The following is a 121896-nucleotide window of genomic DNA, read 5'->3' on the forward strand; positions in this document are numbered from 1 at the left end:
TTGTTTCAATCCAGATGCCTCGTCAATCAAATATCAAATGATTCTAGCAGTCCTTTAAATGTTTAGACTGAATGAAACATCTTTTTTATAAACTTTCCTTTTTGCTGAACCAAGGTTTTTTTACAGGTAGAAAAATGGTGAACATACCTGTCTGTTGTTGGATACAACATGTAGTCGCTTAGATCACTTAATGTTAACAAAATACAAGCATTTTTTCCTTCTATCATGACTTCACACTTCATGAAGCAGTTTTTGGTATTGCATTCGAAACCGAATTCAAAATTTACGAGTTCAAGGTTTTTTTATATAGTCTTCAAGCTTTAAAAAAAATCTACCTATTTCATAAAATATTAATCTAGAAATCCATCTTTTATTTCACCCTGATTTAAAATTTTGGGTCATTTCAAATGTAATTTTTTAATTTAAGGTGGTATGGGTGTCTTCCTCCATCTTGGATTGTAAAAAACAGAGAACCAAAGGTCCAGATTTGTTATCAAGTTAGCAAAATTTGATGCAGGAATGCAGATATTTAATGTGAATTTTTATTTAAAAGAACTAATTGATAAGAATATAACTTATAAATATTGATATTTTTGCAAATGGTGATTATTTTTGGTTGTTTTTAAAAATAAATTAAATTGGCATTTTAAGGGGAGGTAACTCTAAAACAGTGCATTTTCTGAAGGATTCTACATGGAATTTTCCTATTTTGTATTTTAGCCGGAAAAACGTACGGTGACCCTATCTTTTCTTTTGATATTCTCAAAGCATTGTCTGAAAGCTATCTTTTCCTTAAGTATTTAACAATTCTATCATTTTGTTTAGTTTCTAATCACAAAATTGTGTTTTTTCCTGTATAATCCATACACAATTTGTCATTTTGTCACGCCCTATAGCTTGAGAAAATGCGCGGTGACCTATCATTTTTATAACATTTTTCAACATATATCAATAGATACTATATTTTGGCAAAGTATGAACAAATTCTATCATTTTTATTTTAGACTCCCATACCACCTTAAATCTGTTATCTATATCTAAACCAGATATTCAGATCATGAGGAACCGTCTGTTTCTCATTCCAAGATATAACTTTAACTTCACTTTGTATATGCTTCAATTATCAAATATCAATTATTAATTATCAACCTAACGAAGCTGAACGCATACCTTGTTTTTGGATTTTCCCTACATGTACTATATGTTTCTCTCTCAAGTAGCGGATACCTTATGCACATCAACATAGTAATTTGTATTTCTGACAAATTTCTGGGTTTTGTAGTAGTGGATGGGTTATTTAAAGTCCACAAAGTGTGAACATGCACAAGAGTAACGTATATATTAAGATTCGTTAACCCCATAAAATGATGCAAAGGATATGTCACAACTTAGAAATAAGAAGTTGACAGTGGGGACAATGAAATTATCATGAGTGTCAAAGAGTCTAGCTTGGTGAAGTCCATTTCAAGAAAAATAACAAGACACGAAGCAGACCTTCTAATGTCAGTGATATCTTTGATAGCAAGTTCACTGGGATATTTGAGATGCTAGTTATCATATGAACATAAATACTCATCGAGTTATAGCAGTAAATATGAAACTACCATTAAGGTTTTTTCTTATTGTTTGTTGCGGTTTTTTCTTTGTTATTCTTTTGTTTTTGTAAATCGTTTTCGTGCCGGAAGAGTATTTGCAATCAATCTTTGGAAAATCAATCACTGGATATGTACCTTCGATCTGTTGTAAGGGCGAATCTGTCATATTCACAACTTACAATACAAAAGACAACGCAGGACTGCACATAATGAATAGTCCTTAGTCTACGTGGTATATAGTAGAAGATCGTGTGTTGAAATTATTTTTGTGTTGCAGGATACATTTCCCATAGACTTATATATGGCGTTTCATTTCATTCCTATTTAATTTGTAATTACAAATGTGTCAAATAAGTTTAAAATGAAGAGTTAAAAATGTATGTTTTTGTATGTAATATTCATCTTTGTTGTTTAACATATGTTAAACTTATTAACTTAATTTCAGCACCGTTTCCTGGCAAGTTTGGAACATGCGGTACGTTCGATACACGAGCAATGATGACTATTTTGGAAGAGTACAAATTAATCAATGAACGACGTTGTGGACATATATGCTCGAATAGAGAAAACTGTATGGGGTTCAATTATAATATCGTCAGCAAATCGTGTGCCCTTGTATCATCAGGAGAGGTAATACACACAGCTATTGTACCTCATTCGGTTTTCTACACACGTGACCTACCTGTACAAAGTGCTGACCTCTATTTTGCTTGCTGCTAATGTATATTCTAGTTTTATTGTATTGGTGGGTTTCTGTAACTATTTTTCATATTCTTATTCCCAATGTTCCAGATATATAAAACACGTTTGTTTCTGGAAGTCTGATGACTACTGTTACATGACAGAAAGCTGATAACAACCTGAGCGAGAGTTAAGTTACTGAAGAAGTTCGAATGTTTAAAGACATGCATTTTCATTGAATAATATTTTATTTTTATTACATATTTCTTTATTTATATTGCATAAGTGTTCATTTGTATTCTATTAAATGTTTCCAATTTCCTTAAAATGACTTTTGGATTTATTTCAGTTTATTATTTCTGACTAAATGTGACTAAATGTGAAAAAGTGACATAATTTGGCAAACAAACAGAATGAAATCATTAAAATATTTACATCTCACTACATACAAAGAACAATTTCCAGGAACAAAAACCTGCATTGCTTACACCCTATTCATTTGAACTTTGGTTGTGTCATTGGCAATCATACCACATCTTCTTATTTTTATAATTCATTTTGGAATTAAGACAACCAAAATTAGCAGGTTAAAAAGATCCCTCGATATTTGTTGTCAACAAAAGTTCTGATTAGTAGTGCACTAAATATTACATAGTTTTCTATTGAGTTGAAATAGCTGTTTCAATAAGACCTATTTGATGTCTCCGACAAACGAACCGTTGGAAAAACAACAAAGGACTTGATGATACACCAACACTTTCACTTTAATAAGGTACCAATTATTTCTAATTTGTTGGATTTCCCCATTGGCATCTGATAGACTAAACACAGTAGTCGAATTCAGATTTTTTACTTTAACCCATTTAATGATAAAATTGGAAGTTTTATTTTGTACCAGTACAACACTGAAACTGAGTTGTGTTCTTTATAAAGGAGATACAATATATCTGCGTTGGTTTGTTAAAAGAATACAACGAGCTCATGGTCGATAATTTCAAATAACCATCTAATTATCTTGAAAGATGCACAAGAAACAACAATCAATCTAAAAGTTTACATGCAAAGCGTTTAAATCATAAATACATAGAAAAACAGAATTGCATGCTATTTCAGTATACTGTACTGTAATTTCCTTTATAAATACATAGAAAAACAAGACTGCATGCTATTTCAGTATACTCTACTGTAATTTCCATTTTTGATGATTGTGAATCTAGACCATGGATAAATTAAACTTGTGTAATAATTATATGAGCTACATCGGTTAGAAATCAAACTTATGCTCATAAATATCAATACATCTGTTAACTTATTTCGGGCTGAAAAATCTCAATGCAAAGTTTGTAACTGTTTGATAATTGATTTGATATAAGAACCCTACAAAACAGACCAACATTCATCTTTTACTTTGTATTTGAATGTTCCAAAAATCAATCAAAGTATTATACATATACACGTAAACGTGCAATTGCATAAGATCGATTTATATCCGACGCAGCTAATAATACGGTAACAAATAAGATCAAGTTAAACATTTAATGAACCGAAATACCTCACGGCTAATTTGGTCTTATTTCGAAGATAAATATAACACCCTATGATTGAGGCATGTCGCAGAGTGCCAACGTGGTGTAGATTATTGAAAACTGTGGCCAAGGGTCAAAAGGGGGGCTTTGCAATATTTGGGCATTTTAGACAATTTCTCGGTTGTCCATCATGATAAATGAGACTTTTTTTGTTGGAACCCTGCTCTAGGAATACTCTACGAATTCTGCTTGTCATGTTAATGTCTGATTTCCAGAGATTAGTGATGTATACGCTCGCTTCCAACATGTAAGAAAAAAATTCTTTATCTATGGAAGTTATCAAGAAAGAAAAATAGGCATACTTAATATTTAGCTATGCAATAATATATGAATACATATAAAGATATTTTTGAAAAAGTTTTGTTAAAATGCCCTAAAGAACTGAGTAGAAATAAGTACTGTTAAGTTAACACCCGGTCCATGATTTAATGATAACATTATGTAATTCATTACTGATAATTGAAACCCAAACAAATGTTGGAACTATAAAAAAATTGTCTTCGTGCATAAATGTCAGTATGAACATTTTATAGTATATGAAGTTTTTGTTATGTTAATTTGTCAATCAGTACAAGAGCAATAGCATTTTGAGAACTTTTGTCCCCCTTTTTTCACAAAACAAGACAAACAATGGCATATATAGCAGACTTAACTAAAACCGATTTGAAAGCCCGATATATACATGATCTGATATAAGTGAACTACAAACAAGCACGACTCACAGGGATATAACGCTACAAAAGAAGCTGTCTAGGTATATAAAAAAAAGTTAAATCACAAAAATACTGAACTCCGAGGAAAACTCAATCAGAAAGTCACATGGCAAAATAATACTCTTACACTAGACATCGATAAGAACGTTCATTTGAAAAGGTAACGGAATACTAAGTAAAACATATGGGTGGATGCATGGCATGTCATACTTCCGATACAAATATCATGAATATTCGATACAAAATCGATTTTTTTTTTATCTCCAGTTGATTTGAAAGCACACCAACCGCTTCCAGGTCCGAGACCACTGGCAGGTTTGTTTGTTTTGGTGTTGTTGTTTATTTTGTTTTTGGAGAGAGCGAGACCCAACCATATCAAATCGGAGGCCACTAACAGCAGAAAACTTGAAATATTCGGCATTGAGATTAATAGTTCAATCATCATCTTTATCGTAGCAATCTTTTAAAACAATCTAATGAGTTAGCCGGTTTCTACAATAACCACTGCTATGACAACAACAAATGATAGTGTACGACATATTTTGTATGTAGCATACGGCGGATTTGCTACAAACAGTTTTGCCTTCACATATCAAACAAGGTCCTGTGAAAAGTCAAAGGACATTGGGTTCAACATATTAGCATTTTGAAAAATTTGGAGCTATTCTCACAATCCATATTCCAAAGGAGATCTAGGTGGTGGTTTGGTACACTCGAATAATGTGCTGTCTGAATGATGCTTCTGAAGGAGGTAGTCTCATAAAGTAAGCACCCTAAGAAAACGCCGACTTTAATTATGAGTTAATGTACTGATTGAGCATTGCTTCTGAGATCATATTGATCCTGGATGAATTGACTTTTCACTGCAACAGATATTTCAATAATAAAACCAGTTAGATTGACACATTTTGATACATGCTTGGGTTTGGTTTCGGTGCCTTGTAATTGTCTTTTTTGCCATTTCCTATTAACGAAGACGTGTCGCATCCTGTAAGAGCGTGCGTAGCTGGTGATGTGCAACACATCAGTGTTCTAATAACTAAAAAAAAGATGCATATGTTGGTACAGGTAAAACCCGTCTTGCGTCTTTGGTTGAAGAAACGCTTCCAGTCTGAAACCACAATTCATCATGTTTGAAATCTGACGAAAAGACCTTATTAGAAATAAAACAAAAGTGTCTTCATTTTAATATAATGCAACCCCTGGAATAACTTTTTACCATCTGTGCATTATCAAACAGAGGCGGCAGAATTATTCTTATATCTGCCTCTTCAGTCACTTACAGATCCTGCACAAAACTGCTTTACAGTCTATAGATTTTGAAAACATCTCCCTAAGAATATTTCGTCACGTTCTTGCAAATCAAAATAGTCATCTACAAAACTTATCAACCCCTGTTTATTTTCAGGTGCACAAAGAAATTTCTTAAAATCTCCAATTGATCTGCATTTAACTTTGACGCATTCACGGTTTCCGTTCTCAATTTTACTCCTTATTCTTTCTGCTGATTTTGTAGAACGTTCCACATCATATTGATCAAACACGTCTATAACACAGCCGAAGTTTTCAAAACAAGTTATTATAGTTTTAAAGGCGTCTACGACCAAATCTCAATATGTTGTACCTTTTTACATAAAGACTTTGTACAATACCCATACCATCTCTAACCAGGAATGAATTGGATTTTATTACAGGGATATCACATACTCACCTAAAGGTAAATATTTCCGTACAATATCACATAAGAGTGCATTCTTGTCATTTTCCATATGAAAATAATTGTCATCTTCTAACTAAGCAAAACATTATCAAAGAGGTAGGAATAAATTGTAAAGCAGTGAACTACTATATTTCGACGGAAATTGATACGGAAATATATAGAAATAATTTGAAATTTCGAACGATCGTAAACTGCTTTTCACAAATAATTCAAATGTATCGAAATGTATTCTTCTTGTATATGTAAAGGCTTTATATTACGACCTAAGCTACTTAACTTCTTCTTATTTAATGGAATCAGCACTGCCCATAATTTTCAGGATTTATTCGAATTGTTCCAATGTGGTATAAAATTAGTCTATTCGAAAAACTTAAGAAGACGAAACACCTCAAAAGTAATTAAACCGTAACATCTGTACTTATTCAAACACCTAGACACAAACATTGATACAAATCTATATTCTTATATACAAAAATTAAGAAAATGCACATTTAATTCATTGTGAAAAACACAGCAATTCATAATTCGGGGGAAATAGGAAAAGGGAGCGTGTCATGACTTACTGAGTTGAATATTGAATAGTACAACTGCTATATGATGAGTATTATAAAAAGGCTTGTAAAAGTTGTTTTGTATGTTCTATCAAACTTTGAGATATTAAGACTTTTAAAGTATTTGTTATTCCACTATTTGTTGTCAAAACTAACTACGGTTGATGTATGTAAGAAATTTAATATACTTTGACAGACGGTAAAATTGAAAGAAAATGTCGCATACAATTGAAATTCTTCAAATTCACTCCATGTGTATTTGCAAATAATATTCAATTGTAATATTAAATGAAATCTGATACATTATTCTATCATTTCATAGCAAATATTTGGTGATATCTTCATTCAGGAATTAACTTTAAGCGTTGCCGTGTTTGATAATGAAAAAGAACAAAATCGGAAAATCACGCATTACTGCGATTTTACAAAAAAACTGCACCGTGTGAAAACTCTGCGACAGGGCTAACATGATAGTATAATGTATTCTTTATCATCTAGTAGAGCTGAAAGTTCTGGATCATCTTATTTCAAAGGCCGTACGTTGACCAATGGTTACGTACATCCATAGCATTTGATCTTTAATTGATAATTGTCTAATTTGAAATCAAACCATATTTTTTTAGATTTTTATGTCAAAAGTCATCTTTTACATCTTCATGCGTATATATATATATATAGATATGAATCAATCTCAGCCAACAAAATTTACTAGGAGTTATGATTTGTTTTTCGGAGATGGTGCACAATAAAACTAAAATGTTTATTGCTTTTTACTTTTCACTAAAAAATAAAGATTCCACAATATTTAGTTGGCATATTATTGTTACTGTTTAATAGTTTATAACCACACATAAAACTAATAAATTCGTTTTAATAACTAACTTTGTTGTGTTATATGTTTTCGTTCTGGCTGTCTGTCGTCATCTTTTCTCGAAGTCTATATTATACGCGAAATGCTGTTTCATAATCAGTTATTTTCGCAATGGTTTTGCTGTCAAACGTTTTTTAGAAAAACTTTCAAGATCTTTTTCATCCATAATATATGTGAAGTTAACCATTGTACAAATAGTAGTTTTAGAACAGATATCAATATCGAAATGATTTGCGAAAGAAATATGTCAATCATTTTTGTCGTCTTTAACTTTAAGTCAGGCTAAGATGCATTTCTTGAGATTTAATTGGACGAACAATGATTTATTATAAACTCCCTTATAACGAAGTCATTATACAAATATATGTGTGTCTTCTACACACACCAATGTCAACTGGTTATGAATTAATACAATGTGTGAAAGCTGAAATGTCGCTTAAGACATATATATTTCGATCAAGTAAAGAAACATACACATTATTATAGGGAGAAAAAAACCATTTTATTTTAGTGCTTAATATTGAAAAGTATCAGCACAACATAAGTACAAAATATAAACATCAATTTAACACAAGACAAACATCTAACAAAATGAATCAAGACAGAAGGTACAGATGTAATAGAACTTGCAGTTACTGAAAGCTAGTTCAGTGCCAATTAAAACTAATAAAAAAGCAAATAGCTAAGGCTAGAATTTCAATCAGTACATACACAATGCATTAAGTGTAAAGACATGACCTTGTGCAAAGCCAAAATAAAGGTATCGACAGAATGTAGGACCGTAAATGTTCATAGTTTTTTTTATGATTTTAGTTTAATCAAAAATGTGATATCACACAGAAAGGGTATGATGAATTTGGAAAAATCCATTCTGTAGGTCTCGTTAAAAAAGTCAAAGAGTGTCATCATGCCTTACCAAATTCCGATAACAAGATAAACCGCATTTTCACGATTTTCTACATTTTCTTTTTGTCATTTCTTTTTAGGATACCAATACCAAATCGAGTTACATACATCAGATTCTGGCTATATCTCAATGACAGAAGGTTTCGGTTATACAGAGCGTATCAAATACTTGAATCAGTGGGGTTCATTGCATCCTCGCAATTGACAACCGAAATATGTATAAGGGTTTCCAGAAATAATTTTGGATAAATGTTCAATAAAGAGTCAGCGTATATTACTTTTCAAATCTGTTTGCATGGATTTACTTGTTTAAACATTCTCGCTCTCTCTCTCTCTCTCTCTCTCTCTCTCTCTCTCTCTCTCTCTCAACAAAAAACAAACAACACAAAAACAAACCAACACAAAACAAACAACCATGCCAGTGGTCTCGGACCTGGAAGCTGTTGGTGCGCTTTCAAACCAACTGGAGATATTCTTTTATCGATTTTGTATCGAATACTGGTATCGGAAGTATGACATGCCATGCGTCCACCCATATGTTTTACTTAGTATTCCGTTACCTTTTCAAATGAACGTGCATATTGATGTCTAGTGTTCGAGTATTTTATAACATACAGCTTCTTTTTAGCGTAATATCTCTGTGAATCGTGTTTGTTTGTATTTCACTTAATTATCGGGCTTTCAAATCGGTTTTAGTCAAGTCTGCTTTATATGCCATTGTTTGTCTTGTTTTATGAAAAAGGGGGACACAAGTTATCAAAATGCTATTGCTCTTGTACTGATTAACCAATTAACATAAAAAAAACTTCATATACTATAATGTTCATGCTGACATTTATGCATGAAGACTATTGTTTTTATAGTTCCAATATTTTTCTGGGTTTAAATAATCAGTAATGAATTACATAATGTTTTCATTTAATCATGGACTGGGTGTTAACTTTACAGAACTTATTTCTCCTCTGTTCTTTATGGCATTTTAACAAAACTTTCCCAAAAATTTATTTATATGTTGTCATATATTATATAACTTTCGTAGGTAAAGATATTTTCTTCATGTTCTTACATCTTGGAAGCGAGGGTATACATCACTAATCTCTGGCAATCAGGCATAAACATGACAAGCTGAATTCGTATAGTATTCATAGAACAGGCTTCCATAGAAAAAATTCTCATTTATCATGATGGACTACCGAGAAATTGTCCAAAATGTCCAAAAATTGCAGTTTTTTAAAATCCCCCCTTTTGACCCTTGACCACAATTTTCAAAAAATCTACACCACTTAGGCACTCTACGACATGCCTTAATCATAGGGTGTTATATTTGTCTTCGAAATAAGACCAAAATTAGCCGTGAGGTATTTCTGTTCATTAAATGTTTAACTTGATCTTATTTGTTACCGTATTATTAGCTGTGTCGGATAGAAATCGACCTCGTGCAATTGCACGTATCTATGTATATGTATAAGACTTTGATTGATTTTGGAACCTTCAAATTCAAATAATTTAATTTTGGATGTAACGCGTCTTCTGATTGGCTGACGTAATTTTGTTATGAGCCCATAGACATAATTTAGTCATGTGACCGTGACGTCATCAACGTTTTTTCATGGTTTTCTACGGTTTTAAATGGAATTTAGAATTAAATTATAAGAAATGACTGTAATATTTTTTCTGTCTATGAAGAAATAACATAAAAAATTTGGTGCACACTGTTAAATAACCCGCTACGCGCGTTATTCAGTGTGCACCAAATTTTTTATGTTATTTCTTCATAGACAGAAAAAATATTACAGTCATTCCTTAAGTAAAATATGAATGTTGGTCTGTTTTGTAGGGTTCTTATATGAACTCAATTATCAAACAGTTACAGACTTTGCATAGAGATTGTTTACGCCCGAAATAAGTTAACAGATGTATTGATATTCATGAGCATAAGTTTGATTTCTAACCTATGTAGCTCATATAATTATTACACATGTTTAATTTATCCATGGTCTAGATTCACAATCATCAAAAATGGAAATTGCAGTAGAGTATACTGAAATAGCATGCAGTCTTGTTTTTCTATGTATTTATAATGAAAATTACAGTACAGTATACTGAAATAGCATCCCATTCTGTGTTTCTATGTATTGATGATTTAAACGCTCTGCATGTAAACTTTTAGATTGATTGTTGTTTCTGTGCATCTTTCAAGATAATTAGGTGGTTATTTGAAATTATCGACCATGAGCTCGTTGTATTCTTTAAACAAACCAATCCAGATATATTGTATCTCTTTTATAAAGAACACAACTCAGTTTCAGTGTTGTACTGGTACAAAATAAAACTACCAATTTTATCATTAAATGGGTTAAAGTCAAACATCTGAATTCGACTACTGTGTTTAGTCTATCAGATGCCAAAGGCGAAATCCAACAAATTAGAAATGATTGGTTCTTTCTTAAAGTGATAGTGTTGGTGTATCATCAAGTCCTTTGTTGTTTTTCCAACGGTTCGTTTGTCGGAGACATCAAATAGGTCTTATTGAAACAGCTATTTCAACTCAATAGATAACTATGTAATATTTAGTGCACTACTAATAAGAATTTTTGTTGACAACTGATATCGAGGGATCTTTTTAACCTGCTAATTTTGGTAGTCTAATTCCAAAATGAAATATAAAAATAGGAAGATGTGGTATGATTGCCAATGAGACAACCAAAGTTCAAATGAATTGGGTGTTAGCAATGCAGGTTTTTGTTCATGGAAATTGTTCTTTGTATGTAGTGAGATGTAAATATTTTAATGATTTCATTCTGTTCGTTTGCCAAATTATGTCACTTTTTCACATTTAGTCACATTTACTCAGACATAATAATTTGAAATAAATCCAAACGTCATTTTAAGGAAATTGGAAACATTTAATAGAATACAAATGAACACTCATGCAATATCAATAAAGAAATATGTAATAAAAATAAAATATTATTCAATGAAAATGCATGTCTTTAAACATTCGAACTTCTTGAGTTACTTAACTCTCGCTCAGGTTGTTATCAGCTTTCTGTCATGTAACAGTAGTCATCAGACTTCCAGAAACAAACGTGTTTTATATATCTGGAACATTGGGGATAAGAATATGAAAAATAGTTACAGAAACCCACCAATACAATAAAACTAGAATATACATTAGCAGCAAGCCAAATAGAGGTCAGCACTTTGTACAGGTAGGCCACGTGTGTAGAAAACCCAATGAGGTACACTAGCTGTGTGTATTACTTCTCCTGATGATACAAGGGCACACGATTTGCTGACGATATTACAATTGAACCCCATACAATTTTCTCTATTCGAGAATATATGTCCACAACGTCGTTCATTGATTAATGTGTACTCTTCCAAAATAGTTATCATTGCTCGTGTATCGAACGTACCGCATGTTCCAAACTTGCCAGGAAACCGTGCTGAAATTAAGTTAATAAGTTTAACATATGTTAAACAACAAAGATGAATATTGCATACAAAAACATACATTTTTAACTCTTCATTTTAAACTTATTTGACACATTTGTAATTACAAATTAAATATGAATGAAAGGAAACGCCATATATAAGTTGATGGGACATTTATCCTACAACACAAAAATAATTTCAACACTTGATCTTCTACTTTATACCATGTAGACTAAGGACTACTCATTATGTGCAGTCCTGTGTTGTCTTTTGTATTGTAAGTTGTGAATATGACAAATTCGCCATTACAAAAGATCGAAGGCACATATCCAGTGATTGATTTTCCAAAGATTGATTGCAAATACTCTCCCGGCACGAAAACGATTTACAAAAACAAAAAAAAATAACAAAGAAAACACCGCAACAAACAATAAGAAAAAACCTTTATGATAGTTGTAGTTTCATATTTTCTGCTATTACTCGAGGAGTATTTATGTTCATATGATAACTAGCATCTCAAATATCCCAGTGAACTTGCTATCAAAGATATCACTGACATTAGAAGGTCTGCTTCGTGTCTTGTTATTTTTCTTGAAACGGACTTCACCAAGCTAGACTCTTTGACACACATGATGATTTTAGTGTCCCCACTGTCAACTTTTTATTTCTTAGTTGTGTCATATCCTTTGCATCATTTTATGGGATTAACGAATCTTAACATATACGTTACTCTTGTGCATGTTCACTACTACAAAACCCACAAATTTGTCAGAAATACCAATTACTATGTTGATGTGCATAAGGTATCCGCTACTTGAGAGAGAAACATATAGTACATGTAGGCAAAATCCCAAAACAAGGTATGTGTTCAGCTTCGTTAGGTTGATAATTAATAATTGATATTTGATAATAGAAGCACATTTCAAGATATACAAAGTGAGGTTAAAGTTATATCTTAGAATGAGAAATAGGCGGTTCCTCATGATCTGAATATTTGATTTAGATATAGATAACAGATTTAAATTTAAAAAAATCATTTGAAATGACCCAAAATTTTAAATCAGGGTGAAATAAAAGATGGATTTCTAGATTAATATTCTATGAAATAATGTCAAAAAATTTCAAGGTAGATTTTTTTTTTTTGAAGACTATATAAAAAAACCTTGAACTCGTAAATTTTGAATTCGGTTTCGAAATCAATACCAAAAACTGCTTCATGAAGTGTGAAGTCATGATAGAAGAAAAAATGCTTGTATTTTGTTAACATGAAGTGATCTAAGCAACTACATGTTGTATCCAACAACAGACAGGTATGTTCACCATTTGCCAACCTGTAAAAAAAACCTAGGTTCAGCGAAAAGGAAAGTTTATAAAAAAGATGTTTCATTAAGTCTAAACATTTAAAGGACTGCTAGAATCATTTGATATTTAATTGATGAGGCAAATGGATTGAAACAATGATCTCAAAACGAGAAAACGTGAAACAGGTGTTATAGTATCTTTTTCGGGATTTTATTTTATTTGAATCAAACAAGATGTTTAAAAAAATACATATATTAATCTTGCAAAATTAGCAAAATTAGCAAATCTACCTGCAATGTAAATTATCCAGTTCCCAGAAGCACCATATGAAGTCATAATCCCAGTTGACGTTATGACAAAGGGCTCCGGATCTGCCCAATTGTAGATTTCATCCTCATAAAGAGAAAGCCCCTTACCAAGACTAAAAAAAACCATTTTCCCATGCCATCCAGATTGGATGAAAGTTAGGACAATCAACACGTTCAAGAAGTCCTCCTGGAATGAAGCTGTTTGCAATGTCTTTAAAAACACCATCTTTGTTACGGCGAACAATAATCTTTTCTTGAAATGATTTAGGATACAAAAGAATTTCATATATTCCTTGATCTGTCGACTTGCTGGTGGTTTCTAGTAAGTATATTCGAGCACCGTCACAACTATATTTGAATATGAGGGAATTTCCAGATTGCCCATACTTTTGGTCACAAGAAATGATCCTTAATACGGGAATTACATGATATATAACATGAAGAAGGTAAGCCATGAGTTATTAAAGACATTCCCTGCCGTAACACTTGTACAACAAAAAATGTAAACAAATGAAAAATTCATTTCACTTCCAGTGTTTTACACATTAAAAATTTGATTAACTTGATAATTACCACCCTAGTACCAACATATGTACACACCTAACTTGTAAAACTATGTTTTAGCTAATGAAATGCCTCCCCCTGTAATTTATTGGCAAACAAAAAAATGTAACTTTGACCTGTGAAATCCATAAAAATATAGTAAATTAATGCCATATCTTTGATTAAAAAAAATGTTTTACTTGCTCGTGCGAGCCAAGTTACTATGCGTAAGAACACAACCGTTATGTTTAAAAGAATAATATTTCTGTTTCTGAATTTATAATATCATAACAAGTATTTCCAATGCCTTACAGTATAGTTTGGGTTATTTACATTGCAAATGGTATGTATTCACTAAATAATAATCTTCATCTATTATTTTTTAAATAAATTTTAAAGTATGATAAATTAAACTTTTTGATTTATATGTATTATAGACAGCAAAAACGGACACAATGGAATTTAGGATCATGATTTTGATACAGACATACAACAAACTTGGCGGCGTTAACTATATAACGAGCGCCCTACCCACCCCTTACCTGGGACAGTGGTATTTAAGCGCAACATATATCAATAAAAGAGCTGTTCCTTCGCTTTTTTTGTTTTTGCTGTGCATGTACTGATTTTGTGTCCTAGATGGATAACCAAATATCATTTCTTTTCTATTATGAAACTAACTGTAAAAAACAGTTGAAAAGCGGTTGTCTCATCGGATTGATACAAAGCTAAAATAAAAATAACAAGAAGACCAATATAAAGACAGAAAGTAACAGTCAGAGAATTAGAGAGTCACACATGTATTTACTTTACTTCATAACATGTCAATTTGTCAACTTTTTCAGAACCGACTTTAAACCAATTTACTCCTTAAATTTTTTCCCGCAGGAACTATGTACCCTACTGCATAAATAGGATATAGGGACAATAAGTTTCTGCTTAATAAAGATTTATTGGAATCTTAAACGTTTGTGAGTTGGATTATCGGAACAATTTATGAAAAATATTGATCACACTTTTCTTACACTTTTCTCAAACACAACCAAAGAACCAAAGAGTAAAGACCTGTCTACTGAAAATTTGATTCATAAAAAAGTGTACCGAAATAAAAAGAAGCAAAAACGCAAGTGATATAAAAAAATAAGCTCTTTCCAGGCATTACAAATCACCACGTACATTGTCAAAATGAAAATAGTAACCCTTAAAATACTATAGTGGCCTTCACTCTATTCCACTTTTTCTCCCAATTAAAATTTATATGCAAAGCAATATTTTGAATGGATGAAACTACAAAACAAAACAAAAGGCCAAAAAACAATTCAACATAATAAGCTATAAAACGGCAAGCTTTTTAGAAAAGCTATTACTTGTTTCTAAACCATCAATTATCGAAAATTTTCCTACCCTTGTACATGACAGAATACAGATATCTAAGTTTGAAATTAAAGCACTATGATTTCTAGACAACAGATACACAACACAGTTACGGAAAATAACAACATGACCATTGTCAAATAAAATAGCTGAAATACAAAAATGAGAAATGCGGAATCATTTTCAACCAAATTTATATTATTTTTATATGAAATCAAAAAGTTTAATTTATCATACTTTAAAATTTATTTAAAAAATAATAGATGAAGATTATTATTTAGTGAATACATACCATTTGCAATGTAAATAACCCAAACTATACTGTAAGGCATTGGAAATACTTGTTATGATATTATAAATTCAGAAACAGAAATATTATTCTTTTAAACATAACGGTTGTGTTCTTACGCATAGTAACTTGGCTCGCACGAGCAAGTAAAACATTTTTTTTAATCAAAGATATGGCATTAATTTACTATATTTTTATGGATTTCACAGGCCAAAGTTACATTTTTTTGTTTGCCAATAAATTACAGGGGGAGGCATTTCATTAGCTAAAACATAGTTTTACAAGTTAGGTGTGTACATATGTTGGTACTAGGGTGGTAATTATCAAGTTAATCAAATTTTTAATGTGTAAAACACTGGAAGTGAAATGAATTTTTCATTTGTTTACACTTTTTGTTGTACAAGTGTTACGGCAGGGAATGTCTTTAATAACTCATGGCTTACCTTCTTCATGTTATATATCATGTAATTCCCGTATTAAGGATCATTTCTTGTGACCAAATATTCATATTTAAACGTCTAATATGCCTGATATACATAGGAAAATACTTCAACTGCAATTGTATATTTACGGAGACTTTGTCTTCTGCCATTTTGTGGGGACAGAAACATGTGTTTTTATATCTTTAAATACCAATTCGTCCCCTGGACAATTGATCTAATATTGTATTTTTAATACCCCAGATAAGATATTTAATAAGTATACCCTGCCGGACACAAATATATTGTAAATATTTAGATGGTTGAAATGAACTATGTTGTATGTTATTTACTTATTATGTACTAACGCAGATCGTCTGCTAAATCAATGCGCGCGCAGTGGTGTCCGATTGTTTATTTCAAGCTTCTGTATCGATATTTTAGATGCTATAGCTTTGTTTTGATATTTTATGTATAAGGACAATGTTCGGACAACTTAAGATGATATGTATATATTGTTTTTCATTATCTGAAATTTTTATAGTTCCGGCTTCCCGGATTGGATTAGTATGTCACGTGACAATTACAATTTAATATATAAACGCGCGAGCACTCAGCAATGGCAGATAGCCCAAAGTTTTGCTGGCGGCAAGTTCAAACCTTGAAATTAAATAAAGCAATAATAACCTTTAGGTGAGAATTAGGATAACATAATGAAGTTTAATGATATTTAATTAGCCGTCTTTTGTACAGTAAGCTATCTCCCACCACGTCGGACACCACAAATATGTATTTAAGGATTTATGATTCAGTACACTTGAATGCAACTGTTTATTTATATAGTTTTAGGATGTTATAATGTTACATACTTTTAACAGTGAACAAATAAAAACTGTTAACATTGGAAAGATATCTTTACTTTATTGAACCAAAAAGCACATGAATTTACACTGATGAAAACAATAGATGTTGGAGGACGCTCGTTCAAACATAAAAACTATGGAAAGCCGTTAGGAACAAAATTAGCTCAGTAACACTCGAATACAAGGGATCGCTCAATACATACATATTAAACATTCCGTAGACCATACCTGACAAGTAATTTAGGAAGTTTAATACAAATGTAGAGTTGCTACATAAGTCACATACTGTATTTAAGTGTTATTAAAGTAAACTACCGAGTATAGGACAGGATGCTCTCGGGTGGCTTACAATACCAAAAAGTATCAAACACCCTAATCTGACGTTAAATAGTTGTGTCATGTCTTCAGTGTAACGCTACAACCTGCAGTTAAACGCTTGACATTAAAGTTCCAAATGACTGATGGATTGATAAATTGCATAACTACATTGTTTTAAATAAATTGGATAGGACTAGATTTCAAATAGATAGTTGATTGTAAAATGAATGAGTCATACGACCTTTAAGTTTTCATTAATCTTTAATGCAAGTTTTTTTTCCTTTTTATTCGAATTGCTTTGATAAAATCATTGATGACAACAACATGAACAATATAATATAGTATTTTTGTAAATAAGAATATAGATTTGTATCAATGTTTGTGTCTAGGTGTTTGAATAAGTACAGATGTTAAGGTTTAATAACTTTTGAGGTGTTTTTATTCTTGTTGAGTTTTTCGAATAGACTAGTTTTATACCACATTTGAAAATTTCGAATAAATCCTGAAAATTATTGGCATTGCTTATTCCATTTAATAACAACAAGTTAAGTAGCTTAGGTTGTAATATAAAGCCTTTACATGTAGAAGAAGAATACATTTCGATACATTTGAATTAAGGAAAAACCAATGCGTGTGAACATGAAACAGCTTTCGTTAAAACACGATGCATGACATTATCATTATACTGGTCCAAATGTTTATTCTGTAGACAAAAGTCATACAACGAGTTAAGATATTAAGGCATGTCGAGTCATTTGAGCGCGTCGATTATGTTTTAAATGAAGCAAATTTCAAGGAAGGCTGTCCAGTGGTGAGTTTAATCTCCATAAAACACTCAAGGACAAGGTGATGCATCATTCAGGATGCATTATTAACTACTGGGTGAAATAAATAAAAATAATAACTTTCTTCTGATGCTTCAAATCAGTCGGAACATAATGGTGCTTTCCAAAAACTAATACAAAGTCTACATGATGATGCGTTTGTTAAAAAAAACATTATTTTTTTTGTATAGTGTGCTAGTTACATTTTGTTCCTTTCTTCCAGATCCTTCACGATGCGGACAAAATTGTGAGAAGCAGTTTACGACCGTTCGAAATTTCAAATTATTTCTATCTATTTCCGTATCAATTTCCGTCGAAACATAGTAGTTAACTGCTTTACAATTTATTCCTACCTCTTTGATAATGTTTTGCTTAGTTAGAAGATGACAATTATTTTCATATGGATAATGATGAGAATGCACTCTTATGTGATACTGTACGGAAATGTTTACCTTTAGCTGAGTGTGTGATATCCCTGTAATAAAATCCAATTCATTCCTGGTTAGAGATGGTATGGGTATTGTACAAAGTCTTTATGTAAAAAGGTACAACATATTGAGATTTGGTCGTAGACGCCTTTAAAACTATAATAACTTGTTTTGAAAACTTCGGCTGTTTTATAGACATGTTTGATCGATATGATGTGGAACGTTCTACAAAATCAGCAGAAAGAATAAGGAGTAAAATTGAGAATGGAAACCGTGAATGCTTCAAAGAGACAACAAGGTTTATTTCAAATGGTGGTAGGTTTAAGGTTATTCAAGTCATTGAAAGCAGATCAATTGGAGATTTTAAGAAATTTCTTTGTGCACCTGAAAATAAACAGGGGTTGATAAGATTTGTAGGTGACTATGCACTCTCGAACTACAATGATTTTGATTTGCAAGAACATGACGAAATATTCTTAGCGAGATCTTTTCAAAATCTATATACTTTGAAGCAGTTTTGTGAAGGATCTGCAAGTGACTGAAGAGGCAGATATAAGAATAATTCTACCGCCTCTGTTTGCTAATGCACAGGTGGTAAAAAGTTATTCCAGGGATTGCATTATATAAAAATCAAGACACTTATGTTTTATTTCTAAAAAGGTATTTTTGTCAGATGTCAAACATGATGAATTGTGGTTTCAGACTGCAAGCGTTTCTTCAACCAAAGACGCAAGAAAGTTTTTACCTGTTCACGACATATTTTTTTTAGTTATTAGACCACTGATGTCTGGCACACCACATGCTGATCACGCTCTTACAGGATGTGACACGTCTTCTTTAATAAGAATTGGCAAAAAAAGACAATTACAAGGCGCCGAAACAAAACCCATGCATGTATCAAAATGTGTCAATCTAGCTGGTTCTAATATTGACACATCTGTTGCAGTGAAAAGTCAATATGACCCCAGAAACAATGCTAAATTAGTACATGGTGATCTGAATGAAATGAAAAAAGAAGTCAGCGTTTTCGTAGAGTGCTTACATAGTGAGACTACCTCCTTCAGATGCATCATTAAGACAGCACATTATTCGAGTGTACCTCCAGATGAATGCTTATATCGCCAAACCACTACCTAGGTCACCTTGAAATATGGATATTGGGGATAGCTCTAAAGTTTCAATATGCTAGTATGTTGAACCCAATGTCCTTTGACTTTTTGTAGGACATTGTTTGACATGTGAAGATAAAACTATTAGTAGCAAATCTGCCGTATGCTACATACAGAATTTGTCGTGCACCATCATTTGTTGTTTTCAGGACAGTGGTGATTGTAGAAACCAGCTTACTCATTAGATTGTTTTAGAAGATTGCTACGATAAAGATGATGATTACAATATTAATCTTAAAGCCGAATATTTCAAGTTTTCTGCTGTTAGTGGCCTCCGACTTGATATGGTTGGGTCTCTCTCTCTCTCTCTCTCTCTCTCTCTCTCTCTCTCTCTCTCTCTCTCTCTCTCTCTCTCTCTCTCTCTCTGGACAAACATCACAAGACAATAGACATTTTCCGACCTCGCATATGAGGAATTTATGTGATTCAAACGGGATTTAATGGTAGTTATGATTTTATTTTCCTACGTGATGCATAATAAAACTAGAAGGTTTAATGAAGCATATTTTACTATTCGGTAAGCAATAAAGATAATCATATATTTAGTTGGAAATTATGATACCTTTGAAATAAAGCCATTTAAAAACTAATTAAACCGTTTTATTACTAACTGAGTTGTGTTCTATATAAAGGAGATACAATATATCTGCGTTGGTTCGTTAAAAACATACAACGGTCGGTGATTTCAAATAACCACTAAATTATCTTGAAAGATGTAACAACCACCAACAAAAAAGAATATATATGTAGTGGGTCTAAATCATAAATACATAGATAAACAAAATTGCATGCTATTACCAGTATACTGTACTGAAATTTCCATTTGAAGATTGTGAATCTAAAAATCATCCGTAATTTACCAAATAAGCATATTCGAACTATATTTTAAGTATAAGCAGATGTATTTTACTGATTCTCGGAAGAAAAATAATTCGAGCCACATCAAGGTTTATACATTTAAAAAGACATGTATCAAAACAGATGAAATCACCCCATAATTAAAAAAAATACAAATTAATGTAATCAATTTCTGTTGAAATATCTAAAAAGTTAGTTATTTGATAAATTACGGATACATTTCAGAACCACAATCATTCAATAGAAATGTCAATATAAGGACGGCTTTTAAGGAGAAAATAGAACGCCGAAATTTGAAAAGTGTCGAGTCATGCTTTCTGAAGCGCATTCCTGAAGTTAAACATACAATAAGCACATCTGAGAATGTGGGCGCTTTGTGATGTTCGCGACAAAAAGGTTGCTGCATGCTCTATAAGATAGATCCTACACAATATTGTTTTTATATGCAGTAATAATTTTGGATTGTCTAGCGCAAAATCTTGAAATTTAAAACAAATCTGAGAATGCAACTATTAAATGTCTAATTAACTACTCTTATAACAAAATAGATATTCACTTGATCATGGCGGGTGGAAGTATTTTATTTGAAAACTTTCAATTTGTTAAAGGGTTGACACGAAACACCTAAACATACAAATAAATAAGGCCTGTATCGCTGAACTGATGTTTTTGTTTCAAAATTCTTAACTTGAAACGGTTGTTTTGTGTGGGACAGCTGAGAAATTTTCCAGAACGTTCAATTTATATAATCCGGAAATTCAGCTCCGTAAAATTTAATAGAGTTGTCTATCTTATATTTTCCCAAAATTAGGTCATCGTATCATCAGCTGGACATTCTATTGTTTTTTTTTTGGATATTTTGCATCAAAGAAAAGGTAAGAATTAGTAAGTAAATATGCAAACGCTTCAAGCCGTTAGTGAAATTGGGTCTCAGTGGATCAGTGGAATAACCTGACTGGCTGTAAGATTTAACAGTGTCAGTGACTTGAATGCTTTTTCATATGTTTTCAGTCGGATTTAAACAGGCATACCATTTAAATAATGAGAACTGGAACCTTGTGGCTACGCGAGGAGAAATTCTCACTATAGTAAGACATTTCACAGATGAGGGGTCAGTAGAACTAAACTTGAGGAACGGTAATTATTTATCAGTTGATGGCGTCGGTTCAAGTTTTGTTGCCCCCGCAAACTTTCTGTTTTCTGTCATTTATTGGATTTCTTTCTTTATTATGATCTTTATGCCCCTCGGGGCCCAAATCTGGCTCTGTCATTTATTGGATTTTCTTTCTTGGTTATAATCTTTATTCCCTTTCGGGGCCAACAACTGGTTGATAACATTCATCTGAACCACGGAATGATCCCCCTTACGGGGCTTTACCCCATAGCTTCAAAAGTTTGACCCCGAAACAAAAGTCCCATGAAAAATGGGACATTTCCCAGATCCCAGATGTGGTGTATGTAGAAGCTAAACTTAATATATGTGCTTGAGTTGAGAGAAACAAAAACAGGATGTAAGAGGATTTGCTCCGAAGACAAAGGTACAGTGGTAGGGTTACACTAAAGACCTGAAAGTGGACATGAAAAGACCTGAATAGACCTGAAGATATACGACTCAGATTATTCAAATTGCAATAACTGTTTTGTTATTCAATGGAATATCATCAAGTTAGAATTTTATTAAATGTAAATATCCATATTTCATTAAAAATTAAATGTGCCAAATAAAAATTAAATAACCTTAATTGACTTGAAAATTTGCGGTCAGATTATTCAAGTTCTTTAACTGTTTTCAATCATTCTCCTTGAAATGTGAATTTTGTTAAAAGGAAAGGTTTAATATATCATTGAAATGATAAAGAATTTTAACGAAAAAATATTTTTTGAGTTATAAAAATCGGACCTTGTCAGGGAAATAAAAGACCTGAATGGACAAGACCTGAATGGATCATACGGGTAGATATATTTAAACTGACACAACATTATTTTTCTATTTTTTTTTAATTTAAATAAAATTATATTAAAGAGAATGAATGACTTTATATTTATACAGGAACATATTTGAATACCAAATACCATGTTGATGATGAAACATGGAACTAAATAGAAAAACAAAAGATTGCCCTTTGAAATTATTCAAACTAATTCAACTTGCTGTAACTGTATTACTATGAACAGGTCTTACACTGTTTTATTTTAAATTGAAGATAAAAGTATCATTTGCCAATTAACCATATGTAATTTAAAGACGAGTGTTTGTCGATTGGAATGTTTTAATTACATGAACGTGTGCCAATGTAATTCACAACTTGTATGAAAAAATATCCTTTGGTGTTAATATTGAATAGGATGATGGAACGCTCCCGCCTTAATACTGACTACCAAAAGCCTCCTCAACGATCCTTATAAAGAACGATATATATTGAAAGCTAGCCTAGACGTGTGTTTTGTTGTTGTTTTGTTTTTGGTTAACAAACCATGGATGAATTAAACTTGTGTAATATATATTGTTCATGAAGTCATCAAATAATTCATATATTAGACAATCAGATCAGACTTCAAACATTTGATAAATCCTACAATTGGTGTAATATGTTGTGTGAATAAATTACTGCCGTTTATTATTTTCTATTTTGTACAGGGCTTGTGGGTCACAGTTCGTTACTTATTGTTTAATATGACAGAACAGCAGTACAAATGTATGTCGGAAACAGATGACAAATGGGAAATTGTGAATCATAACAATTGATTAAGCTGATAATAGTGGATGTTTCAGTCACCGCGTAGGAGAAAGTTGGCGGGGGCTAGATTTATTTTAGACAAAAAAAACAGTTCGCATGACTTTTAAAACACACAATTTTCATATAATAACATTAAGCCGTATGCCGATAATACTTGATTAGGAAAATAATATGCTTTAGGTTCCAATATGTTCAAGCGTAATATATTGTATTAATAATGTTATTAGGCTTCATAGATTGGTTTGTACCAGTTTGGTACATTTGTAGGACACAATGTCTGTGAATTGTGTCCTATTTAGTATATATAATTTCGTTCGTATCAATGAGATACATTCGTAGGACACAATGTCTGTAAATTGTGTCCTTTTTGTAAATTCTTCGTTTGTATCAATAAGATACATTTGTACGACACAATGTGCATGATGTGTGTAAATTGTGTCCTTTTAGTATATACAACTTTGTTTATTATCAATAAGATACATTCGTAGGACACAATGTCTGTATATTGTGCCTTTTTTGTATATACATGTATTTCGTTTGTATCAACTATATACATTCGTAGGACACAATGTCTGTAAATTGTGTCCTTTTTGTAAATTTTTCGTTTGTATCAATAAGATACATTTGTAGGACACAATGTGTGTAAATTGTGTCCTTTTAGTATATACAACTTTGTTTATTATCAATAAGATACATTCGTAGGACACAATGTCTGTATATTGTGTCTTTTTTGTATATACATGTATTTCGTTTGTATCAACTATATACATTCGTAGGACACAATGTCTGTAAATTGTGTCCTTTTTGTATATATTTCGTTTGTATCAATTAGATACATTCGTGGGAAACAATGTCTATAAATTGTGTCCTTTTAGTATATACAACTTTGTTTATTATCAATAAGATACATTCGTAGGACACAATGTCTGTATATTGTGCCTTTTTTGTATATACATGTATTTCGTTTGTATCAACTATATACATTCGTAGGACACAATGTCTGTAAATTGTGTCCTTTTTGTAAATTTTTCGTTTGTATCAATAAGATACATTTGTAGGACACAATGTGTGTAAATTGTGTCCTTTTAGTATATACAACTTTGTTTATTATCAATAAGATACATTCGTAGGACACAATGTCTGTATATTGTGTCTTTTTTGTATATACATGTATTTCGTTTGTATCAACTATATACATTCGTAGGACACAATGTCTGTAAATTGTGTCCTTTTTGTATATATTTCGTTTGTATCAATTAGATACATTTGTGGGACACAATGTCTGTAAATTGTGTCCTTTTTGTACACATTTCGTTTGTATCAATTAGATACATTTGTGGGACACACTGTCTGTAAATTGTGTCTTTATATTATTCAATTTCATTGTATCATTTGAAAACATTTGTTGAATACAACGGACTTAAATCGTATCATTTCAATATGTTTTATATTTCAAGCCATAGTATGTTACTCAGATCAATGTTGATAAATTGTATCAGATGAATTTTGGTGAGGCATACAACAGCCCTTACTAGTATCAGGGACAGTCTATTGTTAGTATAGAAAGTCCCTGCTAGTATCGTTTTGCTTTGATCTTCGTTGAAATGATATTATGATAGATATATAGTTGTTTTCTGGAGCTTAAAATCGTTTCATGAGTCACACATTGTCACAAAAGTTCCTTGTTAGTACTTTTGTATCAGCTCAATTGTACAAAATTTCATTACAATAACTTAATGTATATTATATATTGTGTATAATACCTTGGAACTCTGTTGCATCGGCATCATAATCTCTAATTTTAAATATTTGGGATCTTAGTTAGATATCACATTGTAGACAGGCAGTGACTCGTTATATATGTTCCTTAAATATAAAAAAGAAGATATGGTATGATTGCCAATGAGACAACTATCCACAAAAGACCAAAATGACACAGACATTAACAACTATAGGTCACCTATGGGGGTAGGAAAATTTTCGTTGACTGATGGTTTAAAAACAAGAAATAGCTTCTTTCTTTTTTTTAAAGTTTGCCGTTTTATAGCTTATTATTTTGAATTGGGTTTTTTTTTGCGTTTTGTTTTGTTTTGTTTTCTAGTTTTATTCATTCAAAAGGAGGTCATTATACATATATATAAATATATTTGTGTGTCCTCAACACTTACCCCTGTGAACTGATTATAAATTAATGAATGCGTGAAACATGTAAAAGCTGAAATGTAACTTAAGACAAATATACCAATCAAGTAAAGAAACATTAACACTGTTATAGAGAAAAAAGCATCGTATTGTAGTGCTTGATACTAAAAAGTAGTTCATTTAAGGATTCAGAAAGGTATTCCAAACTATTGAAAAATATACTATGATCACAAGGGTTTCTTATCATTTGATGAAATCTCTGAATGTGGGTGCTTTGTCAACTCTTCACGGCTAATATGTTGCTGCTCCAGCAGCTAAAGCATGAGAAAAAACATTGTTTTGCTGTGCAGAATTGTTAACCAAAGGTATTGGAATTTCCAGAGAGTCTGGTAATACCACTGTAACACAATCATCTTTTACGATTGGAGAGACTTTAGAAAATAACGATTTCGGTCTCTTTTACTTTTTTTAACATAGAAAAAGAACATTGAAAAGCTTCCAACTTGATATTGGATACAAATACTGCACAGAAATCCTTATAAACAGCGAAGTATATAGAAAGCTCGTATAGATGTCATATTAAACTTTTCTAAGATCCTGACTATAAAAATTCAAAATGGTATAATCAAAGTTTGTGTTGTAAACAAACCATGGATGAGTTAAAGTTGTCGGGAAGATATTATGCATGTTGTTATTGATGAAGCAAAGTATTCATGAAAGGAATTATTATAAAAATATAGATAACTGTCTTAAAGATTTATGAAATCGTCTTGATCGTATGACAAATTCGTTTTCGAATTAAACATCTATTTAGGAGCTTGTCAATTTCTCAATTACAATGTATTTAGGAATATTCTTAATGTATCAATCAGTCGGAATTGTAAATTCGAGAATTTTACTAAAGATTAATATGATACATGATTTGAAGACATAACGAAACTTTAAAATCAGATAATGTTGTTTAATACGTTTTTGTATAGTTTGGTTATTTACATTGCAGATGGTATATATTCACTAATGAATGTATTTTCTGTGTTATAAATCTTCCATGTTTCAAGGCGCTTACATAACTCAACTGAACATTACGCGTGACCATATTCACAATATACACGGACTTCATAACGCAAGAACTGCGTTAGTAGGATTCAGGGGTTGACCTTTAAAGTCGATGATACGAAACAATTTAAGACCCCCATATATACTTATAGGAAGACCGATTCAAAATATGTGTTCTGTTCTATTAACAAAAGACATATTTTCACAGTTTGTGATAGCACCTTAATTAGTCGTCCGATTTATTTCTGTGGTTTGTGTTTCATATGTTATCAGTGTAGTTCTTTCTAAAAAGCCCCGAAATGACAAACGTAAAATAATTCAAACGAGAAAACAGTTATGCTACACAGCAACACACCACGACAACCACTGAATTACAGTCATCTGACTTTGAACTGTCGCGGGGTTAAACATGTTTGCGGGTGCCCAACACATACAGAAGTGTAACAGCAGAACATTAGTGCAAAATATAAACATCAGTCGCAAAAGACTCGACTCATCACGTAGACACAAAACAAACATAAATCCTCTAACAAAAGGACTTAAGACAAAAAGTACAGATCTAATAGTACTGCCAGTTACTGAAAGCTAGGTCAAAGCCAGTAACAACTAATACAAAATCAAGTATCTAAGACAAGAATATCAATCAGTACATATCCAATGCATTAAGTGTAAAGACCTCATAAACAGTCCGAGAAAAAACATGACATTGTGCAATTTCAAAATATAGGTATCGATAGAATGTAGGACCGTAAATGTTCATAGCGTATTTTTTATGATTTTTATTAATCAAAAATATGATTTCCCACAGAAAGGGTATGATCATAGAATCTACTGTATTGCAAACCGTTTCAGGTAAAGTTGATACGCACTTGATAATTTATCAAAATGTTTCTAAAATAAGCTTACAGGTTTGGGCTAGAATTTGGAAAAAATTCCCAATCTATGGGGTCTCGTTAAAGAGTCAAAGTCGAAGAGTGTCATCAGGCCGCTACCAAATTCCGATAACATGTTAGGAGAGCTTTTTTTGAAGATGAGATAAACCACGTTTTCATGATATTCTACATTTTCATTTTATTAATTTATTTTTTACAGGATACCAATACCAAATCGAGTTAAACACACCAGATTCTGGTATTGTCTCAATGAAATTCAATGGATCCAATGTTATAGATCATATCAAATGCTTGAAAAAGTATGGGCAATCTGGAAATTCCCTCATATTCAAATATAGTTGTGACGGTGCTCGAATATACTTACTAGAAACCACCAGCAAGTCGACAGATCAAGGAATATATGAAATTCTTTTGTATCCTAAATCATTTCAAGAAAAGATTATTGTTCGCCGTAACAAAGATGGTGTTTTTAAAGACATTGCAAACAGCTTCATTCCAGGAGGACTTCTTGAACGTGTTGATTGTCCTAACTTTCATCCAATCTGGATGGCATGGGAAAATGGTTTTTTTAGTCTTGGTAAGGGGCTTTCTCTTTATGAGGATGAAATCTACAATTGGGCAGATCCGGAGCCCTTTGTCATAACGTCAACTGGGATTATGACTTCATATGGTGCTTCTGGGAACTGGATAATTTACATTGCAGGTAGATTTGCTAATTTTGCTAATTTTGCAAGATTAATATATGTATTTTTTTAAACATCTTGTTTGATTCAAATAAAATAAAATCCCGAAAAAGATACTATAACACCTGTTTCACGTTTTCTCGTTTTGAGATCATTGTTTCAATCCATTTGCCAAATCAATTAAATATCAAATGATTCTAGCAGTCCTTTAAATGTTTAGACTTAATGAAACATCTTTTTTATAAACTTTCCTTTTCGCTGAACCTAGGTTTTTTTACAGGTTGGCAAATGGTGAACATACCTGTCTGTTGTTGGATACAACATGTAGTTGCTTAGATCACTTCATGTTAACAAAATACAAGCATTTTTTTCTTCTATCATGACTTCACACTTCATGAAGCAGTTTTTGGCATTGATTTCGAAACCGAATTCAAAATTTACGAGTTCAAGGTTTTTTTATATAGTCTTCAAAAAAAAAAATCTACCTTGAAATTTTTTGACATTATTTCATAGAATATTAATCTAGAAATCCATCTTTTATTTCACCCTGATTTAAAATTTTGGGTCATTTCAAATGATTTTTTTAAATTTAAATCTGTTATCTATATCTAAATCAAATATTCAGATCATGAGGAACCGCCTATTTCTCATTCTAAGATATAACTTTAACCTCACTTTGTATATCTTGAAATGTGCTTCTATTATCAAATATCAATTATTAATTATCCACCTAACGAAGCTGAACGCATACCTGAGGGAGGGTAGGAGGGGTGCTGATCCCGAAATCCCGGGCTTAAAAACACGACATCCCGAAATCCCGGACTTAAAAAACACGAAATCCCATGGTCCCGAAATTCGAAGAAAGAATTCCCGTATCCCGAAAGGGTCAATCCCGAAATCCCGAGCTTAAAAACACCCGATCCCGGAGTCCCGATAAAGGTCCTATCCCCCCTCATACCTTGTTTTGGGATTTTGCCTACATGTACTATGTGTTTCTCTCTCAAGTAGTGGATACCTTATGCACATCAACATAGTAATTGGTATTTCTGACAAATTTGTGGGTTTTGTAGTAGTGAACATGCACAAGAGTAACGTATATATTAAGGTTCGTTAACCCTATAAAATGATGCAAAGGATATGACACAACTAAGAAATAAAAAAATGACAGTGGGGACACTAAAATCATCATGTTTGTCAAAGAGTCTATCTTGGTGAAGTCTATTTCAAGAAAAATAGCAAGATACAAAGTAGACCTTCTAATGTCAGTGATATCTTTGATAGCAAGTTCACTGGGATATTTGAGATGCTAGTTATCATATGAACATAAATACTCCTCGAGTTATAGCAGAAAATATGAAACTACAACTATCATTAAGGTTTTTTCTTATTGTTTGTTGCGGTTTTTTCTTTGTTATTTTTTTGTTTTTGTAAATCGTTTTCGTGCCGGAAGAGTATTTGCAATCAATCTTTGGAAAATCAATCACTGGATATGTGCCTTCGATCTTTTGTAATGGCGAATCTGTCATATTCACAACTCACAATACAAAAGACAACGCAGGACTGCACATAATGAATAGTCCTTAGTCTACATGGTATAAAGTAGAAGATCGTGTGTTGAAATTATTTTTGTGTTGCAGGATAAATGTCCCATAGACTTATATATGGCGTTTCCTTTCATTCATATTTAATTTGTAATTACAAATGTGTCAAATAAGTTTAAAATGAAGAGTTAAAAATTTATGTTTTTGTATGCAATATTCATCTTTGTTGTTTAACATATGTTAAACTTATTAACTTAATTTCAGCACCGTTTCCTGGCAAGTTTGGAACATGCGGTACGTTCGATACACGAGCAATGATGACTATTTTGGAAGAGTACACATTAATCAATGAACGACGTTGTGGACATATATGCTCGAATAGAGAAAATTGTATGGGGTTCAATTATAATATCGTCAGCAAATCGTGTACCCTTGTATCATCAGGAGAGGTAATACACACAGCTAGTGTACCTCATTGGGTTTTCTACACACGTGGCCTACCTGTACAAAGTTGGCTTGCTGCTAATGTATATTCTAGTTTTATTGTATTGGTGGGTTTCTGTAACTATTTTTCATATTCTTATAGATATATAAAACACGTTTGTTTCTGGAAGTCTGATGACTACTGTTACATGACAGAAAGCTGATAACAACCTGAGCGAGAGTTAAGTAACTCAAGAAGTTCGAATGTTTAAAGACATGCATTTTCATTGAATAATATTTTATTTTTATTACATATTTCTTTATTTATCATGTTTATATTGGATGAGTGTTCATTTGTATTCTATTAAATGTTTCCAATTTCTTTAAAATGACTTTTGGATTTATTTCAGTTTATTATTTCTGACTAAATGTGACTAAATGTGAAAAAGTGACATAATTTGGCAAACGAACAGAATGAAATCATTAAAATATTTACATCTCATTACATACAAAGAACAATTTCCATGAACAAAAACCTGCATTGCTAACACCCAATTCATTTGAACTTTGGTTGTCTCATTGGCAATCATACCACATCTTCCTATTTTTATATTTCATTTTGGAATTATACTACCAAAATTAGCAGGTTAAAAAGAGCCCTCGATATCAGTTGTCAACAAATATTCTTATTAGTAGTGCACTAAATATTACATAGTTTTCTATTGAGTTGAAATAGCTGTTTCAATAAGACCTATTTGATGTCTCCGACATACGAACCGTTGGAAAAACAACAAAGGACTTGATGATACACCAACACTATCACTTTAAGAAGGAACCAATCATTTCTAATTTGTTGGATTTCACCTTTGGCATCTGATAGACTAAACACAGTAGTCGAATTCAGATGTTTGACTTTAATCCATTTAATGATAAAATTGGGAGTTTTATTTTGTACCAGTACAACACTGAAACTGAGTTTTGTTCTTTATAAAGAAGATACAATATATCTGGATTGGTTTGTTTAAAGAATACAACGAGCTCATGGTCGATAATTTCAAATAACCACCTAATTATCTTGAAAAATGCACAGAAACAACAATCAATCTAAAAGTTTACATGCAGAGCGTTTAAATCATCAATACATAGAAAAACAGAATTGGATGCTATTTCAGTATACTGTACTGTAATTTTCATTATAAATACATAGAAAAACAAGACTGCATGCTATTTCAGTATACTCTACTGTAATTTCCATTTTTGATGATTGTGAATCTAGACCATGGATAAATTAAACATGTGTAATAATTATATGAGCTACATCGGTTAGAAATCAAACTTATGCTCATGAATATCAATCCATCTGTTAACTTATTTCGGGCGTAAACAATCTCTATGCAAAGTCTGTAACTGTTTGATAATTGAGTTCATATAAGAACCCTACAAAACAAACCAACATTCATATTTTACTTAAGGAATTTTCTGTCTATGAAGAAATAACATAAATAATTTGGTGCACACTGATTAACGCGCGTAGCGGGTTATTGAATATTACGCGCGACCATATACACAATATACGCGGACTTCATTATGTAAGAGCTTCGTCCGTAGGATTGAGTGGTAGACCGACTTAAGTCGATGATATACAAATATTAAAGACCTCCATACTTTAAGGAAGATCGATTCGAAATATGTGTTCTGTCCTATTAACAATAGACATATTTTAGCAGGCCCTTCATTGGAGCATTGGAGAGTGGTGTATCAGCACAACATAAGTACAAAATATAAACATCAAGTTAACAGTTACACAAAATAAACATAAATCATCTAACAAAATGACTTAAGACAGAAGGTACAGATGTAATAATACTTGCAGTTACTGAAAGCTAGTTCAAAGCTAATAACAACTTATAAAAAAGCAAGTATTTAAGTCTAGACTTTCAATCAGTACATAAACAATGAATTAAGTGAAAAACAAAACCTTGTGCGATTCCAAAATATAGGTATCGACAGAATATAGGACCGTAAATGTTCATAGTGTTTTTTATGATTTTAGTTTGATAAAACATGTGATATCACACAGAAAGTGCATGATAATACAATCTACTGTATGGCAAAACGTTTTTGGTAAAGTTGATGCGCTTGATAATTTATCAAACTGTTTCTGAAATAAGCTTACATGTGTGGGCTAGAATTTTGAAAAAATCATTATGTGGGTCTCGTTAAAGAAGTCAAAGAGTGTCATCATGCCTTACCAAATTCCGATAACAAGATAAACCGCATTTTCACGATTTTCTACATGTTCTTTTTGTCATTTCCTTTTAGGATACCAATACCAAATCGAGTTACATACACCAGATTCTGGTTATATCTCAATGACAGAAGGTTTCGGTTATACAGATCGTATCAAATACTTGAATAAGTATGGGCACTCTGGAAATTCGCTCGTATTCAAATATAGTTGTGACTATGCTCGAATATATTTACTAGAAACCATCAGGAAGTCGTCAGATCAAGGAATATATAGTATATGAAATAGTCTTGTATCCTCAAACACTTCCAGAAAAAATTATAGTGCGTCGTAGCAAAGATAGTGTTATCAATGACTTTTCAAGCACCTTCATTCCAGGACTACTTGAACGTGTTGATTGTCCTAACTTTCATCCAATCTGGATAGCATGGGAAAATGGTTTTTTTAAGCCTTGGAAAGGGTCTTTCTCTGTATGAGGATGAAGTCTACAATTGGACAGATCCGGAGCCCTTTGTCATAACGTCAACTGGGATTATGACGTCATATGGTGCTTCTGGGAATTGGATAATTTACATTGAAGGTAAATTGGCTAATTTTGCTAGATTTAGTGTATGTATTTTTTTAAACAGCTTGTTTTATTCGAATAAAATAAAATCCTGAAAAGGTTACTATAACACCTGTTTCACGTTTTCTCGTTTTGATTTCATTGTTCAAATTCAGAAGCCTCGTCAAGTGAACATTCTGTAATTGATTATCAGAGAATTCTATAAGCCCTTTAAATGTTTGGAGTTTATGAAACATCTTTTTTATTAATTTTTCTTTTTCGCAGAATTTTGGGTTTTAATTTTAGAGGTTTAAAAATGGTGAATGTACCAGTCGTTGGAGACAATATATAGTCGCTTAGATCTCTTCGTATTAACAAAAACAGGAATATTTTTCTTCTATTATGACTTCATACTTCATGGAGCAGTTGTTTGTATTGCTATCGGAACCGAATTAAAAATTTACGAATTTAAGTTTTTTTTAATATATAAAGTCTTCAATTTTTACACAAATCTACCTCGAATTTTATGACATTATTTATAGAATATTAATCTAGAGTGGCTTGGGTTGTTTAAAGTCGTTAAAATGTGAACATTCATATGAGTAGATTTTTTAATGTCATAAAATGCTGCAAAGTATATGTAACAACTAAGAAATAAGACGTTGACAGTGGGGAAACTAAAATCATCATGTTTGTCAAAGAGTCTATCTTGGTGAAGCCTATTTCAAGAAAAATAGCAAGATACAAAGTAGACCTTCTAATGTCAGTGATATCTTTGAGAGCAAGTTCACTGGGATATTTGAGATGCTAGTTATCGTATGAAATATTCCACGTGCTATAGCAGTAAAAATGAAACTACAACTATCATAAAGTTTTATTCTTATTGTTTGTTGCGGTTTTTTCTTTGTTATTCTTTTGGTTTTGTTTTTCGTTTTTGTGCCGGTAGAGTATTTGCAATCCATCTTTTTAAAAATCATCTGTTGTAGTGGCGAATCTATCCTATTCACAAATTACAAGACAAAAAACAATGAAGGACTGTGAATAATGAATAGTCCTTAGTCTATACAGTCAAACCTGTATTAAGCAGTCACTCTTGGAAAGTATCAAAAGTGACCGTTCAAAAGAGGTGACCTTTGAAATGACCTCCGAAAATGTTTTGAATCCGCGATTGCCTATGGTCGAGATCGGGGCAAATTGTTTTAGTCTTTTAATTCGGTAGAGTTATGGTTTATGTGTCAATGAAAAACAAATGGCGGATTCCAGCGCTGTAAACGTAGAGAAAACAATCAATTTTTTAATATTCGTGGAGAAATACGTCGGTGATACGGTTTTCAATGGAAACGGAAAAGAGAGGAACACGAGGAATTCACCTCCTATTGCAGAATCTCGGTTTAAAATGTGTTCCGATTTTCATTTTGAATTCGATAATGAACACAAATATTTTTCGGCATGATTATTCCGGTAGTTTAAAACATTAAAATGACCGTTGTTAACAGTCGAAATGAAGACAAACATATGTTTCCGCTGACCGAATTAGACAAGTGACCGCTGGTTTGGGTTAAATTATAAAGAGAAAACGTTTCGGAGGGTCTGAAAGTGACCGTGAGAGGCTGTTGACCGCTGATACGAGTTGACCGGTAAGGCAGGTTTGACCCCAGTCATGTTGTAAATTCATATTATTATCTCATAATGGTTATAAATAATCGGGCAAATGTTGGCATTATGTTAGTAGCAACATAGGGCCGATATGAAATTTTGTTAATAAAAATTGGTTATGAAATATTTTACGCTTTATTTCTCTTGGGAGGCGGATAATTTCGATTGCTGCAGGCTTTATAAAAAGTTAATGTTAATATACCGAAACTGTTTATCAACTGAAATTACATTTACAACTCTATGTTGGGCCAATGTTGGGCCAACGTTGATCATATATTATGCTCTATATATATAAGCCAGGTAAAATTTATACTGGAATATCATTACTGTAATAAAAAAAATGTATATCGTAAACATAGATTGCCTGGTTAAAAATTTTAATTTATTGCAATCATTATTTATAATAACTTTATTCATTAAACTTTGTGAAACATAATAATTAAGCAATTATATGCAGAGTGATATTTGATACAGCCAGTCTGTTAATCATGCACATTCTGATATGGTTGACCATATGTTCGACAAATTTTAAAGATAGTTGCTATGGTAATTAAGTTTATAAGAAATCTGAATGTAATGGGATGGTCACTTTTGTGATTATTTCCTGTTGTGTATTTGGAAGAAAGCTGTAAAACGAAGAAAACAAAAAGACAAAATCATGTCATCTGAGATTCAAAGAGAAAGAAAGTAACATGTAAGTTGTAAAAATCTGATATATATACGATTAAGAATGACAATTACAATATGATTTTTTAATCTGAGGGATGTTGTTAAAAAATTAAAACATATTTTAATTTCTATCATTTTATAATGTTGATCTTGAAGTTTATACGTTTCGGGCGAAATATTTTTTAGATTTTAAATCATTTCTATCCTATTAATCATCATGAAATATTTGCCACTGAACATTAGTATCTTCAAACAAATTGTAAATTACCAATATTTTAATAGTTTTTTTTTCTAAAATCTATAACGATAAGGGAACATATATTTATTCTAGTGAGCTTCCTCCAGGCATGCTTGGAGGATGCTCCGAGCATTTTAGAGAAGCTAATATTGTTAATACACCATTACACTTCCATTAATGTCAATCATATAGAAAAATTTATAGTTAAGAGCTTGTATAAGCTTTTAGTGAGCCTTTTGTACGCCTGTTATAATAAAGTTTTACTATGTTGCCCTAGAAAATTAGTTAATTGACACAAAAATAGATACATCAAAACTGGAGGTTAAACAGTTTAGGGACATTTCATCAACATGAGATCGAAAAGCTGTAATATAACTAAAACATATTTATATAAAGCCGATAAAAATAACACAACAGTGGTTGTAAATAAAATCGATTACATCAAAACAGAAACAAGTCACCTTAACAGTTATCATTACATGAAAATAAATATTAACGTTGTTTTCAAATATATAAAAGATATTGTTGAAAACTATATAGGAAAAAAGAAATAGATTCATAAACTTATAATTTTTTGAAGAATGATAACAAATCAAAACATGGACACATATACCTTCTTCCGAAAATTTATAAAATCAATCTAGAAATAATTAATGAGGCATTTCGACTGGTCAAATAGTTAGCAACATAAACATTTCTTATCGACCAATCATCCATAAGTGTAACTCTACCACGAGACGCATTGAAAGATTACTGGATCTAATTCTAAAACCATTATTGAAGAGTCATCACTTTTACACTCAAGATAAGAAAGACTTCATTTACAAAATAGAGTCGCACAAGGTCAAGAAAGAATGCATTCTTATTGCCTATGATATAACGTCAATGTACATGAATATGAAGATTGATAACTAAGAAGAAACATTTATCAATGCATTTTCATCAGTTGACAAACAAGAATATGCTTTAAAAATTTCAAACAAACAGAATAAACGGCATTTGTAAAGTTAAGAAACAATGAACTTGAATTTAAAGGACAGTTATACAAACAAATTATAGGAGCGCCTATTGGTGGTATTTTTTCTCCGACATGCATATTTACATCTGTCTGTCCTATTAGAAATATATTAAATTATGTATATAACTTTACAAACGCCGTTTATTCTGTTTATTTGACATTTTTAAAGTATATTCTTGTTTGTCAACTGATGAAAATGCATTGATAACTGTTACATCAGAGGCAATAAGAATGCACTCTTTCTTGACCTTGTGCGACTCTATTTTATAAATGAAGTCTTTCGTATCTTGAATGTAAAAGTGATGACCCTTCAATAATGGTTTTAGAATTAGATCCAGTAAAGGTGACTTGTTTCTGTTTTGATGTAATCGATTTTATTTACAACCACTGTTGTGTTATTTTGATCGGCTTTATATAAATATGTTTTAATCATTTATTTAGAGCTTTTCATTCCCATGTTGATGAAATGTCCCTAAACTGTTTAACCTCAAGTTTTGATATATATATTTTTGTGTCAATTAACTAATTTTCTAGGGCAACATAGTAAAACTTTATTATTACAGGCGTACAAAAGGCTTACAGGAAGCTCATACAAGCTCTTAACTATAACTTTTATAATTGATTGACATTAATGGGAATGTAATGGTGTATTAACGATATTAGCTTCTCTAAAATGCACGGAGCATCCTCCAAGCATGCCTGGAGGAAGCTCACTAGAATAAATATATGTTCCCTAACATGTATCATCATTACTGAAGTTAATGGAAAAAATCTGTCTTAAGATGTACCTCATTCCGTAATGTTTCAGAAATGTGGTATAATAATTTCTACTTCATTGAAATATAAATGAATTTGTTAGTTTTATTGTATTTCTAAATCGCTTCTACTTCATTGAAATATAAATGAATTTGTTAGTTTTATTGTATTTCTAAATCGCATGCAAACATATACGATATATTTGTGAAACCTGATCATATACACATTTGCATGTGTAACAGTGTTTTAGATATAAAATAGAGTATTTATTTCTTAATCTTATTTAAAAATCTGATCTAAATTCATTGCAAGAATATGTTGTAATTTCTATATAATTATAAGGACTCGGCTGAATTTAGTTTTTTGTCCTCGGTAAAACTTTTGCAAAACAAAACTGATATTTGATTTGAATAGTTTGTAGGAGTAAATATCAGTCACAAAAAGCTGACGCTTGAAATATAAAAAAATAGGGGGGAGCGGGGGGCCGGGGGCGTTAAAAAAAGAGACTATACCACACAGACGGATATTTATGAAAGAAAAAGACTATAAATTATTGTCTGAATTACTTGAAGTAGCTTTTCTTTTTAATATACATATTACATTCTAATATAAATTTATAGGTCAGGTATTTGAGTACTACAGAAGACAAAATAAATCAGTGTACAAAAGGAAAAAAAGAAAACCAAGAATGATAAGAATTATCGACAACATCCTGGCTAGAAAATGCATGGGAATGGAGATGGGAAAAAATGCATTCTACCATTTGATAGCCCAGACTGAATAACTTCAAGAAAGTAAGTTAACCAGGGCCGTAACTAGGGTTCGAATTCAGGGGAGGCAGGGGTTTGGGGCCGCCGATCGAGGCCCCTTAGAGAAAGGGGATTGGGGCGCAGCCCCCCGCCGATTTTTTTCTCGCAGTAAAATGGCTACAAATTACTCGTTTTCCTTCGATATGATTACTTTAAGCGGAACCATCAGTATTGCTTGAACCTGGAAACAATTTTTAAGCAAAAACAAACTGAGATTGCTGTTCGGGGTAAGCCAAGGCTCCGTCTTGAAGCCCGTACTTTGACCTATAATTATTAACATTAAATACATTGTGACCGCGGATTTTGTTCTCAATATGGCTGAAAATAGCCCGTTTTCCTTCGATTTCCTTACTTAAAGAAACATTAGTATTGCTGGATCATTGAAGCAATTTTTTATACAAACACTTATTATCTGTATTCAAAGATATTTTTGTTAGGAATCAAACTGGTAAGTTAAAAAAAACATATAAAGCAAGATCATAGAAAGCAAGATATTTTTTTTTGTCGAGGACCTTGAATTTCAATAGTGTTGAAAGCTGAACAGACATGTATAGAACTACAATCAGGGACTTTCTAAACTAGTATATACTTTGTTTAGAAAGTCTCTGCTTCAACAAATGGGAGTGTTTAACTACTAAGGCATTGACCATAATGTTCTCGTACGATCGGCCAGCAGACGTTAAAAAATGACACAACAGCTGATTCAGCCGGTAATGAATTTCCAATATCATAAAAGATTGACAATACAAAGGGAACCTCCTCTGCTTAATGGAGCCCCTAAATAAGTGTGAATAGTTAAGTTTATTCAAAATTGTCGAAAGCAAAGTTTCATATGTGTTCTCGTGCGAAAACTGAATAACAGACGGACGGCCACACAAAAATAAAATACTGAAACGGTTCACTTTCGGTAAAAAATCCGGGAAATGACAGATATATCACGTATCATGATAACGCTGTTAAAACTGTAAACTTATGTTGTTTATAATATAAATTCAAGTTCTTCGTGTACATATTGTCAATATTTCATTCTATTACTTCAAAAAAAAAATTTTGGTGTAGAAAATTCAGGGGAGGCAACTAGTTGCCTCCCCTGCCTCATAGGCAGTTACGGCCCTGTTAACATTATAGCCATCCTTTATGCTACATCGGATTCGAATTTCACAGATATATATGCATAACATGTTTGCATATATATCTGTTGGTGACCCTCTTGGTGACCCTCTGCTGTTGTTTTTTATTTGGTCGGGTTGTTGTCTCTTTGACACATTCCCCATTTCCATTCTCAATTTTATTAGTACTACCGTTAATGCTAGTGTATTTAGATTTGACTTTGTATTTTTTTTTCAACTAGTTTTATTTATTTATTTAGAACATTTTTGACAAAGTTTCCTGTTACTATTTCTGCACTCAATTGTCCTGCTTAACCTACCTAGCTTGGTGAAGTCTAACCATTATGGTAAAGCATGCAATATGCAATATGCTTTTTGCCTTGGCTTGTATCATGTGTATAGGCTAGGGAAAATATTAAAAAAAGAGTATTTTTCTAACTATTGTACAAAAATGTAAGGTTCAAGGACACCAGAAACAATGTATTTTTTTTTAAATTTTAGAAGGATTTAATATATTTTAAAAATACATACATTGAGTACTCATTTATTCATTACTTTATTACAGAGTCAGTGAAATAACTTTTATGAAGATATGCTAAACTGGATAAAGGATTTAACATAAGACGGAGCCAGAAATAGTGACAAAACAAAGTGTAGCAAAAATCAAAAGGAACACTCTTGTGAATAAAAACCATGTTGGAATACAGAACTAGAAAATGAAATGAATTATCAATGCCTTCATACAGAGATTGGATATTTCTACATAAACTGTAATGATATTTTGCAAATGGGATAAATGAATTATCATGAATAGACTTTATAATTTTAATTCTAGATCTGATTTAGCAACGTATAGATACAAAACAGATTTTTTTAAACTTTGCTGGTTGTCTAGCTAATAATAAATTATATCTAATCATACCTTTGTATTTACATTATTTAAGAAAATTGGGTAACATGGATATGTTGATTGCATTCATTGAAATTTGGGTAAAATTCAGAAGTACAATTCCTGGAGAGACTGATTGGTTGTTGGTTACTGAAACGTCCATTGGCAAATATTTAATGCATGTTCAGGAAGATGGAGAGAAAGTGGCAAAATACAAAATTTTCGGGTAGTATGTAAGACACAACATGGTATAGTGGATATGAAAAACGCAATAATTGCAACATTTAAAAAAGTAATAGTTTCGCCATTTCGAACTGATGTAAGAAACAGAGTTATTGCAGTTGTTGCCTGGAAGCGATTTTAGTATCCTTCATATGGATAAAAAGGTTTACAGATTGAACTAACGGAGTTCCAACGTTTGCTAACAGTTTGTATTACTACATTGGCCTAACGTTTGTTCAACATCAGCAAGTATTATTCCATCATTGGACCAACGTTGGGCCATTGAATTGTAGAAAACCTTACAACGTTGTGCCAACGTTTAGCCATCATGTTGGGCCAACATAGGGCCACTTTGCACTTATACATTGGGCCAACGTTTAAAAATTACGTTGGGCCAATGAATGTACAAATGTAGATACGTTGGGCCAATGTTGTGCCAACGTACCAATGTTGTCTGGGACTGTAGTTGAAGATCGTATGTTGAAATTATTGTTGTGTTGGAGGACAAATATCCCATCAACTTATGGCTTTTCATTTTATTCATATTTGTAATTACAAAGTGGTCATATAAGTTAAAAATGAAAAGCTAAAAATGTATGTATTTGTATGTAATATTCATATTTGTTGTTTAACAGATGTTAAACTTACTTACTTAATTTCAGCACCGTTTCCTGGAAAGTTTGGAACATGCAGTAAGTTCAATACACGAGCAATGATGACAATTTTGGAAAAGTACACATTGATCAATGAACAACGTTGTGGATTTATATGCTCGAATAGAGAAAACTGTATGGGGTTCAATTATGATATCGTCACCAAATCTTGTTCCCTTGTTTCATCAGGAGAGGTTATGAACACAGCTACTGATCATAATTGGGTTTTCTGCACACGTGGCCTACCTGTGCAAAGTGCTGACCTATATGTGGCTTGTTACTAATGTATATTCTAGTTTTATTGTAAAAGTGGGTTTCCATAACTATTTTTCATATTCTTATCCCCAATGTTCCAGATATATAAAACACGTTTGTTTCTGGAAGTCTGATAACTACTGTTACATGACAGAAGGCTGATAACAACCTTAAGTAACTGAAAAGCTCTAATGTTTATAGACATGCATTTTCATTGAATTATATTTCATTCTTATTACATATTTCTTGATTTCAATTGCATGAGTGTTCATTTGTATTCTATTAAATGATTCCAATTTCCTAAAAATTATTCATGGATTTATTTTAGTTTATTATTTTTGACTTAATGTGAAAAAAATTGACATAATTTGGAAAACGGACGGAAAGTAATCATTAAAATATTTACATTTCACTACATACAAAGAACAATTTCCATGAACAAAATCCTGCATTGCTTACATTCAATTGATCTTAACTTTGGTGGATAGTTGTATCATTTGCAATAATAACACATCTCATTATTTTTATATCATATCATGGAAAGAAGACCACAAAAATCAGCAGGTTAAGAAGATCCCTCTGCGTCAGTTGTCCTGACTAGTATTGCTTTAAATATTACGTTGTTTACTATTGAGTTGAAATAGCTGTTTCAATATGACTTATTTGATGCCTCTGCCATACGAATCGTTCTAAAAACAACACAGGACTTAATGATGCAAAAACACTTAAAAGGGGTACCAATCATTTCTCAAATGCAGGATTTTAAGATATGCATCCGATAGACTAAACACAGTCGTTGAATTCAGAGGTAGGACTTTAACCCATTTTATGATGAAATTGGAGGTTTTATTTTGAACAAGAACAACACTGAAATCTATAGGACAAATTAGCAGCTCAAGTGATATCCTATCAGTGTGAACTGTAGCGGGCGGGAACCATAGAAAAGTAACTTTTCTTATCATAAAGGTAACAAAATCATTAGTTTGTTTACTTTGATAACCATATTGATCGAAACCACAATTGTGCGTTTTGAAATAATACCTGTTAGACTATGTTGTATTTGAAATATACCTGTGAATACATTTTATTTTGCTTTCTTGCTAAATCTATATAATTTCATTACATGTTTGTGCAAACAGCCTTAAAAAAAGAATGTTAATCTTAACTTTAAATTACTTATATCACGTATATACAAGAACTAATCCTCTTGCCATACACCAATCATCAGAATTTTCTCCACAGTCGTTAGAATGGTACAGTTTTCTAAAATCAATCTATTTTTCATTACAAAGTTCTGATCAGTCCACTTTCACTGGAACTTTCAATAAAACATATTGTCTTTCTGTGAATATAGGGATATACAAGTTATGTTTGTTCAGTTTAAAACATTAATGGGAAAAATGTCAACAAAATTAGGTATACTTTGAAAGATTTTGTAATATTTTAAAAACTTTTTAGGTTTTTGCATCAGAATAAGGCGTGTTTCTGTGACGAATGAGTGTGCGTTTTTCTGTGACATATACAGCTAGTAGAGAAATTAAGTTTGTACGTGATGAATGTATCCCAATATCAGTATTTCAAACCAATTTTACACATAACTCATAAAACTTGCTGTACTCATCGATTTCTATATTAAGAAGGAAATAATAACATGATATGGAAATTCTGTTTGTATCTGTTTTCCCTTACAACTATTTACCAGATAGTTTCCTGTGAACTGATTGTAAGAAAAGTCCAAACGATGAACATGCGTGCAAAAAGTAAAATAGCAAAATTACCAAACTCCGAGGAAAATTCAAAATGGAAAGTACCTTATGAAATGGCAAAATCAAAAGCTCAAACACATCAAACGGATGGATAACAACTGTCATATTCCTGACTTGGTATAGGCATTTTATTATGAAGAAAATGGTTGATTAAACCTGGTTTTATAGCTAGCTAAACCTCTCACTTGTATGACATTCTCAGAAAAGGCCATTATATTGATAACGATGTGTGAACAAAACAAACAGACATATTAGGTAAAAATGCCAAAAATACAAGTACAGCAGTCGACATTGTGTTATAATCTTAATCACTTTAAGACAAACAAATATGCAACAAAGAAACACCAAAAAGTTTATAGACAAAGCACATTATATAGTAAAAAATAAAGACACGAATACAAAAATTTACCATAGCCCAATAACACAATGACGGGATGTACAGAGCAACGTCAAATGGATTTCACCAAAAATAGACTAAACAGTAAAAGTTATATTCACAAAGACAAATAAAAGAAAACTAAAACACATTATTAAGATGATAAACAACGATTTCAAAAGTCTAAGTAGCAGCTGCAAACTCTAGAATACCGAATAAGTTAAGAAATATATATCACATATGCAGGTGAAGTTGGTTTATTGATACCAAGGTGGGGGGAATTATAATTTCAAAATTAAAATCATCTCTTTTGTCATAGATTCTGGTACTGAGATTACTGCGTTTGTCAAATTCTAGGTATAAGTCTAAAAATGAGGCGAAGGAAGTCGTGTTTGTTGTTTCTTTAAATTCTAGTTCTGAGGGATATATTAATGGAACCAAATCAGAAAAATTTAGATTGTTAATGGAAAGAACATCATCAATATATCTGAATGTGAAATAAATATTATCTGGATTCTTTTATCTTCTTGTTTTATGACAAGTTTCTGAAGGAACTCCGACTCATCTGAAAATAAGAAGAGGTCGGCAAGGAGAGGCGCACACTTCGTTCACATAGGAATGCCGACAATTTGTTGAAAAATTCTACCTCCAAATTCAACAAATATGTTGTCGATAAGAAACTCCAGCATACTGATCACTTGTTCCGCTGTGTAGCATGTTTTACCTTTTTGTTCACCATTAACAAAATATGCCGTATGGTATCCCAGAGTAATAAAATGTATAGCGTATGGTACCATTTTTTAAGTTGAAAAGCATTGTGAATTATTTCTTTTAGACGTTTTTTTCAATTTCTCATTGTAAATGGTGACAACACACTGAAGAGTAAAATTTTCAGTCTTGCAAGGGAGGTTAATTTTTGCCATTTTCATTTTCCACTGATTTAACATCATTGACTGTACCCATATGGAACGCCACATTTGTATTTGCAGTCGTTTTGCATTATTTGTTATTTTGAACTTACAAACTCAGGAAAATAGCAGTTGTTTTCCATTTGTTTGATGTGTTTGAGCTTCGATTTTGCCATTTGATAAAGAACTTTTCGTTTAAATTTTCCTTGGAGTTCGGTATTTTTGTTATTTTACTTTTTACATAACTAGGAAATGAATGCATCCCTTTACACGTTATGGTGTATTGCCGAAAGCACGTGCTATTTTCATAAATTTCAGTTTATGCTGCATCGGCAGTTGTCTAGCATGTCTTTATTGGACGTCTTTAAGACATGCGTCTGATGATTTTTTTGCTTGTGAATTTGGCTTGATGTCTTTTTTGATTTGATTCAACAATTATATTAGATTTTAGATATTCGAATATATTTTGGCCTTGAGCATCACGGAAGAGACATTATTTGTCGAAATACGCAACTGGTGCATCAAAATTGGTGCCGTTTACGTTATTGTAACTGAATATATCACATTTACATCACGCGGTATCAGGCTTGCTACAGTCCAATGATTTTTTAAAACTCTTTTTCATAAATGATATCTATCCATGAAAATCATTCCACAACTTGTGTGCATGACGTTTTAAGAAAAAAATGTTAGAAGGATCAGTCTAAATACTTCCTGGCAGTTCATTTTGATGAACTTTCTAATCAAGAAACATTCTTTTTAAATAAGAAGATGTGGTATGGATGCCTATGAGACAACTCTCCATCCAAGTCATTTAGCCCTTAAATGTTACCTGACAAAGAATACAGATATCAGCAATTGAGCATTTTGTTGAAGTTTGGTTTTTGTTTTGTTTGAGTCTATTCAATTTTATTTTAAAAAATGCCTTGTTTTGTTATGCTCTTTTTCAAGCAAAAATGTTTACTTGTCACCAAACTGACAAGACATACCTAAGGAGATATAAAGGCGTGAACGATACTATACCATGTCATGTTTGTGTCGTTTACTGAACCTCGGCAGGGACTCTCTAGCTTATATCTGAGTGTTATCTAATTATTAAAACAATTGAAGGGATCGGGCAAATCTTTTAGGGTTTGTATTTCAAACTTTCCCAGCATCGAAGTGATTATTACCTTGCTAAATACAAACACCTAATATTGAAGACTGCATATAGATCTCTGAATTTCTATCATTTTTGTAATCTTTAATGTATCAATAAACTACTATTGTGTTGCTGCACGGCTGGTGACAATAAGTTTGGAAAGCAAAAACACAAAAGGTTTAACTCCTAAAGGGTCTCAATATAATAGCCAGTAATAGTCTGTGTCCGTATTGCCTGAAGGAATAGGAACGTTTGTTTTCATTTTTTACAGCACTGGGACGATACCGCTGCTGTAGGACTATCTTTCAGTTCAATAGTCATTACTTCGGTACTGACCTGATTTATAACCAAAAAAAATTGAAATTATTTATTATAGTTCAGTGAAAATGACCTTATACTAAATTCCAAAGCATATAAATGAACTAAAATTAAAAACCATACAAGACTTACAATGGCCAGAGGATTCGGACTTGGGACAGGCGCAAAAATGCGGCTATGAGTTTCAGTAAATATTCCCAAAATAATAAACCTAGAGACGTTCTCGCTCGAACACGCATTCCATTATAGTCTTTTTTCTGTAATTTAAAATAGTTTGATTTGATTGGAAACAACAGCTAATACAATGTTATCATATCGTTTATACTAATATACTAATATACTAATAAAGATTGGGGGGGGGGAAATCTGATTCAATCGGATTTACTCCAAAATAAACCGAGACCTGGTCCGTAGACAGCTGCTGGAGTATCTTTCACTTAACCCATTTCTTTTATTGTTATCAAATTAGCTTTGAACAAACCATTAAATTATCAAAAGAAAACAACTGTGTTGCTTTTGCAATATTTAAAGTAACAGAGTAATCAATTCAAAAAGCAATTGAAATAAAATACACATACTAAATTAATCAACTGATATGAAATATTTTCAATATACGAAAGTACTACATTCCTTTCCAATCGGTACATCTTACTTATGATATCATTTGCATTACTTTTTTTTTTATTATACATTGGCATGACAGCCATGAAATTTTTTGACATTTTAAACCGCGTAATCAAATATTTTTCTCTCCAGGGAAACACTAACTGAGTAAAAATGCATTTTGAAATTTTGAAATGGCAGATGAGGAATTTATAAACGGGATTTTTTTGTTTTTCTATGTGATGCATAATAAAACTGAAATGTTAAATTGAGTATGTTATAAAGATTCACTAAGGAATAAAGATGATTAATTATTTAGTTGTCATATTATGTTTACCTTTTATAGTAATCCATTTGAAAATCATGAAAATCCTCTTTCTGTTGTGTTATATGTCTTCATGCGTTTTGCGTACAAAATTATAAGCATTATATAATCTGAAACCATACCTTATTTGGATATGTTTAAGGATTCCCGCTTCTGACCTTCAAATGGCCAAGGAACCCAAAATGATTATTCGTCCCAATCTATACTATCACATTAATTGTATTATGTTTTAATTCCGGAATGTGTTTATATTTGCAGTTAGAGTCAATGATATTATCAGATCTTACCTCAATGTCCAATAGTATTTAATTTGGCCCAAGGACCTGTCATTGTATGCATGCAAGAAAAGTACCTATTTCGGGATTTTAAGCTATCAAGAATCGGGGAAAATCCAAAGGCAAAACGGCGAAAAGTTAATAACAGACCATAAAACCCGACACAGAAACGAATAGTTGGGAAATTACAGCACAACTTATAGCTGGATTGAACTCCACTGCACCAGCTGCAGTAAGGGAAGCAATTCCGGTTCCCTGAGATAGTCAAGTTGATATTAGGTGATATTTCAAAAGTTAAAAAAAATTAACCGAAAGACTTCTTAAGATAGGAGGCATCAGTGGTTAATTGATTTTAAATATTAATTGGAAATTTTATTTCGTATACTAAAGATTATAACACAATGTTGACTGCTGTACCCCTATTTTTGACATTTTTACCTAGTGTGTCTGTTTGTTTTGTTCACACATCGTTGTCAATATATAATGGAATTTTATGCGACTATCATGCAAGTGAGAGGTTTAGCTAGCTATACAACCAGGTTTAATCCACCATTTTCTACATAAGAAAATGTCTGTATCAAGTCAGGAATATGACAGTTGTTATCCATTCGTTTCATGTGTTTGAGCTTTTGATTTCGCCATTTGATTAGGAACTTTCCGTTTCGAATTTTCCTCGGAGTTCGGTATAATCTTATAATCTTAATCACTACAAAAACAAGCAAATATGTCAACAAAGACCAAGAAGAAGACATATAAACAAAAAGGCACCAAATTGTATCGGGGAATTCGGACACTTTACTTACATTCCGCAAAAAAATATTGCTTAGGAATAAAGATACTTATTGATACACATGACTTCTTTAATTGTTAAGTTCTTAACGTTCATGGACAAATATAACAAGCCCTTAACGTTCAGTTGCAAATACTAAAGGTGATTTACCTTCTGTGGCAAATAAAGTTTGCATACTCAAAACTATAACAACACGTCTAAGGGATTGAATAATAATAACAGTGATAAAATTAAATCTTATTTGTACTACTTCGCACGCTTCGGAGTATAGACGTACTAACTCACAAGTACACAGATAAACAATTCGTACTACCTAAATACATCAATCCATCTACGGGTCTATTAGTCTTTTCTTCAATACTAAATGCTGGAAGATCGATACGGGATTTCTATGTTGAAGTTTGTTATTTGATCCAACGATGTGTTTTCTGTTTTATTGTATTGCACAGTTACGCTACTTTATTGTCTCAAATAAAATGGAACGCTTCCCTTTCTGTAAAATATAACTACAGCAACTACTGTTATATAGCAAAGAGCCACCGGCTTATCGGACACTGTCTATACATTAATAAAGAGGCTCTAATTATATCAATAAGAAAATAATATAATGACATCCAAGCAGGATATTTAGCCCAGGGTAAACAGACAAACATGATAATTTGTATTGGATGTGCATCAACTCCATTGCTAGTATAAGCATCTCCTTCTTTGCACGAATCACACGTCATGCAACTCCAGTTTCAAAGTCAAAAAGAATAGAACAGAGTTTCCGAGACAATTAAATATTTTAATAGATTGTCAATAACATTAACGGTACCAATTTTTCTGCACCAGATGCGCATTTCGACAATACATGTCTCTTCAGTGATGCTCGTGGCCAAAATATGTAAAATCCAAAGCTTATATAAAAGATGAAGAGCTATAATCCAAAAGTTCCAAAAAGTATAGCCAAATCCGTGAAAGGAATCAGAGCTTTGCACGAGGGAGATACATTCCTTAATTTATAATAATTTTTAATATTTTGTAACAGCAAATTTAATAACACAAAAGAATCCGTATTTTCATGCCAGTACCGGAGTACTGGCTACTGGGCTGGTGATACCCTCGGGGACTAACAGTCCACCAGCAGAGGCATCGACCCAGTGGTAGTAATAACATTAACGGTACCAATTTTTCTGCACCAGATGCGCATTTCGACAATACATGTCTCTTCAGTGATGCTCGTGGCCAAAATATGTAAAATCCAAAGCTTATATAAAAGATGAAGAGCTATAATCCAAAAGTTCCAAAAAGTATAGCCAAATCCGTGAAAGGAATCAGAGCTTTGCACGAGGGAGATACATTCCTTAATTTATAATAATTTTTAATATTTTGTAACAGCAAATTTAATAACACAAAAAAATCCGTATTTTCATGCCAGTACCGGAGTACTGGCTACTGGGCTGGTGATACCCTCGGGGACTAACAGTCCACCAGCAGAGGCATCGACCCAGTGGTAGTAATAACATTAACGGTACCAATTTTTCTGCACCAGATGCGCATTTCGACAATACATGTCTCTTCAGTGATGCTCGTGGCCAAAATATGTAAAATCCAAAGCTTATATAAAAGATGAAGAGCTATAATCCAAAAGTTCCAAAAAGTATAGCCAAATCCGTGAAAGGAATCAGAGCTTTGCACGAGGGAGATACATTCCTTAATTTATAATAATTTTTAATATTTTGTAACAGCAAATTTAATAACACAAAAAAATCCGTATTTTCATGCCAGTACCGGAGTACTGGCTACTGGGCTGGTGATACCCTCGGGGACTAACAGTCCACCAGCAGAGGCATCGACCCAGTGGTAGTAATAACATTAACGGTACCAATTTTTCTGCACCAGATGCGCATTTCGACAATACATGTCTCTTCAGTGATGCTCGTGTCGTGTCATACATCTAAACATACGGATTAATAATTTAGTCTTAGATGCATGATTTTTTTATTAGTTGTTAGTGGCTTTTAAACTAGCTGTCAGTTAACTGCGAGTACTCGTAGATCTGTACCTAGTGTCCATCTGATGAGTTAAGCCTTTTTCAACTGATTTGTAAAGTTCGTTCTTATGTTGTACTGTTATATCACTATCCCGGGTTAGTGGAGGGTTGGGATCCCGCTAACATGTTTAACCTCGCCACATTCTGTATGTATGTGCCTGTCCCAAGTCAGGAGCCTGTAATTCAGTAGTTGTCGTTTGTTTATGTGTTACATATTTGTTTTTCGTTCATTTTTTGTAAACAAATAAGGCCGTTAGTTTTCTCGTTTGAATTGTTTTACATTGTCATTTCGGGGCCTTTTATAGCTCATTGTTGAAGGCCGTACTGTGACCTATAGTTGTTAATTTCTGTGTCATTTAGGTCTCTTGTAGAGAGTTGTCTCATTGGCTATCATACCACATCTTCTTTTTTTATAATAACTATTGAATTTCAAATAAAACATCTATTTTTTCAAGTAAATGTTTTTCTCTGACTTTCAAATGTTCAGATTTGAGCGTTCCTGGTGAAGATTACCCAGAATAGGGCTTCAGACACACCAAATTGATAACCTGTTATTTTCATTTTCCTTATATCTAACAGACTTTATTTTGTTTTGATGTGATCGATTATCCATTGATTCGTGGATGGTGAGTCGATCAACTTTAGTGATACCAAGATACCAAAGCATCGTTCAAACTAAGCAATATAAAATGAACATAACTAAGAAACTAGGAATCCTGCTCCCTCGGGCAAAGCTGACCTGAGATGAATTATTCTAAACCAAATGTATGTCCCTTTTGTTCATATCCCCCTAAAGTTTACCTGTATTTATATATTCCTGTGATCAGTTTCACAAGAACAAATTAAGACTAAAATTGATCGTAAGTCATGAACAATTCAGTATAATTACGATCAACTTTAGTCGTAAGATTATTTGGTGAAACTGATCACTGGATTGTAAATGTTTGAGCTTGATCGTTCCTGGTGAGGGTAAATTCAGAAAAGCGCTTCATACGCATGAAATTTATAAAGTGTAAAATTCAAATACTAATCAACATTATGGATTTTTTTTTACAATTCATTCCAAGAATAATCAAGTAAATGCTGTTCAATCATTATTCGTTGGATACTTATATTCGTGAGTTTTGTGGGTATAGGTTAAATTAAACATATACTTTAAAACTACTTTAGATGTTCATCATTTTAAACCGCGTAATCAAATATTAACGAAAATATGGCTGTTCCTTATTCTAAGAAAATTGTAACCTAAGAACGTAGACGAATCCATCATATGTTAATAGACTATTTTACATGAAAACAAACATTTATTTAAAGACTAGGAAAATCTTACACAGTATATTTTTTTCATAAAATGTTTTTTATACTATGTTCTTAAATTCCCTTTCACGGTTAAACTCGTGAATATAAATTACAAACAAGAAGAAAGGGTCAACAAACAAGATAATGATCAACCAACGTTAACCTAACTAAAAACTTGATGTAAACTGATCTGCCCGTAAGAGAAAGCATTTCGGTATTGCCCGACTTATAGCATATGTCTAACATTGCAAAATAAATTCTCATGAAAACGCAAAGACTTTCAGCATAATAGAATTTGATTTTTGAATCAGTAAATATAACTAAATATCAGTGTTTTCTCTCTATAATATCGTGTTTTCACTTAATGTTTGATAATGATATGGATTCTCGGTCTGCTTCATAACAGATTTGACATTGACATTTTCAGTTTTAAAATTTTTAAACATCATAATTTTTATGAGATTTACAATAACCTTCTGATGATCTTTTGAATAGTTTTTAACACATAATTTGTATTTTTGTACCTAAAGGATACAGTTTTATCTTCATCTGTATTTTCATTTTCATTTTTGATATTCTACTTTATTTGTATTTGTGCATATTTAGACAGCTTTAAAAGAAATACAATCTGTTTACCTGTATTGCATATCACACGTTCCAATATTTGATATATTTTGATATATTTTGATGTTTATGCAATGAATTATAAATTATATCTGAATGTAACTTTTGTTCCTTTGATCCAATATTAGGATATTTTTATTTTTAATCAATGAATCATAAATTAAATCTGAAAGTTATTTTTGTTCCTTTGATCCGATATTAGGATATTTTTATTTCTAAGCAAAGAATTATAAATTAAATCTGAATTTTTGTTCCTTTGATCAAATATTTGATATCTTTTTCTTTTATAAATATATTTGAAGGTAAAAAGTGTCGTTTCGTTTATTGAAATGTGTCCATTTTAATATAATATTTTGCTTGCTTTTTGTAGCATTTTTGCAACTTTGTTTCAATTAATTTTAATTTGCATTGTATAGTTTGAAAAACACATTATAAATAAAGTCCGTTTGAAGCGCTTTTCTGGTTTTATCTTCACCAGGAACCCCTTACACCAACAATTTGGCGGTCAATGTGTATAAATACCTGAATTGATGAGAAGCTACATGGCTAAAGGGCTTATACTATTGATATTCTTGTTATAGTATTTACGGTACTGTTGTCAGATCATTAAAGATTGCATATTTTGGCTTTAATATTGGTTCAATTGTAGGGTCTTTGCATCAAAATTAAACATATTTATTCTAGAACCAGTTGTTGGAATGACACGGGTTATATTCTTCTCATATATTTCATGATTATATAATACTAAACCCCTAACAGGTGGGATTGTGCCTGGTATTCATATGATGAAGACATAATCTTTCAATCAGTTTAATTTAGGTCTGGAGCTGGCATGTCAGTAACTGCTAGTAGTCTGTTGTTATTTATGTATCATTGTCATTTTGTTTATTTTCTTTTGTTACATATTCTGACATCGGACTCGGGCTTCTCCTTAAACTGAGTTTTGCTGTACGTATTGTTAAAATTGAGAATGGAAATGGGGAATGTGTCAAAGAGACAACAACCCGACCATAGAAAAAACAACAGCAGAAGGTCACCAACAGGTCTTCAATGTAGCGAGAAATTCCCGCACCCGGAGGCGTCCTTCAGCTGGCCCCTAAACATATATATACTAGTTCAGTGATAATGAAAGCCATACTAATTTCCAAATTGTACACAAGAAACTAAAATTAAAATAATACAAGACTAACAAAGGCCAGAGGCTCCTGACTTGGCGTTTGTTTTTCTACATTGGCCAGAGGTATAGAGGGAGGGTTTAGATCTCAATAAACATGTTTAAGCCCGCCGCAATTTTGCGCCAGTCCCAAGTCAGGAGCCTCTGGCCTTTGTTAGTCTGGTATGATTTTTAATTTTAGTTTCTTTTGTATAATTCAGAGTTTAGTATGACTTCCATTATCACTGAACTAGTATGAATATTTGTTTAGGGGCCAGCTGAAGGACGCCTCCGGTGCGGGAGTTTCTCGCTACATTAAAGACCCATTGGTGGCCTTCAGCTGTTGTCTGCTCTATGGTCGGGTTGTTGTCGCTTTGACACATTCCCCATTTTCATTCTAAATTTTATTCATTTGTATTTCTCCGAAAGGAATTTTTAATCTCATTCTTTTCTTTTTATGAGTTTTTCCACTAGAATTCTTTAACTGTCTATCTATTTACAAAGAAGTATATTGGGTAAAAATTGAGTTAATACAGAAACTTAAATATACACTAAAATGGCTATTATAAAAGTAATTCAGAAAATAAGAACAAAAATCATGTCTAACGACTTCAAATAGCAATATACTATATCAAATATCAGTACATGTTCTTTAACAAAAACTTTTGAATTTTTTTTTTTAAATAAGTCTTCTTCATCTACAAAATAACATTCACGAGTTGGTTGAGCGTTATAGAAAACCCGTTTCACAGATGATATCGAATATGTTTCTTACTTCGTAACTACATTCTCCTTCTATTAGACTATTTACTGGATTTGTAATAACACGAGAAACATGACGGGTGCTATATGTGGAGCAGAATCTGCTTACCCTTCCGGAGCACCTGAAATCACCCCAAGTTTTTGGTGGGTTTCGTGTTGCTCAGTCTTTAATTTTCAATGTTGTTTCTGTGTACTATTATTTGTCTGTTTGTCTTTTTCGCCATGGCGTTGTCAGTTTATTTTCGATTTATGAGTTTGACTGTTCTTCTGGTATCTTTCACCCCTCTTTTCATATTTTCCCTGTCTATTCGAAATAACATAAAAAATGTGGTGCACATTTTAAAATAACCCGCTACACGTGTTATTCAGTGTGCATCACATTTTTGATGTTATTTCTTCAAAGACAGAAAATAATTTCACAGTCATTCCTAAAGTAAACCAAGGTTTTCCCACAATCGATTTTAAATAATTAAAATAATTATTGATTTACACCATATGTTTCTTCGTTTGTATTTTAAGATAAATCGTTTTATTAAATAGTATATTAAATGTCTAAATAATAATAGTGCAAACTCTTATTGATTTCTTGATCTGTGTCATATTGAAGTTGTGCAAAAATAAAAAAAAAGGTAAAATCACAAAAATACTGAACTCCAAGGGAAATTCAAAACGGAAAGTCCCTAATAAGATGGAAAAATCAAATGATAAAACACATCAAACGAATGAACAACAACTGCTATGGTCCGGACTTCGTACAGGCATTTTCAAATGTAGAAAATGGTGGATTGAACCTGGTTTTAAAGCGCTAAACCTCTCACTTGTATGACAGTCGCATCAGATTCCGTTATATTGACAACGATTTATGTACAATACAAACAGACACAATGGGTAAAATTTTAATTATGGAATTGTTTGAGGAATGTGTTCTCATTTCCCTAGGTTTCAAACATTTCCGACACATATAATACATAATTGTTTTATATGTCTTTGGTCATTATTTCATCAATATTTATAAAATCAGTACCAATTTTGTGTTATCAACTACTACATCTTTCAATTCAGATCTTTTAAACTTCACAACATGATTGGACACATTATATTGAAATTGTACACCTGCTATTGTGGAACGTAAGTGTTATTTTTCTTTCAAACATCCAATGATTTTTCAGCAACATTTTTCAAAAGCTGGCAACTGGTTTTGTTTTAACTTTTCTTTTGAGATCTTTCAAACTTAACAGAGAGTTTACAAACATATTAGCTTGTGCACCTTCCATTATGGAGCTGCTTTAAGACTTTTCCCAAATTTTGTATATTTCCATTTATTTAGTTCATTTAATTAAATGTCCCAAGTCAGCAGGCTGTTATCCAGTGGCTGCCGTCGGTTGTTGACTGTCATTATTGTTTTACGGTATGAGTTTGTCCATTGTTGATGGTCGTACGGTGACCCGAAGTTGTTTACATCCCCATTCTTCTATCTCTAGTGATACGTTTGTCTTATTAGAAATTACAAGACGTTTCCTTGGTTTGGTTTTCGTACTAAAAAGTAAAATATCAAAAATGCTGAACTCCGAGGTAAATTCGAAAAGGAAAGTCCCTAATAAAATGGCAAAATCAAAAGCTCAAACACATCAAACGAATGGATAACAACTGTCGTGGCTCGGTACAGGCATTTTCCTATGTAGAAAATGGTGGATTGAACCTGGTTTTATAGCTAGCTAATGTTAATTCAGTTTAAAATGAAAAGAGATAAATAGTTGAATATTCCACTGAAAAAAAATGATCGTGGTTCAATCGTTTTTATCAAATACCTGATATACTACTTTATTCATGAGAACAACTGATGACGACGAGAATCAAAGCCTGCACAGATCTGACTAATTGCAGGAAGTTTGTACCACTTCACAGATGCTTTAAAAAGATGTTATGTGAATTAAAAGGAAAACTTAAGTCTGTAGCTTGACGTTCGTATCCATGCTTATCATGGTAGCTGATTCTCAGCAAAAATCTTAAAGCAATCATTTTTGTTTGTTCTTACAAAATTATGGATTTATGCGATATGAAAATCGATGAACTACTGTTGCCTATTATTTCAAATGAAACAGAGTTGAGTGTTTTTTGTATTTTATATTATATACCCTTTATAAGTCCACTGAGGAAAGGAGGTTTCATAGGGAGTGAAGATCTGAAGATTATGCTTTTTTCATCGTATAAAACTTAAAACTCCCATTCTTTTAACAAGATTGTATACCATGGATAGCTCACTTGCTTTACTAATCATGATTGGAGTTATAATGAAAGTCAAGATCACGGTCTTACTACAGGTATCAAACAGCTTAAATAAAGGCAACAGTAGTATACCGCTGTTCAAAAGTCATAAATTGATTGAGAGAAAACAAAGTCTGGTTACAAACTAAAACCGTGGGAAACACATTAACTATAAGAGGAAAACAACAGAAACACTAAAGTGCAACAAAAAAACAAACGACAATGCCACATACATAGAAAAGAACTATTAGATAACAACTGCCATATTCCTGACTCGGTACAAGACATTTTAAGAAACAATGGTGGGTTGAACCTAGTTTTGTGGCTAGCTTAACTTAATCAATAATCCATTAAATTGAAGAAAATATCTGAGAAGCAGACCGCATCATGAAACCTAAACTTTTACCAATCAACCAGGAATTGATGTCGAGGTCAAATGAACCCTACCAGACGGACATGTACTCCTTACAATTATATTTACACCAAATAAAGTTAACATGTTGTGTATAGTATTTGAGAAACAAACCTTATCACGAAACTTAACGTTGACAAATGAAACATGAAAATTAGGTCAAGGAAAGATGAACAAAGACAGACAGCATGTGCACCTCACTATCATTCTATGCACCAAATATAATTGTCATATTGCTTAAAGTATCTGAGAAACGAACTTTATCACAAAACAAATGAACCTTGCTAAGTGGATAAGTATGCCTGCAATAAATCAATACGAAATAAAGTCCTACTACTAATAACAGAAAAAATTCAATATAAAAATTATATTTTTTAAGTCGTTGATGAACCATATCATGTTAATGAGATCAAGGACTACCAGAGGAAAGCTTTAAAACAAGTGGCATCTGTATTATGCAGGTCTTCAGCCTTATGGAGTACATAGCTTTATAGAAACCGTTTATCCCATTGCTTGATTACCATTCCTATCGTGCATTCTGTGGCATACGTCAAGACAAATGTTCTGGATTTCTTTTGTTATATCGTAATGATTTTTTTTTGCCAATAAATTTTAAGAAACTTGGTTTTGAAGACAGACCAATGTTAATATATTTACTGCTATTCCAGAATTTGTTAGATTTATAGTTTGATATTTGTATAGGTACCAGTCTATTGATAAACATTATGTTGACCTCTGTTACTTGTTTTTTTTTGTGCTGTTAGGTTGCTGTCTCATTGACATATGTCCCAGTATAAACAGAGATATATGGGAAGAAAAAAACTGGAATTGCATGAACTTAACAACATGCATTGACAGCATAAAATCTCCTGCTGTGCATGCAATGTTTGTCATATAACTCCAAGCTGATGTACAATATTAAGTCGCAAGGCCAGGAACATTACAAAATTTAAATAAACATTTTTTTCAATAGAAAAACTTTTAATCAGCATATGGGCTTTGCTCATTGTTGAAGGCCATACAGTGACCTATATGTCATAATTTATGTGTCATTTGGTCTCTTGAGAAGAGTTGTCTCATTTGAAATCATACCACATCTTTTTTTATATTTGCCATATTCCCCAATTTTCGTTCTTCCATCAGCCCAGCATCAATTTAGAAAAAAAGCTCTGCAGACTATCGTGTCTCTATTGTATCCTTTATTTTCAAGTTAATTGGTATATATCTTATTTCATTACTCATTGATATGAGGGATTATTAACGCCCACACAAATCTAACTGAAATTTATATTTAGGTGTTTTAAAACAATATTTCTTCTGGTCTTATAAAAGGTTTGTGTAAAAGTTCTGCTTCATCAATCTGATTAAAATACAGTTCAGTGTCCATGCTTTGGTTACAAGGATCTGACAACACTCCATTCTATTGTCTGTTCTGGTCATTTTTACATCAGCCAATGAAATTCCTACATATAATATTTAGAAGTGTATATCATTACGACACAACTGGCCAGAGAGGATCTGGAAAGGTCAATAACACAGAAAGTCAATCAGAGCATTGTCAGATCCTTTTAAACGTAGCATGAACAGAGGATTTGTATTCTAATAAGATTGCTGCTTCATATAAGTATAAAAACATATCAGCTGACAGGGGCACACAATCAGTACCAAAGGTCAAATAGAATATCAAGCTGTGGTATAATTCCCAATAGACGACTATCACATTTGTGCAATTTCTAATACATTTGTTAATGTCACAATGCTTTTTTTATAACATCACAGTAAGAGTCAATTTTTTAATGATGTTATTTACACCTGGGGTCAACCAGCGTAACTCATTCATAAAAAGAACTTGAAATTGGTCTATGATAAACCAAACACCAAAGTACTAGGATGTAAACAACAGGTTACCATGGACACAGTAAATAAAGGGTGTGTTTGGATATACGCCTGAGGCATCCTATGGTTACCCATAGGTACCTATGGGTAACTATAGGCCGCCTCAGGCGTATATCCAAACACCCCCAAAGTGTTCTGAATGGATCACAAGTTTAATAGTTTTATTTATGATCATTCTACGAATTATATGTATGTTTTAGGCACCAGGCTATGGTTGAAGCCAGTAAGTTGACCTCTATTTAACATTTGATTTTTGTTTTGTTTAGTTGCTGTCTCATTGACTTATATTTCACATCTCATTTTATATAGTTAAATATCATAGTCCAAGTATAAACAGATATACATGAAGGAAACAGCTGGAATTGCATGAAATATAAAAATATGGAGAGACAATATACATGACTTTTTCTTAATTATATGTATGCTTTTAGCACAAGCAACACATAATTTAATGTAGGTTAACTTTCTAGATGATATCTGCTGTGTGCAATTTTTTTAAGAATCAGCAGACCAAGGACAAGAAATTGATATCTACATTAGAATTCATAATATACAAAATATAATTTCAAAAACAAAAACACAATTTATTAATATAATCAAACTTGGTAAACAAAGTATATAGGAAATAATAGGAATATCACCACTTAGCAATAACATGATTATTAAAAACAGTCAACTATGACATAACTGTACTGATTTAAAATAAATGTGTTTATATGAAATTGGAGTGCGGACTGCAAACCTAAAATAACAGATTGATGCTGCAAAATGACAAAAGACTTTTTGTTGTGCTGTAAAAGTATCAAGGAAAACATCTCAAACAATTTTACATTTCAAAATACCATTTCTCAGTTGTAACATACCTCATGTTTATAAGCTTTCAAAAACATAATATTCAAAATTTAAAAGTACCAATGCATGCCCATAAAATCCAGGACTATATACCACATTTAAGTTTCTTGTTTCTGTATGTGTACATGGTGTATAGGTATTTATAGTAGTGTCATAAACATTCTAACTTTGTACAAAGGAGCAAAGATGAAAAAACTATTATTTATTTAACATGATCTTAAAACAACTAATAAATCATGTGTTAGGTGACACACAGGTAATGCATGTATGGTTTTTGTAAAATGCATATTTACTTTTATTTAAAATTTTACCTATAACAAAATCATTGGCTTTTTATGTTTATACCAGTACATACAAATTCTCATAAAAGAGCAAAATATTTGCCTCACTTTAATTTTTTTGACACTATATTAATTATAATATAATAATTATAATAACAATTATATGCAATACATTATTTTACCCCAGAAAACAATTAAAAAACAAATGTGTCCACTACCCCTACTAACAATAAAGTCATACTGTGGATTCCTTATTATGGGGGTCTCATTGGGGGGTTCTGATCCTGGATCACGCTTACTGTTTTGTTAGATTCCCGTATCCCGCTTACATTATATACGTAAGCAATTCTCATTTTTTTGTAATTTCTCGTGTCCCGCTAGACTTCATTTCCCATTTTCACGGCACAATAATTTGACTTTCACATGTCACGCTTACAAAAAATCTGTAATCCCGCATCACGCTTAGACCCTAATGAGACCCACTATTATTCGTTTGATAATAATTTTTGTGGATTTTGATGGTACAGATATAAACCATCAAATTTAGTGTTCAACGAATTACAAATGTACTCAAGGTTATAGACTTTGGCAATACCAAGAAATCAAATAACCACGAAAAAGTCAGTTTTCTTCAATCCAAGAAAATTGGTTCCGATGAAAATAAATGAATCCATAGTAAATATTCCCCATCCATCAATGCCAAAAAACTTTTTCTGATACTGTGGATTCATTTATTTTCGTTTGAAACCAATTATCGTTGATTTTGCGGGTGCAGATTTTGGCAATACGATGAAATTAAATATCCACGAAAGTGTAAGTTTACCTCAATCCAAGAAAATTGGTACTAATGAAAATATATGAATCCACAGTAAATAATCCCCATCCATCAATGCCAAAAAACTTTTACTGATATAATCAGCTATCTCTTTTGTCTTTAATCTACAACTTTGTTGATTTCTAATGTTATTATTCGGACCTTTCAATACCACTGAATGTGGACACTAGTTGATCCATCTTTCCACTCTGGATTCTCCGCATGGATCTGAGTCCTACACATCGGGCATGTCTTTTCTCGATCAAACCAGACTGTAACACAACTCTCACAAAAGATATGCTGCAAAAAGAAAATAAGAAAATAAACAAACATGAACTCATATATGTGAATAACTATTTTTTATGTTATAAGTCTGTCACTATGTATTAAAGTTTTAATAAACAATTAATACATCAAAGTTGGTATCATATTCCAAAAATAAAGTTTTGATTTGATCAGATTTATCCTTTCCCAAACAAATGTTTTTATAATCAACATTTGGTTCTCTTGATCTTAGATTTTTGTTTGTCAAAAATCAATTATGGCATTGAAATACAATTATGATATCAAAATATAAAAATTTGACTTTCAACTTGTGGAATCTGTTACTCTAATGATTTTTGTCCTTCCTTTCCAAAGATTTGCAGAAAGTTGTGTTCTCTATGTGTGACGTCATCAGGCTTTGTCGCCTTTTTCAGGAAGTCACAATAGGAAATTCAGAAGAAATCAAGAAAATTTAACGTCATAACCAAATTTTGACCAATCATTAGCTGAGAACAGATACTTCACTAGTGATGAGAAATATTTTTCTCACAGCGTTCAAGAAATGTGAAAATAGCACAAGAAATGTGAAAATAGCACAAAAAATTAGAAAAATATTGTATCTCAATTGTAGAATATTAATTTATGTTTAACCAGGTCTGCCAGTAAATCAGGCAAATGCTGATCAACTTCTTGTATCACTATACAGTCAAATACTAATCAATGATCTGAACCAATCTGCCAGCAATCAAGGTATAATGTGATCTACCCCATGTGCCACTCTGCCAGCAATCAAGGTATAATGTGATCTACCCCATGTGCCACTCTGCCAGCAATCAAGGTATCATGTGATCTACCCCATGTGCCACTCTGCCAGCAAGCAAGGTATAATGTGATCTACCCCATGTGCCACTCTGCCAGCAATCAAGGTATCATGTGATCTACCCCATGTGCCACTCTGCCAGCAATCAAGGTATAATGTGATCTACCCCATGTGCCACTCTGCCAGCAATCAAGGTATAATGTGATCTACCCCATGTGCCACTCTGTCAGCAATCAAGGTATAATGTGATCTACCCCATATGCCACTCTGCCAGCAATCAAGGTATAATGTGATCTACCCCATGTGCCACTCTGCCAGCAATCAAGGTATAATGTGATCTACCCCATGTGCCACTCTGCCAGCAATCAAGGTATAATGTGATCTACCCCATGTGCCACTCTGCCAGCAATCAAGGTATAATGTGATCTACCCCATGTGCCACTCTGCCAGCAATCAAGGTATAATGTGATCTACCCCATGTGCCACTCTGCCAGCAATCAAGGTATAATGTGATCTACCCCATGTGCCACTCTGCCAGCAATCAAGGTATAATGTGATCTACCCCATGTGCCACTCTGTCAGCAATCAAGGTATAATGTGATCTACCCCATGTGCCACTCTGCCAGCAATCAAGGTATAATGTGATCTACCCCATGTGCCACTCTGCCAGCAATCAAGGTATAATGTGATCTACCCCATATGCCACTCTGCCAGCAATCAAGGTATAATGTGATCTACCCCATGTGCCAATCTGCCAGCAATCAAGGTATAATGTGATCTACCCCATGTGCCACTCTGCCAGCAATCAAGGTATAATGTGATCTACCCCATGTGCCACTCTGCCAGCAATCAAGGTATAATGTGATCTACCCCATGTGCCACTCTGCCAGCAATCAAGGTATAATGTGATCTACCCCATGTGCCACTCTGCCAGCAATCAAGGTATAATGTGATCTACCCCATATGCCACTCTGCCAGCAATCAAGGTATAATGTGATCTACCCCATGTGCCACTCTGCCAGCAATCAAGGTATAATGTGATCTACCCCATGTGCCACTCTTCCAGCAATCAAGGTATAATGTGATCTACCCCATGTGCCACTCTGCCAGCAATCAAGGTATAATGTGATCTACCCCATGTGCCACTCTGCCAGCAATCAAGGTATAATGTGATCTACCCCATGTGCCACTCTTCCAGCAATCAAGGTATAATGTGATCTACCCCATGTGCCACTCTGCCAGCAATCAAGGTATAATGTGATCTACCCCATGTGCCACTCTGTCAGCAATCAAGGTATAATATGATCTACCCCATATGCCACTCTGCCAGCAATCAAGGTATAATATGATCTACCCCATATGCCACTCTGCCAGCAATCAAGGTATAATGTGATCTACCCCATATGCCACTCTGCCAGCAATCAAGGTATAATGTGATCTACCCCATGTGCCACTCTGCCAGCAATCAAGGTATAATGTGATCTACCCCATGTGCCACTCTGCCAGCAATCAAGGTATAATGTGATCTACCCCATGTGCCACTCTGCCAGCAATCAAGGTATAATGTGATCTACCCCATGTGCCACTCTGCCAGCAATCAAGGTATAATGTGATCTACCCCATGTGCCACTCTGCCAGCAATCAAGGTATAATGTGATCTACCCCATGTGCCACTCTGCCAGCAATCAAGGTATAATGTGATCTACCCCATGTGCCACTCTGCCAGCAATCAAGGTATAATGTGATCTACCCCATGTGCCACTCTGCCAGCCAAACCACAAATTTAACTGATTATAAAGGGGAAATACCTACTTTACAAGCCAACATCACTGGATCTTTATAATCATCTTGGCAAATGGGACAACTTTCTTCCCTGGATGTTATATCACTTTGGCTAGGTCGGGTTCCATAGGACTAAAATACAAACATTTTGTGTTCAATTCATATTCTTAAAAATTACAAGAATATAATCAAAGCACAAACAATCATTGTCAGTCAAAATATCTTTTTAGAGAAAAAAATGATAAGTATAAATTCACATTCTAAATCTATATCATTTTAGAAAGAAATGCTTACTATAAATTCACATTTAACATTTAAGAAATCCTTCTAGGGCTGTTCCAGAAAATAGTATGTCCCCCCCCCCCCCAAGAGATGGCACTTTTTATTAATAACCCCAAACACCCCCAGAAATAAAACAAAAATTAGAACAAAACTCCCTTGGGATTTTCATTTTGGTATTTCAATATAATCACTCACATAAAGTTTTAACAAGAATGTGTCCACAGTACACGGATGCCCCACTCGCACTATCATTTTCTATGTTCAGTGGACCGTGAAATTTGGGTCAAAAGTCTAATTTGGCAATTAAATTAGAAAGATCATATCATACGGAGCATGTGTACTAAGTTTAAAGTTGATTGGACTTCAACTTCATCAAAAACTACCTTGACCAAAAACTTTAACCTGAAGCGGGACAGACGGACGAACGAACGGACGCACAGACCAGAAAACATAATGCCCCTCTACTATCGTAGGTGGGGCATAAAAAGTTTGCTTACCTTTGGGGGAGGGGGTGCATAGTATTTTCTGGAAAAGTCCTTTCTTGTATATTGTAAAAAAATAAACTACTTACAATATCTGTTCTGAGTCTACCAACAGCATTGTACACATCTTGGATTTTTACCATTGTATTATTCAGCTAAAATGAAATAAAACTTCTTCAGTATTCATTTTTCTCATATACTATTTTATTTCCTACGGAATTCTTTTTGTCAAATTGCGGGTGTATTTGAATGTAAATCCAAATGTTAAATTTCAAACATTTACTGCAGTAGCATGATAAAATTTACAAATGTATGTAAAGACAATGTATTCAGTTTCAGTTGTTAAGTGAACAAGAGTGCACACACTAAATTGTCTCGCCTTCTTTACTAATCATTGATATTATGTTAATAGTCCTAAATATAAAGCTTTATTACAACTGTCACATAAACTTAACATAAACCAAGAAAACAAAACATTGACCTTTGAACCATGAAAATGAGGTCAAGGTCAGAGGAACCATGGCAGGCAGGCATGTACAACTAACAATTCTTCCATACAACAAATACAGTTGACCTATTGCTTACAGTTTAAGAAAAACAGACCAAAACACAAAAACTTAACACAGAGCACAATGAACCTTGAGAATGGGGTCAAGGTAAAAAAAAAAAAAACCTGTGTGACTGACATGTAGTAGCAACTTTACCTGACCATATAGGAAAATAGGTATTTAGTCGGATCTTAACACGTACTTGTGATTTGGTTAAAACCGGTTTTGTTCAAAATATACGAAGAAATGTCGAAATGTTCAGGACTTAATTAAATCCGTATTTCGGTAGGATGGTGCAAGCATACGATTTTTATTGCGTCTTACACTTTGAGAAGCGAATAATCTTCAACTACTTTATTCAAATATTGTGTAAAAACGTTAATTTTGAGCTATGAAAGTCAAGTGGCTCGAGTATTTTTCTGAGGAAGTTTTAAAAAATTGCAAAGAAATATTTTTACATTGGGTTAGCTTTCATTAGTCTTAACTATCTATAGATTAACAACTTTTGGTTATATTTATAATTTAGAATCATCATTGGAGGTTGGGGACGATTTCACAGATAATTAATTATATTGATGTGCCATTTGTATGCAAGAGTGACATTTCGTTGTATTATGTGCCAATTCGAAAAAGTTATGCGAGTATTCTCTCCCCTTAACAGGTTCATTATTTTATGATTAAGTTTAGGTTTCTGATATAATTTTGAATAATTACAAAATGTATCAATTCAATATATTTCAGTTTTTGTTATTGGTGTATCAAAAACATTGATGTACGAATATAATTTCATAAATTTGAAACGTTTAAAATGATTACATACCAATATAAAGAACCGTTCATCATTTTTGAAAAAGACTATGAACGAAAATCTATTTATTTATCTTCCCTTGGTGACAGATTGATTGGGAAATGAACCAGCGTAATATAATGGTAATCACAGAGAGGGACCAGCAAGCAATTTTTAATTGTAGCTTATTCAATGTTAAAACAATTTTCCACTATAAACGAATGTTACTTTATACAAATATAAGGACTTTGTTAGCTAAATCTACAAATTTTATTAGATATTATGATTTTTTATTGCAATAGATTAATATGCTACATGTAGATCATAAAATATTTCCATACACCAAATATAGTTGACCTATTGCATACAGTATAAGAAAAACAGACCAAAACACAAAAACTAACTATGACCACTGAACCATGAAAATGAGGTCAAGGTCAGATGACACCTGCCAGTTGGACATGTACACCTTACAGAGCTTCTATACACCGAATATACTAGACCTATTGCTTATAGTATCTCAGTTAAGGACTTGACCACCAAAACTTAACCTTGTTCACTGATCCATGAAATGAGGTCGAGGTCAAGTGAAAACTGTCTGACGGGCATGAGGACCTTGCAAGTTATGCACATATACAAATATAGTTATCCTATTACTTATAACCAGATGCTCCGCAGGATGCAGCTTTATACGACCGCAGCAGTCGAACCCTGGGGCAAGTATGGACACAAAATTTAGGCTTGATACAGCTCTGAATTTGGATTGTGATTAAATAGTTGACACAACATAGGTTTCTAACACAGAATGAATGTGGTCTAAGAACTTAAACTTAAAAACTTAAAATTTTTAAATTGGACATTTACCTATTATGGTCCAATATCCAAAATCTAAATACATGGTTAGATTCAGCATATCATAGAACCCCAAGAATTCAATTTTTGATGAAATCAAATAATGTTCAATTTTAGACCCTTTAGACCTCAATGTGGACCAATTTGATAACCAGGCCCAAATATTGAAAATCTAAATACATGGTTAGATTCAGCATATTGAAGAACCCCATATATTCAATTTTTGATGAAATCAAACAAAGTTTAATTTTGGACCCCGATTTGGACCAACTTGAAAACTGGGCCCATAATCAAAAATCTAAGTACATGTTAAGATTCAGCATATCAAAGAACCCCAAGAATTCAATTTTTGTTTAAATCAAACTAAGTTTAATTTGGACCCTTTTGGCCCCTAATTCCTAAACTGTTGGGACCAAAACCCCCAAAATCAATCCCAACCTTTCTTTTGTGGTCATAAACCTTGTGTTAAGATTTCATAGATTTCTGTTTACTTATACTAAAGTTATTGTGCGAAAACCAAAAAAAAGCTTATTTGGGCCCTTTTTGGCCCCTAATTCCTAAACTGTTGGGACCAAAACTCCCAAAATCAATCCCAACCTTCCTTTTATGGTTATAAACCTTGTGTTTAAATTTCATAGATTTCTATTTACTTATACTTAAGTTAGAGTGCGAAAACCAAATGTCTTCGGACGACGACGACGCCAACATCATACCAATACACGACCAAAATATTTTTAATTTTTGCGCTCGTATAAGAGAGACTTTAACATTACAAAAAATCTTAAATTTTTTTCAAGTATTCACTGAACCATGAAAAGGAGGTCCAGGACATTGGACATGTGACTGACGGAAACTTCGTAACATGAGGCATCCACATACAAAGTATGAAGCATCAAGGTCTTTCACCTCCTAAAATATTAAGTTTTTAAGAAGTGAGCTAACACCAACGCCGTCGCCGGATCACTACCCCTATGTCAAGCTTTCTGCAACAAAAGTTGCAGGCTCGACAAAAACTACAAAAAGAATTAATATAGTTCATACATGCATGTATGTATGTCCTTAGACAGGAATCTGATGTTCAGTGTTTGTCATTTAATTTGTTGATGTGGTTCATAAGTGTTTCTTGTGTCTCATTTATTATATATATTACACTGTTGGTTTTCTCGTTTGAATGGTTATACACTAGTCATTTTTGGGGCTCTTTATAGCTGGCTGTTCCGTGTAAGCCAAGGCTCCTTGCTGAAGATCGTAGTTTGACCTATAATGGTTTGCTTTTACAAAATGTGACTTGGATGAAGAGTTGTCTCATTTGCACTCATCCCAAATCTTCTCATATGTATGTGTGCTAATTCTTACCTTAAATATAAAATAAACTAATAATAAAACAGCAGCAAATATAAAAGACACATCATCTGACAGGAAGTGAAACCATGGCAACACTGTAACAACTAATCTGTATAACTGCATCACATGTTCTATGAACATATAATACTTTCCCTGGAAATAAAAAAAATAATAATTAAAATTAACAGTAAAATTTAAGGAAGGATAGCAATATAAAATGTTTTACTGTGCATATTACTGTGTGTTTCTTTATTCTACATTGGCCAGAGGTAGAGGGGGAGGGTTGAGATCTCACAAAACATGTTTAACCTCGCTGCATGTTTGCATCTGTCTAAGTCAGGAGCCTCTGTTAGTCTTGTATGTTTTTTTATTTTAGTTTATTTATATGTTTTGGAGATTAACATGACATCCTTTTTCACATTTTTATTTATGGGCCATGCAGATGAGGCCCACCTCAATGTGCAGGATTTTCTATCTGTATTGAAGACATATTGGTGGCCTTTGGCTGTAATCAGCTCTTTGTCTCTTTTGCATATTACTCATTTCCATTCTTAATTTATCTATCCTTACAACTTGACTGTTTCACAAATATAATATTGACACTTGAGGTTTTTGTACCTCTACTGACTACTGGGGTCATTATAAATTATTCTGTTTTACAGTACAAGACAGCCAAAGTGCATACCCTTTTCTTACTACTGAATGGAACAACAGATATCAGACATTTTAATATGATGGTGGCATATTTTAAAATGTAATCTGTGACAACCATCATCCACAAAAATAACCAGAAATCAGCTGTCCATCCATTAGGCATCTGGAACAACAATCTGAAAAAGAAATAAAATTCTATTATTTTTCAATTAATTTCAAGAATCTTCTATTAAGGCAGCCTCTGGCCTTTGTTAGTCTTGTATTATTTTAATTTTAGTTTCTTGTGTACAATTTGGAAATTAGTATGGCGTTCATTATCACTGGACTAGTATATATTTGTTTAGGGGCCAGCTGAAGGACGCCTCCGGGTGCGGGAATTTCTCGCTACATTGAAGACCTGTTGGTGACCCTCTGCTGTTGTTTTTTATTTGGTCGGGTTGTTGTCTCTTTGACACATTCCCCATTTCCATTCTCAATTTTAAATGCATATTATCAAAATGTAAGTCACAACTGTTCCACAACATCTAGTTGCAAAATTTCTTGTATTCTAGTTACTGAACTATAAATAAGATTCTAATTATTTATTATCTTAAAATTCACAAAACACATAGTGGTTTAAAATAAATGTTTGTATTTGTATATCATGTATATTGTTGAGGACAGTATTTTGACCTCTAAATGTTCTTTTTTTTTGTTATTGGGTTGCTGTCTGATTGAAGTGTACACTTCATCTCCTTTATTTTTTTCATATACCATATCATGAATCAAATTCAAATTATATGGAGAAGAATATCATACACCTCCATATACCATAAACAACACTTGCAACCTCTTTTTCTTTCTAACATAAAAAGTATGCTATATATATTTTACGCTTACAATTTCCATAACTCTTGGTCTCTGAAGACGTAATACACAGTAGCCATATTGGCTGCCATCAATCCAGCTAATTGTAGGAAAGAGAATATATACCGAAAGTGATTCACATCCTGAAAAAGAAAGTTCATCAATTAAAGAGCATGTTTCAACAGCAAATATCAGAGGAGATTTTGCTCATCTCAAATACATTGTACAAACAGATATGGCTGTATCTTCAGACATTTGCTATGTATAAAAAAAGAAATTTTTAGAATGGAATATCTCTAAAATATTAAATGTGCCTTTTTGCCTCCATACTGTCAAATTTACTTTAAACATATTTATTTAAAGTGGATTGGGAAACAAGTTTTGCAACTTATATTATTCCCTTTCCACATTTTTCTTTGAATAACATAAATTATTTTCACTGGAATGACACAGAATTATTAGTCTACAATTAGATGTTTTACTTACCCTAAGTGAAGTTTGATGAACTAAGCCTTGAAGTTTGTTATTTGCATAAATAAATGTTACACCCATACATAGAAACACAACTACACCTGGAAAATATTTAAAGTGTAATCAAATACCTTATTATTATAAACTGAGTTGAAAACAAGAATGTGTCTCAAGTACATGGATGCCCCACTCGCAATATCATTTTCTATGTTCATTGGACCGTGAAAATGGGTTAAAAACTCTTAATTTGGCATTAAAATAAGAAAGATCATATCATACATTGTCATAAGGAACATGTGTACTACCTTGCAAGTTGATTGGACTTCAACTTCATCAAAAACTACCTTGACCAAAAACTTTAACCTGAAGCGGGACGGACCCACAGACCTGGCCTTGTGGTCATAAAACTTTCGAGTCTGTTTTTTGTACTCATACTCCAAAATCAACCAATCAAAATGCTGGATTTCATGTTTCTCGCATGATTTTTGTGCTCCGAGCACTGAGCAAAGTTTTATGAAAACATAATGCCCCATTACTATCTTACTATCGTAGGTGGGGCATGAAAACCAAATAAACTATCATCTGAAACCCAAACTGATATGCTCATGCTATAAATTCAAATCTTAAGCAAGTTATGTTTTTGGATCTACTCAAAGCTTTGATAACTGAGAATAACAATGAACATGATGAATAATGCAACATAATAATGTGATAGCTGTACGTGTTGCAGTAGAACTTTACTAGCAAAACAGAAACATTTGAGTTCTTATTATTATTGCTGTATCTTGCTTTATATTTATGGCATTAATAAAAGCATAGTTTTAGTTTTCATTAATCAAATTCATAGAAAATATTTTTTTTTTAATAAAAATTCAAAACAAAAAAATTGTTTGTCATGTTACATATGTTAGTTACTAATTATATAACTAATTTGTTGGATCCTAAACTTTACATTTTGTTTGTAAACTTTTAAAATATTATTCCTTAGGCCAAAATTAAAAATATGTTTGTTTCCCCTCCCCCCACCCGGGTCAAAAATAAGCCCCCGGGTCAAAAAATTATTTTCCACAAAAAAATCGAAATTATTTTTTTCCTGAAAATAATTTGTTTCCATTTTTGGAAAGTGCTTGAAAGCAGAAGGATTGATAATCTAAATAAATACACTCAAATTGAGCACAAACAACTGATAAGTGGCCTGGACTGGACAAGTCAAACCATTCATGTGACCATGCTATGACAATCACATCCAGTTAAAAAAAAAAAAAAGAAAAAAAAGAACCTGCCTTCCTGGTCTGTTTACAAAGGGCAGACCCGGGGGAGGGGAAACAGACATTCTTTTAAATGTGGCCTTATTGACTTGTTGCTGTTGATATCTTATCCTACACTTACCCAAAATTTGTTTATGCCATACCCTTTCTATTCTTCATTAAGAATAATCATGATAATTGATCACTTACCCAAAATATGATCAGAAAGTAACTTAAACAATACTATAACAATAAAGATTATAGAGTTAGACAACAGGTGAGTCAGCGGAGGAGTCCGTCTCTCATGGGAATGTTCATGATTCTCATTCATATTTTCATCAGATCCAAAATCCTGAAGGCTCTCAGGATCAATCTGTAGTCCTTGGTGTAAAAAGTCATGTGAATGTGCATGGTCCGGATTATGCTGAAGTCTGTTTAAATCCAGTACAAAGTCATTATTAACATTGTCAGTACTAGTTTGCGTAACAGGGGCCTGTTGTGGCTGATTGGCATCAACCGAAGATGATCTAGATACAACTATTCTATGTGGATTATGTCCCATTATTGTTGGCATTATGCCAGAAACAGCATTTCCGACCTGATTTGATATTGCTCCAGTGTTATTGATGGGCAGATTTAACCTCATCCAATTCTGATTACTATTGGAGCCCATTGTAGCCTGATTGGAATTATTTTCAGTCATATTCCTTCTGTGAGACATGAAGTTACATATTAATTTTAAACCTGGAAAAAAAAGATATTTTAACTGATATGAAAATGTTCAAAACTTTATCAACTTACAATCATAATCACTTTACATGCTATATTGTATTTTTAAAAGCATTAAATATCATTCTTGGAATCATCTTAATTTATGTCTTAAATGTCATTTAAAATAATTTTATTTTTCAATTTAGAAACTACAAATTAAGTATCTAGCAGTGTCATGACTATCTAAGAATTATTTTGTTTCATAAACATGATAAATGATAAAAGAAATGATCTGTTGACAATAAACATTCATTTAGTATGTTGGGGAAAACTATTTTGCTGATGAAATTTGTTTATTCTCATTAAAAATATATATAAATTCAGCAAATTTAAGCAACTTAAAGTGAAGTTGAAATCATCCTTTCATGAATTTTACAGACGTCCTCAGGAGTTGGTTGACCGTTATGACACTACCCTTTTCACCACAAATGTGAGACTATATACTGGGTTTGAAATAACATGAGCAACATGACGGGTGCCACATGTGGAGCAGGATCTGCTTACCTTTCCCAGTTTTTGGTGGGGTTTGTGTTGCTTAGTCTTTAGTTTTCTATGTTGTGTCTTGTGTACTATTATTTGTCTGTTTTTTTTTTTAATTTTTTAGCCATGGCGTTGTAATCTTTGAGTTTGACTGTCCCTCTGGTATCTTTCTCCCCTCTTTTAAATCAATAAATTGAAACAATGCATATGGTAAGATATACATTTATTTAAGGGGATCAATCTAAACAACTGTCTGTTAACATGTTAATGAGTGTGGAATGGGTATTTTCACTTTACGATCACTATTCTCTGTCAGCTGTAGTCATGGTAGTTATTATTGTGAAAAACAGATTTCAGATATCAATTTCTTGATTGATGGTACATGTAATGATATGTAATTCCTTTAAATGTTTGACTAGCCATCAGGAAAGGAACATAGAGTTTTTCAATCAAAAGATGTATAAAAAAAATATAGTCATGTACAATCTATCTTTCGTTAATATTCTTAATTATGGGTAGACATGATGAAGTCAGCAATAAATTGATGCATTTGTGTGATGTTTGACCATTGGAATTTTTGCAGTTAACTTAAATGTTGAGAACTTGTCTATGCATGGTCTGCAAAGTTGTAACCAGTTCATAAACGTAGTCCACAATAACAGTAGAAAAATCAAAAAAAATAAAAAAATCGGGAAAATTTTCCTGATATTTTCATTGTACTAATGAACTCAAAATCGTTCAAACTTTTTTATGTCGTGTTTTGAATTCCTGCATTTGCCCAGAAATCTACAATGTACTTACTTTTCCGGTCTCGTTTGCATGAAACTTTGAGTAAAAGATGCATTAATCAGTCTAGTAATAAATAGGAAGGAACGCAATACCAATTTCATTTTTAATAATGCCTTGATATGAAAAAACGTTACCTGATGATAGTGTTTCTTTGTTTACATTGCATATGACGTCATAACTTAAAGAACGTCACAACTAAAATCCCTAACAACAGAACCAAAATCGAAAATGTTACTGTATTTCTGTTTTGAAATTAAGATGTGTTTGGATTAAAAAAAAAATCATACAGACTTCATCATTTTTCACAGGTAATGCCTGCCTCATATTATGGGGACGAAGTCCCCAATTACGGTAGAAAAATCAATAAAAAAAAAATCAAAAATTTCGGGAAAATTTCCCGAATTTTTCATTCTACTAATGAACTCAAAATCGTTAACTTTTTTTTCAGATCTACTTCCTTTTCCGGTCTGCATCTGCACACAAATGTTTTCCGGTCGGTCTTGTTTGCATGAGACTTTGAATAAAATGTATATTTATCAACATATCAACAAATATAGGAAGGAGTTCAACATCCAATCATTTTTAATAATTGTTTGATATGAAAAAACGTTACCTGATAACAGCGTTTCTTTGTTTACATTGAATATGACGTCATAACTTAAATAACGTCACAACTAAATCCCTAACAACAGAACCAATATTGAAAACGTTACGATATTTCCGTTTCTTTTATCAACATGATTGAATTAAAAAAAAATAATACAGACTTCGTCCCCATTTACAGGTAATGCCTGCCTCATATTAAAAATGATGCAATTTTTTATGGTGATCTAATAATCAAGGGGCTAAAGAAACATCATCAAGTGTATTGTGTGGACAAACTTACCGAATACTGTGTAAAGGCACTTTTCAATTATTTAAGGTATGCCATTATCTGAACCTGAAGAAACAAGTTTTCGGTTGTTTGAGTGGGGTTTTTTTTGTGTTGTTGGTTTGCTGTCTCATAAAAATTTAACCAATAAATTCGAATCTCTTAAGTTTTGCATTAATCGAATATGTTATTAATAATTTTAACAATTTGTAGTAGTGCACTGTCGGAATCTGACATAAACATACAAAAAGTATATAAATTGCAGCATAATTACAGTGACGTCTACTTTCATTTCCTCGCACCTGTCAAAATTCAAAATATATTTTTGTATCCCTTTGAAAGGGTCTCACTAATTAGCGACAACAAGCGTCAAGAAGCGACAATAAGCGTCAACAAGCGACAAGAAGCGACAACAAGAATTATTTTAGCGACAAGAAGACTATTTAGCGACAAGAAAACATTTTTTTTTATTAGTTTTTTTAAATATACGAGCAGATATGTCTAATTAAAATGTTTTATTATATAGATAGACAAAGAAATGAAACATTTGTGAGGAAGAAAGAGATTGTGAAGTTTATATTAGTATATTGGTAGATGAAGAAATTTAACATTTGTGAAGAAGAAAGAGATTGAGCTTCGTTTTTTTATTTTTAAATATGAAGAATATGTATAAGATAATGTATGTATCTGTTTTCATCAAAGTCAAAGTATGAATAAACGAATGGAGATATATATGGAGCGGGCATAATGGAATATATAATATTTTGATTCATTTGCTTAATACTATGCTCTAAGTGTACTCTTGTTATGTCAATTCGATGCTTTATTTATAAAACTCTCAGCCACACTTTGCCAGCTTTATTATTTAAGCGTGTTTCCAGACCCCACGACGAGGACGTGGTTCTACCTTGGGGTCCATATATTTTTTTATTTTTTTTTTATTTTTTTTAATTATTTTTAGTCATTAAATTAATTTAAAAAAATGTTTTCTAGTCGCTAAATAGTTTCTTGTCGCTTGTTGTCGCTAAAATAATTCTTGTTGTCGCTTCTTGTCGCTTGTTGACGCTTGTTGTCGCTAAAATTCTTGTTGTCGCTAATTAGTGAGACCGCTTTGAAAGAAGGAATTTGATTGGACAAAAATCTAAATTGGTCCAATCCAAAAGAATTTAACAAAATTATGTAAAGCTATGTTATTATTTCATCCCATATATTTTAATTTCGATTGTTATATTTTAGTTGTTAATTAAAAGAAGCAATTAAAAATTGAAAAACAAATATTTCAGTTTGTTTTACAATGTCATTGTCGAAAATTTTTAAAATTCGAAAATATGAAGTCATCAATGTTTATCTTGTAGCCACAGTTTTTGCATGCCAATGCTGAACTACAAAAGTTTTAGAAGACGTTGGATTCTTTTATTTATTTTGGTTGTAGGGTGTATTGTTTTACTCTCAAAAAATTTATCAAAGGTATAAAATAGTGTTGTTTCTACTATTGTTATCAGAGTTTTTGACCCAGTCTCTACTTTATACATGCTCTATAGTCGCCGTCAGCTGAAATTCGTAGCGGTTATCGGTAAAAATAATCTAAACTATCAATCGCGTTCACTCGAGATATAGTTTTCACATTTCATTCATAAATCGCAAAAAGAAAAACCACTACTGACCTACCTTTTAGACACAGGTACAGTATTCGACAATCGATTGAATAGACAGTTTACAAAAATTACTATCTATTGTATAGTCAATTCAAATCAATTGACTACTGCTGTAGGATCAATCAATTGTTGTCGGTTTATTACTATCATTTGTAGTCAATTCAGTAAATCTATTTAATCAACCCTTTATTTTTAAAGTTAATTGTATTCAATCGTTACGATCGATTATGAGTTGATCAACTCAATCAACTCTATCATTTGTATTTCAAGGGTCACGATCGTATCGATCGTGTTCAATCGTTACGATCGATTAAGAGTTGATCAACTCAATCAACTCTATCTTTTATATTTTAAGTGTCACGATTGTATCGATCGTGTTCAATCGTTACGATCGATTAAAAGTTGATCAACTCAATCAACTCTATCATTTGTATTTCAAGGGTCATGATCGTATCGATCGTGTTCAATCGTTACGATCTATTAAGAGTTGATCAACTCAATCAACTCTATCTGTTGTATTTCTAGGGTCACGATCGTATCGATCGTGTTCAATCGTTACGATCGATTAAGAGTTGATCAACTCAATCAACTCTATCTTTTGTATTTTAAGGGTCACGATCGTATCGATCGTGTTCAATCGTTACGATCGATTAAGAGTTGATCAACTCAATCAACTCTATCATTTGTATTTCAAGGGTCACGATCGTATCGATCGTGTTCAATCGTTACGATCGATTAAGAGTTGATCAACTCAATCAACTCTATCTTTTGTATTTTAAGGATCACGATCGTATCGATCGTGTTCAATCGTTACGATCGATTAAGAGTTGATCAACTCAATCAACTCTATCTTTTGTATTTCAAGGGTCACGATCGTATCGATTGTGTTCAATCGTTACGATCGATTAAGAGTTGATCAACTCAATCAACTCTTTCTTTTTTTATTTCAAGGGTCACGATCGTATCGATCGTGTTAAATCGTTACGATCTCAATTAACAGTTGATCAACTCAATCAACTCTATCTTTTATATTTCAAGGGTCACGATCGTATCAATCGTGTTTAATCGTTACGATCGATTAAGAGTTGATCAACTCAATCAACTCTATCTTTTATATTTCAAGGGTCACAATCGTATCGATCGTATTCAATCGTTACGATCGATTAAGAGTTGATCAACTCAATCAACTCTATCTTTTTTTATTTCAAGGGTCACGATCGTATCGATCGTGTTCAATCGTTACGATCGATTAAGAGTTGATCAACTCAATCAACTCTATCTTTTGTATTTCAGGGGTCACGATCGTACCGATCGTGTTCAATCGTTACGACGATTAATAGTTGATCAACTCAATCAACTCTATCTTTTATATTTCAAGGGTCACGATCGTATCGATCGTGTTCAATCGTTACGATCGATTAAGAGTTGATCAACTCAATCAACTCTATCTTTTTTTTATTTCAAGGGTCACGATCGTACATTTATATTCTAGTCAGCAAAAGTAGCCATACACACCTTTCAACTGTAATATATCACAAAATGTAATATATAATACAAAGTGAGGAATACCATTAAAAGCAGAATTAATTTTCAAAGCGTTTGCATATAATTAAAATAATCTTAATTTTTCGGAAAATTACCAGATCCTCTTTAAAAGGTCATAGGTATCAAATTATGTTTGTAGAAAAAAGTATCTAGAATAGAGACCCTATTTTAAAAATACTAATTAAATATTATTATTTTCAAAGATATGCAACATTTTAACCAAGCTATGCTAATGTATAACATTTTGCGTTTAAGTAAGTATTTGTTTTTAATTTTAGTTAAAAAAAAATACGTTTTTAAAATCTGAAATATTGCAAAAACATTTTTTTTTTGTGTGTTTATGTCTGAAATCATTGCTTTTAATTCGAAAATTCAACATTGGACCATTTGGGCCATTTCTAAGATTAAAACCGTGTATATTGAAGACACATTGTATTGTATCGTTTCTTTTGTTGACTAGCATATTACTAATTAAACGTGCCTAAATGTGTATTTCCAATACTAATAATGCATATAAGTAATCAATATCTGTTTCTGTATAGTATTTCGTGTACTTCACTTTATTAATTATTGTTTTTCTTTTAGACTGAATGATTTTTTTTAAGTTTTTCAGTTTTTGATTGTTTAATAGTTAATTTGTTGCATTTTTTTCACTAGAAATACTCACAAGATTCCAAAATATACGTACAAGTACGTATATTTTTTTTTTAGTAATATTAGCAGTCAAAATAATTTAATCAAGTAAACAACTCGTTAAAACAATACATTATTATTATTCATTATTTTTTGTTAATATTAATCGTTTTAAGTCAAAAACGTAATAGTAAATGTAACTCATATCTTTTACTTTTTTGTAGGGAGAATAAAAGTGTAAAGCGCTTATAATCCCCATAATTTTTCAAAATTACACCTTGTGTAAAGTTATTAAATCTCATATTTGTGGTACATGTAATAGTAATATAAAATTGAAACAAATCTGCACAAAATTAACTAAATTAGTTTTGTACTACTGTTAAAAAATATGTGCAGGAATCCTGCATTTACCATTTATTATTATTTGTTTGAAATTGGTAATCATTCTTCAATTAGTATATTTTTACTAAATTCATTAATTTGTGCATTTATCTTTATAGTTTGCACTCCATTATTGTCAAGTGTTAATTAAATCGTTAATTTTTCTATATTCTCTATGTGTTAACCTATATTCCAGCATTCCTTATTGTTTCTAACCTGTTAACCCCATCCACACCATACACAAAATCAAATGTTATGACAAGTTGAAACATTACTGATTATAGGTGCATACAAATACTAATTATGCATACATATTCATGTATTAAAACACAATTAATTTATACTAATAATGTATAATTATCCATTAGTGCTGTCAAAAATGTAATTTCCCCCAAAAATCATTACAATAACTTGTTTATATGCATTTATTATGAAATATGTCTCTGTCTGAATTTCTGTAAACAATTAATAAAACATGGCTTAAGGTAGCACAATACCAAGATTTTTTCACTCCCAATCAGACAACTTTAAACTGATGTAATTCATTTCATCTTTCTTTATATTTAATAAATGAGGTACCAAAAGAAAGAAGAAAGATTAATCTTTCAAATTGTGATAATTTCATTATGACATAATTATTACATAATTAATTATTATGTGATTAGTTGCTATATTGTGATGTCCACACTTGAATGAATTTAGCGTCTTTGTTCTTTATAGCATCCCAAAATATTTTTATAGATTCCTTTACAACACAGCTTGACCTCCAAAACTGTGTCTCAGATTTCCAAAAACATCAAAAGAACAAATTTTATACCCAATTGAATTTAGTGATCTCTTATGAATTGATGTTGCAAAATTCATTGAAGATTTTTGAGAGAATGAAATACAATAGGAAAAATCTGACACACAGTTTTGGAGGTCAAACTGCGTGGTGCAAGAATCTATAAAATATTTTGGGATGCTATGAATAACAAAGAAGCTAAATTCATTCAAGTATGGACATCACAATATGGCAACTAATTACATAACAATTAATTATGTAATTATTATGCCATAATGAAATTATCACAATTTGAAAGATTAATCCTTTTTCTTTCTTTTGGTACCTCATTTATAAAATTTAAAGAAAGATAAGTGGAATTACATCAGTTTAAAGATGTCTGATTGGGGATGAAAAATCTTTGTATTGTGCTACCTTAATATCAAAACTTATATGCATGTACAAACAATGTTGTTTTCATTCATAAAGAAACCTATGTATATTGGTCATAGTTACATTGATGATCAGTTTATGTTTAGTGCATTAAACAGTAACAGATAATGGCGTAGACAAGTGATAATATCTTATCTTTTACACTAATCAAAATATCATTTGCATAAATGAATGAAATGAAATTAATTTTTAGTGAATCATACATTTACAAAATATATGATTTCTTTCATTGCTATAATAAGTACAAACATCCAATCTAAATAAAATGCATATGCATCTAATTTGTTTAACTATTTTTAATATAAAGTTTAGTAATTAACATCATTATTTATACAACATCAACAATTATAAAAAACTTTTATTCAAACATATTGTAATAAAAAAATCACAAAAATAATAACCAGTATAAATACAATTTTATGCAAATGTCCTTGGTCAGAAGTCTGCTGTTCAGTAGTTGTCGTTTGCTGTTATGGTTCATAAGTGTTTCTCGTTTCTCATTTTGTATACAAATTAGGCTGCTGCTTTTCCTGTTTAAATTGTGTTTCACTAGTCATTTTGGGGCCCTTGATAGCTTGCAGTTCGGTGTAAGCCAATGCGTGTTAAAGTCCGTAATTTAACCTGTAATTGTTAACTTTATATATATACATTATTATTTCGATGGAGAGTTGTCTCAATGGCACTAATACCACATCTTCTTATTTATATGTATATATAAAAACTAACAAATCCTTGCAAAAAATACATACTCAGTTTGCTATTTGCAGTTATAATTATATGAAAACCGTTTTATAATATTTATTTCCACCTATGTTGTCGATTGCACAAGTCTTTCATTGGTAACGATCAAGTTGTTGCATTTCTTATTAAGTTGATTGAGTTGAATTTGGTAATCAATTGTGATCAATAGTATCGATCGTTACGATCAAGTGTTTGTAATTTCGTATTAAGTTGATTGAGTTGATTTTTGGTAATCAATCGTGATCAATCGTATCGATCGTTACGATCGAGTCGTTGTATTTCGTATTGAGTTGATTGAGTTGATTTTTGATAATCAATCGTATCAATTATTACGATTGAGTGTTTGTATTTCGTATTGAGTTGATTGAATTGATTTTTGGTAATCAATCGTGATCAATCGTATCGATCGTTACGATCGAGTTTTTGTATTTAGTATTGAGTTGATTGAGTCAAAGTTGATTTTTGGTAATCAATCGTGATCAATTTGTATCGATCGTTACGATCAAGTGTTTGTATTTCGTATTGAGTTGATTGAGTTGATTTTTGGTAATCAATCGTGATTAATAGTATCGATCGTTACGATCGAGTGTTGTATTTCGTATTGAGTTGATTGAGTTGATTTTTGGTAATCAATCGTGATCAATAGTATCAATCATTACGATTGAGTGTTTGTATTTCGTATTGAGTTGATTGAGTTGATTTTTGGTAATCAATCGTGATCAATCGTATCGATCGTTACGATCGAGTCGTTGTATTTCGTATTGAGTTGATTGAGTTGATTTTTATGCCCCACCTACGATAGTAGAGGGGCATTATGTTTTCTGGTCTGTGCGTCCGTTCGTCCGTTCGTTCGTCCGTCTGTCCCGCTTCAGGTTAAAGTTTTTGGTCGAGGTAGTTTTTGATGAAGTTGAAGTCCAATCGACTTCAAACTTGGTACACATGTTCCCTATGATATGATCTTTCTAATTTTAATGCCAAATTAGAGATTTTACCCCAATTTTACGGTTCACTGATAGAAAATGATAGTGCAAATTTCAGGTTAAAGTTTTTGGCTTCAGGTTAAAGTTTTTGGTCAAGGTAGTTTTTGATGAAGTTGAAGTCCAATCAACTTGAAACTTAGTATACATGTGCCCTATGATATGATCTTTCTAATTTAAATGCCAAATTAGAGTTTTGACCCCAATTTTACGGTTCACTGAACATAGAAAATGATAGTGCAAATTTCAGGTTAAAGTTTTTGGCTTCAGGTTAAAGTTTTTGGTCAAGGTAGTTTTTGATGAAGTTGAAGTCCAATCAACTTGAAACTTAGTATACATGTGCCCTATGATATGATCTTTCTAATTTAAATGCCAAATTAGAGTTTTGACCCCAATTTTACGGTTCACTGAACATAGAAAATGATAGTGCAAATTTCAGGTTAAAGTTTTTGGCTTCAGGTTAAAGTTTTTGGTCAAGGTAGTTTTTGATGAAGTTTAAGTCCAATCAACTTGAAACTTAGTATACATGTGCCCTATGATATGATCTTTCTAATTTAAATGCCAAATTAGAGTTTTGACCCCAATTTTACGGTTCACTGAACATAGAAAATGATAGTGCAAATTTCAGGTTAAAGTTTTTGGTCAAGGTAGTTTTTGATAAAGTAGAAGTCCAATCAACTTGAAACTTAGTATACATGTTCCCTTTGATAAGATCATTCTAATTTTAATGCCAAATTAGAGAATTTATTCCAATTTCACAGTCCTTTAAACATAGAAAATGATAGTGTGAGTGGGGCATCCGTGTACTGTGGACACATTCTTGTTTAGTAATCAATCGTGATCAATAGTATCGATCATTACGATTGAGTGTTTGTATTTCGTATCGAGTTGATTGAGTTGATTTTTGGTAACCAATCGTGATCAATCGTATCGATCGTTACGATCGAGTGTTTGTATTTAGTATTGAGTTGATTGAGTTGATATATGATAATCAATCGTATCGATTGTTACGATTGAGTGTTTGTATTTCGTATCGAGTTGATTGAGTTGATATTATATAATCAATCGTATCTATCGTAACGATCTTTGGTTTGTACTTTTTAGTTAGTTGATAGAATTGAAAACTGGTTATCAATCGTGATCAATCGTATCAATCGATGTTTTAAAGTCAATTGTTATTGTATCAATCAATTGTCGAATACTGTACCTTAATGACCTTTTAAGTGATCGCACTGTAATAATCCCTTTATAAAAACAAAACGGTACTGAGAAAAAATCTTCAGGGTTTCAACAGACGAAGAAATTGATGATAAGATTGAAATAAATTCATAAAATTCATTTTAACCTAACAAGTTGTTATTGTTGGTATCTGTTTTTGTAGGATCAATGGAAGTAGCTAGTTTCTTAATGCTATTAAACAGTTTTGAAGACTTGCTCATTTTGATAGGTCACTAGTCTAAATTTCACATGTTAAGATAGTTTTTTGCAGTAGTCGGTAAGATAAATTCGTTACATAGTGTGCTAGTGACGTAATACAGTATATATGGGGTCAGTAATTTCCATATGGCGATTCGAGCTTCGCTCTCACCCTATATATGGAATTTACTAATCCCATACCGTAAGCTTATTAATATACTATTGAAACGCAAGCAGTTTGTAAAATTTAAAAAAATAGAATCATGCGCAGTTTAATTGGATAAAAAATTATATCCTGTATTGTTTGAACAAATTGATAATGTCATTAAAATAAGATTCCATTCCTGTTCATCTAGTTTAATAATGAAATATAATCTAGTTTGTTTGCACACATGCGCAAATGACATAGAAGTTATAAATTGCACTTGGGACACATTCTTGTTCTGATATGTTTTTGCATTCAATTTATTCTAGCTTTAATTTTTTTAAATAAAGATAAAAACATAAGTTGAAGGAGTGTATTGTGAAAGGTGAAAAAAAGGTGAAATAACTCAAATTACTATTTTAAAACAACTTTGAAAGACACAATTATTAACGACATAAAGCCTTAGGTAATGACTATTAATCGGCAGTGCGTTTGACACCAAAGCTGTCAAGTGAAGCCATGCACTGAATGGTTTAGTTAATTTGAGTTTACACAGCTAGGTGAACTTCTTGTCCATGACCGGAGAATTACGAATTTACCGGTATTGCAATCAATATGATATCAGTGTGAAGGCTCTGAATCCAGGTGAAAAAGATTTCCCGGGTTATCTATTTTTCTCAGGTCACACCCGCAGGAATGAGGATACGGGTCAGTTTACAAAGTATGAAGACGTCATACTGATCGATTTGACACAAGATTTTTTTGTGTAAAAAAAATCAATTTACAGAGACAAGTGACTGTGTGTCGGACTATCGGGCTGTCGGATTATAGGACTGTCAGACTATCGGTCTGTCGGATTATGGGTCTGACCCCAAGGACAATTTAGTGATACTAGGAAACATTTTTTTATTAAGATTACTTATTCCTTAAAAATATTTTTAAAAATATGCAAAAGAAAACAAATTTAGCGATAAGAAAGTTAATAGCCTATCAATAGATATATCATGTATATAGATGTAATTGCTACATTTATTTGTGATATTTTATTATTCATTATATATATATTACACAGAGCATACACGTAACATACCCTGTTGTATTATGATAATAATTTTAATTGTGTTTTAGAACAATAAATACATGATATATATTCATGATATTTGTTGTATTTATCTTATAATATGTTTTTAAAACTCTCTTTGTACAATATGATAACTTGTAAAATGCCATGAACACATTCATTCTTTATTTTTTTAATCCAGGTCCAGTGTAAAATATCCACCATCCATCATAAGATTCATAAGGTCTTATTTTAAGGGGAAATATGAAAGATATTGCTTGGTATATTTTTTGGGGCTAAATGAATTAACTTGAGGATTTGTATAGCTACTTTCTTTGGTTACATCTTCTGACATCAGACTCGGACTTCTCTTGAACTGAATTTTAATGTGCGTATTGTTATGCGTTTACTTTTCTACATTGGCTAGAGGTATAGGGGGAGGGTTGAGATCTCACAAAAATGTTTAACCCCGCCGCATTTTTGCGCCTGTCCCAAGTCAGGAGCCTCTGGCCTTTGTTAGTCTTGTATTATTTTAATTTTAGTTTCTTGTGTACAATTTGGAAATTAGTATGGCGTTCATTATCACTGAACTAGTATATATTTGTTTAGGGGCCAGTTGAAGGACGCCTCCGGGTGCGGGAATTTCTCGCTACATTGAAGACCTGTTGGTGACCTTCTGCTGTTGTTTTTTTCTATGGTCGGGTTGTTGTCTCTTTGGCACATTCCCCATTTCCATTCTCAATTTTATACAAATCCTTGATTAACTCAACTGTTTTATTTTACTATCAAAACCTTTTAATTTTATTCTTGACGTTGTTGCTGAATTTCCTACAAAAAGTTTTATTTGATTTGAAGAAAAGTATTGTTGTACACACTATTTACATGTAAAGACCTCATTGTGAATTTCAGATGAAAATACTGAAAAACAGCAATAAACATAATAAAAGAGCTATATTCCTATGCTTTGAGGAAAATGAGTACAGGGAAAATATGTTTTGAAATAACATCCCATGTTCCTTCTATTCTACAACATTTGAAAGCTTTCTCTTTTTTTGCACTCCTAGAAATATATTGTACATTTTTGTACATGCGACCAGGACTTTTGAGTCTTTTAAATTATGTATATATTCTGATTTTTTTCATTTATTTCAGAATTCAAGTCTCATTGAGGATGATTATGAAACTAAACACGCCATAAGAAGACAGCCATTTCAATGGAAACCAAATCTGCCTGATGTAGTCTCAAACAATAGCACTAAAATTGTACCCTGTAGGAATTCCGTCCAAGGAAAGTTGATAATTGTTGATGAAAGAGGTATACTTTAGTTCTGATATACTCTGATTTCATTGTACACACAAGAGTTACTTGATAGCATTAAACATTTATCATATGCAATATAAGGATCAATCAAACATTGTCTGCATGCAAAAAAGTGTCACCTTCAAAACCTTATAGTTTAATCCGAGTGAAAAGAGTTTTAGACATGTTAGAAGTAGGAATTAAATTTACCAATAGTGACATCTTTTCATTGCTTCAAATTCAATTTGAAAAAACTGGTAAAATGAAACAGTTTCTTTTCCAGATCTGTCATCAGTCAGGGGACTTACTTAAACAAGTGATTTTCTAAATCACTGATTCAAGTAACATTATTTCCATAAAGGTTGGAAGTTAGAGTTGTCTTTCTTTCAAAATCACCTATTTAAGTAGTACAAATTAATCACCAGAAGAAGTGATTTAATTTTATTGTACCTTTAATATAGAATACTAACATGACTAATGATCCAGGGACTAATTATGTTTCTAAACTTATCAGAACCAACATCTGTGTTGTCTAGGATGACCAGGTCATTTCAGGTGATGACCTTGTACTGAATCTAGGATAATGACATAAAAATCACTTGTTTAAGTATCAGACCTCAATTTCCTTCCCAAAAATCACTTCTTTAAGTATCATTCTTTTAATAACCCCCACTAATTTCAACACCCCCGAACAGTGAAATTTTTATCGCGAACAGTAGAATTTTATTACATAATCTGAAAAATGAAACCTTGAACTTCACAGGAAAAATACTCCCACTGCTGTGAAAAATCTTTTAAGAAAGTATCAGTTCATTATGTAAAGCCATTATTATAGCATTTTTTCAACTAAAATAGAATTTTCAGCTAAATAATAGCATCAAAGGTATAAACCTTGCTACTTAAAAGAAGCAAAAAGTTCATATTTTTTAATTTTACTAATTAAAAGATATTGTTTAAACCTATGTGTTTCAAATTTTGAAAAAAATACAAAATCCCAATTTGTGACAAAACCTTGAACATGTTGAATTTGCTACTCAAATAAGTGATTTAAAAATCACTTATTTCAGTAAGTCCCCTGACTGGTCATATATATCATGTTAATAGCACAATTTTATCTTTGAGTCCTCTCACTGTAGCTTTAAAAATTCTTTTATTCTGATTTTACAGGGTATATCTGCAACAGAACCGAATTGGACAATAGAGGATGTTGTGATGTAACTCTTCAGCATATATCAAAGCATCGCTGTGATAAGTGTAGTAGTAATGGCTGCTGTGAACAGTTTGAATTCTGTGTTTCTTGTTGTTTAAATCCAGAAAAGGTAATGAATATAGATTTTATGATAAATTTTGAATATAATGCTGTTGAATTATGTACTTGTTTATGTACATATAGCCATTTAAATTAGCCTTTGTCAGTCCCAATCCAACACAGAAAACATCCATGAGATATCTTCATTATCCTCAAACTAGGGAACACTCAAATAATTGTTTACAATTACAAAATCCTTTTGTATAATTATTGCAGCAAAATCAAAAATGACCATAACAACTTCAACATCAATGTCAAGAAGCAGAGTGGTCTGAGCAGTTCATCAACTGTACCACTTGCTAGAGCTCTGTCAAAACTGAGATTGTAAGCTTTATCCCTGCATGTGGCAGTAGAGTTGGACTTCAATCTTAATTGGCTGTTTTCCTGCTGAAGTTTTGTTGGGCTTTCCAGCTTCCTCTACTAAAAAAAATTGGCCATTATAAAATAGTAAATAATGCTGTAAGTGGAGTTAAACACAAACAAGTCAACCAATAAGTTAATTGTCAGTGAATGCTTTATATTCCAAATCTTCATGATTATGAAATAAGCATTTTCTATTTACAATATGAAATATCTAGTATAATGATAGACAGTAATTTAAGTTGTCGTTTGAATGTGTCCTCTAACTGCTTTACTGAATTTTATTTATATTGTATTTTTCAGAAAACTCTGTTAACCAGGGTGTTAGAAGAAGCTAGACAGTTAGGAGATAGATCTTTAGCATCTGTTGGGGATCAATTTGAGTTGTGTTTAGCTAAATGTAGAACATCGTCTCAGGTAATTTTGGCTATTCAGTGATTGATATGAACATAACTAGATGAGGTTTGATTGCCAATGAGACATATAGATAAAGTAGATTAATGCAATTATAGGCAGAAACTGTACAGCTTTCAACAATGAGAAAAACCTGCCAATAAATAGGTCTTCTGCTATAAAGTTTTTTATTTTTAAACTACAGATACAAAGTCTGAATGAAATCTCTTCTTGTTGATTCATTTGAGGCATCAAATACTGTAAACCAACTTATTTTCGCGGATACTTTATTTCGCGTTTAGCCCTTTCGAGTCCATTTCGCGGCAATTTAATTTCACAGTTTTCTAATTAACTTGATGTTGTTAAATACGGAAAGATCCAAGTTTTACATATTCGCGACGATTTAACTTCGCGATATTTTTCTACTCACGAAAGTCGCGAAAATAAATCGCTCGCGAAAATTAGTTGGTTTACAGTAAATATCAATTAGCATACACTTATTTTAATGTAAAGCAGACAGTTTTCAGGCCTTCTTATTTATGATAAGTATTAAATGTTCATGCAGTTTACCTTCCATTTTTATGGTATTATGGTATACTGTTTGTCAATGCATTGGAATACCTGTTAAGACAACTAATTATTCTTTTTATCAATCTTGGTGGATCTGCGAAGACAAATTTCTATTTGATTATGATGCTTTTTAATAGATATTCCTGAGTTATGGGACTTTAATTCATAAAACTGTGAGAAATTGGCATACATATCATTGAAGCTCAAGCTTTCTTTATTAGACATTTCAAATATTTTATCACAATGTAATACAATATACCTGTTTATTTTGATAATCTTTAGATTTATTTTTTAAACATCTGTACCTGAATTGTTAAAAGTCGGTTTAAAAGGAACATGCTATTTATTATGTAAACCTATGAATACAATATTTTACAGTTATGTAATTTTCTAATTTCAGAGTGTTCAGCATGAGAATTCTTACAGAAATCCTAAAGCCAAATACTGTTATGGAGGAAATCCACCAGAACTATTGTCTCTAACTTCATAATAATATATGTAATTAACATTCCAGTGCATTTTTATTTGTATATATTGAACATAGTATAATTTATTGTGTAAATAGTATTTATATTTTTGTAAATTTTTTGTTGTACCTTATATGATGGCCACAGCTACCAAGAAACCTAAGGTGAAGAAGCCCGAGGAGAATCCATTTAAAGTTCTATGGATGAACTCCTGTTACCAACAAACTTTATTACCAGATGCTCCATGGCATAAGGTAGGTAGGATATATCTGTAAACCACAATATAAAAAGGAGACAACATGCAATGTACCATATAAGATAAGGAGATTTGGTATAATTGCCAATGAGACAATCATCCACCAGACACCTATAATGTAAATGGTAGCAATTACAGGTCATGGTACATGTACTGCAATGAGCAAAATTAGTACTGCATAGAAAGTGATGAAAGGATCTGCCATAAAATGTAAAACAATTCAAACAAGAAAATCAATGACCTGATTTATTTACAACACTTTTATTTTTTCTATGATTAAAGAAAGATGTTGTTTATCAAGTTCACATGATTAACATTTTTAATTGCAATTGAGATTTGCACAGAAATATGATTTGTTATTCTCACTTGTTCTGAATGCAAATTAAAGTATAAATGAGTTATATTATGATGTTATTTTTTCTTCTTCAGTGCTATCACTTTTTACCAGCTCCTATTGTACAATTCTGTACTAATAGTCCTAATGGTTTGACATATGATTTGTGAAATAGTAATTTGACCAACATATTATAACTGTAGTACAACAATGAATATTCTTATCCTTATTGACAAAAACTGAAAGATTATTCTTTCATAAAATGAAATCAATTTTACAGATTGAAGATAAGATAGCAGAAAGTCTGACACTGAAAGTTGAGAGACAGTTTGGTAAACCAGAGAGGAAAGAGGCCCTCTTACAGAATCTGGGTATACCATTTGTCAGCAAGTATTTGCCTGATGCTGACTGGAACCCACAACTTTTGGTAAGGACAACTTCACTAAATCATTCTACAGATTTTTGGTGTGCTGGTACCCACATTATCTGGTTGATAATTTCTACAAAATCATTTCATAATGTCTTTTTAAGGTTGCTTCCTAAATTAATGTACAGCTTTTTAAAGACTGGAAATTGAAATTCTGATAAACATTAACTGCATAATCATTCTTCAACTTCCCTTTAATTGATTTATCATATATACTGTAGGACTCACTACTCATGTACTGAGAATAATAAGGGAGTACTGACTTCTCTTTTTAGAACTGATTGGTAGAATTTGTGTGACTAAGGAATGTAGATAAGTGCTTGTTTGCATGATACCTTGTACTGCAATTTATTTGCAAAAGTCAATGCTTACATTTTGTTTCATGGGAAATAAAGTCTTTTTTTTTCTCAAGAAACAAAGTATACTGTGGAATTGAATCCACCGTATTATTAAACCAAACTAGGAGATCCACATTTTTAACACCTGAGCAACTAGAAATCAATTTTAGTGTTCAGGGAAAATCAAAGTGTATTTATGGAGTATCTTTGATGAGTTTTAAAAAAAAATTAAATGAATTGTTCTTCTTTCAGGAACCACCAAACATGGCACATCATGAGAAACAGAAAATACTAAAAGAAGCCCAGGCCTACTTGAATAGCCAGATGTATAAATGTGTTAAAGATATAGGCTACCAAAAAATGTTGGGGGCAGGAAACAATGGGTAAGTTGTCCTAGAGTTAGTATTAGTAAAATGGATGTAGCTCATTATTGCTTTGTTTTCAAATTTTTAGTTGCATCTCTAGCTATACGTATTGACAATAAAATATGATGTATACAAGGAAATGCATAAGATGTGATCCTCATTTTCTCTTACTGTTGTAAAACGAAAAATTATCTCTTTTTAAAAGGATGTATTCTTCTGACATTTCAGTCTTGTCATGCTTGTTGAAATCTTGTTTTTGAATAATTTCCAAAACATGTAATACAAGTGGAAAATATCAAAGAATTTTAAAAATGTTATGACCAAACTTAACTCTGTGAAAAAAATGAGTATTTACAATAAGTAGTTTTTGAGTAATACATTTTTCAAATTTTACAACAACATGAACAAATCAAGTCAGTTTTTTTAGCCAAAATGTTGAGTAAATGGGTGAGGGGTACAAGAAATTATTTAACCAGAAAAATGTACATACCATATCACTTTTTTCTTTTCAAATTTCTTTGATATATATTTTTTCAATCATTATTAACAAAGAAGTTGAAATAATATGCAATTTCTTCTTAAAATAGAGAATAATCACAAATTACAAAATTGACAGCATGGTAAATTTGACATGAAAAAGCATTAAAATATGATGAAAATTTCTTATATTAACACAAACCGATAATTTTTTTAAAATTAAATTTATTCAGATTGGTCCACTTCATATTTATTGAAAAAATGAAAAAAAGTGTAATTGTGGAACTGTGATTTTTTTTCACGATTATGGTCTAAAGATGGATAGAAATTGATGAAAAATGAGAAAATCAAAAAATTTCAAAGGGCCATAGCAAAAAAAGAAGTGAACCACCATCTGATTTTTTCTTCACGAAATATTTTTTACAGTTATATAAATCCAAAAGTCAGGTTAAGAAAAAAAGCTGAATTCTAGAATTTTTTTGGCTCCTCAGAGGTATACATCCTTAAGCAAGATTTTATTAATTTATTTTTATAAGTCATGTAAGTATTATGGTTGAGGTATTGAGACTATTTTAATGAAAACATGTTTAGCACTTAATGTTGACATACTGATAACCGCCATTTTAACCATATGTATGGTCTTTTTTGTGTAATTGGTCTACTTTGATATTAGGCCTAAATTTGTCTTATGGCTGTTCAAACTATTCTTAAAAAAAGGCTAAGAGAATCAATGAAAAGGAGTTTTGATTTATATTCAGACTATCTTTAAAATTAAATGTTTGTACTTTTCAGAGATGTACCACAGGATTATTCTGAGTTTATGCAGCATTCCTATAACATATTTAACAGAGGACTTGATAGAGAGTTATACAGACAGGAACAAGAACTATCAGTAAGTTTTAAACATTGAGATAAAGTTGATATTATGAAGACTTTAATTTTCATGGTTTGACCTCAAAGTGTCACTCATGTGTAGTATCACCTCTGAAAATAGATACCCCTGAAACAGTGAAAAAACGGATGGGAAGTCCTAATTTTCATTATTTTCTACAACAGAATGCATTGAGTGTGCAGGTAAAAGTAATTATCTTTAGTTAGCTTGCTTGTTAGCTGAACCGTGAAGTCATTATCATGTTAGGTATACTACCCTCCTTCAAGAGTAGACTAGTCCGACAGATAACCAATCAATCTGTCTGTATGCTAGACTACTCCGAAAAGAGGGTAGTATACCTAACCTAATAATGAATTCACGGTTCAGCTAACAAGCAATCTAACCTAAGATATATTACCTTTACCTACACACTCAATGCATTCTGCTGTAAGATGTGCTGACAAGTCAAGTTTAGTGATACTAATTCTTAACAATGTAGCTACTATTTCAGGCTGTTAATTATAATTTATTGGCTTTCTTTCTCTTCAAATCCTCAGAATTGGAAAGGATGGTACCTGTTCAATGACGATTGTGATAAGTTCAAACTTGTTTAAATATAAGAACAAGAAAACCATGGTATTATTGCCAATGAGACAACACTTTACTAGAGACAAAATGACAGTAGAAGTTAACAACTATGAAAACACACTAATCCTTCAACTATTCATTTCATGTTTTGTCATCTTATAAAATGTAAATAGGAAAATATGTATATTTTATTTATAGAAAAAGAAGCTTAGTGAGATAATGATGGAGAGGAAACTTGATTTGAAGATTCCAGCCCCTAGTAGACACAAAGTTAATTCATTATCGTCATCTATATCAACACCTGCCTCAGAGAAGAAGCCATCATCAGCTGCTATCAAAGGTATGAAGAAGCTTTATTTCATTTGAATGATTTATTAAAGGTATCATTTTGTTAGTTAAAAAGAAAATAGAAGGTCAAGAACTGTAGATGGACCATGTCACAGATTTTGCTAAAATTTTGCATGCAACTTTATTTTTTATATTAGTAATATTTTAGACAAGAGAATGAATGCCTTATTTTTTTTCTTTTAATTTTTCACTTGACCTTAAATGAACTCGGTTAAGGATTAGTTAGTACTAATAGCTCCAAATATCTGTTTCAAAAAATTGCTTATTTGTTATTTTCAGAAATGGTACAGAGAGTTGATGGGGACCCTCCACCATTGTGGGGCCCACAGAGTGATGCTATAGGAAGGTCCATTCTAGCAGTGCTGGAGAGAGATCCCAGAAAGTTTGATCATGTGGCCAGAAGTCTGCATGGGAGACAACTCCCTGGGGCACTCAGAAGCTTCATGTGGTCTGATGTTCTCTTCAAAGAAGAAAGGAAAAGATTGCATGAAGGGTGAATACTTCATTGTGATTTCGAAATTTAATTTACTATGGATTCATTGTTATTTGTTGGAAACCCAATTTTTAGTGGATTTCGTGGGTACAGGGAAACCATGAATTCAAGTGTTCAACCAATTATAAATGTTCCTTATATAAAATATATGCTGACTAAAGGAAAACCACAATATTTAATATCCACGAAAATGGAACTTTTTCTGAATCCATGAAAAAATGATACCCATGAAAATAAATGAATCCACAGTATAGTTTTCAGGAAAAAAAATATAGTCCATTGATTTTTGAAGGTTTTTGTAAAGTATAAAGCAACCATAAATTAATGCCTGTTATTTTAGTAGTGACTAAAATTTGAACTATAAGAGATAATAAAGCAGAATTTTCCTTTTGGGCTTAATACAATTCAGAAAGTTTTCCTCAAATGTTAGTGAAATTATTGAATCTGTGAAAAATTATCTGAAAATGGATAAAAATTCATTCATAGGGTACATTTAAATTAAATCCAGAGTTTTAGGACATGTTTAAACTAATCTCTTCAAACACACAATTATATAGATAATTTTTGAATAATACTTAAATAGTAAATAAACTGTAAAATTTCTTTATGATTTACAAGAGAGCCGAGTGATTGGTAAGTTTGTGTGACTAGATATTGTGCTAAAGAAAGGTGACATTGTGATAAAATTATGGAAACTGCATGCAAAGAGCTAGTATAGTAATCAAATACATTGCAGAATCAGCAGAAACACAGAACTCTTATATGTACTTAAGAATGTGTTTTTTTGCAGAAAATTTATACATGAGTTTAGCAAATTTTCTTGTAAGTGGTCAATTTTAATTTAAATTATCAACAGCCATTGCAAATAAAAATTAGAAGCAAAAACTCAAAACTATTGGAAATCTAGGTGATATTAGAATCAAGCAGTTCATTTGAGAATTATTATTTCCTAACATTACAATATGAATAGCTCTTGATAATATAAACAGAATTCTCATCCAGTCCTGGAGATCGTCATCTTTGGTCAGTGTGAAATTTTATGGCTATATAATTTTTATGCCCCATTTATGGACATTATGTTTTCTGGTTGTTCCTCCGTCTGTACTTCAGGTTAGTTTTTGGTCAGGTAGTTTTTGATGAAGTTGAAGTTCTATCAACTTGAAACTTAGGACACATGTTCCTTATTATAAGATCTTTCTAATTTTAATGCCAAATTAGAGTTTTGACCCCATTTTCATGCATCATGGTCCACTAAAACATGGAAATAGATACTGTGATTGGGGCATCCTTGTACTATGGACATATTCTTGTTGTATTTGTCTCAATGAGAGCAGTGAATAGACATCATGTTTAGATTTTTTTTTTAATTTTGTTGTAAAATGAAAAAATTACTTAGAGATTTTTATGAATCCAGGACTCATGGACATGTCTTAGGGAAAACTCTACTAAATTTGTAAATTTCAAGACAATTTTTTAATTATTTGGTGTAATTATCATCAATTTTATAACAATCATGAATATTCCTATACATACATTTTACTTATACATTGTACTTGGAATAAGTGTGATTTATATTAATGAATAATATGTATATTAATGATTTCTTACTTAATTAAAATCATCATCTTCTAATGACACATTAATGTATAAAATTATGATTCCCAGCCATGTTAATGAATTAGATTGATCAAAAACTAGTTCAGTTTAAATCAGAGACTATTAAGCTTGGTTTTACCATTTTTATATGCCAAATAATGACATTGATAGAAATCAGTAATGACAGTTCCTTAAAAAAACTTTTTTATATGTTTAGTATATACTAGAATATGTCTGTAAAAATAGTGGTACAATTAGGCAAGTGTTGAACAAATAATTTTGCAGGCAGTTTGTCGAATATCCATGGGCAAAAGCATAAAAGACATGGATTAATTACTCTCTCCTAATTTGAATATTTTCTCAAACATTTACGTTTTCAGTTTAAAAAAGATTGTTTCAAAGACAAATTTAGGAAGTTCAAAACACTACATTTATATGTTATTATACAAATATTTCTCACTTTGTATTGTTTCACAGGAGTTGCGGCTCAATGAAATTATTCTCTTCCTTTAGTAGTTCATGTACAGTATAGATTGAAATGAGGGCTATTCCAGAAAAAAATGTATGGAGGGGTTGGAAGGCAGTTTTTGTCAGCACCCGCCACCCAGACAATTGTAATTGAGAATAATAGTGCATTATAGTGTGAAAAGTTGCTCTGATAACCACCACCCATGTATTATTAATATAATGTGCCTTCCAACACCCCCATACATTTTTTTCTGGAATAGCCCTGACATGAAACGTAGTGAAAAACATGACGGTTCAAGTTTGAGTTGTCTGCAACAAAACACATTGTATTAAGAATATTAAAAAATAAAAAACAATAAGACACACACATTACGTCAGAAATAATGGCTAAAAGCAGAAAAAAAATATCATGGAAACTTGTACTTGACCAATAGTGTACTTTTGTACTTTTGCTAGGAAAAATAGTGCTTTCTTCATTTGCAATGTGTGGGTGGGAGTTTTGAAAAAGAGCATCTTATATACTGTTTATGATATTGCTAAAAAGAAATCGGTTTTATAGCAATTTTCATATATTATATTATCTAAAGAGTATCTGAGGTAATCAGGTGATCTCCATATCTAATTCTTCAACAGATAATTATAGATTATCATTGTTCATTTCAACCAGATTGATTTTCTCGCTTGAGCAGGTATGGCAAAAGTGAGATAAGCAATCGAGTTGAGATGAGCAATGATAATCTGTTTATCGCTATTTTACCTATGACGACGTTTTCATTGCCCCCTTGGTTTCTTGTGATAATTTTTCATATCACTCGACTCGAACAAATTATCAGTCAGCAAGATCAAAGAAAATTTCATTAAATAGAGATTATTTCAGATATCACGAGTAGAAACACATTTTAGTCTTGCTTATGTCATCTGAAAAACGACAACATGCTAATGACTTTTTAGTATGTGAAAGTGATTATCAGTTAAATTTTTAAGATCTGATGTTTTTGTGTTGAATCTCAAGTTCCTCTCATAGCCAACATTGTTAACTTAAGGATACTCTTTGGTATGCTCTGGTTACCATTACAAATACTCTTATTCACGATTTTTTGCAATATTTTTATTATTGATAAATTTGGAGAATATGTGTCCCATGATTAAAAACTCTCATTTCAAAATAATTGACAGCATATTTTGTGTTGAGTATTTCCTGTAACTATTTAAATCTCGAATTATCATACACTGTTCAATATCTGCAATAATAAATGCATGCACAAATTTTTGAATTTACAGTACAATATGGAAATTGTTTGTTAATTAAAATGTTTTGCATTATGTTTTGCATTTTTAGTAATGTTGAGAAAGTTGTTAGAGAAAGGTTTGCTAAAGCTGTCTCAAGAGGAATAGAAGATTTAAAGATAAGCAGGGCCACATTTTCACCAATTCATGGTCTCATACAGACTGCTGTTATTGAGGTAAGGCCACTTTTTTTTTATTTGTTGGTATACGGATCCGCCGACCCTGTTTTCCCCAATTTTAAAATAAAAATAAAAACGATTTTGAAGATTTTTTTAATTCCGCCGACCCTTGTCTGTTTGAAGAAGTACAAATAAAAATAAAAACATAATAAAAAAAGATCGGCTTTTCTTCCTAGACCCTCGGAGTGGATTCGAAAATCCTGTGCTGTTCCGAAAATACTGTGCGGTTCCCTGTTCAGTCAACGTTTTATAATGATCTAATGCGGTGAAAAGTAACCAGTTAAAAAGGCGGTTCCCTGTTTAGTCAACGTTTCACCATGATCTAATGTGGTGAAAAGGAACCAGTTGAAAATGGAGGACCAGATACGATTTTACTATACTTGGATTTACACATTAATTGTTGGCGATTTTTTGTGTAAATTTAGCGGTTGAACAAAATTAACATCGCAGTTGTAAATAATAAAAATGAAAATAATTTTTGAGATCGTTTTTGGAATTTAGTCGGCAAAGTTATTGGACCTCGGACAACTGTTTCAGACAGTTATTGAGGTTGACAACGGGTCAATTTTTGTTCAAGTGTTGATCAGAAAGTTTGAAACTCGTCGAAAGGAGCTGTTTTAGTTCAATTAAACATATGAGGTACCTGTCCAAATGATTATGACATCTGGCAAGGCTTCCTGGGGTCCCAGAAAGAAGAAAAAATAACCTTGCCAGATGTAACTTAAGGGAAGGATATTTGAACTTGCTGCCAGGGATGGGTGTCTGATTAATTGACCTTAATATATAAATGCCTAAATATCTTCCCACCGAACCCATTAAGATTTAATGGAACAGGGGTGGGATATGGTGAACAAGATCCCAACACAAAATCAGAACATGTATTGCTGTCATAGAAAGTCTGACAATTAATATCTCTTCGACATTTATAAAAAGGGACAATCACAGGACACTTTGAGATATAAGTTTATACTTAGCAGTGTAAAATAGCATAAAAAAAATTATGTTTAAATGTACCAATATATATGTTTATATATGCAGAGTGCATGGTATTTCCTCAATAAGATTGTATTATGTTATGAGGAAATTTGTCACTCCCTGATTTAAATTTGATAAATAAATACACAGAACAATAATAAATGCAATTGGAAAACACACTTCCCTTTCATCAGAGTCATATATGTATCTGCTTTCATCTTTCTACATTGACATTGGACTCCTTGTAACACATTATTTAAAACAGCAAGAATTAATACCAGTTTATGAAACGATCTGCATACATGGTTAGTATGATACTATAGAGTAATGTCATTGTTTGTTTCTCGATTTTTGGTTAAAAAAAAAACAGTATTAATTCCATTTTTTATTTTTATTTTTTTTTTCGACCTCCTACCCTTCCTTTTTTAGGAAGAATCCCGTAAACCAACTAACAAATAAAAGTGGCCTAAAATAATCTTATAAAAAGAAGACTGCAAATCTTTTTTTACTACAGTTTTGTGAAGTACAGTATTTTATGTTTTTAAAGAGTAGAATGATTAAAAATTAAAGTTAAGAAAGGTTTACAGTTAAAATAATAAAGCATGCAAACCAAAAGTTCAAATGCCTTGCCTGCAAACTTTGTTTGGTTGTTTGCTCAGGCATTGTAATTAAGATTGACACCTAAATTCAATGGAGAGGCGGAGTAACAGTTTTGTTTACTATATAAAAAAGAGTTGATTGGACAATGAATATTATATTGGAAACAATTTTGATATTTATTGACCAATCAAACCTTTGTGTATAGTAAACAGACTGTTATACTCCACCTACCCATTGAATTTAGGTGTCAACCTTAATTACAATGTCTGAGCTAACAACCAAACAAATTTGGCAAGCAAGGCATTTAAACTCTTGGTTTGCATGCTTTATTATCTTAATTGTAACCAGAAAATAACATTTTTATAACCCCTTCCAAATGCACTTGAGAATAAAATAATTCCAACTAAAAATTATTAACATGAAGATTTTTTTCGGTTATAAGAATTATTAGATCGCTGTCCCATTTCTGATCCCTTTTATTCATGTTTCTTGTACTTATATTTCAGACATACAATAAAACAACCAGTATGGTTGCCTACAAATCTGATTCTCACATCAAAGAATCCTGCCGTGCATTGAACGTGCTGTATGTCTATGACAGAAGTTATGAACCCTATCTTATACATTGGCTCTTCCCATTACAACTGGCCTTCCAAAGGAGTTCTAATACTACAACAGAAATAGGTAAAATACCTTTATATTACCAGTGTAACTTTTAACAGCAACAAAGGGTAGTAAATTGAATGAGTAAATTGGGATGTTAGGCTTGATATGTTTATTGATACAGACTGTATATCCACCTCTAGATGTGTTTTGAGGAGTTATTTTGTATCATTGGGTTGCTATATTCTGTAAACCAATCTATTTTAGCAACCAATTCATAAGGAAATTTAGAAAAAAACACAATTATGCATTCAAATGTCTGCTTTAACTAACACATGTACTGTTTAATTCTTTAACAAAGTCTCATCTTCTCTGCTATATTCAAGCATACAAACTCAAAATACGTCACTACAGTATAATATATGTGTATTTTTAAAGGTGAAAAGTAAAATCACAAAAATACTGAACTCCAAGGAAAATTCAAAAAGGAAAGTCCCCAATCAAATGGCAAAATCAAAAGTTCAAACACATCAAACAAATGGATAACAACTGTCATATTCCTGACTTGGTACAGGCATTTTCTTATGTAGAAAATGGTGGATTGAACCTGGTGAACATGTATATGAAGTTACCATGTACTTAGATCTGCTAAACTCCAGCTGTTTTCCCACATTGCCCCCGATGTTTGCTACAGTATAATATAATGTATTTTTACAGGTGAACATGTATATGAAGTTACCATGTACTTAGATCTGTTAAACTCCAGCTGTTTTCCCACATTGCCCCTGGTGTTTGCTACAGTATAATATATGTGTATATTTACAGGTGAACATGTGTATAAAGTTACCATTTACTTAGATCTGTTAAACTCCAGCTGTTTTCTCATATGGCCTCAGGTGTTTGCTACAGTATAATATATGTGTATATTTACAGGTGAACATGTATATGAAGTTGCCATGTACTTAGATCTATTAAACTCCAGCTGTTTTCCCATATGGCCTCAGGTGTTTGCTACAGTATAATATATGTGTATTTTTACAGGTGAACATGTATATGAAGTTGCCATGTACTTAGATCTATTAAACTCCAGCTGTTTTCCCACATGGCCTCAGGTGTTTGCTATTGCAGAACAAGTCATGAATACAATGATGTTGACTGACCCTGACCTTTATACTCATCTCAAATCCATAGCAACAACAAATGTCAAGGTCAACAAAAAGGTAATTAACCTCTACCCTGATCTTTATTCATGTGCTTACCTAAAAACCAAAGTAACACAAACTGTCAAGGTCAACAAAAAAATGTATCATCTTCATTTTGATCTTTATACATGTGCCTACCTAAACACCATAACAAAACAAAATGTCTAGGTCAACAAAAAGGTAATTAACCTCTACCCTGATCTTTATACATGTGCTTACCTAAAAATCATAGTAGCACAAACTGTCAAGGTCAACAAAACATTCTCTATCTTTCCACTCTTGATTCTCTCCGACCCAAAAAATGGCTGCCATGATAAAGCCAATTGTGCTGCTAGTGCCAATAGTGGTATTAAACACCAGAAATCAATCAATCATACTATAATTGATGAAAATTTATTGTAACCAAATAGAATGATCCAAAATCAGACTGAAAATATATTTCTATGATTACAGGAATTTTTGCATCAGTTGATTAGTATAGAGAAAGCAAAGGCTGAGGAACTCCTGAAGGCTACCCCAGGGAGTAAAAGAGAAGAAAATATTACTACTGAATTACTGGCTGACCCTCTGGTTTTCTTCAGACGGTGGATAGGGGAGGTAATTATGTATAATTTCAAAAATAATGACTCCACTTATTCGCTTCTTCTCTAATAACCTGCAGAAGTTGGATTTGAAAAAATAAAAAAATAAAATTTGTATATGTGTACACAATAAGATACTGTGACATTATACAGATATATCTATTTAATTAGTGCCGGAATTGTTCAGCATATACATATGGTCATTTCAATATTTGTAGTTCTGGGATGTGTGACCATCTTAAATTCCATTTATTGTTTTGGCGATAATTTTGTTTATTGATAATACTTCTCTTATTAAGATTTTAACCAGAGTTATGTGTTCCATGTACCATTTCTTATATGTGTATATGCTTTAGGGTTTGTGAGTATTAAGATTTCACAAATTATTTCTTACGTCTATAAATATAGTTACAATGTTTGTGTTCCATGAGTTATTTCTTACATCTTGTTATATTTTAGGGGTTTGTGAGTGTGTTAGATACACCTGGAGTGATGTATGTATGGGACCAGCTATTTATGCAGAATTGGAGTGACAGTGTCCTGAAGAATTTCAGTCTGGCCTTGGTAGAGCTTCTTAGATACAAGTTCATGGAGGCTAGAGATTACAAAACCATGAAAGAGGTGCTTAAAAATATTATTAGACTGAAAGTTCTTTTTATACAGATTAGCAAGGAGTGGATTTCATGAAATAACTCATTTCAATTAAATTATGAGAATAAATTAACTGACAAGATATGCCTCCAAAATATCTTTTTGAGGGTAATCCTTCTTGAAAAGGGTGTTACAATGCTACTTTCATCAGATTTAAAAATTTTAAAACTTTTCCTAAGAAAGTGGTTCCAACCAAGTGGCCTTCAAAGCTCAAAAGTAGAAGAGATGCTGACAAGCCATGACAAAAACAGAAAGACGTTTGAACGACAACAAGTCCTTAAAACACTACATAAAAATGACTGAGTAATATGAAACCCACAAAAAAAATGGGTTGATCTCAGGTGCCCAGGAAAGGTTAGGAGATAGTTCCCCACTATGTCAAACCTTCCTTTTATATCCCCCTCTGCAGTAAATCGATATATATATATATATTTGTTGAGATTAATGCCTAAAATGTTTTTAACTTTTAGCCAGATTAACTAAATATCATGTTTTGAACAGTTAAATGTCATCTAGAAGTTACCATTTGCTGAATAGTTTTTTTTGTAGATTGATAAATCAGTTTAATACATTGACTTTAAGATTTTTAATGCTTTTATATTTTACAATTCAGGTATTCCTTTTTGAGCCAAGCAAGTTATACACTGTAGATATTCAGATGGCATGGATCCATTTAGAGAGTGGCAAAGATCTTATGGAGGTTCCTTATCTTAATAGAAGAAGAATACAGTAAGTTACACTGTATATTTACATGTGCTCTTCAATTTATTTGAGAGTGTCCAATTTAATGTGAACTTTATTAAAGGTACTTTAGAAAATGGTGGCTTGCTCCAAATTGCTGCAATATTAATCTAAAATATGTTTCTTGGTACAGTCACCAACAGAAATAGAGGGAGTTACCTTGCGACGGAAACCTGTGAAAAAGCTCAATACAATAGCCAAGCTAAAGCTACTGATCTTTTTTTGTACTCCCTTTCTAGAAGTAGGGACTATTTCCTTATTCATGTTATTCCATCCATTTATTCATGTGTGCAATAGATAATTTTATTACAAATTTCTGCAATTCTACTGAAAAGAAGAACTTCATGTTTAATTATTTAGTATATTAATATATCAATCATGCCTTACATGTTTTGTATATATTTTCAGACCAGGTGTATCCAGAATGAGTCAGTTACCATCAGCTCCAATGACACCTTCTTTACCTGGGTTGTTGCCATCTGTTGGTCTGAAGTGTTTAGTATTGAAGTTGGTAATACCTTCTGAGATCATTGAAAGGGTAAGTACATGTACTGTAAATTCAGAAATTATTGTGTGCATTTATTATTGCGCTTTTTAAACTTTGCTATATTAAGAAAAATCTTGTTTAATTCATTTAAGAAATTAAAAAATGTGAGTTTAGATTATAAGGATTATAACGGTGTCGCATTTCTCGCAATAATAAAAGCATCACAATAATTTCTGAATTTACAGTATTCATAAATTTTACGAGTTTCCTGTCTTTCCTGTTTTTTGTCCCCTGCGTTACACGTTGATATCAGCAATATCTCAGACAAGTTTTAAAATGGTGGAAGAACGTGGAGGAACATTTTATTTGTTTAAATCAATTAATTATATTCAAACAAAGGTTTGTGTCGGATAGTAGTGGTTTATATAATGGAGATGAATTTTTATTTTTTATCTAAATGTAGAGTTTCTAGAAAGAACACATTATTTCAGTATTAAAGCTTTAGGGAGCAGCCTCAGTGTCTAGTGTAAAAGCGTCATTGCCTTGAAAGCAGAGTTTGAATCCCTGCCAAACCCTAAAATTTGGTATTTGCTGCATTTAGAGAATGAGAGCAAAAACAGATCTTATTTATATCTGATTACTTTGCACTTTTTGCCATCAACATACTGAAGAATATTTTATTCAGATTTTACAATTATTTCTAATTTTTTCTCTGCAGGAGCCATGGGTTGCTAACATTGATCCCAAATATTTGAAATTAAATGTAACTGCATACTTTGGAAGTGTTCGTCTACGTACCAGAATGTCACTTAAGGATGCTGTTGCACTGGACATAGAAAAAGACAACTATGGCAATACTGTATATGAGATTTACTATCTAGATGAAAAATTTCTGTTTGAGAATTTAGACATTGCAGAATATGATGTTGAAAAGGAACTTGGTGCTAATCCATATTGTATGTTAAAAGTGGAATATACAAAACCGGGAACATTTGCACAAAGTAAGTTGTTTATATTTATGACATTTGGTCACTGGTTGATAGTTGTCTCATTGCAATCATACCACATCTCCTGATTTTATAATGAATTTGTAGAAACCTTTAGCATGTTTAAACAGCATTCTTGTTAAATTTATGTTTATACTTTAATCAAAAACTTAAGTTACTCTTAAACCTAGTGAATTAGAGACTTCATGAATGATATTGTTTTGTCTGTATATGTTATATGAGGCAGATGTGGATGTGGAAAACATTTAAAAGAAACAGAAATGTTTTGAATCATATTTTATATTTTGATGGAAAATAAGTTGAAAAAAATACGTAAAACACATGAAGATATATCTTACAAAAAGTACAAAGGCTGATTTTGAAGCCTTAAGTACACTTTTGAGTAACATGAACATTTTTGAAATGTGTGTAACTGTGTAGTGGAAATTTCTGCATTTTCTCAGGTTTGATATTTATTTAAATGGAAGTTAATATGAAAGATGATTGATAAAGCAGTGTTTCCCATAGTTAACCTTTTCCTAAGAATTTGATTTAGAATTCTCAATAATCATGATATCTCTAGATTAACTTTGCTTATTAATTTCCAACTATGCCTTATTTCCTGAAGAACCCAGGTTATCTCCACCTTATGCAGATAATGGTAAACGAAGAGGTATAACAATATCACATTCCATATTCTATATTTATGCTTGGGGGAAAACCATATATCCATGGTCAGACTATATTTAGCTTTCATTTTGTGCTTACATGCATGTTTAATGTAATAGTGTGTTTTTAATTAAGTTTCATTTTTAACTTGGTTTCAATTTAGTATTTTGAAATATATTTGATATGTACATGTTATTTTGCTAATTATTAATTCCTTGTTACTAAATGATAAAAAAGATCGTGATTGGACAAGAAGGTTCAGAAATGAAAGAGAGTATCCTCTATTACTTGTAAATTGTATATTTGTGTCATTGAATAGGCCTAGCGCATGAATTTATTTTGTTGGCCAACGCAAAAATATGCAATCATACCACATCTTCTTTTTTATATACTCCATGAAATATGCATTCTGATAAAAAAAATAAACTACTTAAACTCTTATTACAATTCAAACGCATGTTTTTTTAATTTAACGATTAACGTGCAGTGAAAATAATTGTTGTTAAGTTAAAGTCTGTGTTATTATCGCCGCCATCTTGTTTACATTGGTTGCAAAAGATAAACAATGTCAAGATCAAACTTCTAGAAGTCCTCTCGACCAATCATATCAACGTATTCCCTAATTTGCAAATTATATATGAATTATTTTTGTTTATTTATCAAAAAAAGTGTATTTTAAATTGATGTATTATATAATTGTATAACTATTATTATATATGGTAATGCACATACAATCTATTTACATATATTTTCCTAGCTTTATTGTTGTCTTTGTATACTGCATCGTGCAAAGTTCAGTTGTCAATGTTTATATCAGCCATGAATCCTTCTTGTTTCTTAAATAAAATGACTGCATGCTAATATATATAAAAAAAAGGAGGGAAAACAAATGCACTTAATTTCAGGGTACTGTTTAATTATAAATGTTTATGGGAAACCAATTTTGTCACTATACAGACTTCAAAAATGAGCAAAGCCCATACCACATAGTCAATTATATAAAAGGCACATGTAAAACAATTTAAACTAATGACCTTATGTATGTAAATATTATTAATCAACAGAAATCAAATACATAGTAACAAAAAACAACCATTGCATTACAGGCTACTGATTTGGGATTGGCACATAAAGAAGGTGGCAGAGTTAAACTATTTGTTGGCCCCAAACCCTCCACTACCATTGGACAGTAGTGTAACAGCACAACATAAGAAAAAGTTAAAAAAAAATTAAAAAATGAGAACCAGAAAAGACATATTTTAACAAAGATAATGTAACAATACAGAAACTCATAAATTCTGTTTTGCAGTCTTAGTGTTCTCAATGAATGACACCTGTACCTATTCAGAATGTCCAACTAGTTGGGTTCCCATGATACATACAACATTATAACGGGTAAATTAAAATCGAAAGTAAGAATAAAAAGTAAGTAATGGTTTAGTTTATATGTACTGATGACTTATTTACATTGTTATAGGATCAGCCCTCCCAGTAGGTTGGGCAAGAGTTCCATTGTTTCAGCGTGATGCTCACAATCCAAGAGGAGGCCGAGATAGTATAGATTCAATAGACATTCACTGGTTACTACAGAATGGAGATTTTAAGTTGACATTACATCCTGGAGATATCCCAGAAGTCTCAACACATCCATCTTCTCCAACAGTACCTGTTAATACAGAAGGTAGGAGAAAATCTGTAAATTATTGTTTCTTTATTGTTTAGAAACACATCCATCTTCCCCGACACTACCTGTTATTTTTAAAATACTAAAGGTAGTGGAAAATATTATCAAGTTGTTGTTTATTTATTGTTTCTAAAAACATCCTTCTTTTCAAAGAGTATTTGTCAATAAAGAATGTATGAGAGAAATATGGTACAGGAAAACTTCCAAAATTAAAATTTTTTAAAGTATTTTTTTTAAATTGTTCATTTAAAAAAAAGAGAAGCTGATTTGATTTTGAAATTCTGCCTTGTAAACAATTACTTTATATTTGATTATTCATTGCAGATGCCATCCTAGGATACCATTCTGAGCTGTTGGTTATGGTGTATGATCCACGAGAGGAACCACCTGACAGGGCACGCCCACCAGGCCTTCCGGCTGCTATGCCTTTACAGGTCCCTCCTGCTGATACAAGACATAGCCCAACCTACAGTCCCAAACCTAGTCCAAGACCACAACCTAAAAAGGGAAGTCCACATCCACAGCCTAGACCCAAAGAAAGTCCTAAACCTAAGCCAAGGTTTGTATTTTAATGTCAGGGAATTATATTTTTATGCCCCCACTTACGATAGTAGAGGGGCATTATGTTTTCTGGTCTGTGCCTCCGTTTGTCCGTCCCACTTCAGGTTAAAGTTTTTGGTCAAGGTAGTTTTTGATGAAGTTAGAGTCTAATCAACTTGAAACTTAGTACACATGTTCCATATGATATGATCCTTCTAATTTTAATGCCAAATTACAGTTTTGACCCCAATTTCATGGTCCACTGAACATAGAAAATGATAATGCGAAATTCAGGTTTAAGTTTTGGTTAAAGTTTTTGTTCAAGGTAGTTTTTGATGAAGTTAAAGTCACATCAACTTGAAACTTAGTACAAATGTTCCCTATGATATTATCTTTCTAATTTTAATTCCAAATTAAAGTTTTGACTCCAATTTCACGGTTCACTGAACATGGAAAATTATAGTACAAGTGGGGCATCCGTGTACTATGGACACATTCTTGTTCTTTCTTTTATATGTTGAAGTTGAACATTATTACAACCATGATAAAATGTAGAATGTATCATGCTTGTGAAAGATATCCAAAATTTTAATATAAACCCATGAAAGAACCTGTTAATATAACTATATACATGTACATCATTTGAAAATTGATAGTCAGCATTCACTAAGCTCTAAGACAGATAGATGTACTGCTATAGTATAGTATGGTATGCATACATCTTTAATTTTAAACATGTTAGATAAAGTGAAATTATATGTATTATTATTATAAATTCAGAAGTTGATATTATGTTTTTATTATTGAGAAAATTGTGACTGGATAGACATCTAAAAAAAACCTTGAATTTTAAATTTTTGTTACTTACATGTATATGTTTGCAGTATAAACTGATCTTACAGCTGTGTCCATATTTCAACATTAAAAATAATGAAATGTACATACAAATTTCTGATTATCATCATACGGTATAAAAAAATACTTGGGCTGTAAAAGTTGTTGATATGATCTGCTTTGGCCATAATCTTCATAATTACAGATATCATGATAAAATTAAGAATGGAAATGATGAATGTGTCAAAGAGACAACAACCAGATCAAAGAGCAGAAAACAACCTTGGAAAAGATTTAAAAAATTATATGTACATGCCTTTTATTGTAGGGAGAAGCCTAGGATAAGGTTCCAGGATGATGACAGTCCGTGGGTAGAATATAAACCAGATGTAGCTAACGAAAGGAATGAAACTCCCACACCTAAAAACCAGGCATTTGATCTTTATATTGATGGTGTTAGATTTATTACTGATAATTCATCCATTGTCAAGGTAAAATACAAGCCTATCTATCGCTACTGCAATGTCAGTAACTTTATGTATGTAGTCTTGTGCATTTTGCTATTTAAGCCCTTAAAAAAATATCCTGAAGTTGGGGGTTTTAACATATTTGCTGTCATTCTTACTATTTTTAGCTCACCTGAAGTGAGCTTTTCTCATCAATTTGCGTCTAGCGTCGTCCGGCATCGTCGTTCGTCGTCGTAAACTTTTACAAAAATCTTCTCCTATGAAACTACTGGGCCAAATTTAACCAAACTTGGCCACAATCATCATTGGGGTATCTAGTTTAGAAAATGTGCCTGGTGACCCAGCCAACCAACCAAGGTGGCCGCTATGGCTAAAAATAGAACATAAAATTGTTTATCAGGTCAAAATCTATCTGCTCTGAAATTTTCAGATGAATCGGAGAACCCGTTGTTGGGTTGCTGCCCTAAATTGGTAATTTTAAGGAAATTTTGCCATTTTTGGTTATTATATTGAATATTATTATACCCCACGTAACGAAGTTGCGAAGGGTATAATGTTTTTGACCCGTCCGTCCGTCCGTCAGTCCTGTTTCTTGTCATCGCAACTCCTCTCAAACCACACAACAGAATTTCACGAAACCTTTTCAGATAATAAGGACATACTATGTAGTTGTGCATATCGACGGGAAATTGCGATTCAATTTTTTTCTAGGAGTTACGCCCCTTTGAACTTATTTACTTTAATGTACTACTGCAACAGTTTGTCATCGCAACTCCTCTCAAACCACACAACAGAATTTCACGAAACCTTTTCAGATAATAAGGACATACTATGTAGTTGTGCATATCGACGGGAAATTGCGATTCAATTTTTTTTCTAGGAGTTACGCCCCTTTGAACTTATTTACTTTAATGTACTACTGCAACAGTTTGTCATCGCAACTCCTCTCAAACCACACAACAGAATTTCACGAAACCTTTTCAGATAATAAGGACATACTATGTAGTTGTGCATATCGACGGGAAATTGCGATTCATTTTTTTTCTAGGAGCTACGCCCCTTTGAACTTATTTACTTTAATGTATTACTGCAACAGTTTGTCATCGCAACTCCTCTCAAACCACACAACAGAATTTCACGAAACCTTTTCAGATAATAAGGACATACTATGTAGTTGTGCATATCGACGGGAAATTGCGATTCAATTTTTTTTCTAGGAGTTACGCCCCTTTGAACTTATTTACTTTAATGTACTACTGCAACAGTTTGTCATCGCAACTCCTCTCAAACCACACAACAGAATTTCATGAAACTTTGTAGATAATAAGGACATACTATGTAGATGTGCATATCAACAGGAAATTACGGTTCAATTTTTTTTCTAGGAGTTATGCCCCTTTGAACTTATTTGCTTCAAAGTACTTCTGCAACAGTTTGTCATCTCAACTCCTCTGAAAACACACAACAGAATTTCATGAAATTTTGTAGATAATAAGGACATACTATGTATATTGACAGGAAATTATTAATCAATATTTTTTCATATACAATTTTTTTTTCTTATACTTATTTAATTTCTCCAATGACAATGTGGGGACGTGGGGTATGTACTTATTTAATTTCTCCAATGACAATGTGGGGACGTGGGGTATGTGAGCGTGTTCACTAAGGTTCTTTAATTATAGATAGAGGTAATCTGTGAACAGCAATAATGTTCATTAAAGACAGATCTACAAATAAGTCAACATGATCAAAATGGTCATATGACCCATTAAGGAGTTATTGCCCTTTATAGTCAATTTTTAACAATTTTCATAAATTTTTGTAAACTTTTGTAAATTTTTACAAAATATTTTCCACTGTAATTACTGGGCCAAGTTTATTATAGATAGAGATAATTGTAGCAACAAGAATGTTCAGTAAAGTAAGATCTACAGACACATCACCATCACCAAAAACCATTTTTTTTTGTCATGAATTTATCTTTGTCCATTGTTTTATATGCACATAGACCAAGGTGAGCGACACAGGTTCTTGGGAGCCTCTAGTTTAAGGGATGTTTTCGGTGTTTCCAGTGTAAAAGTGTTTCCATGATGTATATGTCATACTTTCTTGAGGGAATTGCAAACTTTCATATATCCTTTTTTAAATACAAGTCTTTCTATCTCTACTGCAATGTCAGTAATTTTATGTATGTAGACCGGTGCATTTTGCCATTTAAGCCCTTAGAAAATATCCTGAATTTGGGTTTTGAACATATTTGCTGTCATTCTTACTATCTTTTAAGGGATGTTTTCAGTGTGTCCAGTACAAAAGTGTTCCATGATGTATGCATCATACTTTCTTGAGGGAATTGCAAATTTTCATATATCTTTTGTAAACGGAAATAAAAAAATCATAAGCACTGCTCCCTGGTACATCATTCATATTTTATTTGGAAGTTTACCCAATTCAAGGGCTACTGTGAATTCACTTAATTTTGTGGGTCCCAATTTTCATGGATTGGTAAAAAAAAATGCATTTTCGTTGAAATTTGATTCTGTGGTTATGCCAGATTTTGCATACATTTCTATAATAGTTTTGTTATTGTTAAACATTTAAATTCCTGGTTCTGCTGTACCCAAGAAAATTGGTATCCAACGAATAATGATGAATACACAGGATATTGGTACATAATGTATTAATTATTTTTAAGAGTTTTTGACTTCTATTTTTCAGGTAACAGGAATAATCGGAGCACCTGATGACACTAAGATGTTATTGACCATACCAGACCTGGACAAGTCAGCTAGATGTCCTGTATTCCAGTTCAAACTGACCTTTAATGAGCAAAGGAAAGAATTAGATGATGATGTAGTGGCTTTCCTAAGAGTTTATACCTGGGATGTCATTAAAGAGGAGATAACTGTCATTGGGAGCTGTTTTGTACCAATATTTGACAAAGACAATGTAAGGTTAACCATTATATCTTGATATCTTGCAGGGAATGACATTAAAGCCGTCATGCTTTAGTTTCTCCATGGTTTCATGAGAACCGTAAATGATTTTATCTTTGTTTTGAAATTTGAGAAACAAATCTCTGGTGAAAATTGACTACTTGATTGTAATGAAAATTTTTTTTAAATTACTCACTGGCATCAAGCTTTTTTGTGCTGATACCATGTCAAACAATCAACAATCATACATTTATTGAATTAAAAATATTGAATAAAGAGTAAAAGTTTTAATAAGATTTATATGAAACTGTTTGGAACTGTGTCTACCCATTAAGGTCTTGCATGGTTGGAATAGAAATAGACTTTATTCTGTTTTTGAGGTAAAATAATGTTTGCACCTATTTTATGCCATATTCATATTAAATTTAATAAATAATAAAAATTATGTTTACTTAATATATTTTCAGGGTTATCAATTAAATGTAGGTGGTCATCAGTTACGACTACATAATGGTGTTCCTCCACAGAAACCTAAATACCATGCGTCAGACTTAGATAATATACCAGTTGTACCAGGGGCTTCCATTCTTGTACGAGTTCTACCAACAAAAGCAGTAAGTATATCGATTTCATTGCAGTTATTTTAATAACATTTTCTTTTTATACCTGTTTGCAAATGCCTGTCTGTATATAAAAAGGCATAAAGACTATTCTTTAAAGGAGTAATGATTTTGGATGAAACACGACACATTTTACAAAATTGAGTTGAAATGGAATGTTAAATTTTGTGTCCTGAGTTCTTTCCTACCTGCAGTTAGAAATAACTCCTATCATAGCTTTATTAAATGGTTCATTGGCAACCATATCACACACATAAATATCTGCTCCTTTTTCTCATATTCTTTTGTTCTCTGTCAGTCCAATTTTTTAAGGAATCAAGAATAACTTGTTTCTATTGACATGATTGATACTATATTTCACAGTTTTGGCATATGTCAGCATACATGATTTATACAAAAACTTGTTAACCTATACCTCTAAATCCACAAAAAGTTGCTATCGTATGAATAATGTACTGCGTGGATTTGTTATTATTTGTTTGGTACCAATTTTCATGGATTTCGTTGGTACTGGTAAACCACGAATTTGAATGTTTAAATGAACTACATATCTTCTATAAGGTTGGTGTAGAATTTGGAAAATCCATGAAATCCTATATCCACCTAAATGCAATTTTTTTTCAACCCACAAAAAAATGGTAACCACAAAAAAATGAATCCACAGTATTATGATATATGCATGAACTATTTTATTTGAATTTTATAGGCTGATCAACCAGCTCCTAGTTATGGTATAGGATATTACAAGTCTGAGTCATGTAGACCTACAGCATCAGAGAAAAGAATATTTAGTAGTTATAAGGAACATATGATGTATCCTAAGACTGTCAGAGATATGATACAGAGGCTGCAGCAGGCGGAAGGACAAACAATAGGTATGACGAATTGATATTTGGTATACTACCCTCTTTTTGAAGTAGCCTAGTCCTACATACAGATAGATTAGCTATCTGTCGGTTTAGTCTACTCTTAAAGGAGGGTAGTTTACCTTGACTTCACGGTTCAGCTAGCAAGCAAGCTAACTGAAGATATCACCTTTACCTACATACTCAATGCAATCGGCTGTAAAATGGACAGACAGTTTTATTTTTCTATGAAGAATCAACAATTAATCATTTAAAAAAAAAACGTTTTGATAACTTCATTATTTCAATGTCATAATTTATACAGTTATGGGTTTAGTAAAATAAACAAGATAAGTTTTGCTGTTAAATTTTTATTTGAAAACAAACATCATCAAAATGTAAACAATGTTTTTTCCCTCATAAGGTGGTACCTAACACTTTGATAAGAATTTATTGCCGTTTAAGTTTCATAAAATTTTGGCAACATATTTATTCTCACCCCTTGACAAAGACATAAAAAAAAATGAAAAAAACTTGAAACACACACTTCCTTGGAAAAATTTCATTAGACAAATAGCAGTTTGACAAATACTAATTTTGATCAATGAGAAGCTTTATATTTTCTTAATAATGAAACCTGATTTAAAGGTTCAGCTGACTTTTTTAGAGTCATCTCCCTGGAGTGTTATGTACCATCTTATAAAAATACTTGGAAAGGGAAATTGTTAAATGTCAATAATTAAAAATTATCCAATAGGTGTTATGAACATTTTTTTTCAGGCCATAATGATGAAGAACTGTTAGGTTGGCTCCAGGATAAACTAGACGTAAAGAAATATGGTTCTAATGTTGCTGCTGGTAACCTTCCACTGGACAGAGCAATACGATACAGGGTCAAGATGGGCATTAATGTTAAAATCCAACAAGCTCATAATCTACCAGGTATACAGGCTAAGTATTATAAGAAGAAGGGTCAGGGTGAAAATTGGACCTAGTAAACTGAAGTTAAGGTCAAAAGAACTGAAGTTAAGGTCAAAAGAACTGAAGTTAAGGTCAAAAGACTTATAATCCACCAGAAATATAAATAATGGGAGATGTGGGGTGCAATTTCTTTTTCTATAGATATAAGAAGATGTGGTAATAATTTCCAATGAGACAACTCTCCGTCCAAGTCACAATTTACAAAGCCCCAAACATTACTAGTGTAAAACCATTCAAATTGGAAAACCAACAGACCTATCCCCTTTGAATGGTTTTACACTAGTATAAAAAAAATATAGAATTGAGAAACACTTATGAACCACATCAACAAACCACAACTACTGAACATCAGATTCCTGACTTAGGACAGGTTCAAAAAATTGCAGCGTGTTTAAATGTTCTAATGGTACCAAACCTTCACCCTTATCTGCAGCAAAAGTGTAACATTACAACATAGAAAGACGCACTATAAAATATCAATTGAAATGGCTTAACTCGATTTAAAGACATATTAACACAAGTGAACATACATGCATTTTCAATTTGTTTGAAGCAATGTCATTGACAGCAAAACCATTCAAATGGGAAAACCAACAGACCTATCCTGTTTTTATGGGTTTACACTAGTATAAAAATGAGAAACACTTATGAACCACATCAACAAACCACAACTACTGAACAACAGATTCCTGACTTAGGATAGGTGCAAACAGTTGCAGTGGGTTTAAATGTTCTAATAGTACCAAACCTTCACTCCTATCTTCAACAATAGTGTAACATTACAACATAGAAAGACACACTATAAAATATCAATTGAAATGGCTTAACTCGATTAAAAGACAGATTATCACAAGTGAACATACATGCATTTTCAATTTGTTTGAAGCAATGTCATTGACAGCATCCATTGTTGACATAATTGTATTTATTTCACATTCAAGGTATTTCATTGTAACCAGAAATAAACAGATTTATTCATTTTTCTTCAGAGGGAATTTACCTTCAGTGTTTTGCCAGGGTACAGCCAGGAGAGAAGGTAGTATCCATGCCTCCTACAGAGGATGGCCATGGAGAGGAAGAGAAATTCATTACACTTAAACTAGACTTTGAAAGTTACCAGAAATCTCCAGTTTGGACAGATGATTTTACAGTAAGTTTTGATGTTTTAGTTACGAATATTAAGCTAATACAAAAAAGTATCAATGACAAGGTTCATGTCATGGGATGTGGACATGACAATGTGTAAGAGATAACCTAATTATTTGAATTACTCTTTTAAAAGGGTGATAGGCTATCTAGGACAGAGATATACAATTTGAAAGTAAATCATAAAGATTTTATTGCCTTTCAGTATTACACAATTTGAAAGTAAATCATAAAGATTTTATTGCCTTTCAGTGTTACACAATTTGAAAGTAAATCATAAAGAATTTATTGCCTTTCAGTGTTACACAATTTGAAAGTAAATCATAAAGAATTTATTGCCTTTCAGTGTTTGTATGGGTCACAGCATCAATTGAAAACTTCAATTTTAAAGCTTTATATCTGAGATGTACAAGATGAAAATAAATCTTTGTAAATCCACATGATGATTGACTGTTTGCATATGTGTTTGTTTATATTGCAGAATCTTCACCCGTTTTATGATGAGAATTCAGTACTTTTGATACAACTGTATGGATTAGATGTAAAATACACTAGCAGAATAGAACATGATGGGCCTGGTAAATTAAGGACCAGTAAAGATCAGGAATTATCATTAGGCAATGAACAAATAATAGGATGGACTGTTGTTCCATTATTTGAAGGGTAATTTATGGATGTGTTATTTGTATACTGTGAATTTGTTATTATTCTTTGGGTACCAATTTTCCTGGTTTTAAACAGTCAACTCATTATAAATTTTCTATTGGCTTGTTGCTAAATTTAGCAAAACCACTAAATGCAGTATCAAGGAAAATACAATTTCCCTTTAAAAAGGAACACAAAAAATAAATGAATTAACAATTGTTTCTTTAATATTTATGACATTCAAATGTTTATTATAATGGAAAAGGGGATATTGGATTTATTCATAACACAAATTAATTACTCTTGATAAAAGCAAAGGCAAATGAATAGCACTTTAATTGATGTTCTTCATCTCAAACATACAGTTACTTTCCTCTGCATTGAAGAACATAGAGTAAAGGTGATATAAAAAAAATTGTAGACTTGAATCTAACAAATACTGCCTTCATTTGCATGCCAATTTCATACAGAGACTATACAAACATGTCGACAATTACCAGAGAAAGACAAAGACCAACAGTTTTTTTTTTATACCAATTACTGTTATAATGGTCAGTTATGATTAAAAACAAAGCTTTTTTCATATGATACATGTACATCATAATTTGCTGATGTGTACATATTATTTTTTTATTTTTTTTATGCATGTTAAACAAATTATCACAATATGCATCTTTCCATGAAAAACCATAAAGTCATTGTATTTGTCTAGGACCGATAGAATTATGAATTTGCTTATTTTTCAGAAACTCAGTAATGTCAGGAACCCATGAGTTACCTATCTTTAAAGGCCAGTACCCTGAAGGGATGTTAGAAGATCTGACTAATTTTCCCGTCGATGAAGTTTTCAGGAGATGGAAGTGGGATAAAGGGGCCAGACTGGTATGTTAAATATATTGTTTGATGGTCAGTTATATTGAAGTTTGTCCACCATTATTATTTGTAGGTAGGAATTGATCTGTTATATCTCATTATGACAACTTATAATTTTTTATGAGCTTTTAGAACTTCAGAATGGATGTAATGAATGTAAGATTAAAAGAACTTAACATATGGATGTCAAATTAATTTACATAAGTTGTTTCAAATGGTTAGAAAAACAGACATTTTGTGTTTACTGTTAGAAAGGTTTTATGCCCCACCACGATAGTAGAGGGGCATTATGTTTTCTGGTCTGTACGTCCGTTCGTCCATCTGTCTGTTCGTTCGTCCATGGGTCCGTATGTCCGTTCGTCCCGCTTCAGGTTAAAGTTGTTGGTCAAGGTAGTTTTTGATGAAGTTGAAGTCCAATCAACTTGAAAATTAGTACACATGTTCCTTATGATATGATCTTTCTAATTTTAATGCCAAATAAGAGTTTTTACCCCAATTTCACGGTCCACTGAATATAGAAAATGATAGTGCGAGTGGGGCATCCGTGTACTGGGGACACATTCTTGTTTTTTAATTGAAATTGAACAGAACAAGGTGTTTGTCTTATCTTGTGTTTACATGTTTGTTATTATCATCTTCATATAGATAACAATGCAAGATTCTGGTAAATGGGCACATGCTGCAAAGTTTGTATACCACTTACTCCATTCTTTGATTTGATTAGTAACATAATCAGACATTAACCAGGATTACAACAGTTCCTTAGGAAACAATAAATAAATGCATAAATCTGATCAATACTTTATATATTTGTAGGCTGATTCCAGTATTGTAGTTGATGTTTGGGATGGACACTTTGAGTGGGATGAAGTTCCTGTACCACATGTAAGTACACAAATATATATACATCATAAAACCATTTAAAAAAAAATTCCCAAGTCTTACACAGTAGAGTTTGGTGCAGGGGACAGACATTATTTTTTGTGCTTGTCAATATGCCTTGTGTCTATAAACATAAAGGCAAAAGATGTTGACCGTAAGAAAATCTTTTTGCTTCACCAATAGTCCTGTTGGAGATAATCTATTATGAGCGATATTAGTTTTGTTTTCTGTATTACTATGTGAAGATGTATTAAGTTAAATCTTAAATCTTTTCATCCTAAAATTCATTAATAGTACAATTAAACTTAAATTAAAAGTTGTAACTTATAGAACAAGATGTGAAGTAATGTATGCATTTTGATTTTTTTTAATTTTCTTGTTGAAAATATAAACCATTCAAATGTTGTATGTAGAATATTAGATGGCAATAATAATTAGACCCTTTATCTTAAATTAAACAGACTTACAAACAGCTGATGTTGATGTTTGGAAAGGAAGAGTCATTTGTCAATGCCAGAAAACCCAAGAAATCATGGAAGAAAATAAGTGCATTTGTGGTAGAAGGGTTAGAGAAGAAACAACAGAAGAATGGTACAGACAGTGAGTTCTATCAAACAGAAAAAGATTTCTTCAACACAGAAATTACAAAGAAATTTTATGATTTAATGGTAAGTCTGAGATCAAATACATAAAACATGCCCACTTATAATTTTCATTTATGATCTTTTAATTCCCACTTTACAACGATTTTGATAAGGGATCATTTTCATGTTTATTAAGGTGGTACCTAACACTTTAACTAAAATTAATTTGGCTCGTTTAATTTTCTTAAAATTTTTACAAAGTATTTACTTTGACCCTTTGACAAAAATATAAAAATTTCAAAAAATTTGAACCAACCGTTTAATCAGAAAAATTACACTGGTTATATAGCAGTTTGACAAAAACTTATTTTGATCATTGAGAAGCTTAATATTCCCTTATGAACACAATGTCATTAAAACGTTCAGCTGATTTTACAGAGTCATCTCCCTGTAGTGTTAGGTACCACCTTAACATAAAAAAAAAAAAAAAATAAATAAAAAATAGATGTTTACAGCTGAATAGAAATATAAATAGAAAGCTTGGCATACAATCAACTCTTAACAAAAAAGATGGTAACTAGTAAAACAAATGTAAACAACCAATGGTTTAGATAGCCTGACTTTGTAAAGACACAAAATGTAAAGGGGTTAAAACTAGATTAACGATACATCTACCAACATAGATGAGCCCTTACTTGAACATGGAAATTAAAGACAGCACATTATTTGTAAAGCAGGGTCAATGTATGGTTGCTACTACAGAGAACTAGCTAGGGCAACTATTACTGTTAGTTGCATAATGCCACACACGAAAAACAAAATGTCATAGATTAGTCTTTTATTACATGTAAAAATATTTCAAAGGTTAAAAAATATGAATAATGCAAAAAAAAAAAAAAATAGACTATTGGTTAGAATTAATTAATTGAAAACTTGATTGATATATTGCATTTTCAGAAATGATCCAATACTTATTTAATTAGGTAAAGAGGTAAAGTTAGATATTGTAACTACCTCTTTCTATGTTCATCTATATTATTTCCTTGAATCTGTTTAGAAACAATGTTCATTTTCCCACTGCTATGTTCTCTCTATGCTTTGCCATGAATGTTTCTATCATTAAGCAATAGTTAGTTAAAGAACCATTGGTGGCCTTCACCTATTTTCTACTCTTTGGTTAGGTTTTTGTCTCTTTGACACATTCTCCATTTACATTTTCAATTTTATCAGTTAAAACTTAAAGAACCATTCCAAAGGAAATTTGTTTTACAGGCATTTACTTTACTCACTAAAGACCAAAATAACATAAAAAAAATCTAAACAAATTTTGAGTTTTTTTTTTTTTTGCATCAACGGCTTTTCTTTATCCACTGCAAAAAAAATATTTATATTGTTATCTTTGGGATGTTACTACTCCTGTTTCTGCATATTTTTCAGATACTGGGACTACTTTAGTTTTATCCAAGTAGTGCCATTAAAAAATGTACACACAAACCCCTACTTTGCATTGCATAATTTTATTACATATATTTTAAAAAGCCATTTTTAAAAATTTTATAAAACCCTTGTTATATAATTATTGTTTGAAAGAAACAATTGTTGATCAGACATTTATACGTATAATTTTTCGTACATAAATGACAGTGCATCATAAGCCTCTAAAGGCTGGTTGGTATAGATATATTCTATTATTGCACTTGTGCAATAAATCTTCCAAAATTCATGACGTCATCAATGACAAAATCTTAGTTTAAACCAATTTTTACTTTCAAATATTATATTGCTATACAATAAAAGGGTTATTGCATGAATATTGGGGAATATTGTCCCTTGTAGAACATATATTGCACTCGCAAGCTCGTGCAATATAAAATTCTACTCGGGACAATATTCCCCAATATTCATGCAATAACCCTATAATATGCAGTCAATAAACATGTTTATTGCACGCTAACTTTTGGTTACTTTCTGTAGGAAATATTATATTACTATACAATAATGTAATTTATTCCATATTGGTATTATTTTAGTAGGTTTCTCTATACGAATTGGATTTTGAATAAAAAAGCATATTCACCTGGGAAAGTGTTATTCACCGCGCTTAACGTCACGCGCTTTTACATGCAACGTTATGGTAAAATGTTTCATGTAAAATTTGTTTTGGTATATATGTTTGTGATTATATACATTTTCTTCTCTCGGAATATGGAATAAAACAATTACTGTCTTTTGCTTCGGTAAATATGGGGTTTAATTGACTTTTGAAAAACTGATATTCACTTCGGCCGTCGGCCTCAGTGAATATCAGTTTTTCAAAAGTCAATAAAACCGCATATTTACCTCATCAAAAGACAGTAATTGTATAATATTGTATTTCACATATTCATGTATGTACCAAGTTATACTTTAAAATAAAAATATCTATCTTTCTATACAAACAAAACAAGCTAGCCAAACAAATCTTTAAACAACAAGCATTAAGAAAATAGCTCTAATTGTTGGTTGAGGTTCTCTCTTACTCTGCTTATACTCTTAGATTTAGATCGGAAAATTAAAAAATTGATAAAAGGTTGTTGATTCGTGAAACTTTTTAATTTTACATAAATTGCATACAATTTTCTTATTAGTTATTCAAATAAAGTGAAGATGAAATTGATATGGAATTTCACTATAGATGCCATCAGTACATTCTTAATACTTTTAATGAAAGAAAAAAATTGAAAAGTTTAAAAATCAGTCTTAAATTTAAAATACAATGTATAAAAAATTTATAAAATATGTTTGGTTGACAGCTGCAAGCCATATTTATATGGCTGATGAGTAAAAAGCAACCCTCAATTCTGTAACTACAAAATAAATGTACAAATTGTTTCAGTATGGATAAGAAGATGTGGTGTGAGCTCCAATGAGACAACACTCCATCCAAGTGCAATGTGTAAAAAGATCAAAGTCGCAATTTATAAAAACTAAACAATTATAGGACAAAGTATTGCCTTTAACCAGAGCCCTGGCTCACACTGAAAAGCAAGCTTTAAAAGGGCCCAACATTAATACTGTTCATAATTCAAACAGGAAATCCAATGGTCTAATCTACATTTAAAATGAGAAAAAGAACCACTTATAAACTACATCAACAAATGACAATCACTTAACAAAAGGCTCCTGACTTAGGACAGACATACTGTAACTCTAATTGAGACTAAATGTATTTCTTATTTTACAGGAGGATGCCTTGATGACTGCAGGATTTGGTCCCCTGAAACAGACAATATAATGGACAGATTTTCAGAAACTATGAATAATTCACAGATGTTGTAATCTAAGATCATAGTTGTACTTATGTTATGCTATTATTGTCTGTACAAAGATATTGTTAAAAGAATGTCATACATTCCAAATAACTTGTAGATTCTGTAAAATTGATCTTGTACAAATATTGAACTTGGAAAAAAATCTCATAATCATACACACATTATATTAACAGCTTGTTAATATTTAGGATATATGATATTCATTTATATGTTAAGGATGTTTGCTACTCAGTTTCAAAATAAATAACTTTCCATAAAACGAGTATATATTGATAGGGGATTAATTGAGGAATCAAAAAAGCAAAAAAAAAATAAAGGGGTCAATGTGCTTGTTTTCGAGATATTAGCCATTTGAATTTTGGTGAGAAAATGTTCTCTCTTGATTTTTCATAGCTTTATCATTGATCAGTTCAAGTTCTGAAAAACTATTAAAAAATAAATAAGATTTTACAAGACTTTTACAAATGGCTTATAATTATACATGTAAAAGATTTATAAACAAAAAAATGGGGGTCCATGGGTAAAATTCTTTAAGGCATTCAAATGGATAAAACCAGAGGATTTCGAAGATCTGACAAAAAATCCAAAGCATTTCAAGCAAACATCCTTAATGGCATTATAAAAACTTTTTAAAAGAAAATGTGGTGTGAAACCAAATATGATTCATCTCAGTGTGGAAGATATAAATGTGGGTTATATTATAATCAAAAATATGATTTGTTTGATGGATGAATTTATGTAGATCTTATAGGGAAACAGTTTTTTTTTTCATTATGGTGTTTTATAATTTTCTCTGAAAATTGTTTGATAAGGTACTGAGTATTGGTATATACCTGATAAAATAAAACAGTTTGAAGACTTGATTAATTATGTTAACATTTTCTATAACATTCCAGTATTAACAATGGATTGTACTTGTTGTTTCTAACAAATACAAAATCAACAAAAGCATATAATGAATTTCAAAATAAGAAAACATAAATGGGATTTAGATTTTATTGCAGTGAGTAAAAACAGTGGTCATATTGTAAAATTATGTGGTTTTTGTTTTTCATTATATCACCTTTTTTTTTAAACAAAATTATAACATATCATTTGAAATATCTATGTTCCATTATTTTCCATAATGTTTGGTCTTATTTATTCCATTTTGTTTATTTATTTTTGTTTATAATTCATTCATATTTACAGATATTTTTTTTTTATTTTATGTATTGTTCATTTATAATTTTTTACTTTTAAGCATATTTAATTATAGTTGGTAACAATTACCTATTTTCAGTGATGCATTTTACATCTTGGCTTTTATGCAAATTATGATTATGCCTTAATTTATTCTATTTCTGAGGTAATTGGTTTCTAACCATATTTATTCAATTTGTTCTTTCACTGAATATTTTATGCAGATATTTATTGAAGACACATATAAAGAGGTTTTCATTTGTCATTGTTATATCCCATTTAGTTTGTGTGCTGAAGTTTAATTCAGTATTTTACTTTCAAATATGTCTAATTGTGCCATTATTTATACATACATTCTATAAAACAAACATTGTAGTATAGTTCATAACTTAGGTTTCAATACTGCTTTCATTCATGCACAAGATGGAAATAATTATTGGACAGCAGATGAAAGTTTTGTTTGTTATATGATAAGGGACGACATCAAAAGATCGATGTAGGATAAAAAACTTAAATCAAATAGTTTGGGGGTGGAGGGGGGTTAAAATTCTGCAAGTTTGGTATATCTAAAATCGATTTTTACATATGTCCCTATTGGTAAATCAATTTTTCCCAAATTAAGTTAAGAGGGGGGTGGGAGGGTCAGCGAAAAAACTATGTGAATTAAGTTTTTTATCCTACATTGAACTTTTGATGTCGTCCCTAACTATCTAACGTTAGTTTGATTGAGTTTTGTCTTTATAATTGCCAGATAATTTTAATTTGACTGGTGTGATGTAATTTTATAATATAGAGTCAAATACATCAAATATTTACATACATGTGACCCTGTTAATGTGAGTATAATAATCCCAATTTCAGGTGTCTTCTCACATTCTCCCGTTGAAGAGAAAAAAATCCTGTGTATAAAATATTTCAATTGAAATTTCCCAATCTCCTTATCTTCCTGTGTATAAAATATTTCAAGAATGTAAATTGAAATTTCCCAATCTCCTTATCTTCCTGTGTATAAAATATTTCAAGAATGTAAATTGAAATTTCCCAATCTCCTGATCTGAGTTTCACAGTCCATCACATGACAAATAGTTCCCTGAAATAGAGGAGATAGGACATTCTACAAAAAATTTCTTTAAGGCATTGTTGCCTTAATGACAATACCTCTTTTTTTAATAATATTAAAAATAGATAAAGAG

General features: G+C 31.9%; 3 protein-coding genes across 7 annotated transcripts; 2 read left to right on the forward strand and 1 right to left on the reverse strand.

Moving 5' to 3' along the window:
- Positions 1-58809: 58809 nt before the first annotated feature.
- LOC143075789 (RING finger and transmembrane domain-containing protein 2-like) lies at positions 58810-73824 on the reverse strand. 3 transcript variants are annotated; one of them, XM_076251350.1, is made up of 9 exons: positions 73729-73824; positions 70783-71316; positions 69341-69426; positions 68888-68997; positions 68040-68184; positions 67367-67507; positions 63913-63978; positions 63090-63191; positions 58810-60493 (listed from the first exon to the last, which is right to left on the reverse strand). In XM_076251350.1, the coding sequence occupies exons 2-9, from the start codon at positions 71291-71293 to the stop codon at positions 60359-60361; spliced, it is 1296 nt and encodes a 431-aa protein (XP_076107465.1). In that variant the 5' UTR covers positions 71294-71316; positions 73729-73824; the 3' UTR covers positions 58810-60358. The 3 variants fall into 3 exon arrangements, with proteins under 3 accessions (XP_076107465.1, XP_076107464.1, XP_076107466.1); XM_076251349.1 differs by having other exon boundaries at positions 73758-73817; XM_076251351.1 differs by lacking the exon at positions 73729-73824 and adding an exon at positions 73499-73648.
- A 1003-nt stretch (positions 73825-74827) lies between these two features.
- LOC143075791 (SREBP regulating gene protein-like) lies at positions 74828-87720 on the forward strand. Its single transcript, XM_076251355.1, has 5 exons — positions 74828-74950; positions 84405-84567; positions 85720-85871; positions 86525-86638; positions 87585-87720. Exons 1-5 carry the CDS (start codon positions 74852-74854, stop codon positions 87672-87674), a joined length of 618 nt encoding a protein of 205 aa, XP_076107470.1. The 5' UTR covers positions 74828-74851; the 3' UTR covers positions 87675-87720.
- A 51-nt stretch (positions 87721-87771) lies between these two features.
- Positions 87772-121567, forward strand: LOC143075790 (uncharacterized). 3 transcript variants are annotated; one of them, XM_076251352.1, is made up of 28 exons: positions 87772-87905; positions 88522-88668; positions 89259-89389; positions 90641-90740; positions 91506-91647; positions 91935-92148; positions 95552-95675; positions 97760-97937; positions 98898-99076; positions 99512-99655; positions 100099-100260; positions 100904-101019; positions 101440-101569; positions 102237-102519; positions 103133-103177; positions 104651-104854; positions 105182-105416; positions 106560-106722; positions 109417-109647; positions 110102-110248; positions 110961-111129; positions 111880-112041; positions 113070-113230; positions 113708-113889; positions 114618-114753; positions 115561-115629; positions 116088-116294; positions 119434-121567. In XM_076251352.1, exons 1-28 carry the CDS (start codon positions 87786-87788, stop codon positions 119482-119484), a joined length of 4332 nt encoding a protein of 1443 aa, XP_076107467.1. In that variant the 5' UTR covers positions 87772-87785; the 3' UTR covers positions 119485-121567. The 3 variants fall into 3 exon arrangements, with proteins under 3 accessions (XP_076107467.1, XP_076107469.1, XP_076107468.1); XM_076251354.1 differs by lacking the exon at positions 119434-121567 and adding an exon at positions 117168-117238; XM_076251353.1 differs by lacking the exon at positions 103133-103177.
- Positions 121568-121896: the final 329 nt, after the last annotated feature.

This window comes from Mytilus galloprovincialis, chromosome 5 (genome assembly GCF_965363235.1).
Source record: "Mytilus galloprovincialis chromosome 5, xbMytGall1.hap1.1, whole genome shotgun sequence".
Taxonomy (NCBI): Eukaryota; Metazoa; Mollusca; class Bivalvia; order Mytilida; family Mytilidae; genus Mytilus; species Mytilus galloprovincialis.

Excerpts from the sequence above, each read along its gene's own strand:
- LOC143075789 (XM_076251350.1), bottom strand. The coding sequence starts at position 71,293 with ATGTCTCACAGAAGGAATATGACTGAAAATAATTCCAATCAGGCTACA. Across the intron at positions 67,508-68,039 it reads CATTCAGTAGTAAGAAAAGG|GGAAAGTATTATATGTTCAT; the intron begins GTATGCACTTTG and ends TTTTATTTCCAG. Across the intron at positions 60,494-63,089 it reads CAGTGATGTTGGCTTGTAAA|CATATCTTTTGTGAGAGTTG; the intron begins GTAGGTATTTCC and ends TTCTTTTTGCAG.
- LOC143075791 (XM_076251355.1), top strand. The coding sequence starts at position 74,852 with ATGCCAATGCTGAACTACAAAAGTTTTAGAAGACGTTGGATTCTTTTA. Across the intron at positions 84,568-85,719 it reads GATAATTGTTGATGAAAGAG|GGTATATCTGCAACAGAACC; the intron begins GTATACTTTAGT and ends CTGATTTTACAG. Across the intron at positions 86,639-87,584 it reads AATGTAGAACATCGTCTCAG|AGTGTTCAGCATGAGAATTC; the intron begins GTAATTTTGGCT and ends TTCTAATTTCAG.
- LOC143075790 (XM_076251352.1), top strand. The coding sequence starts at position 87,786 with ATGATGGCCACAGCTACCAAGAAACCTAAGGTGAAGAAGCCCGAGGAG. Across the intron at positions 87,906-88,521 it reads CAGATGCTCCATGGCATAAG|ATTGAAGATAAGATAGCAGA; the intron begins GTAGGTAGGATA and ends TCAATTTTACAG. Across the intron at positions 90,741-91,505 it reads GACAGGAACAAGAACTATCA|AAAAAGAAGCTTAGTGAGAT; the intron begins GTAAGTTTTAAA and ends TTTTATTTATAG.